At 49.9% G+C, this 105,414-nt stretch overlaps 1 protein-coding gene across 19 annotated transcripts; it reads left to right on the plus strand.

Annotated features, from left to right (window-relative positions):
- The first annotated feature begins 27,445 nt into the window (after positions 1-27,445).
- BCORL1 (BCL6 corepressor like 1) lies at positions 27,446-105,046 on the plus strand. 19 transcript variants are annotated; one of them, XM_065538484.2, is made up of 16 exons: positions 28,156-28,510; positions 28,850-28,929; positions 52,136-52,265; positions 57,464-57,619; positions 59,556-59,646; positions 60,110-63,373; positions 68,468-68,633; positions 70,406-70,486; positions 72,493-72,882; positions 76,135-76,361; positions 81,921-82,142; positions 84,866-85,032; positions 86,634-86,779; positions 97,958-98,035; positions 99,104-99,260; positions 103,208-104,396. In XM_065538484.2, the coding sequence occupies exons 6-16, from the start codon at positions 60,227-60,229 to the stop codon at positions 103,488-103,490; spliced, it is 5,064 nt and encodes a 1,687-aa protein (XP_065394556.1). In that variant the 5' UTR covers positions 28,156-28,510; positions 28,850-28,929; positions 52,136-52,265; positions 57,464-57,619; positions 59,556-59,646; positions 60,110-60,226; the 3' UTR covers positions 103,491-104,396. The 19 variants fall into 19 exon arrangements, with proteins under 19 accessions (XP_065394548.1, XP_065394552.1, XP_073885276.1 ...); XM_074029173.1 differs by having other exon boundaries at positions 28,156-28,295; positions 28,850-28,960; XM_065538476.2 differs by lacking the exons at positions 28,156-28,510; positions 57,464-57,619 and adding an exon at positions 27,446-27,564 and having other exon boundaries at positions 28,850-28,960.
- The last annotated feature ends 368 nt before the right edge of the window (positions 105,047-105,414 follow it).

The following is a 105,414-nucleotide window of genomic DNA, read 5'->3' on the forward strand; positions in this document are numbered from 1 at the left end:
CACCTGACCTGCTCATAGGGACCTGGAATCTGGATTTGGAATCCCTGGCTGGGCTGTCCAACCCCAGTGATTCCAATTGTGAGCCCACATGTGCGACAAGAGAGAAAGGCAATGCCAAGGCAAACCTCTTAGTGCCCCTGGACCATACTTACTGAGTGGGTGGCTACCTCCTATCCTTGTGGGGCAGGGGGACAGGGGACAGGATACTGACTTCATTTCCTTCTGGCCCGTGTTTCCTCAATGGAAAAAGCAGGCTGAGGAAAGTTTTCATGGGACTTGTAGCACTTTGGAAAATCATAGCCAATTCCCAGTAATCAGCACTAACGATGGGCCAGCAGTAGGGCCTGCAATTAAAGAAAAATAGTAATGTTTACAATCCAATTTGTTTTATTTTAATTAATTAATGTATTTTTTTTTTTTTTAGACAGAATCTCTCTATGTCGCCCAGGCTGGGGTGCGGTGGCGCAATCTCAGCTCACTGCAACCTCCAACTCCCAGGTTCAAGCAATTCTCCTGCCTCAGCCTCCTGAGTAGCTGGGATTACAGGCACCTGCCACCACACCCAGCTGATTTTTATATTTTTAGTAGAGACGGAATTTCACCGTTGGACAAGCTGGTCTTAAACTCCTGACTGTGCCCAGCCCCAATTTTTGTTATTGTTGTTGGTGATTTTTTGTTTGTTTGTTTGGACGGAGTCTTGCTCTGTCACCCAGGCTGGAGTGCTGGGGCAATCTCAGCTCCCTACAGCCTCTGCCTCCTGGGTTCAAGAAATTCTCCTGCCTCAACCTCCTGACTAACTGGGAGTGCAAGCGTGTGCCACCACGCCCGGCTAATTTTTGTATTTTTAGTAGAAATGGGGTTTTGCCAGGCTGGTCTTGAATTCCTGACTTCAGGTGATCCACTCACCTTGGCCTCCCAAAGTGTTGGGATTACAGGCGTGAGCCACTGCACCCGGCCCCCAGTTTGTTTTAAAACAACAGATTTACCTTTATAATTAAGAACCAGTCCAGGTTCCTGTTAGGAGCCGGCCTTGGTTCCAGTCTTTCTCCCCGGGAATAATCCCTCCACCTGCCCCTGCAGCCCTTGGGTTCCAGAGCTCTCAGCCTTCAAGGCCTGCCCAAATCCTACTTCCTCCAAGGAGTCTTCTAGTTCCTGTCATTTCTCCTTTCTCCATACTCCCTCTGGCACTTTGCTAGCACAGGGCACAGACCCTTCCACTGTCAGCCTTTTCTGTCTGTCCGTGACCTCCTCTCCCTCTAGAGTAAAAGCTTCCAGAAGGCAGCTCAGCCATTTGGCCCATCTCAGCAGCCTCTTGGACCTAGTACCGTGCTTGGCACAGTGGACTCCTCCCCCAGCCTCATTTGCTGTTGCCCAGTGAAATGGACAGAATGGAATGGGGCCTACCCAGGGCCCCAATTCCCAGAAGGCTTGGGGTGGGGTACTGTAGGGTCCTGGAGATTCCAGATTCCAGAGGCCCTGGGGAAGCCGCCTGTGGATAACAGGGAATTGCTTGTATTTTGCAAGCTAAACAGGGGTATTAACCAGGCCCAATTACAGCCCCATTGGTAGTTCCAGGAGTGGGGAAGCCTCAAAACTAGCTGCCTGGGCAGAGTGAGATAGCGAGAATAAAGGGCTCCTTCTGCCGAAGGACGGGCTCTCTGGCCCCCATTCGGTCACTGGGCCCCCCAAGTGTGAGGCCAGAGAGTTGAGGCTGGGGAAAATAAGGAAAGGGAAGAGGAGAGCCGGGGCCGCCCTCCCCTCCTCCCTCGCGCTCCTCCCTTCTCTCGCGGTCCACGCTGGCCTCCCTCTTGGGCTCTTTGTCTGTCGGTCTGTCCGTCGGCTTTCTCTCGTGCTGGCTCTCTGCGCGTTCGCTCACTCGCTCTCCTCTCTCTCTTCTCTCTCTCTCTCTCTCTCTCTGCTCTGCCTCTTCGGCTCACGTGACCGCCTGCTCTCAACGGCTCCGATCACCTCTTCCTGAGGCAGCACCTTTCGGTTGGTAACAGGAGACACTCGGGTGTTGGGGGCAGGATGGGTTTCCTTCCTCCGCTTTTTCCTCCTGGCCTTCTCGGGCAGTTCCAGCCGCTTCTCTCTGGCGCGGCCTCTGGCCCTCCACCCCTCCAGCCTCTCCCAGCCCCCACAGTGCTCGTTCCCTCTCCCCTTCCCCTCCGCACCGCCCCCCCCCCCAACCAACGCCGGGGCCTCCCTTCTCCCCAGCAGCCAGCCCACTCTAGGGAGGGGGCTTCGGCGCGGGGGACAGACAAAAGGGCCTGGACGGACCCGGGAGCACCCCTCTGCAGCTCCCCACCACCACCACGTGGCCCCTCCCTCCTCGGGCAGCCGGCAGCTTCCCTCTCCCCTGTCCAGCCAGAGGTCTGGGGAGTTCGGGCCCCGAAGCATCCTTCCGGGCCTTGTTCGAGCCAATCGCTCCGCCGCGGGTGCTGAGCCTCCGGGTGCTTCGAATACCAAGGAATACACCGGTCACGGGTGGGGGACACGCTCCGGGGGCGGAGGCAGCTTTCTCGGTTCCCAGGCTGGAGAACGGCCAGCCTAAGGGAAGAGACTGGGCCCCTGCCGTCGGAAGGTTCCCTGTACAGTGGGGTTGACAAGATCTCCGACCTCAGGGAGCTCCAGGTCTGATAGGAGAGACCCAGTCTCTCTCCCTTTAGCAGTTCAAACTCAACAGTAAGGATGAATCCAAAAGTGGGATGAAGGTGCCCTACAAAAGCAGAGCTGGCCTATGTGTTCGTGAACTTCTGGCTGAACCAGATTGTTTCTGGGCCATGTTGCCCAGCACTTAGCGAGGGGCCCTTCCCATCCTACCAACTCCTGCCACCAAAAGTTGGAATGAAAAGTGAGCTCCTTCCCATTCCATACCAAGGCCATTGAAGATCAAGGTTATCCAGTAAATCAGACAAAACATTCTCAAAGCAGCCTCAGTGCAAATGCACTCTTAGCTAGGGTCTAGAGCCGTGGCACTAGTCTGGCCCTAAAAACCATGTGCATGCATTTGAGAGTCTTCGGAGGTACTGTTTCCCTTAGTCCTCCTCCGCCCCCCGCAGCCCCCCACTGACCACTTAATACCATTTTAGTCAATAAGGCTAAGTGCCCTCAGGGGATATGCCTGTGGCCAGAGCCACACTTGCTGCACCTTAGGCATAGCCCTGGCCAATCCCAGAACAAAAGACCCAAATGCTGGGAGGGGAGGGGTGACAGAAAGAATTCCATCTCCAGTATCTCAGGGAGGAACTTGAGCAGAGAAGGGCCTCAGGCTTGACAAGCACCAGGCAGAATAGCACATGCTTGCAACCAAACCTAGTAAGAATGGCCACCACAACTACTATTTATTGAACCCTCACAAACTGCCAAGTACATAGCACACTAATCCCAATAACAGTCTTATATGGTAGGTACTATTATTATCCCCGTTCAACAGATAAGGCAACTATGGTTCAGAGAAGGTAACTTGAAGAGGTCACACAGCTGGTTAGTGGCAGAGCTGGGTTTGGAATCCATGTCTGGCCAACGCCCAAGTCCAGGCCTCTAATCACTATACTATCCAACCTCTTTCCCACAAGGAGTAATTCTAAAACTCTCCCAGAAATAACAGAGACAATTGGGTCAGGGCATGGTCTTGCTGGAAATTGGCTATTTGCCAAAATGTGGAGAGGTCAACAGGGGCCCAAAGTCACCCGGCTGGCTTTGTAAATGCCACAGAGACTCCCACATAAAAGTCCAGACTCCTAGATTCCTAACCTAGAATGCAAAGGAGACATCCTATCTGCCCAACCCCACAGACATCATCCCACTTCCGGTTTCTGTCTTCTGGGTAGCAGTAAGGTTTGCAGGATGCCAGGCCAAGGGTGAGCTTCTTGAACGCAGTGTTGTGGGGGTGAGCTTGATAATGGACCCCCGCTGCCCTACCCCCAGTCCTCCCTGGAGGGAGGACAAATAGGCCCATTGATTCGAAACTCTCCCAGAGGGCATTAGAGTAATGACTCTGGACTGTGTGATGCCTACACCCGCTTTGACCTGCTGACTGACCCCTGCCCTGGGAGGTTCCAAAGGCCACAAATCTCAGTTGCTTGTGGGCCATGTGGTTTGTGGCTGTTTGTAGTTTTGGAGGGGAGGGGGAAACGAGGGGGGTAGGAGACACTGCTTCTCACTGTGCTGCGCTTCCCAAGAGAACTAGCAAGGGGTGGGCAGGGCCCCTTCTAAACCCTGCCAAGACACACTGCAACTACTGATACGGGCTCCATCATTTATTTTTGAAAGCAGCAGGGCTCCTGGCTCATTTGCATACATGTTTGCACTGCCTGCTATATTTTGGTTTGGAAGAAGGGCACCAGGGCACAGAACATACATAACAGATTTGTAACTGGGCAGCTTGATCCTGCCCCTGGCCAGGCAAGCCAAAGGTGACCCCTCACTCTTTGTGTCTATTTTTGAAAGCCCCTCTTAAGTGCGAAGCCCAGCACCAGGGATGTGTGGTAATAGAAAGACCTTGCCCCAAATGGGGTGCTTCTAAGCCAGGTGTGTAGGTGGATGGGTAGATAAGGCAGCACTTGACTTGAAAAAGGGATGAACGGGCATGGTGGCTCACACCTGTAATCCCAGCATTTTGGGGAGACCTGAGGCGTGAGGATCACTTGAGCCTAGGAGCTTGAGACCAGCCTGGACAACACAGAGAGAACTTGTCTCTACAAAAACATGTTTTTGAGAATTAGCTGGACATGGTGGCGTGCACCTGTGGTCCCAGGTACTTAGGAGGTTGAGGTGGAGGAATCGCTTGAGCCCAGGAGGTCAAGGTTGCAGTAAGCCATGATCGCTCCAGTGCACTGTAGCATGAGCAATAGAGCAAGAGACCCTGTCAGACAGACAGACAGACAGACAGAAAGAAAGGAAGAGAGAGAGAGAGAAAGAGAAAGAAAGAAAGAAAAGAAAGAGAAAGAGAAAAGAAAAGAAAGAAAGGAGAAAGGAAGGAAGGACAGAATGAAGAAAGGAAGGGAGGGGAAGGAAGGAAGGAAGGAAGGAGAAAAGAAAATGGCTGGAAGTCTGGATTCCTAATTTCTATCATTCAACAAAGAAACATTTATTGTCTTTTATGTGCCAGGCACTTTAGTAGACACTGAGGTGAGATGATAAATATTGAGACCCTATCTCCATTATTGAGGTACTCCTAATCTAGCACAGGTGACGAAAACACAGTCAAATAGCCCTACGGCAGTGTGCCATCAGAGAGAATAATCGAGGCTTGCTAAAGTAGCACTCAGCTAGTGGGGTGGGTGTCTGAAGAGACTTGGTGAGGGATACGGTTGCTTAATTGAGTCTTAAGCATCAACCCTGCTCCCATTCCCAAGCTGCGTTTTGTTACAATTTTTTTTATATAGGGTCTTGCTATGTTGGCCAAGGCAGTCTCGACCTCCTGGCCTCAAGCAATCCTCTCGCCTCCGCCTGCCAAAGTGTTGTGATTACAGGCGTGAGCCACCGCGCCCGGCCTCAAGCTGTGTTTTAAACCTCTATTCCTAATTCCCTGTGTGAGCTCAGCAAAAGATTGGGCTCTCTGGGCAGCCTCGGTTTCTTTCATCTTCAGAATGGGGGCAGTAATCTCTGAAGTGGGCCCGAGTGTGCTGTGTGCTCTTATCTCCCATCTCGCCTTATCTCCCATCTCGTCCTATGTCCAACATCAACCCCCGTGCGAGGGCATAAGACCAATTCCCTTAAGATACAACGCAAACATGTGGCAGAGCTGGAGAGTACGGAATAATGAGAGATGGAAAGAGTGGAAGCGAGATGGGGTTTCGCGCAAGGGGTGTGGCCCCAAAGGAAGGTGCGGGAAAAGGTAGGGGTTAAACCTCTATTCGGAATTAACCACCTTCATGGATTTAACCATCTTTCCAAAGCTCCTCCTCTCTCTAACGTTGAAGCGGGAGCTAAGTAGCAGCAATAGGTTCCCTCCCCACCCCCCTCCCACCCCATCCCCGCAACCTTAAGCAGCCGATCTTAAGGACCAAGTACTGAGGAATGGGCTGTCGTTTCCGACCTCCACCCCTCAACAATTGGGATCGCCTTAGTTTCTCCCCGGAGTCGAGCATTTGCCTGCACTTTAAAAAAAAAAAAAAAAATCCCAAACCTGGACCCCCTTTGGGGAGGGGGTTAACAGTTTCCTTAAGTTTTCTCTAGTCTGAGTAAAGGACTTCCTTCTACTCGTCCTCAACTACCCCCTGGGGCTTCAGCGGGGGCCCGAGAGCTCGGGTCTGGGTCGGGGGCCGAGCAGGCTGCGCTGCCCCTCCAGGATTTCCTGCACTCGACGCGGCGAGGCCGGCTCGAACTTCGGCCTCCGACGAAGGCAACTCCGCTTCCCTTTAAAATGCAGCAACTCCCGGCCCCCGCCCCCGCCCCTCGGGCCGCCTCCTCCCCCTCCCCCTCCGCCCCCGCCCAGGCCCCGGCTCCTCCCCGAGCCCTAGGCGTGGGGGCCTCCTTGCCACCTGCCCGCTGCCCATCCCACATGCAAAGCGTGACCGCCGGGGAAGGAAGCCGAGCGCGCGCGCCCACACCGGCCCTGCGCCGCGGCGACAGCGAGCAGCTCGCCTACTCCGTCCGTCTGCGCTTACCCAGCATGCACTTCCAGGCCCTGAGCTATCTCGGAGCCGCAGCCCCGGGGTCAGAGCGGCCGGAAGAAACAGGAAGTTTGGGACGGTCCTAGTCGTGGGGCCGGGAGTCCTAAAAGGCAGGCCCTGAACTCCGTGCTGCCTCTCCCTTCCCCCGCTCCCTCCCTCTGGCGGACTTCCCTGGGGTCCGTTTCGGGGGCTGGCCTGAACTCCGAAAATCCAGATGTGTTTGGGGGTCATTCAAGGCACACTCCCAGGGTTCCCTTCGCGGTAGCATCTCCTGGCTTTATGGATCGAGGGGTGGGAGGAGGAGGGAGTGCTCCCGCCCTGGTGGGGTGGTAGTCTCCGAGGGGGCGTTGTCTTCTGCCCGCCGAGAGGGGGAAGGACGCTAGACTGGGGTGGAGGTTGGGGGGCTGGAGATTTGTCTCCCACGGTCAATTCCTGAGCGGATAGGGCAGTGGTTAGAACCTGGGGCAGTGGTTAGAACCTGAGGCAGAGTGCGGACTTACTGGCCCTCCTTCCCACGGCCAGTTAGCTTTGCTCTAATCTGCCCTCCACTTTGACTTAGGCTGCCCCATTATCCTCAGCACCATCTCACAGACCTGCGCTGCTGCTCACCAGGGGCACCGGGCAAGGGAGCCCCATTCCTAGTGCAGAGAACACAAAGGGCATGCCTGTTGAAAGTGATCTCCATTCGCACACCCCTTTGGCCAGGCAGGAAGGACTGGACTCTCACTTCCCTTGGCTTCCCTCTCAATCCCCACCCTACCTCAGCGTTAGCTAAACCACTGACCCAGGCAACCTCAACTGTCCCCACATGAACCTCTCGCTGGCCTGTAGCTGAAAGGAGTGTGGGTCACAGTTGATCCCAGTGGGCCATTTTGATATCAGTATGCCATCTGGCCAATCCTTTTCGGCTTGTGCAGACTAGTCGTTTGTGTGGACATACTCATTCTATAGCTTCACACTGCCAGCCAGGGACTTCTCCCTTCCCGCTCACTAGAGGTTTCCAAGTTCTCCTTGATGCCATCGACTCATTGCATCTTCCTAGATTTGCTGAGAGGAGGTGGTGGGGAGTGAAGAACTAGGAAGAATATTTTGGAGGTGGAAAACTGAAGATGAAAACTCATTGACTGTAGAATGATTGTAAAGTGAGACTGTCACGGCCGAGTTTCCATTACAGACATTCCCAGGCAGAATTAATTGGGCTTTCCCCTGTGCTCCCATAGATTAGAATTTATACCTCTATTATCACATTGTATTGTAATTATTTGTTGACATGTTTCTCTCCCCCATAGATGGGGAGCTCCTGGAGGGCAGAGACTATGCCTTATTTATCTCCAGAGCTCCCTGCACAGATCCTTGCTTACAAAAGAGATATTGAATAAACGTACTAGAAATGGAAGGGGATCCAACGGGATGAACTTCAGGATCTTGTTCAGCACTAATATCCTGTGATGCAACTTAAACATGCACCCACAGATATTCTCACGTTCATGTAAACACACAAACAAAGCAAATACACAAAATACCATCATGCCACAGTCGGGGTGTCACTCCTTGGAAAGTGAACAGATGTTACATGATGCCAAGTAAATGGCCTTTTGAAAGTTGAATCTCCAAACCTAAACATCTGAAGTGTCGACAGGCAACGTCATAACTGGTTGGGCTGATTTTGTTTCACTGCCCTGACTTTTTAAGCAGCCACAGCCCTACATAGTAGAAACAGTGAACATCTGAGCTTGAAAGGGCCCTGAGATGCTCTGGTACAAGTCTTTTCATTTTACAGATGAGAAGGTCCCTGGTCCAAAGTCAGACAGGAGCAGAAATGTCAGTCCTGTAATTCTTGACACTTAGAGCTTGCACATGTGTGACACGTTTGTATGCAGACACCTGCCTGAACCTGCACACATGGCTGCTGACATGCATAAACATGGTTGCATCCCCAACCACGTGTGCCACCACGACACAGGGGTACACCCTTCCCCCAAAACTTACCAAGCAAGTGAAGATGGCCCTATCCCAGCGTAGGGGGAGGCAGGGCTGGCTGTTGCTGATCAGAGAAGGGAAGGCAGGGGTCACCTGGGCTGGGCAGCCCTTGCCAGAGAGTGAAGGGGACCGAGAAGCCCATAGGTTTGCAGCTGTCATTGAATGTGCTCGGCTCACCCAGCTCCCCTCGGTTCTTCTCCGTCTCTCGGTCTGCAGAGGGCGAGGAGAGGAGACATTCCCGGCTCATTCCAGCGAGCCGTGTGCACGCTGCAGGCGTGGTATGTGAGTAAGCGGCGCTCTTCCAGCTGCTGCCTTATACTTTGAGGGCTGACAGGCCACCCCCTCCCCCTAAACAAAACTGTGTAGTGGGGCCGCCGTCACCCACCACTGGCCTCTCTTCACACGGGCATGATTAAGGCAACCAGGACCGTAGCAAGCCCTTCTCAAAAGGAGAGAAATTATGGCTTTTTCTCCACCTCGCCTGACCGCCTTTTCCTAGGGGATCTCCTCTCTCAGACCCACCTCCAACTGGAAATCTGCGCAGAGTTAACCCCCCGCCTGCCTCAGATAGCCTCACTACAGCACACTCTTGTAACACTCCAGTGGAGAGTATGAACCCTAATCATGGGTGCCTGCTCATATTTCCCATTAGGGTCCTGTCTCCCACCTCCACCCCATTTAATACTATCATCCCTGTCTTTGTATAGTGCTTCACAGCTTTCAAAGCACTCTCCCATGCATGTCTTACTTCACCCTTACCACACCTCATAAGGCAAGTATTAGTAGCTTCACTTTAGACACCAGGAGGCTGAAGCTCAGAGAAGATAAGCAAGCTGCCCAAGGTCACACAGTTGATGCACTGGGGTAGAGCAGGTCTACAATCTCCATCTTTGACTACAAAGCACAGTCTGTCCACTCTGCCACCCTAATGTCCAGTTGATATCCAGCTCTTCAAAAGGAGGGGGCTGTCATTCTGCTGCTTTTTTTCTTTTAAAAATTATTATTTTCTGACCAGGCACAGTGGCTCATACCTGTAATCCCAGCACTTTGGGAGGCTGAGGCAGGCGGATCACTTGAGTTCAGGAGTTCGAGATCAGCCTGGCCAACATGGTGAAACTCTGTCTCTACAAAAATACAAAAATTAGCCAGGCGTGGTGGTGCAGGCCTGTAGTCCCAGCTACTCGGGAGGCTGAGTCAGGAGAATAGCTTGAGGAGGCGGAGGTTGCAGTTAGCCGAGATTGTGCCACCACACTCCAGCCTGGACGACAGAGAGAGACTCCGTCTCAAAAAAAAAAAAAAAAAGTAAAATTATTTTTATTTTAGAGACAGGGTCTTGCTATGCTGCCCAGGCTGGAGGGCAGTGACTATTCACAGGTGCAGTCATAGCACAGTGCAGCCTCAAACTCATTTTTCTGCTTCTTTTATACCTCCAGAGCACCTGATATAGGACTGGCTTTGTACATGTTGGGCATTCCCAGGCCAGGGTAGCCAGACAGACCTGCCAGGGAATCCGGGGAACTCCAGGACAGGAGACACTTGCAGGCTAATGGTGGTGTGCACCACCAGAGTCTTCCGCAGCTCCCGGCCCTTCTATCTGACTCAAGTTGCTGGGGCAGAGAGCAGTGCCAAGGCAGAGAGGAGAGCATCCCTCCATGTAGACCCCAGCTCTTCCCTCCCCCTCTCCTCTGGGGCTTCAGCGTGTCCGGAGCTCATGAATAAAGCTAATATTGGAACTAGTCGTATACTAGTATACTAGTCGGAGAGGGGCTGTTGTCTAGATCCTCCCTTGCAGGGACGGGTTGTGCCAATAGAATGCCCCGAGGCCCCAGCCCTCTCGTGATGGTTGGCTGGAACTAAGGCGTCCCCCTCCCTCGCCCTTTTATGAGTCTCAGCTGATTTCCCTGGAGGGCGGCCCCACTAGCCAGCGCCCCCCATCCGCTACTGGACTCCCTCACTATACCTGGGCCCCGCCCCAACTGTCCTCAGGGGCGGGGCCAGCCCGAGGGCAAGCTGGGGCAGGAAGTGGTTGCAATTACACACTCCCGCCCCACACTGGCTGCCACTGCAAGAGTGACAATGCTAATTCGGCTGGCCCCAAACGTCAGGGCAAGGGCTAGAAGAGGGCTCAACCAGGGAAGCTCCTGGGCTGGAACGAAGCTCTTTTCCTGAGAGAAGGGAGTTTCCGACGTTAGGCTAGGTTGGAAGCCTCAACGGATTGCTGGTCACGTCCAGGGATGAAGGGAGGGGGTCGTGGGTCTCTTTCCCCACCCCGACATGGCAGTCACTCACACCGTCATCTCTTTTTAACCTGGCCACTAGCTGACAGCAGCTTTCCCAGCTGCTTGGGCCCCCTGCTCGCAACTGCCAAGACAGACAGCTCTGATCCCTCCCACCAGGAGAAGATGGGCTTTGATCCTCTACTACTGCAAACCACCACAGCACCGTGGTTTTTATATCCCCTACTCCTCCCTCATTTCTTAGGCATTCCCATCTGGGGCGGCTCTGGGCCAGGTGGAGGGCATGACTGGTATGGCCACAGCTATGGGCTGAGAACCATGTAGAGAGAGGGATGGATGGGGGAATTTGAGAATGTTTGGGTGGGATGACTTCAGAACTCTCTGGGTTGGGCTTTCACTGAAAGCATCGCTAGCTCAAAAAATTGGGGCTACATTAGAGGAATGGAGGTAGAAGGGGGCTCAGCGAATAGACTGGACAAATGAAAGAACATACGTTAGTCCGGGTGCGGTGGCTCACGCCTGTAATCCCAGCACTTTGGGGGGCCGAGCCAGATCTATCACCTGAGGTCAGGAGTTCAAGACCAGCCTGGCCAACATGATGAAACCGTGTCTCTACTAAAAATACAAAAATTAGCTGGGCGTGGTGGTACCTGTAGTCCCAGCTACTTGAGAGGTTGAGGCAGGAGAATCACTTGAACCCGGGAAGCAGAGGTTAACAGCGAGCCGAGACGGTGCCATTGCACTCCAGCCTGGGCAACAAGAGCGAAACTCCATCTCAAAAAACAAGCAAACATAAAACAAACAAAAAAAACTTGAGTATGTGAGGGAATGGGGATGGATGAGTGAAGTAGGTTTCTTAAAAGGCCCAGAAACCCAGTAGATACAGTGGGGGACTCTTTTTTTTCTTTTTTTTTTTGAGATGGAGTCTCACTCTGTTGCCAGGCTGGAGTGTCGTGGGGTCATCTCAGCTCACTGCAAATTTTTGGTTTTTTGGGTTTTTTTGAGACAGAGTTTTGCTCTTGTCACCCAGGCTGGAGTGCAATGGCACCATCTCAGCTCGCTGTAACCTCTGCTTCCCGGGTTCCAGTGATTCTCCTGCCTCAGCCTCTCAAGTAGCTGGGACTACAGGTACCACCACGCCCAGCTAATTTTTGTATTTTTAGTAGAGACAGGGTTTCATCATGTTGGCCAGGCTGGTCTGGAACTCCTGACCCCAAGTGATCTGCCCACCTCAGCCTCCCAAAGTGCTGGGATTAGAGGTGTGAGCCACTGCGCCCGGCCCAAATTTTAGTATTTTTATTAGAGACAAGATTTCATCATGTTGGCCAGGCTGGTCTTGAACTCCTGACCTCAAGTGGTCTGCCCGCCTTGGCCTCTCAAAATGCTGGGATTACAGGCGTGAGCCACCATAGTGGGGACTCCTCTTTTCCCTTCCCCAGCATCTTCTCCTGCAAGCCTAGGTTCCTATGTCTGCACTTTGTGAAGCATGAATTTAGGGCTTGCCTCCCCAGCTTCAGAGCCCCATTTCACATCCTCCTAATAGCTTCAGGGAACCCTCCTTTCCTTGTTCTATTGAAATTGCTCCCTTTCTCCCATGGCAGGCCTGCCCAATTTGCTGAGGTGGGCTGGGGCTCACTTTAGGGCTGCCTAAAGAGGAGGATCTCCCTTCCTCACTCTGCATGAGTTAAAGACTTGGCATCCCAGCTTGGGGGGCTAGCTGGCCAACAGCCCTTTTCCCCAGGGTGCCAGGCTCCCTGGAGACTGGGAAGCTGAGTCATAGGCAACTTCAGGCTCCACAGACAGCACAGCAAGAGAAAGAAGGAGGAAGAAAAAGAAAAGGGTGAAAAAAAATAGCCGGTCAGGCACAGTTGTTCACGCCTGTAATCCCAGCACTTTGGGAGGTGGAGGGGAGGCGTGGATTAGTTGAGGCCAGGAGTTCGAGACCAACCTGGCCAACACGGCAAAAACCTGTCTCTAATAAAAATACAAAAATTAGCTCGGTGTGGTGATGTGTGCCTGTAATCCCAGCTACTCTGGAGGCTGAGGCAGGAGAATCAGCTGAACCCAGGAGTCGAGGTTGCAGTGAGCTGAGATCGTGCCACTGTACTCCAACCTGGGCAACAGAATGAGAGAGACTCCAGAAAGAGAGAAAAAGAGAAAGCGAGAAAGAGAGGGGAGGGGAGGGGAGGAGAGGGAGAAAGAGAGAGAGAAAAAAGCCCACCATGTTTGTCTGTTAATAGAGTGCAGGAGGGCCTCCTGGTCCTGCCTTAGCCTTGCTTCACTCGCACTGGAGATAGAGATCACAATCAGAAGATTGTCTTTGAATATGAAGGACGACGACAGGACCCAGGATCAAATAAAGGAATAGGGATGGAAGTGTTTTGTAAACTATTAAGTTGTGTACAGATGTGAGGGATTACTATTATTTTTAATATGCATTATAAAATTTCATTTTTCTCCCATGGATCTGGTTTATCCAATATTATTCTTTTTTTTTTTTTTTTTTTTTTTTTTTTTTTTTTTGAGACGGAGTCTCGCTCTGTCGCCCAGGCTGGAGTGCAGTGGTGCAATCTTGGCTCACTGCAAGCTCCGCCTCCCGGGTTCACGCCATTCTCCTGCCTCAGCCTCCCGAGTAGCTGGGACTACAGGTACCTGCCACTACACCCGGCTAATTTTTTGTATTTTCAGTAGAGACAGGGTTTCACCATGTTAGCCAGGATGGTCTTGATCTCCTGACCTCGTGATCCACCCGCCTCGGCCTCCCAAAATGCTGGGATTACAGGCGTTACCACCACACGGGCCTCCAATATTCTTCTTCTTCTATTTTTTCTTTTTCTTTTTCTTTTTCTTTTTTTTTTTTTTTGAGCTTGAGTCTCGTTCTGTCGCCCAGGCTGGAGTGCAGTGGCACAATCTTGGCTCACTGCAAGCTCCGCCTCCCGGTTCACGCCATTCTCCTGCCTCAGCCTCCTGAGTAGCTGGGACTACAGGCAATCACCACCACGGCTGGCTAATTTTTTGTATTTTTAGTAGAGACAGGGTTTCACCGTGTTAGCCAGGATGGTCTCAATCTCCTGACCTCGTGATCTGCCTGCCTCAGCCTCCCAAAGTGCTGGGATTACAGGCGTGAGCTACCATGCCTGGCCCCCAATATTCTTCTTAATACAGGAGCATGGCAGAGGCAGGTTAGCCCTGGGGGTTTGGAGCTCCAGATGAAGCCTTGTGTGTGTGTCTGTGTGTGAGAGAGAGAGAGAGAAAGAGAGAAACATGTCTTGCTATATCTGTACCCTCAATACCCAGAACGAGCCAGAGAAAGGAGCTCAAGTGTTCACTGTCTGTCCATTGAATGGCTGATGGAATGAAATCAGGGAGGGGTGCGCCAACCCTTTGGCCTCCTCTGTTGCTGGTATAGTACTGATTTTGTACAGATGGGTCTCAGCTCCTTTCAGCTGCAGGAATCATGTCCTACAAACCCAGTCTCCCAAGTGCTGCTGAGTCCCTGCAAGTCTGTGGCAGCAGGTTGCTGTACCCCTGGATGTCTCTGTCACAACAAGAGGCTTGGTGTTCAGAGGCTCAGCACACAGCCAAGGCCATTCACAACACAGGTTATTGCTATTTGAGTCTTTTCAAGGGCCTTCAGGATCCTGCAAAGCCTTGGAACCGTTCTGAACATCAATCAGCAAACAAATGGGGTCATGGATGGGGAAGCACTTTGTGACCCGCAAAGCCCCATACAAATGTAAGGGATTATTGCATTGTATTGCAAAAAAAGCATTCCGATTCTTTGAGGATTGTAGTTATTTGGGTTTTGGCACACAGGAGTCTACTGCATTATAAAATGTGTATGTGTGGGAGTGCCTGTCGTGCGTGTGCATGTGCAGGGTTAGGATCTGTACATAGAAACCTACCTGGCCAAATAGCACATACAAAGGGTCACTTAGACCACACAAAGTCGATATTGGTGAGTTATCAAGAATTCCCTGCCCCTCTATCTTTTTCAATATGCTTTTTTTTTTTTTTTTTTTCTGAGACGGACACTCGCTCTGTCTCCCAGGCTGGAGTGCAGTGGCACAATCTCAGCTCACTGCAACCTCTGCCTCTGGGTTCAAGCGATTCTTCTGCCTCAGTCTCCTGAGTAGCTGGGACTACAGGCACACACCACCACGCCCGGCTAATTTTTGAATTTTTTTTTTTTTTTTTTTTTTTTTTTTTTTTTTTTTTTGAGACGGAGTCTCACTCTGTCCCCCTTGCTGGAGTGCAGTGGCCGGATCTCAGCTCACTGCAAGCTCCGCCTCCCGGGTTCAGGCCATTCTCCTGCCTCAGCCTCCCGAGTAGCTGGGACTACAGGCGCCCGCCACCTCGCCCGGCTAGTTTTTTTATATTTTTTAGTAGAGACGGGGTTTCACTGTGTTAGCCAGGATGGTCTCGATCTCCTGACCTCGTGATCCACCCGTCTCGGCCTCCCAAAGTGCTGGGATTACAGGCTTGAGCCACCGCGCCCGGCCTGAATTTTTTTCAGTGGAGACGGGGTTTCACCATATTGGCCAGGCTGGTCTCGAACTCCTGACCTCTTGATCTGCCCACCTTGGCCTCCCAAAGTGTTGGGATTACAGGCGTGAGCCACCGCGCCAGGCCTCAATATGCTTTTATATAGGTGCTCTCATTGGATTCTCCTCACAACACTATGCCACTGTTAAGTTTCCCTGAGTTGAGTTTAGTCCAATAAAGTACACCGTGAGCTTGGAGGAATCTACTTTTGAGACTTGCAGGCCTGGGAGAAATTTTCAGGCAGAGAAAAACATGGTCTGTGTAGGTCCTGGCAGGACACTCCAGACCCGTGCCAACTTCCTTCCATTCTCTGTCCCCACAGAGCAGCTCTACAATGCCTCCATGATGACCTCCAGACCAAGAAGAAGGCTCTCTTTCAGTCAGACATTCAGTCAACAAACACACATTGAACGCTTTCGTATTGGTGCCAGGCTTTCTGCTAGGTCCTGGCACTACAGAGATGAAGAAGCCTTCACTGCTCCTCATTCACCCCTCACCTCTCCAGCACAGGTTTCGTGGCATCTTCCCCCTTCAAGGCTTGCCTTGATGTTCATTTTATTCTGCTAAGCAAAGGCGGGGCTAATGGTTTTGAATCCAGCCTGGTTATTCGGTCTCGGAGCAACAAGGGACCCTTTTGGAGAGGGCAACACTTAGAACATCAAATGGGGCTCTCAGCCGTGGGCAGTGGGTATCACAAAACTCCAGAGGAGATGCAAGCCTGTTTGAGTTGCTTTTTGTCCACACCCTTGAAAATTCAGGAGACAAAATCATGTGATCGGCCTTGTGTTGAGACAGCATTCTCACCTCAGCTTCAGGTCTGGAAGGCCTCTCTGGTAAGTCCAGCACAGGCTGTCACATTTTTGGGGGGCAGTTAAGGGGCTTTATATTTGGCCCCCAAGACATAGCCATGTGCATCCTTAGTGGTGAAATTATTATTATTGGGTTTTTTTTGAGACAGTTTTGCTCTGTTGCCTGGGCTGGAGTGCAGTGGCGCCATCTCGGCTCACTGCAACCTCTGCCTCCTGGGTTCAAGCAATTCTTGTGCCTCAGCATCTCGAGTAGCTGGGATTACAGGTGCCCGCCACAATGCCCAGCTAATTTTTTGTATTTTTAGTAGAGACGGGGTTTCGCCATGTTGCCCAGGCTGGTCTCAAACTCCTGAACTCAGGCAATCCACCTGCCTCAGCCTCCCAAAGTCCTGGGATTACAGGCTTGAGCCACCGTGCCCAGGTTCAGTGGTGAAATTCTAGTTAGTTAGAATACTCAGGCAGAATGACATACCAGATTTTGGAATTTTCTTTTCTTTCTTTCTTTTTTGAGACAGAGTCTCAAAAGTGATTCTCCTGCCTTAGCCTCCCTAGTAGCTAGGACTACAGGCACACGCCATCACACCCAGCTAATTTTTGTATTTTTAGTAGAGACAGGGTTTCACCATGTTGCCCAGGCTGGTCTCGAACTCTTGATCTCAAGTGATCTGCCCACCTCGGCCTCCCAAGGTGCTGGGATTACAGGCATAAGCCACTACACCGGCCAATGTGTAGGCTTTTATCCCTCACCTCCCTCCCACCCTTTCCCCTGAGACCCAAAAGTCCTTTGTATCATTCTTATGCCTTTGCATCCTCATAGCTTAGCTCCCACTTATGAGTGAGAACATATGATGTTTGGGTTTCCATCCCTGAGTTACTTCACTTAGAATAATGGTCTCCAGTTCCATCCAGGTTGCTGCAAATGCCATTATTTTGTTCCTTTTTATGACTGAGTAGTATTCCATTGTGTGTGTGTGTGTATATATATATACACACATTCACAATTTTTTCTTTTTTTTAGACTGTCTTGCTCTGTCACCCAGGCTGGAGTGCAGTGGTGCGATCTTGACTCACTGCAAGCTCTGCTTCCATGGATCAAGCGATTCTTATGACCTAGCCTCCTGAGTAGCTGGGATTACAGGCATGTGCCACCACGTCCGGCTAATTTTTGTATTTTTAGTAGAGACAGGGTTTTGCCATGTTGGCCATGGCTGGTCTCGAACTCCTGGCCTCAAGTGATCCGCCTGTCTTGGCCTCCCAAAGTGCTGGGATTACAGGCATGAGCCACCCCCCATACCCGGCATATCTATCTATCTGTCTGTCTGTCTGTCTATCTATCTATCTATCTATCTATCTATCTATCTATCTATCTATCTCACAATTTCCTTATCCACTCGTTGATTGATGGGCATTTGGGCTGGTTCTATATTTTTGCAATTTTGAATTGTGTTGCTATAAACATGCCTGTGCAAGTATCTTTTACGTATGACTTTTTTTTTTACTTTTTTTTTTTTTTTTTTAGGTAGAGTCTCGCTCTGTCACCCAGGCTGGAGTGCAGTGGCCAGATCTCAGCTCACTGCAAACTCCGCCTCCCGGGTTCACGCCTTTCTCCTGCCTCAGCCTCCCGAGTAGCTGGGACTACAGGCACCCGCTGCCATGCCTGGCTAATTTTTTGTATTTTTAGTAGAGACGGGGTTTCACCATGTTCGTCAGGATGGTCTCGATCTCCTGACCTCGTGATCCGCCCGCCTCGGCCTTCCAAAGTGCTGGGATTACAGGCGTGAGCCACCGCGCCCGGCTTTTTTTTTTTTTTTTTTTTTTTTTGAGACGGAGTCTTGCTCTGTCTCCCAGGCTGGAGTGCAGTGGCACAGTCTCGGCTCACTGCAAGCTCCACTTCCCGGGTTCACGCCATTCTCCTGCCTCAGCCTCCTGCGTAGCTGGGACTACAGGTGCCTGCCACCATGCCCAGTTAATTTTTTTTTTTTTTTGTATTTTTAGTAGAGACGGGGTTTCACCATGTTAGCCAGGATAGTCTCGATCTCCTGACCTCGTGATCCTCCCGCCTTGGCCTCCCAAAGTGGTGGGATTACAGGTGTGAGCCACTGCACCCTGGTTGTTGTTGTTGTTATTGTTGTTGTCGTTGTTGTTTTGAGATGGAGTCTCTGTCACCCAGGCTGGAGTGTACTGGCATGATCTCGGCTCACTGCAAGCTCCGCCACCCGGGTTCAAGCGATTCTCCTGCCTCAGCCTCCTGAATATCTGAGATTACAGGCATGTGTCACCATGCTCAGCTAACTTTTGTATTTTTAATAGAGATGGGGGTTTCACTATGTTGCCAGGCTGGTCTTGAACTCCTTACCTCATGATCCACCCGCCTCAGCCTCAGAGAGTGCTGGGATTACAGGCATGAGCCACTGGGCCTGGCTAGTATGACTTATTTTCCTCTGGATAGATATTCAGTAGTGGGATTGCTGGTTCAAAAGGTAGTTCTACTTTTAGTTCTTTAAGGAAAGAGGTGGAGTTTTGCTATATGGCCCAAGCTGGTGTTGGACTCCTGGCCTGAAGTGATCCTCCTGTCTTGGCTTCCCAAAATGCTGGCTTTACAGGCTTGAGCCACTGTGCCTGGTCTATGATTCCATGTAAATGAAATATCCAGAATAGGCAAATCCACAGAAACAGAAAAAAGATAGGTAATTGCCAGAGGTTGAGGGGAGGGGGAAACAAGGAGCAACTGCTTGACAGGTAGGGAGTTTCATTTTAGGGTGATGAAAACAATTTGGAACTAGAGAGGTAGTGGTTGTACAGTACTGGGAATGTACTAAATACCAGTGAATTTTACATCTTAAAGTGTTTTTGTTTGTTTGTTTGTTTGTTTGAGACGGAGTCTCAATCTCTCACCCAAGCTGGAGTGCAGTGGCACGATCTTGGCTCACTGCAATCTCCGCCTCCTGGGTTCAAGTGATTCTCCTACCTCAGCCTCCCGAGGAGTAGCTGGGACTACAGGCACCCACTGCCACACCCAGCTAATTTTTGTATTTTTAGTAGGGACAGGGTTTCACCATATTGGCCAGGCTGGTCTCAAACTGCTAACCTTGTGATCTGCCCGCCTCGGCCTCCCAAAGTGCTGGGAGTACAGGTGTGAACCACTGTGCCTGGCAGTTAATTTCATATGAATTTGACTTCAACTGACTAAAAATGTACTAGTTGGACAAGCTTGGGCAAGTCATCACTGAATCTCTCTGTACCTGAATTTCTTCATTTATAAAAGGGGAAAGATATAGTATCTACATTATGGGGTTGTTATGAGTATTAAATAAGCTAATATTTGTAAAGTCCTTCGATCGGTGTCTGGCACATACTAAGTGACATATAACTGTGTGTCAAATGGGGTCCATGAAGGGAAAGAAATAATAAAAAACCCTTGGTAGTGAAACGTTTGGGGATCTATGGTAAAGATGAAAAGGAAAAAAGTGCTTAATGTCCTTCAAGATGTAGTCCCAGAACCCACTGGTTCTATAATTTACTGTAGAGATTGTTTGAAATGCAAAGTAAGAGGCACCACCCCAACCTATTCAATAAAACCCTAAGTGGGATGGTGCCTTGGAATCTAAATTTTAGGGAGCTGTCCCAGGTGATTCTGATGTACATTAAAGTTTGAGAAAATTTGGTAAGAGTATAAACTGAATGTGTACTAAAGGCAGAACATTCATTCCCTAGATTGTAAAGAAAAAAAAATCCAAATCCCAGGTTTTAACTTGTTTTTAAATCATCTTCTAACTTTCATCACAAAATGGACAATTCCCGTGGAGCTCTTGCAGTTTAATGAGCAAGAACAGGCACACAAGAATACATATAAACACACATCATACACACACACACACACACACACACACACACACACACACAGAGAGAGAGAGAGAGAGAGAGAGAGAGAGAGAGAGAGAGAGCCGAACTAAGAATGGTATCTTTACTGAGTTATCTATAGCTCGTGACACTATGTGCTTACTCTCTGCTGTTAATGCTAGAAGCTCTATGCTGTGCTGCGTGGAGGACACAGGAAAACGTGGCCCTTGCTGTCCAGATATTTACAAATTCTAAGAGACAAGATGGCTATACTGGGGTGTCTGTAGGTGGTTGGTTTGAGAAGTGTGGTGTGTGTGGGGACAGAGGATTGATAGAAGGCATGGTGGGCAGGACTTGAGGGGACCCATGCCCCTACTGCTCCTCATGAATGCCTACTTGTCAGTCAATCCCAAAGTATTCATGGAGTGTGGTCTGCACAAATGCTGCCAGGCATTATGGGGAATGCTGACTTCTGTGACAAGATGCCTGCTCTCAGATGGGGCTGTCTAACTAAGGAACAGGCACAGAAGAGTGCTAAACTGTGCAGTACTTACCTACAGGGCCAAGAGTTCAGGGACGAGAGGACTTCTCAGAGGCAAAGGCATTACCCGAAAGCTTCATGTAGGTGGGGCTCAAAGGATTTGGCCAGGTGGAGGGGAGCTCAGGTGTAGGTACATTAAATGGATCAAGAATGATGTAAGTGGGTTCTGCAAGGCACCTCAGTCCCTGCTAACATCCCTAAGCCTGTACAGAATCACCACCACGGCAAGAGAAAAGCAGTACCCCGAATTCAGTGGAATTTGTTGAGTACCCACTAATGTGGGCCACTGAAATGGGTGCTGTTCTTCAATATTCTTTAGTCTCTTTGGGGCAAGAGGTAATAATTTTGCTGAAAGTTCTTGCTAAATTTTATTCTATTCTCCTTCCGAAAAATACCTCTTTTTCTTTATGTTCAGGTTGTGAGTTTTATTCCTAGGCTTAAATGAAGCAGGTGCTCTCAAGTTCTGAACTCTAAAAATTCCTTATTATTTTTTAAACTACTATGGAGCATCTACTGGGTGCCAGGCACTGTTCTAAGTGCTTAACATACAAGAACTCATGTGATCCTTATAACGTTTGCTTCTTCTTCTTCTTTTCTATATACAGAGATGGGGTTTCACCATATTGCCCAGGTTGATCTCGAACTCCTGACCTCAACTGATCCACCCGCCTTGGCTACCCAAAGTGTTGGGATTACAGGCATGAGCCACTGCGCCTGGCCCTTATAATGTTTTCAGGAGGTACTTATTAGCCCCCATTTCACAAATGAGGAAATTGAGGCTCAGAGAAAAGTATGCAAGGCAATAGTGCTAGGAAGTGGTGGAGCCAGTATTCAAACCATGTCTGTCTAACTTCGGAGATTGTGTGCTTAACCACTGAGTGGGAAGAGAAAGACCACAAGAGACCCAGACTTTAAAATGAGTCTTCGGCAAGAAGGGAAGTCAAGTCTGGGCCTCAGCTTCTTAAAACAAGTCCTACTCTGTGCCAAGGTGGGAGGTCTTGGGGGGAGATGAAGGAGGCTGTGATACACAGATGAGAAGTACTGAGTCCTTTTATCCAAGGAACTTAAAATCTAGTCGGAGAGATAGACAGGCAGAGTGTAGAAGTGCTAACTAAAGGGACAAGCTAAAAACTGTGGGGGTACCCCAGAGGAGCAGTCAACTTCCATAGGGAGGGTGTGGGTGTCAGGGAAAGGGGCATGAGAGAATGGTCTTTTGTTGGTTTGTTTGTTTGTTGTTTGAGACAGAATCTCGCTCTGTCACCCAGGCTAGAGTGCAGCGGCAGGATCTCGGCTCACTGCAACCTCTGCCTCCCAGGTTCAAGCGATTCTCCTGCCTCAGCCTCTCAAGTAGCTGGGATTACAGGCACGTGCCATTACACCCGGCTAAGTTTTGTATTTTAAGTAGAGACGGGGTTTTGCCATGTTGCCCAGGCTGGTATTGAACTCCTGACCTCAAGTGATCCACCCACCTTGACTTCTCAAAGTGCTGGGATTACAGGCGTGAGCCACCGCACCCGGTTGAGAGAGCTGTCTTGAGTAACAGTTGAGTGAGATTTCAATAAGCTGAGAAGGACATGTAAAAAGCTGTGGGAGGGGCCTGGTGCGATGGCTCATGCCTGTAATCCCAGCACTTTGAGAAGTCAAGGTGGGTGGATCACATGAAATCAGGAGTTCAAGACCAGCCTGGCCAACATGGTGAAACCTTGTCTCTACTAAAAATACATTAGCTGGGTGTGGAGGCACGTGCCTGTAATCCCAGCTACTCAGGAGGCTGAGGCAGGAGAATTGCTTGAACCCGGGAGAGGGAGGTTGCAGTGAGCCAAGATCACGCCATCGCACTCCAGGCTGGGCGACAAGAGCAAAACTCCATCTCAAAAACAAAAAACAAAAAACAAAAAACCCAACAACAAAAAGTGTGTGAGGCCACTATTGTGGTTCACACCTGTAATCCCAGCACTTTGGGAGGCGAAGAGGGAAGGATCGCTTGAGGCTAGGAGTTCAAGACCAGCCTGGGCAACAAACGAGAACTCAAGAACTCATCTGTACAATTTTTTTTTTGAATGAAGTTTCGCTCTTGTTGCCCAAGCTGGAGCCCAATGGCGCGATCTCGGCTCACTGCAACCTCTGCCTCCCAGGTTCAAGCGATTCTCCTGCCTCAGCCTCCTGAGTAGCTGCGATTACAGGCATCTGCCACCACGCCTGGCTAATTTTTGCATATTTGGTAGAGACGGGATTTCACCATGTTGACCAGGCTGGTCTTGAACTTCTGACCTCAGGTGATCCACCCACGTTGGCCTCCCAAAGTGCTGGGATTACAGGTGTGAGCCACCACACCCAGCCTCATCTGTACAATTTTTTTAAGTGTTAAAAAAAAAAAAAAAAAAAAAAAAAAGGCTGAGGAAGCAGAGCTGACAAAATGGATGCGTTATCCAAGGAATGCTGAGGGGGCCAGTCAGGTCAGAAAAGAGGGCTTGTGAGGGATATGGAAGGAAAGGAGGCTAGAAGTAGATCAGGGAGGGCCCTAAAGGCTAGATGAAGGCTCATGGACTTGATTTTGTTGGCAGTGGCCAACCATAACCAGTTTTTCAGGAGGGCAGATTTCTTAGAGTCCCTTCCACTTCTAGCACTGCATGTTTGATTAAGAACTTTGTTGGCTGGGCATGGTGGCTCACACACCTATAATCCCAGCATTTTGGAAGGCCAAGGCTGGAGGATCACTTGAGCCCAGGAGTTCCAGACCAGCCTGGGCAACATTGCAAGACCCTCTGCCCCCCATCTCTAATGTTAAAAAAAAATTAATTTTTAAGAAAGAACTTTGTTTAGAGCCTAGGAGTCTCAGGGAAGAGGCGAGTGGTCAGCAAGCTGAAGAGCTTGACCTGGTGAGGCCTCCGGGGTGATTTCAGCCCCTTTCCTCATTTTCACTCCCTTGGCTATAAAATCCAAAAAGGTTATTGATTGTTTACAGAGTTCAGTTTATCCGGACATGCTGTCTCCCCATCCACACCTGGGGCTCTCAGAGGGCAGAGACCAGGCCATTTGTTCTCTGGGAGCCAGTACTTAGTATCCAGTACTCTGTAGGCAGCTGGAATATATCTACCTTAGCAACCCTTCTTGCAAAAAAGGCTCATGCCTTTGAAATTTACCAATAACAAATAGGGGCAAGGACTCCTCCCCTACCCCACTTGTCCCCTGAAACATAAGTGAAACACTAGAGAGCTCACAGTGTAACACATGGTCACTCTTTCCTGCAGTTTGCACAGCTCTTTCTGTTTCCCCGCCCCGCCCCCCTAACCCGTTCCCTTTCAAGACAGGTAACTTAGAATGAGCCCTTTGGCAGTCCTGAGATCCTAAGTTCCAAAACTAACTTCACCTTCAATTGATTGAGGTGCAGGGAACAAAGGGACAACTAGAAGCTTCAAATTTGCTTCATTCTGATAACTCTAAAGATCTAACCACTGGAATTTTTCTGGGGGGGTGGGGGGCGGGGTGGGGGCATAGGGCTGGGCTGTTTTACCAGCGAGACAAGGGCTCTGATCACAGAACAAAGCAGAGGATTAAACTAATTACCTATGGATTTAGTTAGAGGTTGGTTTGGGGCCTAAGTTACCCTGGGACCCCCGAAATGTCCTGCTTTATCTAGTAAGTTTCAGGAGGGCAGAGCCCAGGCCCGTATCACCCTTAGGCCTCTGTGCTACACCTAAGGAGTTTGGTGATGCTGACACTGATAACTCCTGCATGCTCGGGTGCAGTGGCTCACACCTGTAACCCCAGCACTTTGAGACCCTGAGACTGGAGGATCACTTCAGTCCAGCAGTTCAAGACCAGCTGGGTAACATAGCAAGACCTTGTCTCTACTAAAAGTGAAAAAAAAAAAAAATTAGCTGGGTGTGGTGGTGGTGGTGCATGCTGTAGCCCCAGCTACTTGGGAGGCTGAGGCAGGAGGATCGCTTGAGTCCAGGAGTTTGAAGTTGCTGTGAGCCATGATTGCACCACTGCACTCCAGCCTGGGCAACAGAGTGAGACCCTGTCTCAAAAAAAAAAAAAAAAAAAAAAATCCCCAAAAACCAAAAACAAAAAAACTCCAGCATGAATCCAGTAGTTTACGGTATACAAAACTCTTTCCCATCCGTACCTCATTGCTCACGGGATGTTCCTGTGAGGGAGGTAGGGCAGGTACGTTGATATCCATATTTAAGAGGTAAAGAGAAGACCAAAATACAGTCCGTGGTATCAGGCTGGCACTACTCAGTCAAATGTCAGGGATTGCTTGAGGTCCCATTGCTAGCGATGGGTAAGGAAGGACTAGGACCTGGTTCTTAGCACTTTCCCAAACACCCCTCTTTCCATTACACCAAGCTGCCTCTCTGAGAGTCCAGGCCTTGGTCAGTAGATGTTACTGATGGGAGAAACAATTAAGAAAAGCAATCTGCCTGAAAAAGACTATTTTGGCATTACATGGAGGCGCTATACCATACTGAAAAGAACCCTGGATGTAGAGTTAGGACTACTGGGGTTGAGTCCTGGCTCAGGAACTCACCAGCCATGTGATCTTGAGCAAGCCACTCACAGATGCTCATAGACTCAGTTTCCTCAATTACAACATGGAGAGTTATAGTGAGAAACAAATGAAATAACACAAGTGAAAGAGTTTTGTAAACACTCCAATGCTATACAAAGGTAGGTATTATTATTATTATGGTTATGTTGTGGTTCTAGCCTCAAATAAAATAATCATTAATATCTACATTCTTCACAAGGTTTCCCACAGCTCTCCCCACCCTGCTCCTTGGTTTCCCATCATCTCCTGTAGGGCAGGAAGCCTGGCCCCCAACAGGAAAGGGCTCAGAGGAGCTAGAGCTTCAGCCAGGAAATAATCATCTTGCCCCAACCTTCGTTTCGCCAGATAAATGAGGCAGCCAAATGGTGAGACACGGACTAGTGCGAATCGAGGTGTTCAGGATCTGTTTCGGCCTCAAACCAAGGAGCAAAGTAGCCCTAACGCCCTAAGGGCTTTCAAGAAATGGAGATTTAGTAATTTCTGGGTTAATTAAAATCAGCGATGACAGTAAACTCAACTTAAATCAAAGCAGAATTGGTGGGGTCTGCATCATTAGGCCCCACGGAGGCGATTTCCTCCCTAATAATGCATTTTGAGTTCACATATTGATTGGCTTAAACAGATCATTTCCAAATCTTCACGTTCCCCTTGATGCAACTTAGGCCAAATATTTTTAAGGGGTGTGTGTGTATGTGTGTGTATATGCGGTGTGCAGGAGTAGGGGTGGGGTGCATGAAAGGTTAGGAGTAGCCAAGTAGAATGTCTTGAGGAGAGGTTCCCAAAGCAAAATAAAATGGCCAGCGCCATGTCCACGTTGCTGGCAATAGCTTTTGACGGTGGTGAGCACAAGCAAGAGGGGTCCTAGAACACCAGGCCTCAGGCAACAGCAAAGCCACTGCAGCCTTAGATAGCTTGCTCCAATGCTCACCCACATCCCTCACACCAGGTGAGGGAGACATACCAGGCAAGGCTCAACTGCCATCTCTAAAGTACTTCCAAAGGAGAGAAGACACATCCAAGCTAAGAGATGGAACCTCTGGGCCTAGCAGGATCGAGGTGGGGTGGGGAGGAGGAGGAGGAAGACATTAATCTGGCAGGGCTTCCTTCTAGTCCAAATGACCCTCTGACTTCCTCAGCATGGATAAATATATAACAAATAATATCAATATATCTGCACATAAAGACTTTTTTCGAATTCCTGCTATTCATTTCAAATTCCGTTTACAAAGCACTGAATCCTCCAGGAACTGCTGGGCACCTCCCCTAATACCCTCTAGGCTGAGGCGATGCCTTTGAAGTCCCTATCACGGGCTCAGGGCTGGAGCTGCTAAGAAACACCCTAAGACTGAAAGCAAATCGGCCGGCAGCTTCAGCTTCTTCGCAAGCTGCTAGCTGCTCTCCTCGGAGTCAATGTAAAGTCATCAGAGTTCGAATGTGGACCGCAAGCTTCTCAGCCCTTCAGTCCCAGGGATGATCTGGGATGTAAACACACACGAGGGTTTATTCCTTTGGCCAGGCAGAGAGTCGTTAGGGTAAAGGGTAAGGGTCAAGGGGGCTCGGATTGGTGACTGAGGAGCCCAAGGAAAGCCGGCAGAAGCGAGTCCTCTTAGAGCTGGGCTTTTGGCTCCGAATCGTGCAGGCTTCCCACTTTACACAGACCTTTCATCCCCTTCCTCCTTCTTCCTCCCTCGGGTCTCTCGCCACCCGCCCCCCACCTCGCCTCCATCCCCAGATGCCTCCACGCCCAGGTGGTGTTGCCCACTGAGGGTGGCCCAGGGGGTTTGCAGCCGGGGAGGTTGCCACCACGGGTGGGCCGCCCCGGAGACGAGAGGCGAGGCGGCGAGCCCCGGCATTTTCCTTTCCCCAGCACCTGTCCCACTTCGGCGCCGGGGCTGGGGCTGCGCCCGCGGGCGGCCTCGGAGCCTGAGCGCCAGAACCACTCACTGAGGTCGCCCAGGGTGGGGAAGTAGGGGGCCGGGGGAGGGGCGGGGCATCCGGCGGGGACGTCTTCCCCACCGCATGCAAGACCCTTTGCGCCCCCCCAACATACACTGAGGCTAAAACAGGGGGAAGAGAGTCACACAGAGCACGAGCGAAATCGCTCGCTCTCCGACCCGAACAGCGCGTTGCTCGACCCCCCCCTTCCTGGAGCCGGGGGCTGGCCGAGGAAGGTGGCTCCGTTCTTCCCCCGTGGCCAGTGCGGGGTCTGCGGCTGCCCGGCGAGGTTCCGGCTTCCCCGGGCTGGCAGGGGGAGCCCCGAGAACTGCAGGCCCGCCCCCCCTTCCTCCTCCTCCTTCCCCTCCTCCCCCACGTGTCCTCCCGGAGCCCAGCGGCCTGATCCCAGCACCCCCCGCCACCTCCCTCCTCCCGCTTCGCCCGCTTCCCCGGCGGCGTGGAGAAGAGCAAAGTTGCGACAGCGGCTGGGGGCTCTGCCCAGGTAAAGGGGGCGCCGTGAGGCGGGGGTGGTGGGCGAACGGTGCGGCCCTGCGGCGGGGGCGGGGGGAGGATAAAGAAACTTGCTTCCCGCGGCCCCCACCCCGCGTGGGTTCCGATCTTGCGTGGAACGAGCCCTCGTGGCGAGTCGCGGCAACACCGCCGGGACCGAGGCCGGCACCTGGACCCGGACCCGGACCGCGCGCTTGGGTCGGCTCGGCGGGCGCAGGCAGCGGGCCAGGCCAGCACCCAGGCAAGGGCGGGGTGGGTGGCCGTACACCGGACCGAATCGGGGACTCCGGTGGCGTGGGCGCAGGCCGAACCCGGACCGGGCCGAGTTGGGTGGCGAAGTAGGACGTGGATTCGGGGGCGGGGCGCGGCGGGAGGGGGAAACCAGGCCTGGCCGGACTGGCCTGGGCGTGGGGGCGGGGGGCGAGTTCGGGGCACTTGCTGGGCTCTGGACCGAGCGGTAGGGCGGGGCGGCGCTAGGGGCTGGGCCGGACCCGCAGGGAGAGGGCGAGGGGAGGGAGAGCCGGGGGTGGAGTAGGGGCGTGGAGTTATGGAGCGGGGTCTGGCCTCGGCCGGGGGCGAAGGTAGATCGGCGGGGCCGCGAGCGGAGGGAGGGAGGCCCGCGGCAGCGCGGCGGCAGCGAAGGCCAGCTTCCGCGGAGTTTGTGCCCGGGCTTCCCGGGCTCCGGCCGCCTCACGCGCACAAATGGGGCTAGGGGACTGAGTGGTAAGCAACTCCGAGTGTTAGACGGTGATCGAGCGGCGATTCCGGGAAAAGCGAGGAAAGACACCGTCTGCGATTATGCCGCACCCCCCACCCACCTCTTAGCATCTGGATTCTGCTCTCATAGTGGGGGCCGCGGACCCTCCCCGCCACAGTCTTTTCACTCTCCAGCACTCCCACCTCCTTTCCCCTTCTTCAGCCATCTGACTCTCCTAGGGGTATGTGTTTTTGGGGGTGGACGGCGACGGGGGTGGGGGATACTTTCCTTCCCGCGGCGGCAACCTAGTTCGTATCTTATTCCTACAAGGTAGCGTCGCTTCGAGTCGCGTGGACATTGGGGTTTAGATAATTTACCCCCCACCCAAGCGATTTAATGGCTGTTAAGCAAAAGGCGAATACCTGGATTTCCATGGCAGGGATGAGGTTTGAAGATTGGGATTCAACCCCAGCTCACTTCCACTACCAACCCCTCTTTCTTGTGAGCCACTTCCACGGGTATCCAAACCTGGGGGGGAGGGGGGACGGGAGTATTAATATGCTTCTCTATTTCTACACAGGGTCGGCGTGAGGAAGGACGGCTAGCCTTGGAGGGAAAGTAGCCACCAGTCCAACTCGGGTCACCCCCACCATTATTTCGGTGAGGGGGCAACGCTAAGAAGGGGATACTGGTGGGTAGGGGCCCAGTATAAAGGAGGGGGCTGGGTAGTTGTCCCCAGAGGGACTCCGTGTCTTGGCGGGGAGACAGAGAGGCGAGCCCCGGCTTCAGGGGAGGGGTTCCGGGGAGGGAGATGGGGGGGTGGCGACGACGGTAGAGGGGGGCGGGAAGAAGGGGGAGTCACGCCCTGCCTGCAAGGGGAGCCTCCCTCAGGCCCCTGGGAGAAGGGGACTGAATGCGTCTGTTCTCTGCTGCCCAGCAGAGGAGATCTGGGGTCTCGAGATTTGCACACTGGATGGGCACCAGTGGCCTGAGAAAGTCAGGTCGGGGCATAAGGTGGAGAGCGTTGGAAGAAAGAGAGGGAACCCCTCGGCCGCGGCCCACTGACCCTCTCCCTTCCTCAACCTCCCCCTTCGAGGGGCGTCGAGACGGGGGGGGGCGACGTGGGGCTCCTGCAGCCCCGCAGATTGAGCGCCTCCGCCTCTCTCGGGAGTCTAGCTTTTTGCCCGGCTTGCTGCAGCCACTGCTGCCTCCCTCTCCGGAATCCGCTCGGTCCTCTCAGCGATCCCCTCCTCCTCTCCTCCCCTCCCAGTGTCACCGGGGCTGCTTGGCTCTGCCCCCTTCGCCGCCGCTTGCTCCCTGCTTTCGTCCCTCCCTCTCTTGCTCGCTCCCTCCCTTCGCCTCCTCCTCCCCATTCCCCCCCACCCGCGTAGGCGGCATTCTGGGAGTTGTAGTCCGGTGGCGCGGGGGTTGGCGCCGCCCGCGGACCCAGCCGGACTCCACTTCCCGTCGAGCCCTGCGACCGGCACCCACTCCACCAGGCTTCGCTCGCACACAGACACACACACACACCGCTCTCCCCCTCACTCTTTCGCTCGCCGCGGCTGCTGCCAGTGTGTGGCTCTGTCTCTCCTCCGCTTTGCTGAGCCCTCCCTTCTTCCTCTCAGTTCCTAGAGTCCGACCGCCGCCGCCGCCGAGAGAGAGGAGAAGGAGGTCGGTGGCGATAAGGGGCGGAGGGCGGCATCAGATCGGGGCAGTATTAGGCGGGTGGCGGTTAAGAGGGAGTAAGAGGGAGCCCGGGTGGCGGCCTGAGCCTCCCCGCGGAGCCGACCCGGGAACAGGTGCGTCTTTTTTCTCTCTCCCCCAACCCCTCCACCCCTTTTGACTCCCCGGCTTTTTCGTATCCCCCCACCCGCTTCTTTCTATCTTAAGCCTTTCTCCAACCCTGTTCCTTCTTCTCCCTGCGGCCGCTCGGCTTGCCCCCCGGGGGCGCCGTCCTCTTCGTGTCCCCGGACGTAGCGCTCCCTGGAGCTGGCTCTGTCTTCGCCCCTCCCTTCGGGACAGCTCCCCTCTACTTCCCACCTTCGTACCCCATCCCCTGACTTGCCCTACCCCCTCCTCGACCCCCTTCTCTCTTAGCCAGGTGAGACTCGTTCGCCACGATCCGAGAGTCTTCTTCCCGGCTGGGCGGGGGTCTCCATGGAAACGGGGGTCGGTTGATCCTGGGGGGGAAACCATAGGAATTACCCCACTCCTCAGAAAAGGAGGTGGAGGCTATGGTCTTGTTAACTACCTGACCCCAACCCCCGATCCAGGGATCCGACGATCCGAAGGGAGGCTGGCTAGCAGGGCAGGGCGAGAAAAGGTTTTTTTTTTTTTTTTTTTTTTTTTTTTTTTTTTTTTTGGGGGGGGGGTGTCCGTGATGAAGTCTTGAAGAGACCAGGAGAAAATACCCTCCAACCTCAGAGGGGAGGTGCGACGGGTGCTCTTCAGGGCTGCTTTCTTCCCGGCGCTGGGGTGCGGGAACCGTAGGGTAAGGGGTACCCCTAGGTGGCGGCGGGGCCTGGGTTCGGGAGTGGGAGTGCTGTGATGGGGGCAGGGGCAATTATCCGAGTCCCTGGAAAAAAGGCGGGGGATGACTTCGGAGCGCCCTGGCTCCGCTGCCCTCGCTCTAGGGGCGGGGGCCGCCGGGCCGGGCGCGGCGGGGAGGGGGCTTAAATTGAAGGAAGATGAGATCGGGGGCAATTCACACTAGCACCGGCAAGCCAGAGGGGAGATCCGGCGTGCAAGCCCTCCACCCGCTTCGCGCCAGGCCTGGAGGCAAGGGGTCGGCGAGCGAAGCCGAGGGCTGGAAGGAGGGAGGCTCCGGTTACGGGGCCGGGTTTCGGGATCAGGGGCAATCCCCCGGCCCTTGGAGAAGGAGGGAGAGGGATGGCCGCGAACCCCAGGGCTCCCCCACCCCGGGTCCTAAGGGGCGTGAGGAACGGACAGCAGGCCCAGCGGAGCTGGATTCGAGCGGATCGCGGCCGGGGAGTGGGAGGGCTTAGTGGTGGGCTTCGGGGGGAGCAGTCCGGCGGCGGGGCGGGCGGGCGGGGCGTGGGGCTCCGGCGGGCGGCGGGGCGGGGCCGGGGCGGCGCTGCTGCCGCCGCCGCTGCCGCCGCCGCCGCCGCTGCTGCTCCTGCTGGGGCCGCCGCAGCCGTTGCCGCCGCCGCCGCCGCCGCTTCTGGGCGGGGAACGGAGGCCAAAGAGAGTCCCGTGCCGGAGCAGAGGGCGCAGGCGGCGCGCGGTGGGGAGGGGGCCGTCCTGGGGGCGGGGGCAGGCGGGGGGGTGGAGCCCCCGACGGGGGGCGGTACGAGCCGGGACGACGACGACGAGGAGCCCCGGGGGCCGGGTGCATGGAGGACGAGGTGCTGGGAGAAGGAAGGGGGGTGTGGGTCCCACGACGGGCCTCGTGGGCTTGGCTTCTCGAGGTTCGGCTTCGGGACAGAGCCCTGCAGGGGCGCCAAGAGGCCGGGGAAGGGATAGGGAGGTGAACGGGTCGGTGGAGGGGGCCCTCCTCGCTGGGGTCCCGCCGAGAGGAAGGCTGGGCCAGAGGGACGTCCGGGGCAAGGCTGGGAGGAGCCGGCCGCACCTCGGCTGGGGATTTCGCGTTATGGAGGTGCGGGAGATTGTTGTAGGGAAAGACGTGGTCGAGGGGAAAGGTGGGAGGGAAACACTGCAAACCCGGGAGGCCAACAGCACAGGCCCGTGGGGGTGCCCTTCTATTCCGCTCGCACCTCCTCCCTCCCTGAGTGGAAGCACTATGTTTCGTTTTATTGTTTTGAAATTTTCAATGTTGGCTGATCGAAACTGTCGATGGGGTGATATTCATTCTTGATGTCTCCTGAGTAGACAGTAAGCACAGGCATCATTTGGCGAGCAAGCATCTAGCCCAGGGTTTAGAGGCTCTTTACGTTAGTGTGGGAAGGGGGCCCGGTAACTTTGTGCCACAGCTTGACTACTGTTAAGGCAGTTTGGAGGTCGTCCCTTTGGTACAGAGGTGGAGTACAATTGCAAAAATCTTCAGTGAGACTTCTGGAGATGAGTTGTAGGTTAGCGTTACAGTGGTTAGCCCTGTGGTTCTTTCAACTTAGAAGGCTCTTTCTCAAAAGCATGCCGTTGAGTTACATGGGAAAATAAATGTGGATGTATTTGGGGTTGGGAGTGGATTAGGTTGATAATAAAATTTCAAGGTTGGAAGGGAGTTTTAAGGTTATTTACTTTTCTGTTGATATGTCCTGTCCTTGAATGTTGGAATTGAGGGAGCTTTATTATGGGGAAGATGGTAGATGGCACAGTGGAGGATGTCTGGTGCAGAGTTTGGGGTACTTTAATTGGATGGTGATGTCACCATGTGGTACTAAAGATGACAGTATGTAGGAGAGAAATTTGGGGGATTCCATTGGGGATTAAATGGGATAACCTAATTTTAAGAATCATCCCGGGGCTCCAAATAGAAGCAAAAGGCTGGGGAGGAGCCTGTACAATTTTGATGGAGGCGAAAAGTTAGTAGCAAAGACTGAGGGAGCTGGGAGGAGCAAGGGGCTTGGTGAGTCAAGTTAAGAGAATCTGAAGGTTGATAGTAGAGTTCAGGGATGTGGCCATCTTGACCAAGTCATGAGGATGTTGTTAGGCGGACATCTTTTGACAGGGCAACTTAGGCAACTGCCCTTGGGGCAGATGTGAGGGATGAAAGGTACAGGCCTTGGGGCACACAGCTTGAGTAAAATTGACCTTAAGAGGGCTGATCCTGATACCAGCTTTGCAAGAAGGGTGGGTAGATTTCTTTTCTTTTTTTTTTTTTTTTTTTTTTTGAGATGGAGTCTCACTCTGTTGCCCAGGCTGGAGTGCAGTGCCACAATCTCAGCTCACTATAACCTCCGCCTCCTGGGTTCAAGTGATTCTCCTGCCTTACCCTCCAGAGTAGCTGGGACTACAGGCGCCTGCTACCATGCCTGGCTAATTTTTTGTATTTTTAGTAGAGACAGGGTTTCACCATGTTGGCCAGGCTAGTCTTGAACTCCTGACCTCAGGTGATCTGCCTGCCCGGTTTATTTTTGTCCTGGCTGTAAGTCATTGATGAGGAAGGAGAGGGGACACTGATGTCTGAGTTCAGGAGGACTAGTTTTTGGTTTTAATTTTTTTTGGTTTTTTTTTTTTTTTTTTTTTAGAATAGGCCAATAAGGAAGGGACAGCAAATCAAATCATTGGCATAAGGCAGAGAAAAGCTAAGGCCCCGGCAAGCTCTGCTGCTGGAGTCTGCATTGGGCAGAGTGGAGGGAGTTCTACAAGACATGATGGCTGCACCAAGAACACTCATGTGGGTCTGGCTATTTTGATTTGTCAGGAAAGTGTAGATAAAGAGGGAGGATCCCTTTCTCAGTGACATAGACATTCTTGGGAAGAAAAGAGGGGTCCTCCAGAGGGCTCTGCTTCATTTGTGATGCAGTTCATGAAATAGAAAAAAATGGGCTGGGTGCCGTGGCTCAGGCCTGTAACCCCAGCAGTTTGGGAGGCTGAGGCAGGCAGATCACTTGAGGTCAGGAGTTCAAGACCAGCCTGGCCAACATGGTGAAACCCGTTTCTACTAAAATCACAAAAATTAGCCAGGTGTGGTGGGGCGTTCCTGTAATCCCAGCTACTTGGGAGGTGGAGGCACAAGAATTGCTTGAACCCGGGAGGTGGAGGTTGCAGTGCACCAAGATTGCACCACTGCACTCCAGCCTGGGCAACAGAGCGAGAGTCCATCTCAAAAAAAAAAAAAGAAAGAAAGAAAGAAAAAGAAATAAATGTTTAGTACGGGGATTGGAAGATCTCAGGACACTATTAGTTGGATTATGGGTTGTAGAGAAGGGCTTGTTTGAGAGAAACAGAATTATGGGAAAAAAGGACTTGGACACTAGAGAGAAGGAAGGCAAGAAGAAGTCAGGAAGAGGGCTGGTTGAGCAATGAAGGGAAAAGAAAGGTGATCATCACTGGTCCCACGTAAGGGCCAACTAAGGAAAAAGTCAAACCTTGAAATCGCCAGGACAATGTTTTCCAAAGTAAACTCTGAAGAACTCTTAAAGCTCTTTACAATTTCATGCTGGAATCACTAAGGTTGGGGCAAGAGAGAAGGAAGATATGGGGTAAAAGTAGGGTTGGGGAGAAACTGGCTTTTAGAGAGAAATACAAGCATATTTATCCATAAGGAAATAGGGAACTTAGAGATTATATACAGGTTAAAATGCAGAATGTGAGAGAAAAAGAGAGGAATTAAGAGCCAAAGGAGGAAGATATTCACTCAGATGTCTTTTGGAGCTGGTGTTAGGGAGCGGGAAAGCTTGCCTTTGACAGCCACTGCCCTGGGAGGGCCCAGGAAGCAGAGGTTAGCTGGGATCCAGGCCTTACACATCTAAACATTAATTAGAAAATTTAGATTAAAGTAAGGATACCGAATGGGGGGAGGGATTCACTGTCCTAAATAGAGTGGACTTGAAAGAAGGAAAAAGTAGGAATCCACCAGTGTTTCCAGTCTGCAGGTGGGAAGGATCCTAGGTATGAGGAGATGAGTGATGGAAATTCCAGGGTGAAACTGGATAAAGAACAGTGAGTGGCATGAGAGCCTGTGGGCCAGAATTGGAGGGTGGGGTTAGGGGCATGGAAGAGAGGCTCTAATCAGGGCTTGGACTGGAGGCCATATAGAGTAATTCATTGATTCTAGGCTGAGCTAAGCTTGGGATGAAATAGAACAGCCAAAGAGAGTAGAGAGCTGTTCTTCAGGGCCCATCAGCATCAGAATCAGAGTGAAGAAATTCGAGGTCAAGTTTGGGTGGGAAAGTGAACACCAGAGTGGAACGGAGAGGGCGCTGGAGAAAGTGACACAACAGTTGGGGTAGAATAGGAAAAGGGAGAAGCCACTGATGATTACATAACCCGGAGGAAAGACCCTAGGCCTTCGGGTTTTCAAAGAGAAGGGAAGTTTCTTAATGCTGGAGTTTAAATTAGGTGTGAGTCCATGCTTGCCAGAGTGTTTAGTGTCAGGATGGCCAAAGAGGGAGGTAATATCTCCTTTTTGGCCACTAGGATGCTAGTACAGTATTTGATAGAATTTTACATATGAGCTAGGCTTTATTAATGCCCATTTTTGAATGGTTATCCTTAAAATAATGTAGAAATGGTTCTTTTTCTAAATTAAATCATTCCCTTTCCCACTGTTCATAACTTAAAAGCAATCTTTTATGATGAGAACTTTCTTTGGCGAACTGAAGTTTCATTCTGGTCAAGAGTAAAATTTAACTCTGTGTTTCTATCCCCATAATTCAAATATGCTGTTCTAATTTTCTTCTTTTTTATTCTAAGCAGAAGCCACCCTTTCCCCATAAAACATAAAAAGGATCATTTTTTTTTTTTTTTTTTTTTAAAGGGTAACATGCAGGCTGCATGTCAAGGTCATATTTTCCCTGGTCAATGAATTGTGATGAATTTGAATACAGCTGATGTATTATTTGTAAAATGTGGTGATTTTCAGATTTACTCATCACAGTATGTGAGGCAGGATACCTCTTCATTTGTATTTTAAGAAAACCTTAAGCTAAAGGTCCATGAGGAATCCAGAGTACCAAGGAGCAGGGAAAGCTTTGTGTTTTGAGCTTCTTTACCGTCGGTCTGCTAAGAAACAAAATTTGGTTACCTCATTACTAAGGTATGCCTAGAAATCATAGTGTTAGTGCCATTTAAGGGTACTGTTGAGTTTTGTTATAATGCTGATGTCCAGGGACAAGGAGAACAAGCAGATTTTTGCTTTTCCAAGCTTTGTAGAGAAGTGCACCATGTATGACTATGATCACAGAGGTGAGTTGATGCGCTCTATACCTGAATTCATGAGATGATTGTCTTCTGATAATGAGGCTTTACTCAGTTTAACTTGGTTGTACCACACCCCAGTTAGTATAGTACAGTGGTTCTCAGACTTGAGCTCCTCAGAATTGCCTGGGGCGGGGTGGGGGGTGGGCTTTGGAGACAGACAACCTCAGGTTAGAGTGCTTGCTCTTCTACTTCCCAGCTGTGTGGCAGGAGGCAAGTCAGTTAACTAACCTTCTCTCTCTCTCTCTCTCTCTCTCTCTCTCTCTTCTCTTTCTTTCTTTCATTTTTGGCAGAGTCTCGCTCTGTCGCCCAGGCTGGAGTGCAGTGGCACGATGTCGGCTCACTGCAAGCTCCACCTCCCAGGTTCAAGCCATTCTCCTGCCTCAGCCTGGCAAGTAGCTGGGACTACAGGCGCTGGCCCACACCCGGCTAATTTTTTGTATTATTATTATTTTTTTTTTGGTAGAGACGGGGTTTCACTGTGTTAGCCAGGATGGCCTTGATCTCCTGAGCTCGTGATCCACCCGCCTCAACCTCCCAAAGTGCTGGGATTACAGGTGTGAGCCACTGCACCCAGCCTTTTTTTTTTTTTTTTTTGAGACAGTCTAGCTCTGTCATCCAGGCTGGAGTACAGTGGTGCGATCTCGGCTCACTGCAACCTCCGTCTCCTGGGTTCAAGCTATTCTCCCACCTCAGCCTCCTGAGTAGCTGGGATTAAACGTGCCCACCACCATGCTCAGCTAGTTTTTGTATTTTTAGTAGAGATGGGGTTTCACCATGTTGGCCAGGCTGGTCTCGAACTCCTGACCTGAAGTGATCTGCCCACCTCAACCTCCCAGAATATGTTGGGATTACAGGCATAAGCCACCGTACCAGGTCTTCACTTAACTTACTTTCTTTCTTTTTCTTCTTTTTTTTTTTTTGGAGATGGAGTCTTGCTCTGTCACCCAGGCTGAAGTGCAGTGGTGCTATCTTGGCTCACTGCAACCTCCGCCTCCCAGGTTCAAGTGATTCTCGTGCCTCAGCCTCTCGAGTAGCTGGGATTACAAGCACCCAGCACCACGCCCAGCTAATCTTTGTATTTTTAGTAGAGATGGGGTTTTGCCATATTGGCCAGGCTGGTCTCGAACTCCTGACCTTAGGTGATCCTCCTGCCTCAGCCTCCCAAAGTGCTGGGATTACAGGCGTGAGCCACTGTGCCCGGCCCACTTAACTTTGTTGAGCCTCAGTTTTCTCATCTATACAATGGAGATGATAATACTAATTTCACAGGGCTGTGAGGATTACACAGAATCATCCCAGGCCCATAGTAGGTGCTCAATAAATGGGACCTATTATTATGTTATTACCTAATTTTTCTTGTTCAATTGTATCCTATTATATTATAGTAAACATGGTGGCAGCGTGAAAACTATCAACAGCTTCTTGGTGGTCCCCTTATATCTTGATTCTCTGTCCTCTTTCTTCATATTCCTGTTGTATTAGTACACATTTAGCATTTACAACGTCCTAGGAAGAAAGAGCTTGACTCATCACTGCATCCACCTTTGAGATGGAAGTGGCGGCTTCTTTAACAGCTATGCTGTAACACTGCTCAGTAGTTCAGGACAGGAACTGAGGAGTGTATATCCAGTTGAAACTTGGGAACATTTCAGGCCATGGGTGACATTTTTAAAAACCTTTGCTTTCTGAAAAGGGTTGCTGTGTTTATTTTATTTTATTTATTTATTTGAAAGTGTGCAGTGGTGTGATCTCGGCTTACTGCAACCTCCACCTCCCAGGTTCAAGTGATTCTTCTGCCTCAGCCTCCTGTGTAGCTGGGACTACAGGTGTGAGCCACCACGCCTGGCTAATTTTTGTATTTATATTTTTTATTTATTTTTTGGGAGTGAGTTTCATTCTTGTTGCCTAGGCTGGAGTGCAATGGTGCAATCTTGGCTCACTGCAACCTCTGCCTCCTGGTTTCAAGCGATTCTCCTGCTTCAGCCTTCCGAGTAGCTGGGATTACAGGCACCCACCACCACACCCGGCTGATTTTTGTATTTTTTCTAGTAGAGATGGGGTTTTGCCATGTTGGCCTGGCTGGTCTCGAACTCCTGACCTCAAGTGATCTGTCCGCCTTGGCCTCCCAAAGTCTGAGCCACCACGCCCAGCCTATTTATTTATTTATTTATTTATTTATTTATTTTGAGACGGAGTCTCGCTCTGCCGCCCAGGCTGGAGTGCAGTGGCCGGATCTCAGCTCACTGCAAGCTCCGCCTCCCGGGTTCACGCCATTCTCCTGCCTCAGCCTCCTGAGTAGCTGGGACTACAGGCGCCCGCCACCGCGCCCGGCTAGTTTTTTTTTTTTTTTTGTATTTTTTAGTAGAGACGGGGTTTCACCGTGTTAGCCAGGATGGTCTCGATCTCCTGACCTCGTGATCCGCCCATCTCGGCCTCCCAAAGTGCTGGGATTACAGGCTTGAGCCACCGCGCCCGGCCTATTTATTTATTTTTGAGACAGGGTCTGGCTCTGTTGCCTCAGCCTCTCGAGTAGCTGGGACAGGCCACCACGCCCGGACAATTGTTTTTATTTTTATTTTTAGTAGAGACAGGGTCTCCCTGTGTTGCCCAGGCTGCTCTCAAACTCCTGAGCTCCAGCATTCCTCCTGTCTTAACTTCCCAAAGTGCTGAGATTACAGGCATGAGCCACTGTGCCTAGCAGAAAATATTCTTTTTATTTTATTTTTGTTTCTGAGATGGAGTCTTGCTCTATTGCCCAGGCTGAAGTAGAGTGGTGCAAACTCGGCTCACTGCAGCTTCGACCTCCCAGGCTCAAGTGATCTTCCCACTTCATCCTCCCGAGTAGCTAGGACTACAGGCCCATACCACCAGGCACAGTTGATTTTTTAAAAAAAGTTTTGGACCAGGCACAGTGGCTCACGCCTGTAATCCCACCACTTTGGGAGGTCGAGGCTGGCAGATCACTTGAACCCAGGAGTTCAAGACCAGCCTGGGCAATGTAGCAAGACCCTGTCTCTACAAAATAATACAAAAATTACCTGGGCTTGGTGGCGCCAGGCATGGTGGCGTGTGTCTATAGTCCCAGCTACTTGGGAAGCTGAGGTGGGAGGGCCACTTGAGCCCGGGAGCGCTGCTACAGTGAGCTGTGATCATGCCACTGCACTTCAGCCCGGGCGACAGAGTTGAGACCCAGTCTCAAAATAACAACAACAATAACAACAACAACAAAAACTCTTTGAGCTAATACTGTTTAATGAATGCTGTATAGATACACCTTTGAATGAGTAATATATATAAAGTTGGTTGAACCCATAGCTGAGTCTGTTCTGTTGTGAGAAAATAGAAAGAATAACCTGATAATGGTCTCTCCAAATATCTGTGTATGTAGTCCAGGAGACTTTTATAAAAGCAAAAGTTGGGTGAGGAAGAATTGTCTTTTTAAAACTATATATATATACACATATATATATATATATAGAGAGAGAGAGAGAGAGAGAGAGAGAAACCGGGTTATGAGACTGGCTAATTTTTGTATTTTTTGTAGAGACAGGGTTTCACCATGTTGCCAAAGCTGGTCTGGAACTCCTGGGCTCAAGCGATCCGTCTGCCTTGGCCTCTCAGTGTTGGGATTACAGGCGTGAGCCAGTGCGCCCGGCCAGGAATTGTCTTTAGGTGAAAAAATGCATATCATGAATATGGTATACTGAAATGGAGACACCAGAGGGCCACTGTCACAGTCTATGGCAGGGAGGACCCAGAAGCATCTCAAAAGGGATTCAGAATGTCTCATATTACAGTGATTCAACTTTAGAGTGTGAAAAAAGCACTAAATATTTATATAGTCCTGCTGAAGACCAAGATTGAGGAAAGCCAATTTGTGTTTTTGGTCTAGCAGAAATTAGAAGTACTCAAAAAATGACCCTAGCTATTTAGGGTGACATTTTGAGGTTGCTTTGCATTTTGAAAGGACTGATTAATTTCACAATGATCACTTAAGTTTTGTGTGACATCTGGAAGTTGTATAAAATCTTGTATCCAGAGCCTAGGTCTATTATAAAGCTATGATGAGGTGTTTTCGTTAAATGGAGTAAAGTAATTTTCTTACAGCAGGAAATGGAAGTGAGTACTGTTTGAATAATAGGAAAAAAGTATAGCAATGGGTAGAAAGCAAAAAGAATCTGGCGGTATGAAAATGTAAGTGAGGCCAGGCACACTGGCTCACGCCTATAATCTCAGCACTTTGGGAGGCAAAGGCAGGAGGACTGCTTGAGGCCAGGAGTTTGATTCTAGCCTAGGCAACACAGGGAGACCCTGACTGTACTGAAAAAATTTTTAAAATAGCCAGGTGTGGTGGCGCACACCTGTAGTCCCAGCTGCTTGAGAGGCTGAGGTGGGAGGATCGCTTGAGCCTGAGAGGTCAAGGTTGCAGTGAGCTATGATCATGCCATTGTACTCCAGCCTGCGTTACAGAGCAAGACCTGTCTCAAAGAAAGAAACAAAATGTAAGCAAAAGATTAAAACTTTTGCATTTGACTACTTCATTCTTGGAATAGATTACCTATGGTCCTTTTTTTATTTTTTAATTTTAATTTTATTTATTTATTTTTTTTTGAGACAGAGTCTTGCTTTTGTAGCTCAGGTTGGTGTGCAATGGCACAATCTCAGCTCTGACCCCCTGGGTTCAAGTGATTCTGCTGCCTCAGCCTCCCGAGTAGCTGGGATTACAGATGCCCACCACCATGCCCAGCTAATTTTTTGTATTTTTAGTGGAGACAGGGTTTCACCATATTGGCCAGTCTGGTCTTGAACTCCTGACCTCAGGTGATCCACCCGCCTTGGCCTCCCAAAGTGCTAGGATTACAGGCGTGAGCCACCACGCCCGGCCAGCCTGTGGTCCTTTTTTAAGTGCTTTCATGTTATTCCGAATTTTTAGTAGGGACTAGTAGTTCATTCCCATTTTGCAGGTGACACGGTAAATGGACATAGAGAGATAGTCTGAGATGGCTGAGAAGTGGGGACTGGGAGTGTTCTCCAAGTTTTCCCACCGCAGTGTAGGCTATGGGTCCTAGAGTGTATCACTTTTCAAGGCATTACTAGATTAGATGGTTCTGTTTAATATTGCTGCTGTTTGAGTAGATGGTTCTGAATGGATTTTGGATGTTCCTAAACATCAGATTGACCCTGAAAAGATGGGATCCAGCACTAGTGAGGAGCGTGAAAAGGGCGTAGCATGGGTCTGGATGCTAATGCTCACAGAGGAACTCCAGGGAGATTGCAAGCCCTGGCCGCTCAGCTGAGATGACTGTCCAGCCTCCTGAGGTGACTACTTTGGGGTAACTACATTCATTTGAATGAGTAAACACTCATGCATTTAACAGGCAGTTAACATTCCTTTGTATCCAGTCTCATAAATGTTTATAGGTAAGGTTTTAGACATGGAAGTACCCAAAGAGTCTATGAAGGTGTCCGTGCTAGACCTGTGTGCCGGCAACTAGTTAGCCTTCCCACTGAATACCAGAATTAATGTATCTGGGCAAAAGATACAATATGCCTTATAAGACTGATCCCTTGGGGTAGATACCCGTGGAAATATTTGGATAGGAAAAAAAAATCCAGGGGAAGTAGAAAGTGTTAGAATAGATTTTTAGTCAGGCAAAAGTTTGGGATGAACAGCACAAAGGCCCTTCTTCCTCCTTTAAATTGCCTGGCAGATTATTTCTAGTTGATTTTGTGTGTGCAGTAGTAGAGGGACCAAGTTGGCATGAAGGGAAGCAAAGTAAAGTGTTTGGGGGCATGTCTATGGGACTTTTCTTTTCTTTTTTTTTTTTTCGAGACAGAGTCTCACTCTGTTGCTCAGGCTAGACTGCAGTGGCATGAACTTGGCTCACTGCAACCTCTGCCTCCCAGGTTCAAGCGATTCTCCCGCCTCAGTCTCCTGAGTAGCTGGGATTACAGGTACCCACCACCAAGCCTGATTAATTTTTGTATTTTTAGTAGAGATGGGGTTTCACCATGTGGACCAGGATGGTCTCGAACTCCTGGTCTCAAGTGATCCACCCACCCCAGCCTCCTAAAGTCCTGGGATTACAGGCATGAGCCACCACGTCTGGCCTGTCTATGGGACTCTTGAGTTTCAGGGAATGATATTTGGTTAATGGTAGGGAAAGATGAGGGAATATAGATATTGGGGGGAAAGATTGAGGAGAATTTTAGAATACCCTTATATGTATTAGATCATTAAAGAACAGTTTATTTTTATTTTTATTTTTTGACATGGAGTCTAGCTCTGTCACCCAGGCTGGAGTGTAGTGGCCTGATCTTGGCTCACTGCAACCTTTGCCTCCCAGGTTCAAGCAATTCTCCTGCCTCAGCCTTCTGAGTAGCTGGGATTACAGGCATACACCACCACGCCCAGCTAATTTTGTATTTTCAGTAGAGATGGGGTTTCGGCATGTTGGCCAGGCTAGTCTAGAACTCCTGACCTCTAGTGATCCACCTGCTTCCACCTCTCAAAATGCTGGGATTACAGGCATGAGTCACTGCACCCGGCCAGAACGGTTTAAATTGGGGTAACTTCCTCATTGGGGGCACGGGTTGCGGTATGTAATCAAGTAGGGAAAACAGGAATGTTAGTCTTCTAACACATTCTGTTGAATACACATGGAAGAAGGCAGAGTAATCAGGAGGGCAAGCTCTGTAGTAGGAGTTCCACATCTAAAGCCAGGTAAAGTTGTCCTTGCTGGGTGTGTATACATTTTCCTGTGGAAAACAATGAGCAGATTTGCCTTCACTCTAAAAGACTTCTGGGCAGAAGTCATGGCCTTTTCCCTCTAGCCCTGAGATCTCAGTGTCAGTGGTCTTTTGGATCTCCTCAGGGGTGTCTTGGATGCTGTTTTTCCCAAGTGGAATGATGAGGTGGCCTCTCCTTTTGCTGCTGTAAAGTTCGCCTCTGTCTTATGGGAGCTTTACCAAGAGCTCTGGGTCTCTATTGGAGGAGTAGGTCCCAAAGTTGGTTTTCTTTACTTATTAGTCATCACTGACCCAGCCCTCCTCCTTAAACTGTCTACTGGCCACGCCTATCCTCTCGAGGACAGATCCAGGGCCAGGCTTCAAGATGAATATTTTCCGGCTCTTTCATTTTTTTAAAGTCATAATTGCTTCCAGGTCACCAGGCACTATGAACCAAAAGGAACCTGGGGGAGCAGGACCACATTTCGTTTTATTGAGAACTTCTTAAGCTTGGGTTTCTAGTTTACTGTCTTGATGGTAGAGTCCAAGCATGAATAAATGGGTAGGTTTCATGCTATGTGTAGAAGACCGAGTTGTGTTCCACACGTTGCCAGCTCTGAGTGTTCTGCACTTAAGGGGTCTTTGGCCACAAAGGGAACTACATGATCCTGAAGTATTTGTCAGCTGCATGAACACCCTGTCTGATCATTTTCTTTTATTTATTTATTTTTTTGAGACAGGATCTCTCTTTGTCACCCAGGCTGGAGTGCAGTGGCATGATCTTAGCTCACTGCGGGCTCGACATCCTGGGCTCAAGGGATCCCTTCCACCGCAGCCTCCTGAGTAGCTGGGACCACAGGTGTGCACCATCATACCCAGCTATTTTTTTTTTTTATTTTTTATAGAGATGAGGTCTCATTATGTTGCCCAGGCTGGTCTCAAACTCCTGGGTTCAAGGAATCCTCCTGCCTCAGCCTCCCAAAGTGCTGGGGTTATAGACATGAGCCCATGCCTGGCCTCGTCCTGTTTAAGGTTAAAAACCTCATAAACAGTGCCTACCTCAGTCAAAAACATTTGTCAGATAGATGCTCTCTCTGTTACCTCCTTTAATGTCCTTCTCTTCCTCATATGCATGATGACAACCATGCTTTCGCTTGTAATTATTGTGAAATCTGCATGTTTTGGCATCTTCATTTCAAAACAAAACAAAAAAATCCTATCCCATCTGTAAAATCTCCTTTGAGATTTTAGTGCTGCCTATCCCCTATTACTAACTCCCCCAGCCCTGACATAGGCTATAATTTGATGTTATTCTTCCCCTTTTGAGAACACATTCTCTCTAAACTTTTCTAAAATGTCTGTCTTCAGTGCTTCCCCACAGTGTTTCAGTTTGGCCCATGATGGTGAAATATTTCAGGTTCCCCTATTTCATTTTTTTTCCTTTTGGTTGTTACATGTGATGGGCTTTTCTTTTATGCTTATCATACCTGCCCTTGTCTTCCAGTGTGTTCTATTTTGATTTGTTTTAAAGATCTCTGCTTCATTATAGTTTCTCTTCCACTACCTGCTCGCCCTCAGCTTAGCTGCTATTTTTCACCATCTTAAAGTTATTGTGGCCAGGCGCGGTGGCTCACGCCTGCAATCCCAGTACTTTGGGAGGCCGAGATGGGTTGGTCACGAGGTCAGGAGTTCGAGACGAGCCTGGCCAACATGGTGAAACCCCGTCTCTACTAAAAATACAAAAATTAGCCAGGCATGGTGGCCCATGCCTGTAATCCCAGCTACTCAGGAGGCTGAGACAAGAGAATCACTTGAATCCAGGAGGTGGAGGTTGCAGTGAGCCAACATCGTGCCATTGCACTCCAGCCTGGGTGACAGAGTGAGACTCCGTCTCACAAAAAAAAAAAAAAAAAAAAAAAAGTTATTTCTCTCCCATTAGTTCTTTTTTTGTTTGTTTGTTTCCCCTGTTCTGTAGTGTGGTGGTTGTCTCTGGCTACCTGCTCTTGGCTGCCCACTTGTTGGATTCATTTCCTGGGATTTTGGGCAGGCCTTTTACTTCTCTGTGCGTATGCCTCCTAAATTGAAGTTTTACATATATAAATATATTTTTTTCCAGCCACACGTATGGCTTTGGGTTGGCAGAGCACGTGCTCTCCTTTGTCCTCACCGTGAGTTGGATATATCTTTTGAGTTTTTCCCCCCAAAGTAAGGATAGCTCACAGTGGTTCCTCTGCCTTCTAGGCAGTGACCAGCGTTGATTCTTGGGCCATGCAGCTGTTCATTTCTTTAACAATTACATGGTTGTGACATCTGGGAAAATCCTTTGAGGTATTTCATATCCTTGTGCCTGTGCTTCCTGGGTCATTTGGGATTACCAGGTTTCTTCCAAGTTCCTTTTTGGAACTTTGCTTTTGATGTGATGATTTCCATCAGAGAGAGGGAGAGTGGGCGGGGTGGTGGGGGGAGGTGGAAAGGGAGAACACATGAGTACCGGTGCTTCAAGCAAAAGCCAGCATACAAGTGTGTAAACCAGCGGCACCTACCAAGTGTGGCATGCCTACAAGGCTTTTCCTTTTTGCTCACCTCTCCTGGGATACTAATTTGATTGGCTATAATATAATAAAACAAGCCCCTAGGCCTACTGAATCAGAATCTCCAGGACTGAGACCTAGGAATCTGTATTTTGAACAAGCTCCTTGGTGATTCTGGCTGGGAAACATTGGTTGACACTGACCCTCCTGACTCCTCCCTTCTGTGAGCATTCGCACAGGCAGGAGCCTGTTCTCTAGGGCTGCTTTAGAGGTTCCCTTTACTTTCCCTCTGGCTGGGGAAGACCAATCTTGCCTTCTTGTATAGACCATGTAGCTCAGTGTCAGTGTTCTCCTGCCCGTGTTTTATCCCTCCCCTTCTCTCCTCTCATCTGCAAAGGCTACTGTTAATTAGCAACAGTGGGCTTCAGATAGGAAGCTATCTGGGACGAAATCATGATAAAAAATTGGGAGGCAAAGATTTAAGTGGATGCTCCATCTTGAGGATCTTGTGAAAATGGGGGTATCCAGAATCAGCGTTGTTCTCTACGTGGTCATAGCACGTGTATTATATAGTAATTATTTTGATATTTTAACTTGGTTTTATTTTGTGTGTGGTTTTTTTTTTTTTTGGCCTAAAAGCTCTTTATCTAGGTGATGTTGTATGATGTTCTGTTTCCAAGTGCCTGTGTTCCCCCTCTGATTTCTGTCTCAGACCCTACATACTACTAATCCTAATCCTCTCTGAATAGAACAATAGGAAACCTGAGAGTGAAAAATCCAGTGTCACTGATACCTGCTGCCTATAGATATTTAGTAGCAACTGAAACTTGTACTTTGTGTTGAAACACATCTTTTTTTTTTTTTTTTTTTTTTTGAGATAGGGTCTCCCTCTGTTGCCCAGGCTGGAGTGCAGTGGCCCAATCTCGGCTCACTGTGACCTCTGCCTCCCGGGCTCAAGCAGTTCTCCCACCTCAGCCTCCCAAGTAGCAGGGACCACAGGTGTGCACAGCCACACTCGGCTATTTTTTGTATTTTTAGTAGAGATGGGGCTTTGCCGTGTTGCCCAGACTGATCTTGAACTCGAGCTCAAGTGATCCACCTGCCTCAGCCTCCCAAGGTGCTGGGATTACAGGCATGATCACAGTGGGGTTACAGGCCACTACCCCAGCCTGAAATGCATTTTATGGCAAGAACAGCCCCTTCCATTGCTTGAGTCCTCTAATTCTTTTCTTCCCCCCCCCAGACGGAGTCTTACTCTGTCGCCTAGGCTGGAGTGCAGTGGCACAATCTTGGCTCACTGCAATCTCTGCCTCCCGGGTTCAAGCAATTTTCCTACCTCAGCCTCCCGAGTAGCTGAGATTACAGGTGCCTGCCACCATGCCCGGCTATTTTTTGTATTTTTAGTAGAGATGGGGTTTCACCATGTTGGCCAGGCTGGTCTCGAACTCCTGACGTCAGATGATCCACCCATCTTGGCCTCCCAAAGTGCTGGGATTATAGATGTGAGCCACCATGCCTGGCCGAGTCCTGTAATGCTTAGTAGAGAGAAAAGATGAAATGAGTACCTGGGGTATCAGCCAATAGGCTGAGCTGGTTTTGTTTTTATTTTTATTTTTGTTTTAGACAGGGTTTCGCTGTCACCCAGGTTGGAATGCAGTGGCACAATCTCAGCTCACTGCATGCTTGACTTCCTATGCTCAGGTGATCCTCCCACCTCAGCCTCCCAAGTAGCTGGGACTACAGGCACCCGCCACCATGCCCGGCTAATTTTTTGTAGAGATGGGGTTTTGCCATGTTGCCCAGGCTGGTCTTGAACTCTAGGACTCAAGCAGTCCTCCCACCTGAACCTCCCAAAGTTCTGGGATTACAGGTGTGAGCCACTGTGCCCAGCCAGTGTTGTTTGTTAAAATGGGGATATTCCAAGATATTCTAAGAAACAGTCAAAACTTGATTAACCAGGATGTTCAGGGAACGGGGTCCCTGTTAAAAATGTTTCTAAAATTATGCTAACCCACATAACTGTCTTTGTAATGTTAAAAGATAATTGTCAGAAAAAAGGTAAAAAATCATGACTCTCGTACAGATATAAAAATGAACACGTGTTAAAGATTTTATTTTACTCATTAATCAACAAGAGAACCAGAAAGATGTTATAGCTGGTTCAAACAAAAAGTCAAAAAGCACAAATTTATGTGGAGTAAAGGAACTAAATTGCAAACGGAGGCAAAAGTAGTTTTTCTACAGTGGGGAGGAAAGTCAATCCAAACTCTATGGGACAAGACAGACTTCGCATATACATCAGTTACCTGCAATTTACAGAGATGCAGAATAGCTTGAAGACAATAACCTGAGCTAAAATCAGATAGCCCAGAAGGTTATACTATAGATAGTGCATAGGTTTTTCATTGGAGTACAAAGGTTTTTCTGTAGTAAGCAAACATGGTGGATGCTTTGTGTGTGTGTCGGGGGGGTGGGTGTTGATTTTGCTTCTTGTGATTTCTCAGGGCCGTCACTTCAGTTCTTATCCAGAATTCAGTTCCGTATAACATGCATTTACTGAGTAGTTACTATATGTAAGGTGTTGTGGAGGAACCAAAGACAAAAAAGGATGCTATTTCTTTTTCTTTCTTTCTTTTTTTTTTTTTTTTTTTTTTGAGATGGAGTTCCACTCTTGTTGCCTAGGCTGGAGTGCAATGGCAATGGCGCAATCTCAGCTCACCTCAACCTCCACCTCCCAGGTTCAAGCGATTCTCCTGCCTCAGCCTCACAAGTAGCTGGGATTATAGGCATGTGCCACCATGCCCGGCTAATTTGGTATTTTAGTAGAGATGGGGTTTCCCCATGTTGGCTCTGCTGGTCTCAAACTCCTGACCTCAGGTGATGTGCCCGCCTTGGCCTCCCAAAGTGCTGGGATTACAGGCGTAAGCCACTGTGCCTGGCCAAGGATGCTATTTCTTACCTTAGGTAGCTGATTGTCTGGTGGGGGAGATAAACATGCCTTGTCCCCAACTAACCAAGCTAGAGAGGAGAATAAGAACCAGTGCTGTGGAAGAGGTAGGGATTAAATGCTTGAGGATAACCAGAGAGGGAGGGGTTAACTGAACTCTAGGGCCAGGGCTAGGGGGATGATGTGATGACATTTAAGCTGGGTCTTGAGAGAAGACAGGGAGAGGAAGAGGGGGAAGCAGGAGAGGCCATTTCAGGGTGAGGAGGGAGAAGAGTCCTGAAACTGGATGGTGTGTTTAGGAAGGGTTGGGAGCTGGGGGTGGTGAGAGTGGTGGGGAAATGGCAAGATGTGGTGGAAGAGGAGGCTGGAGAGGAGGTTTGAGGCCAGGTCATGAGGGCCCTGAAGGCTATGCTGAGAATGGCTGGCTAGATCCTAGAGGCCGGGGAAAGCTGTTGAAAGCTTTTGAGGAAGGAGGGGGTGACATGATCGACCTGGAGCTTTAGAAGATGAATTTATTGTAGAATCAAGAAATTGAAGGCAGAGGGAGCAGTTAAGAGGTGATTGTAATAGTCTGGGTGAGAGCTGATGAGGGCCTGCACCAGGGTAGTGGCAAGAAGGGTAGAAGGCAAGGCTGGAGATGGCATTATTAAGGCATGACTTCTGATTGAATATGGGCGGCAGGGGAGAAAAGGAGTTGAAGACGACAGGGCGGAAATTTCCAGGCTAGGGGACAGTAGTGCTGTTAAGTAAGCTAGGAAACACGCTGCTACTGGACATAGGGGGTGGGGAGCAGGTTTATGAGAACAGATAATGAGTATGGTTTGAGACACGTTGAGTTGGAGGGGCTTGGTGGTCATCCAATTAACAGCGAGTTGCTGGCAGCTGGAAATTCTGGTCTGGGCTTAAGGAGAGAGGTCAAGGCTAGAGATACAGATTTGGGAGTCATCAGCGCATCAAGGGGCGAGCTGAAACTGTGGAAGCTCATGAGCTGAGAGAGAAGGCGGGGCAGGGCTGACAACTGGCATAGAGGGAGAGAGATGGGTGGGGGAAGCCAGGGAGAGCCGGCAAAAGGCAGACTAGGAGGAAAAGAGACAGAGGGAGACCAGGGAGGGACCAGAAGAGGGAGACTGAAGGCCAAAGAGTAGAGGGGAGGGGGAGGCACAGGAGAGGGAGAAGGGAAAGGAGGGGGAGAGGGAGGAGAGAATGAATGGGAGACTGAGGGAAATGGGGAAGGTTAGATAAGCAAGAAAAAGAAAGGGAAGGAGAGAGGTGGGAACGGGGAGAAAGTTGGAGGAGAGGGGATTGTGTGTGTGTGAGAGAGAGAGAGAGAGGAGAAAGGCAAAAGGTGAACAGCTGGGAGAATAATAGGGAGAGAGAAAGGTGAGGAGGAGGAAGAGTAAAGAGAGAGAGCTGGGTAGGGGGATGAGGAGAAAGAGGGAAGGAGCCTTGAAAGATAGGAAGGGGAGGAAGTGGGAGAGGGTGGCAGAGGTGAAGAGAGACAGATCAAGGGAAAGGCCAGGCCCCAGTGAATGCCCAAGTCTTTGGGGTGGGCAGTGGAAGAGAAGGGCCCCGGAGAAGCCATCAGGCAGTGGATCAGGAAAGACAAGAGAAGGGAGAGAATAAAGAGAAGGGGCAAGGGCAACGGTATGCCGCTCTGCAGAGATGAGGAGGAGGATGAAGCCCAGGTAGGGTAGATGCCCCTCTCTCTTCTCCTACCACCTCCACACTGGCCTCCTGGCTCTCCCTTGATCTTTGTGGGCAACCTCCCGCCTTAGGACTTTCTTGTACACTCTTCCCTCAGCCTGGAATGCTTTTCTCCCAAATATCCGCGTGGCTCCTCCTTCACTTCATTCCGATGGTTTAAATGTCTCCTTTACAGCAAGGCCTACCCTGCTCACCCTATTTCAGATAGTGGCCCTTCCCACCTTAGACTGTGCCCTTGCCCCTTAGTCTGTGTTGTACTATCTCCTCCTCCTCCTCCTCCTTTTTTTTTTTTTTTTTTTTTTTTTTGAGACAGTTTCACTCTTGTTGCTCAGGCTGGAGTGCAGTGGCGCAATATCGGCTCACCGCAGCCTCTGCCTCCTGGGTTCAAGCAATTCTCCTGCCTCAGCCTCCTGAGTATCTAGGAGTACAGGCATGCACTACCACGCCTGGCTAATTTTGTATTTTTAGTAGAGACAGGGTTTCTCCATGTTGGTCAGGCTGATCTTGAACTCCAGACCTCAGGTGATCCACCTGCCTTGGCCTCCCAAAGTGCTGGGATTACGGACATGAGCCACTGCACCTAACCTGTTGTACTATCTTCTAACATGCCGTGACATACAATTATTTAACATGCTGTGACATAGAAGTATTTAACATGTTTATTGTCCATGTCATCCCCCTGGGATGTAAGCTCCACATGGGCAGGGATTTTGTTCTGTTTTGTTAATTGTTGAATCCTCAGTACATAGGATGGTGCTGGCTCATAGTAGGAATGCAATAAATTGTGATACTGTGTTGAATGTGGACAATCTCTGAAAATTGAAAAACGGATACATGAAACAAATCCCTCATACAACTATATCTTACTGTGATTCACTTCTTTGGAAAGTGGAGAACAACATACAATTCTGATAACTGTAGGGTTCTGTTCAGTTGAACTTCAATGAATAAGGATTTTAGTTAATAAGCTAACTTGAGAGCTTAAGGGTCTCAAGACAAGCTCATTGGATAAAGCTTTTTCTTGGTGGCTCATTTTTTCTAGAAGGTAAATTGACTGTGCCCTGCTTGTGAAAGCGAGAGAGGGACATTGGCTGGTGAAGAGAGTGTTGGAGCATGGAGACAACAGACTGATAGGAAGGGACAAGGACGGAAACACGTGTTTTGTTTTGTTTTGTTTTATTGAGATGAAGTCTTGCTCTGTGGCCCAGGCTGGAGTGTGCTGGCACGATCTCAGCTCACTGCAACCTCCGCGTCTTGGGTTCAAGCAATGCTTGTGCCTCAACCTTCCGAATAGCTGGGATTACAGGTGCACACTGCCATGCCAGGCTAATTTTTTAAATTTTTACTAGAAACGGGATTTTACCATGTTGTCCAGGCTGGCTTCGAACTCCTGACCTCAGGTGATCCACCCGCCTTGGCCTCCCAAAATGTTGGGATTACGGGCGTGAGCCACCGCGCCCTGCCGAAACATGTGGTTCTTGATGGAACATTGTTTTCTGTTTGTTTGCTTGTTGGTGGTCAGTGTGCAAGGAATACCACACCTGATTTGGAGGGAGCTTGAAACCAGGTTAGATACATGTGTTATGTCCAAGTCAAAGTCAATGGAGTATTTTTGAAGGACTTATAAAAAACAGCATGTGCTTCCTCTGAAGAGTGTAAATTGGCTACGTCACTCAAATACTTCAGTACCTATGGATTAGAGAGTAGAAGAGAAAAAGGTCACCAGTAGTGTTTCAGTGCACCACTCATATATGGGTATGACTCTCTAATTGTAGTTGGTTAGGCTAAATGTGTGTAGAAAAATATACTGTCATCTCATTTGTCTGAAATAGATTGAATTTCCTTGAACACTCAAGCATATCTGTCTTTTAAGATAATTTAAAACTCACTCTAGGTGATTAACAATGTCCTCATCTCCATCCTGAAACCTATGGATTCCTAGAAAGCTAGTGCTCCCTCTTCCCGGTTTAGACCTTAATTTTCCATAGCAGGCTGGCTGCTTTAACATTTTGATGCTGTAATTACCTTTATTGAAACATTGCTGTGTAAAAGGTGATTGAAGCAGCTGTCCCTGTTACGAGTTTTGATTTTCTGGAATTCTTTTCCCCAGGGGGAGTGGCCACAGCAGGTCCTATCTGGTGGTGAGTGGCTGTCATGATCTCTACAGCACCGCTCTACAGCGGCGTGCACAACTGGACCAGTTCTGACCGGATTCGCATGTGTGGCATCAACGAGGAGAGGTGAGGAGGCGGAAGGTGGCCGCTGCTGGCCTCCAGTGAGTGGTACCTCATCACCAGAGGGATAGCTGCACACAATAGGGCCTGGGGAGGGACCGTGGGGAGGAGACTCTTAGTTGTTTCTAATTTTCCTGTGGTGGGATGGGGATGGGGCTGTGTGAGTGGCCTGATCTGCCATGCTATCTCTTTTCAGACGAAGGTGAGGAGGCCAAAAAAATGACCTTTTGCCAGCTAGCACTTGTCTACTCATTAACAACTGTCAGACTGGGGAGTAAGGGGAAGCTCAGGCAATGGCAATTTTTTTTTTTTTTCTTTTGAGACAGGGCCTCACTCTGTCACACAGGCTGGAGGGCAGCAGCACAGTCTTGGCTCACTGCAACCTCTGCCTCCTGGGCTCAAGTGATTCTCCCACCTCAGCCCCACCAGTAGCTGGGACCACATGCGAGCAACACCACGCCCGGCTAATTTTTTTTTTTTTTTTTTTTTTTTTTTTGTAGTTTTTGTAGAGACGGAGGTTTCACCATGTGGCCCGGGCTGGTCTCAAACCCCTGAGCTCAAGTGATCTGCCTGCCTCAGCCTCCCCAAATGCTGGGATTACAGGCATGAGCCACTGCCCATGCCCGGCCAGCGATTGCAGTTTTTATTTGCTGCCTCAAAGTTTGGTGCTCAAGGATATATATAAGGTATTTTCAGTCCTTGATCTAGGTCTGGAAGAAAGATGGTTTTATTGTTCAGATTTCTGCTGGGAACTGGCATTAGGCATTCTGGTGGTCAGCGCTTTCCCACCTCATGAGGCTAATTCCAATTTGAAGTGAGATCCTTACGAAGTATCAAAGGATGTTGAGACCGCCTAGCATAGTCTTGAGAGTTGGTGACACCTGCCTGACATGTGTGTTTTCAGTTATCTGTTCCCCAGAATATTTGGTTGACCAAGATGTGCTATTTCCTGATCATGCCCATACCCAAAGCACTCAAAATGGCCTTCAGAATTTACATTTGGCTTTCATAACCCTTGATCAAAGAGCTGTGTGTGATGGCTGCAGTGCCTCTCTCATTTTTTAAATTTTTTTGAGACAGAGTCTCGCTCTGTCACTCCCAGGCTGGAGTGCAGTGGTGTGATCTCAGGCTCACTGCAAGCTCTACCTCCTGGGTTCATGCCATTCTCCCGCCTCAGCCTTCCACATAGCTGGGACTACAGGCACCCGCCACCACGCCCAGTTAATTTTTTGTATTTTTAGTAGAGACAGGGTTTCACCATGTTAACCAGGATGGTCTCGATCTCCTGACCTCATGATCTACCCACCTCGGCCTCCCAAAGTGCTGAGATTACAGGCATGAGCCAGCGTGCCCGGCCTTTTTTTTTTTTTTTTTTTTTTTTTTTTGAGACAGAGTCTGGGGCTACAGGCACATGCCACCACACCTGGCCAATTTCTGTATTTTTAGTAGAGATGGAGTTTTACTATGTTGGCCAGGCTGGTCTCGAACTCCAGACCTCATGATCCACTCACCTCGGCCTCCTAAAGTGCTGGGATTACAGGCATGAGCCACTGCACTCGGCCGCCTCTCCCGTTTTTGGAGAAGGCACTGCTCTTTCATGTTTGCTGGTGTTTTTCTGTTGTTTCAACCCACTGACTGTTTAAATTCAAATATACATCAGATAAATCACCAAGACACAGAACAATATGGCTTTCCCTGGGATTCAAGATTTGACTTTTCTTGGGTAAACTTTAGAAATGTGTGTGTGTGCATATGGGGGAGTATTGGTGATTTTGAGGGGAAAAGGAATGGAAGTCTTTGTGTTTATCTACTTTCTTCTTCTGTTCCTAACCGAAGAAGTATATACTTATCTGAGGTCAAGGTTAGCAGAATAGACCTTTCTATTTTCTTAAGCCATTAGTGCCTGATAGCTTAATGTTCTCTGTACTGAGAAACAAGTTAGAGATGGGCTTAAAAGGAATTTAATTTTAGGATACAAGAGTAAAGACCATGGAAAATGAGATGAAATTCTCAGGTGCTCAGGAAGAAAAGTGTTTTTCTTTACATATGAAGCATGTCTTCAGATGATCACTAGGAGATGATCTAGGGAAAGGCAGGGTGATAATAATGATTTGCATAAGTATTCATTGGCAGGTCATGTTGACCTAGTTATAAGTAGTTGAGACTTTGATGCAGAAATCTGGACTAGAGCCTTCAAAAGACCAGCAGGACCAGGCGCTGTGGCTCATGCTTGTAATCTCAGCACTTTGGGAGGCCAAGGCGAGTGGATCACCTGAGGTCAGGAGTTCAAGACCAGCCTGGCCAACATGGCGAAGCCCCGTCTCTACTAAAAATACAAAAAAATTAGCCAGGCATGGTGATGTATGCCTGTAATCCCAGCTACTGGGGAGACTGAGGCAAGAGAATCACTTGAACCCGGGAGGTGGAGGTTGCAGTGAGCCGAGATTGCACCACTGCACTCCAGCCAGGGTGACAGAGCAGGACTCTGTCTCAAAAACAATAAAATTAAATAGTAATAAAAAAAGACCAATAGACAAGTTACCTTAGTTCACCATCTACTGTAAATCCCTGCCAAGAAGGGAGCAGGAAGTAGACTCAAAATCTGATTTTCCCTCCATCTTGTTTTTTGTTTTTGAGATGTAGTCTTGCTCGGTTGCTCAGTCTGGAGTGCAGTGGCACGATCTTGGCTCACTGCAACCTCCACCACCTGGGTTCAAGTGATTCTCGTGCATCAGCCTCCTGAGTAACTAGGATTACAGGTGTGCACCACCATGCCTGGCTAATTTTTGTATTTTTAGTAGAGACAGGGTTTCACCATGTCACCCAGGCTGGTCTCAGACTCCTTATCTCAATCTGTCCACCTTGGCCTCCCAAAATGCTGGAATTACAGATGTGAGCCACCATGCCTGGCCAGATTTTCCCTCCTTCTAAACCTGTGCCTGGTGCTTAAGATGATCCTTTTTTTTTTTTTTTTTTTTTTTTGAGACGGAGTTTAGCTCTCGTTGCCCAGGCTGGAGTGCAGTGGTGTGATCTTGGCTCACCACAACCTGTGCCTCCTGGGTTCAAACGATTCTCCTGCCTCAGCCTCCTGAGTAGCTGGGATTAGAGGCATGTGCCACCACACCCGGCTAATTTTGTATTTTTAGTAGAGACGGGTTTTCTCCATGTTGGTCCTGCTGGTCTCGAACTCCCGACCTCAGGTGATCCGCCCGCCTCGGCCTCCCAAAGTGTTGGGAGTACAGATGTGAGCCACCACGCCCGGCCTAAGATGACTTTTTAAGTGTTGTCACTTTTCATCTCATCCACCCTTTATTATCACCTTCTTGCTATACAGTCTAGGCCATGTTATCACTAGTTTCCAAAATGTAATCTCACCTTATTTAAAAATCCTTTTCCTTGGCCTTTTACAACTTGTAGAATTTAGGAATTTGGGGTACAAAGCTGTGCCTGGGGTTCAACTCTTAAAGTGATGTTTTAGAGGCCTGCCAGCTTTGGTAGCTGCGATTGAGGATTGCAGAACAGGAGGCATAGGCTGGCCCCAGGTGGCTGTCTCTAGGCAAACCTACAGCTAAATGTGTCTGCCTGCCTGCTTGCATCCCTTCTAGGATTAATTCATGCCTTCATTCAACAAACATTTATTCAACATAATGAGAGCAAACCAATAGTCCTAGTACATTGGTGGTGAGTGCCCTAGAGTAGCATGTCTGGGTCCGGTGGGAGTCCAGATGCAAGAATTGACAAACCTCCCGGTGGGAGAATAGGGGAAGGCTTCCCAGAGGCAGTGGCATTTGAGCCCGGGCTTGAGGAATGAGTAGGAGTTTGAGGTGAGAGCTGGTATTTCCCTGGGACAATAAGAGCACAGTGTGGCGGCGCACAGTGGCTCACACCTGTAATCCCGGCACTTTGGGAGGCCGAGGCGGGTGGATCACCTGAGGTCGGGAGTTCGAGACCAGCCTGACCAACATGGAGAAACCCCGTCTCTACTAAAAATTCAAAAATCAGCTTGGTGTGGTAGCACATGCCTGTAATCCCAGCTACTTGGGAGGCTCAGGCAGGAGAATCGCTTGAACCCAGGAGACGGAGGTTGCAGTGAGCTGAGATCACACATTGTGCTCCTCCAGCCTGGGCAACAAGACAGAAACTCTATCTCAAAAAAATAAATAAATAAAAATAAAAAAGCTCAGTGTGTTTGGGGAAGGTCCGAGTCAGAATGAAGGCAGTCTTGGGGTACTGTGGGACTCGAACCAGGGAAAATCTCCCAGGACTGGAAGGTAAGGAGCCTGGTGTGTGCGGGGTGGTATATTTCTCTTATGGGTAGTCTGGGCCCAGCAGGAACTGAAGAGGGTCTGGTTTGACAGTGGTGCTAGCCCTTAATAATTAGGGAAACAGCCCTGAGGGGTCATGGCCGTTTCTGGTTTAAGTTCCACAAAACCTTGAACATAACAGCTCTGCCTCCTCTGTGGTGGGAAGAAACAGCAGGATTGATTTTCAGTCCTGACTGAAGCCTGCTATGATCTCTGTACCCTCCTGCTGCCCCTGCCCCCGCCAGCTGCATGTCATAACCTTGCCTGGTTGACCCAGCTCTTCCCGGGCCCCCTCCACTGCAAGTTACTCCTGTCCCAGGCTCTTCTCTCAATGGAGCAAGTTAATGTTTGCTTAGCTCTGCCCACCCCTCTTCTCAGAGGATTTGAAACACGGCTGCATGACATTTTGCAGCGCCTTTGGGGCTGGCACTCAGGCGTGGGTATGGCTGGAGTAGCCAGGACTGCTGTTGCTTGGCCTGGTTCTGTGGTTCTCTGGCAGCTGCCTTCGAGAGCAGGGATTCTGCTTTCAAGGTGTGATTTCAGGCAGCGTGGGAGCTTGCAAGGGGGGAGTGAGGATGCAGCCCACTGCCTTTTGTATGACCAGGAGGGGAAAGAATATAAATAAATAGCACCTTCCCATGTGGGGTTGCTTGGGGAAGGTGCTGCTTGTTTTCCCTGGAGTATTCCCCCCAAAATCATCCCTGGCAATTCTAGTGGGAACACGCTTCCCCCTGGCCCAAGGCTGGGCATAGGTCTCACTTTTGTGGTCTCTTAGGAGTTGATGTGAAAGTATGTTTTCCCTTTCCCTCAGGCCCTACCTCCCTCCCCTTCCCGAGACCACCCTGACTGCATCTAAAGCCCTTGCCTCTCCTTACGGTCATTTCTGTTTGTCACCAACAGTCACTTCCAGCAGTGGAGCCCTCCCACTTCTGCCAGCCTAACTGCCTTTTAAAGGGAACAAGCCTTTCCCCCTCGGTTAGCCCCTTCTGGATCCCTGAAAAGATGGGGAGAGGCCCGTGGTGATCCCCCTTGCCTTTTTTGCTTCTCTTGCCCCAGGTACAATTTTGGAGTCCCTGTTTCAGTGGGAGGGAGGGAGTTAGCAGCACCCTCCCCCTTCTTGTTGGGGTTGGCTTCAGCACCCTGACTGCCCTTTGGCTAGGGTGACTGGGGAGGCGGGAGCTGGCTTCTTCAGGGCTGTCTTCAGGAGCTTGGGGTGAGGCTCTAAAGAAGGGAGGCAAAAATTAGCTAGGCGTGGTGGCGCACGCCTATAATTCTGGCTACGCAGGAGGCTGAGGCAGGAGAATTGCCTGATCCCAGGAGGCGGAGGTTGCAGTGAGCCGAGATCGAGATTGCGCCACTGCACTCCAGCCTGGGTGACAGAGCGAGATTCAATCTCAAAAAAAAAAAAAAAAAAAAAAAAAAAAAAACCAAAACAGGGAAAAAAAGGAGAGAAAGAAGGGAGGTGATTTCAGGCACAGTGTATTTCCCCAGGGGCACACAGAGCAGTCCTATGCCTTGCCCACCCGGGAAACGCACTGCAGCATCTATGTTGGGGTTTTATTCTTTAACCTCAACCTCCTCTTTGGCCACTCCCACCCACAGCTCCCAAGGGCAGGGGGCAATAGTTTTTTTCTGTTGTTGTTGTTTTGAGACAGGGTCTCACTCTGTCGCCCAGGCTGAAGTGCAGTGGTGGGATCTCGGCTCACTGCAACCTCTGCCTCCCAGACTCAAGCGATTCTCCTGCCTCAGCCTCCCAAGTAGCTGGGATTACAGGTGCCTGCCACCACACCCAGCTAATTTTTGTATTTTTTAGTAGAGTTGAGGTTTTACCATGTTGGCCAGGCTGATATGGAACTCCTGACCTCAGGTGATGTACCCACCTGGGTTGGCCTCCCAAAGTGCTGGGATTACAGGTGTGAGCCACCGTGCCTGGCCTAATAGTTCTTGCTGTACTTAAAATACCAGACTTTCAGTGGGTAACTTCACCCTTCCAGTCTAATACCACCCCCTCCTTTTTTTTTTGGTTAGGATGTACCATTTTCTATGATGCTTACCTGAAATTTGGAGAAGACTTTTTGAGCAGGGGGAGATGCAGTTGAGTTTTCCTCCTTTGGGACCCAACTGTCTGGCCTTGAGTCTTTTTCTCTGGGGCATATGAACCTGAATTTGGGGTCTGAGGCCTTTCGGACGGGAGAGAACAAAGTGGTGCTGGGAGACTGATGGGGGGGTGGGGGGGCACTGGCCAGAGATAGGATGTAGGCAAGGATAGAAGGAGGGTAGAAGGGAGGGCGTTGCCTAGAACTCTAGAAAAGGGGGCAGTGTCTCCTGGAGGGAAAAAAGTAGTATTCTTAAAATAATGCCTCTCAGCACCCAGTGACCTGGTGGCCTCCAAGTGGTATCATTACCAGTGCTAATAAACGTGTCTCTGCTCTAGGCAAGCCAGGAGGTGAATAGGTGATGATTCAGATGTAGACCTGAAAACACAACAGGGGTTTATTTGTTTTAGAAGAAGATTACCCATATGACACTTTTAGCCAGCTGCCCTTAGATACTTAAAATAAGATTGTATTTAAAAGAAAAATGGGTTTTGCATACCTTTTGAGGCATTCAGTGGTTCTCATGTCTCTCCCCTTTGAGCAATGCCCTGTACATCCTGGGTGGCCATTTTGGCAGGTAAGCTCCAGGGAAAAGGTAAAAGTGCTAGGGTGTCCACACTCCTGGCAAGAGCCCTAGAAAACAGGGTAAACAGTCCAAAGAAGGGAGTCTAGTCAGACTGGGCTCTGGCAGGGACTTCCAATGCTAGGTGTGGAGCCTCCACTTTGTAACCAAGAACCCCCAGTTCCTTGTAATCCTCCTCACAATCTCACCTCACAGGAAGTGAGACAGGAAGGTTTTATGGGGACCCAGGAAGGCAAGAGGCATTCTGGGGAAGGTGGTGGTGGCTCTAATCCTGGGCCTCATGTCCCTTCTCTGGTTGTATCTTCCATGCTAGAAGAGCACCTCTTTCTGATGAGGAGTCAACGACAGGCGACTGCCAGCACTTTGGATCTCAGGATTTTTGTGTCAGCAGCAGTTTTTCCAAGGTAAGAGGCTTTATGGAGCCACGTGCTGTCCACCAAAGGATGGAGTTGAGCTGCCCAGAAGGTGTGCCCAGCCTGCCATCCCAAGAAGTGGGCAGAAAGGGACAGGGTCTCTCCCCAGGGACAGGCGACTGCCAGCACTTTGGATCTCAGGATTTTTGTGTCAGCAGCAGTTTTTCCAAGGTAAGAGGCTTTATGGAGCCACGTGCTGTCCACCAAAGGATGGAGTTGAGCTGCCCAGAAGGTGTGCCCAGCCTGCCATCCCAAGAAGTGGGCAGAAAGGGACAGGGTCTCTCCCAGGAGTTGGTGTTGGTGGGACACAAATTGGCTGGCTGCCCTCTGCGTCTTCCGAGACCTGGTTGGTCGAGTTGCAGAGAAGACCAGCAGTTGCCTCTCAGGGCTCTCAGAACACTTGCATCATCTTCAGCGAGCTGGCTGAAATGTGCATGCTATCCTGTCGTTTCAGGTGGAGCTCACGGCAGTTGGAAGTGGCAGCAATGCCCGGGGGGCAGACCCAGATGGCAGTGCTACAGAAAAACTTGGGCACAAGTCAGAAGACAAGCCTGACGATCCCCAGCCAAAAATGGACTATGCTGGGAACGTGGCAGAGGCCGAGGGCCTCTTGGTGCCCCTGAGCAGCCCGGGAGACGGGCTCAAGCTTCCCTCATCTGACAGCACCGAGGCCAGCAACAGCAGGGCCGACTGCTCCTGGACTCCACTCAACACCCAAATGAGCAAACAGGTTGACTGCTCGCCTGCTGGAGTAAAGGCTTTGGACTCTCGGCAAGGTGTTGGAGAGAAGAATACTTTCATTTTGGCAACTCTGGGAACCGGAGTCCCTGTGGAGGGGACCCTGCCTCTGGTTACCACTAACTTTAGTCCTCTGCCAGCCCCTATCTGTCCCCCTGCTCCCGGTTCAGCCTCTGTCCCCCCCTCTGTTCCAGATGCATTCCAGGTTCCCCTCTCCGTCCCTGCCCCAGTCCCCCATTCAGGGCTTGTTCCAGTCCAAGTTGCCACTTCAGTTCCAGCTCCTTCCCCTCCCTTAGCACCTGTCCCGGCTCTGGCTCCGGCGCCACCGTCGGTGCCCACGCTCATCTCTGACTCGAACCCCCTTTCCGTTTCAGCCTCGGTCTTGGTGCCTGTGCCAGCTTCTGCTCCCCCTTCGGGCCCGGTCCCCCTGTCGGCTTCAGCTCCTGCCCCGCTTTCAGTCCCAGTTTCAGCTCCTCCCTTGGCTCTCATCCAGGCTCCTGTGCCCCCTTCAGCTCCAACCTTGGTTCTCGCTCCTGTCCCCACTCCGGTTCTGGCTCCCATGCCGGCATCCACACCTCCAGCGGCCCCTGCCCCTCCGTCTGTGCCCATGCCCACTCCAACCCCGTCTTCCGGCCCACCTTCTACCCCCACCCTCATCCCCGCCTTTGCTCCCACGCCGGTGCCTGCACCCACCCCAGCCCCCATCTTTACTCCAGCCCCCACACCCATGCCTGCTGCCACGCCAGCTGCCATTCCCACCTCTGCACCCATCCCGGCCTCCTTCAGTTTGAGTCGAGTGTGCTTTCCTGCAGCTCAGGCACCAGCTATGCAAAAAGTACCCCTGTCCTTTCAGCCCGGGACAGTGCTGACCCCGAGCCAGCCGCTGGTATATATCCCACCTCCAAGCTGTGGGCAGCCGCTCAGTGTGGCCACACTGCCAACCACTCTAGGGGTCTCCTCCACTCTTACGCTCCCTGTCCTGCCGTCCTACCTGCAGGACAGGTGTCTCCCAGGCGTGCTAGCCTCCCCAGAGCTCCGTTCTTACCCGTACGCATTTTCTGTGGCCCGGCCTCTGACTTCGGATTCCAAGCTGGTGTCTCTGGAGGTGAACAGGCTCCCTTGCACTTCCCCATCCGGTAGCACCACCACCCAGCCTGCACCCGACGGAGTCCCTGGGCCTTTGGCAGATACGTCCCTCGTCACTGCTTCTGCCAAGGTGCTTCCAACTCCACAGCCTCTGCTGCCAGCCCCCAGTGGGAGCTCAGCCCCACCACACCCCTCCAAGATGCCCACTGGCACCGAGCAGCAAACAGAAGGGACTTCCGTTACCTTCTCTCCTCTTAAGTCACCGCCACAGCTGGAACGAGAGATGGCCTCTCCACCTGAGTGCAGCGAGATGCCCCTTGATCTGTCCTCCAAGTCCAACCGCCAGAAGCTTCCATTGCCGAACCAGCGCAAGACACCCCCCATGCCTGTGTTGACCCCCGTGCACACCAGCAGCAAGGCCCTCCTCTCCACAGTCCTGTCTAGGTCTCAGCGCACGACCCAGGCTGCCGGCAGCAACGTCACCTCCTGCCTGGGCTCCACTTCCTCACCCTTTGTCATATTTCCTGAGATCGTGAGGAATGGGGACCCGAGCACCTGGGTGAAGAACTCAACCGCGCTGATTAGCACCATTCCTGGCACCTACGTGGGAGTGGCCAACCCAGTGCCTGCATCCCTGCTGCTGAACAAAGACCCCAACCTGGGCCTCAACCGTGACCCCCGCCATCTCCCCAAGCAGGAGCCCATCTCCATCATTGATCAAGGAGAGCCGAAGGGCGCTGGTGCCACATGTGGCAAAAAGGGCAGCCAGGCTGGTGCTGAGGGACAGCCAAGCACAGTGAAACGATACACCCCAGCCCGCATTGCCCCTGGGCTGCCAGGGTGCCAAACCAAGGAACTCTCTTTGTGGAAACCCACGGGGCCGGCAAATATTTATCCCCGGTGTTCAGTCAATGGGAAACCTACCAGCACCCAGGTCCTGCCTGTTGGCTGGTCCCCATACCACCAGGCGTCTCTGCTTTCCATTGGCATTTCCAGTGCTGGGCAGCTGACCCCCAGTCAGGGGGCGCCCATCAGGCCCACCAGCGTTGTTTCGGAGTTTTCTGGTGTGCCATCTCTCAGCTCCAGCGAAGCCGTGCACGGACTTCCCGAGGGGCAGCCACGGCCTGGGGGCTCCTTTGTTCCAGAGCAGGACACTGTTACAAAGAACAAAACTTGCCGGATTGCTGCCAAGCCTTACGAAGAACAAGTCAATCCTGTCCTCTTGACCCTCAGCCCTCAGACTGGGACCCTGGCACTGTCTGTTCAGCCTAGCAGTGGGGACATTCGAATGAATCAGGGGCCTGAGGAATCAGAGAGCCACCTCTGCTCTGACAGCACTCCTAAGATGGAAGGCCCCCAGGGGGCTTGTGGCCTGAAGCTGGCAGGAGACACGAAGCCTAAGAACCAAGTGCTGGCCACCTACATGTCCCATGAGCTGGTCCTGGCCACCCCCCAGAACCTGCCTAAGATGCCTGAGCTGCCTTTGCTACCTCACGACAGCCACCCCAAGGAACTTACCTTGGACGTGGTTCCGAGCAGCAGGAGGGGCTCCAGCACCGAGCGCCCACAGCTTGGAAGCCAGGTGGATCTGGGGCGAGTGAAAATGGAGAAGGTGGATGGTGATGTGGTCTTCAATTTAGCCACCTGCTTCCGGGCTGATGGCCTCCCAGCGGCTCCCCAAAGGGGCCAAGCTGAAGTTCGGGGTAAGACCGGGCAGGCGCGAGTGAAACAGGAAAGTGTAGGGGTCTTTGCTTGCAAGAACAAGTGGCAGCCAGATGATGTGACGGAATCTCTGCCGCCCAAGAAGATGAAGTGTGGCAAAGAGAAGGACGGCGAAGAGCAGCAGCTGCAGCCCCAAGCCAAGGCCATGGTCCGGAGTTCCCACAGACCCAAGGTAAGTGCCGAGCTACGGTCCAGGGTGGGGCCGAGACACTGCTGGTCTACTTCGTGCTGTGGATGGCAACCTCCTGTGACCCCTACCCTGTGACACAGTGCTGCTGCGCAGCTATGTGAACTGAACGGATTGGAAGGCTTTTGTAAAAGGAATAATAACCTGCTGTCCCCTCCCTAGGTCACATTTTCCATATACGGTGTCTCAGCCTGGGGAGAGGCTGGCTTGTAGTTTGTAGGATGTGGGAAATGATTCCGTCCCTGGGGTAGGGAAACCATTGTCCCAGATGAGGTCAGAAAGCGGAAGAAGGTATTGGTGAGGGAAATCAATGAATAACAGGCTCTTCCTTGAATAACCATTCTTCCTTTTCCTATACTGAGAGAACACTGGCCTTGAGAACTTAGGGATGGGGAGAGCAGGGGCCTCTGACGGGGTTGTTCCTTGCACCGCTGGTGGGGGGCCTGCTTGGGATTTGCTGGGAGCCTTGTGGGGTCAGAGCCAATTTGGCTTCTGTGCTAATCCATCAGTTTCCTACCCGCTCAAATGCTCGAAGCAGCAGATTTGGGTTTTGGCCCATTGGGGATTGGATGGGCAAGGCAGGTTGGGTGTCTGGGTGTTGGTCTTAACAGGCTATGGATGGTGGCAGAGTTCTAGGCAAAAAGGTGGGCCAGGAACACTTGATGAGAATCCCCTGGTCCCCTAGAAGGGACCAGAGGCCACTGGTGATCCAAGGAGAATCTTGAAACATTTGAGGATAGGGTTTATTGAAAATCTAGAACAGCTTGAAGTTCTGTTAGCAAGCTTTCAAGTTGGATGTTGACGTACACTAAGGGACAAATTTCTGGCTAGAGCACTGTGAATTTGTCTGTGGCAAAAGTTTATGGTCTTTTCTGGACCATAGACCATTTCGAAAAGCTAATGAGAGCTATAGAACTTGTCCCCAGAAACGTGACCTCAAAATTTTGCCAGTAATTTCAGGGGGTTCATGGACCTGACCTCTGCCCCATCGCCCAAAGCCCACCCAGGGACTCCAGGTTAAGAACCCCTGAGATAGGTGTTTGGGTGGCTTTTAACTCACAAACCTCACAACCACCCTGGTATGTCAGAGACACATGAAGTAGGAACGTGGGTCATGACGCAGTAGAGCATATAACATTTGGCAGGTAACTGCCATCTGCACTCGGTGGTAATAAGAATAATACTTCATGTCGTTAGAGTTGTGTTTCTACATATGTTATCTAATCCTTACAGTAACCCTATGAGGTGAATGCTACACCAATCTACAGGTGAGAAAATAAATGAAACAGAGGCTCAGAGAGGATACACTACCCAGTTACACAGCTACTAAATGGCAGAAATAGAACTCAGACTCTGGTCTCTGGTTCCAAAGTCCATGTTCTTCTTCAGCCAGCTATACCACCATATTATCTTCTACTCTCTTTCTTTTCTTTTTTTTTTTTTTTTTTTTGAGACGGAGTCTCGCTCTGTGGCCCAGGCTGGAGTGCAGTGGCCAGATCTCAGCTCACTGCAAGCTCCGCCTCCCGGGTTCACGCCATTCTCCTGCCTCAGCCTCCCGAGTAGCTGGGACTACAGGTGCCTGCCACCTCGCCCAGCTAGTTTTTTGTATTTTTTAGTAGAGACGAGGTTTCACCGTGTCAGCCAGGATGGTCTCGATCTCCTGACCTCGTGATCCGCCTGTCTCGGCCTCCCAAAGTGCTGGGATTACAGGCTTGAGCCACCGCGCCCGGCCATTTTTTTTTTTTTTTTTTTTTTTTTGAGTCAGGGTCTTGCTCTGTCACCCAGGCTGGAGTGCAGTGGCTCGAAGACAGCTCATCGCAGCCTTCACCTTCTGGGCTTAAGCAGTCTCCCACTTCAGACTCCCAAGTAGCTGGGACCACAGGTGTGTACCACTATACCTGGCTAATTATTTTTTGTAGAGACAAGGTCTCACTATGTTAGCCAAGCTAGTCTCGAACTCCTGGGCTGAAGTGATCCTCCTGCTTCAGCCTCCCAAAGTGCTGGGATTACAGGTGTGAGCCACTGCACCTGACTGTCTTCTACTCTCCGCCCATGGAACTGTTTCACTGAATGTTTTGCAAGTTTTTGTTGCATGGCTACTGTATGCCAGTCCTTCCCAGGCAATGGGAATACATCTTCAGGAGGGTGGTATCGTAGATTGATGAGGAGTATGCTCCCTGGAGCCAGACACAGAGCCTGGGTTTGAATTTTGGCCCCACCTCTTCCTAGCTATGTGCTATTAGTCAAGCTACTTAATCTCTATGGCCTTCAGTGTCTTAATCTATACACAAGACAATAATAGTACCTACTCATAGAGTTGTTGTGAAGATTAAATGAGATGATGATATAAAATGTCCATAATAGGCAAATCCATGGAGACAGAAAGTAGACTAGTGGTTGCCTAGGGCTGGGGAGGATGGAAGATTTGGGAAGTGACTGTTTAATGGGTACTGGGTTTCCATTCAGGGTGATGAAAAAGTTCTGGAGCTAGATAAGTAGGGATGGTTACATAGCTCTATGACTATACTAAAAACAACTGAATTTTACACTTAAGTGAATTGCATGGTATGTCTCAATAAATTATATCTCAGTAAAGCTGTCATTTTAAAAACGATTAAAGAATGCGATATACATAAGTGTGTAGAGTAGTACCTGGCACATAGTAGGTGTTCAGTTAGCGTTAGTGGTTGCTGTTATTGTTAGCATTACAAACAAAATACATGTGGTCCCGCCTCTCATGAAGCTTATGTCTTACAGATGACTCAGTGACAGGTGGGCACTGCTCCATCCTATATTAGATGAACAGTTCAGTGGGCCCACTGTCAAATGCAGAGGGCAGAGAATAAAATTACAAGATCAGGGGCCTGGAAGCAGCTCTTCACAACTGCCTGTAAGGATTTAGTAAATGTCTATTTTTTGGAAGTGCAAATCACTTCATTCTTTTTTACATGCCACCTTCCTGAGAAGGAAACTGTTGATCAGCAAACTAAGATCAGGGGTTTGTTTGAAACAGCCCCTTTCAGGGCTTGGCCAAGAATGAAAATAGTCTCCTGTTGCCAATACCACCTGCCCAAGTCCTCTCGGGATCTTAAAGGGCCTTCTGCATCACCAGCAGAGAAAAAGTTCTGCTTCATTTGGTGTTGGATGTATTTTATTGTCTTCTCATTCCTTGGAAAATTCTTTGGAAAATATTTCAAAACTCTGTTAACCAGAACATTCGTCTCACACAGTCTCCCCATCCTCCCAACTTCATGCATAAGTTGGAGTGTGCGAAATATTTTTATTCCTGACCTCAGGTGATCTGCTCGCCTCAGCTTCCCGAGGTGCTGGGATTACAGGCTTGAGCCACCGCACCCTGCTAGATGTTCTGTTTTACTTGTTTTTGTCTTAGGAAGTAAAAGTTAATGACCTGTATTTGAAAGAGCCAGCTAAGAATGATATTCAGAAATAAACAGGACATGTTCAAATGTATGTGCATTTGACTTTATTCCCCCTGACTTAAAATAGTTTTTCTCCAGCCATACTTGAAGGTCAGTTTTTAAGCAGCAGTTCCCCATCTTCCTCTTTGCAACCAATGCTTTCCTCCTCCTAACACTTTGGTTTGTAGGAACTGGCAGCGAGCCAAGGGGGAAACTGAACTTGAATTTTTAGTTCAGGCCTCTGCTGAAAATAAGAAGCAGGAGGAGTTCATGGGATAGGAGGAGTCCTGGAATTTGATGGGTAGCAGTGATTCCCTGTCCCTAGAGAATTAGGAGGCCCCAGCCCCCGAAGATGTTCCATCAGTAAGGTATGTGCCATCCCCTTAGCTGGAGGTACACCACGATAACCTTCTAGCAGGCGAGGCATGGGTCAGCTTAGGGAAAAAACAACTCAAGCAAGTTTAACCCTTCCTTTCCTCCTCGGACCTGCTTTTATTGTTCCAACGTTTTGCTTTTTCTGCACTCCCTGCATACTAGAATACTGGAAATCCCTACATTGCCCTATTTCTTGTTTAGTGGCACAGAGAGACCTCAAAGCTCATGAGAATACGTGACTGTTAGGCTGAGAGTGTCCTTGCAGTGTATGAGCACAGCCATTGTGCCTCTTAGATGTGCCAGGCAGTGGGCGTGGGAGAAGCTGAGCTGAAGCAGCCAAGGAAGTGATTCGGGGAAGATAGGTAGTGAGAGCTGATGCCCAGAGGCCTGGGCTGGGGGCCAGGAGCCCCAGGTCCCAGTCCCAGTCCTGGGTCTTTCTCACTGCAAGCACAAATGTGCTAACTTGCAGGTTGGCCTGGTAAGTGGCAGTCCCTGAGCCAGTGGACACATGGGGTTGTGTGTTACCCTGGACAAGTCATTCAACCCTTTGTCTTAGAGCCTCCGTTTTCTTATCTGTTCAGTGGGGATAATATTAGCTTCTCCTCCCAGGGTTGTGGGGAGGATAAAATCCAATAATAGAGATGAGAGCATTTGGACAAGCTGAAAGTGCTGCAGAGTATAAAGTGGCATTATGAATAATGCCTGGGCCTTTTCACTGGGTTTTATAAATATGAGGATATTTGAATTGCTCCGGTGTCATGTTTTTCTTCTTGCCTTAGTTGAATCTATTTTCTGGTATTAATTTACACGTGAAAAGAGACAATTTTTCTTGAGTTGGCCTGTACTGAGAATTATTTTCAGTTGTTGGTGCAATACCATTCACAGTGAAGTTATTTGAACAATGTAGTCTCCCAACTTGCAGAAGAGGCATTTTGTTTAATGCCAGTCTCTCCATTGGTGTTTGGGTACAGAGAGTATGGGGCCTGACTTTGCACCTTTTAAAATGACTTTGGGTGTTTATTCACTGGCTTGTGAACGCAGACTCTGTAGACCTCTTTAAAGTGATGGGGTGTGGACGCCTACGGGGATTAGCTGGGGCCCTGGACTCAGTCCAAAAGAACCCCTGTCGCCCACTGTGGAAGGCAGCGCACGGCCCCTTGCCCCTGGTCCCCCACTCTGGGCAGCTCATGCCTCCAGGTCAGAAACAGGACACCCAGCTCAACCCTGGGAGAGCTTTCTTAAGAAGCGAAACTGATCTCAGACCTGACCCTCTACCTCTCCACAGTGCCGGAAGCTGCCCAGTGACCCCCAGGAATCCACCAAGAAAAGCCCCAGGGGGGCTTCAGATTCAGGAAAAGAGCACAATGGAGTCAGGGGAAAGCACAAGCACCGGAAGCCGACAAAGCCGGAGTCCCAGTCTCCAGGAAAACGAGCCGTCGGCCACGAGGAAGGTAGGCCCCGAGGCCCTGGCCCTCTGGGCTGGCCTGCAGAGGGATCCCCGGGGCACGGTGGTGAGGGCAGAGGGGCTCAGGCGCTGACTCCTTCACTCTGGAAAAGTGAGACTTCTTCAGTGTGGAAAGAAGATATGATTGACCCCTCTGAAGTCTAAGGTGAGCGAGCAAGGATCAGGGGCCCCTTCTGCTCCCCCTGGGCGCTAGAATAAGGCTGAAGGAAGTGGTTTTCAGACACAAACACCAGGCCCACAACACAGTAGCCGACCCATTTCCCCGTGATGGGTCTAGGCTCAAAGAAACAAGTTTAAGGAGAATTTAGACAAAAACCACAGAATGGGGGTTCATTATGCTGTCTTTGGGTATACTGGAAAACTGCCATTCTGAAAAGATAAAAATCAATAGTTAGCTAGTTAGCTAGGAGAGTTTAGAGAAATCTTAAACGTTTATTGTCACTTAGGGACACACAGAATGTTTGGGAGGAAGGGGCTGGTATGTGTCCCTAACCTGTCCGTTTTGCCACTAATAGTTTCTGGGCACCCTTATCAGGGAGAGAATCCCCAGCATTCCTGAGCATAGGAGTCCAGGTGCATGGTCTTGCCCATCTGACATGACTATGACCTGCCTCTTCTGGTCTATTTTTTTGGTTTTGTTTTGATTTTTTGTTTTGAGACAGAGTCTCGCTTTGTTTCCCAGGCTAGAGGGAGTTCAGTGGCACAATCTCGGCTCACTGCAGCCTCAACCTCCTGAGCTCAAGTGATCCTCCGACCTCAGCCTCCTGAGTAGCTGGGACCACAGGCATGTACTAGCTACTCTCAAACATCTGGCTGATGTTTGTAGTTTTTGAAGAGATGGGGTTTCACCATGTTTCCCAGGCTGGTCTTGAACTCCTGGGCTCAAGCTATTTCCCTGCCTCAGCCTTCCAAAGTGTTGGGATCACAGGCGTCAGCAACCGCGTCCGGCCTGATCTGTTCTTAGCCGTTTTTCTCTGTTCACTGGCTCCTTGTTCCCATCTTCCCGCCTCACTCAATCCTCCAAGATTCACTGAGGTTGCCCTCCTCTGTGACCTGCTCCAGCTCAGGTAGAACTTTTTTTTGTTTTGTTTTGTTTTGTTTTGTTTTGTTTTGTTTTGTTTGAGATGGAGTCTCACTCTGTCACCCAGGCTGGAGTGCAGTGGCGAAATCTCAGCTCACTGCAAACTCTGCATCCCGGGTTCAAGTGATTCTCCTTCCTCAGCCTCCCGAGTATCTGGGACTACATGTAGGTGAGCACCACCATGCCCGGCGAATTTTTGTATTTTTAGTAGAGGCAGGGTTTCACCATGTTGGTCATGCTGGTCTCAATCTCCTGACCTCAGGTGATCCACCCATCTCGGCCTCCCAAAGTGCTGGGATTACAGGCATGAGCCACCATGCCCAGCAGAACTTTGTTGAGGTGCAGCAACCTCAGAGTCCTAAGGGCAGTGGGGCCTCCTACTTTCCTACTTTCTGGCACACCATCCAGTTGATACTGTGCACTGCCTTTTCTGATATCAGCAAAAGTGACCAAACTCCCAGTTTTTAAAAACCACCTGGAACCATGCATTGTCTACGAGAGATACATATGTGATGGTCATGTAAGGGGACCAAATAAATGTAACCCAGAGTAACCACAGGGTAAACACAAACTCTTTCTCAGTCTCCCCGCCCTGAGCCTTATAGGTGGGCTTTCTGGTCTTTAGGCTTTGATTGTAACATTGCTGCCTTCTGTCCCCAAACCACACATCACTCCAGGTTCCTTGGAAAAGAAAGCAAAGAGCAGTTTCCGTGACTTTATTCCTGTGGTTCTGAGCACCCGCACGCGCAGTCAGTCTGGTGAGTGAGACTAAGGTGATGGCCCCTCTAGGCATCCTCTATGAAAAGAGAGATCTAAATCTGGTTGAGCAGTTTTACCATGGGCCCAGGTGTCGAGTTGGGAATTTGATTCGCTGTGCCACAATGCCCAGCTCCTTGCAGAGATAAGAGAGCCCTGGGTGGGGGCAGGGGACAAAGAGTCCTCAAATATTGCCCACTTTGAGGACTATTTGTTCAACTTTTCAGAGCAGGGATTTGGCATCTCTTGTTGGGAGCTGATGGTGGAAAGAGGTAAGGCCTGTGCCACTCAGGAAAGCCTGTTCAACTCCAAGCTTTGGCACCTTGTCATTACTGGGGCCAATCTCAGGCACAGACTTTTAACTTTTGACCTTGGTCTTATTGCCCTGTGTGACAGGCATCCTCAAAACTGGAAAAGTCATTGAATCGTCAGGGCTGGCAGAATCACATTTGGCTCCCTGAATTTGTATTGGTCAACCTCCAGGGACTAAAAGAAGCTAGCCCTTTCTAGCCACCACTACCTTCTGCTAGCCTCCACACTGGTATCCAGAGCTGGAGATGGTTGCCCCATTCACCCAATTTCCATGCAAATTGGATAGAATGGGGAAGCAAGGTATAGTGTAAACTAAGTTATCTGACATTCTATTAACTAGCACCTTAGCACATGGCAAGTGAGGTGGTAATTGGGGCTCATAATGATGGCCTGGAGGCCTTGCAAAATCCTGAAGTGTCCTCTGAATTATCAAAGAGCGACTACATTACAGCCAGTTCTATTTTAGTGTTAAACACATTGTACCGTATTTGATTCTTTGGAAATTGGTGATTCCTTTGTGATCTCTATGATGATTCTGTATTAACCAGAATATTAGATTAACCAGAGCACTTTGTTTTGCCTGGCCTATATAACGGAAAGTATGCTGTTATTTGCTGTCTTTTAGCAGTCTGACTAACTTGAAGCTTTGGTCAAGGGCTACTTACTCTATTTGCCTCGAACCATTTCTTTCTTCTGCTGACCTTGCTTGGGTCTGGGGACTGTTGAGTTAATAGCTGGGCCTTGGGAGAAAGATGGTGGTATCTCACAGCTGCTTCCGAGGAGGAAGGTGTCAAATCTCCTGTAGTGTGAAACCAGGCCAATTTAGGATGTACTTTTGTTGTTAGCAGAGTTGAAGGAAAGAGTGGACAGAGAAAATGTCCTCTTGGCAAGGTGGCTGAGGAAGGCAGGAAAGGTATCATCCATCCTGGGGTGGTGGGGGAGGAGGGGGAAGCGCTTGTCCAGCAGTGAGGAACAGCTACAACCCGGTGGAGGGAGGCGCCTGGGAGGAAGCTCCACCCCTGAACTCTTGGCAAGTCAGGAGGAGGTGGGGTCAATTTAAGGGAAGTGGGCGTGCCTGGGTGCATTTGGGCGTGACCCAACCAGACTCTCACAGATCACAGGAAAGGGACTCCTTCTTGCTTTGCTTTTCTTGAGACTTTTCTCTTGTGATGATTCTGCTTGGCCTGGGTGGCTCTGTCCCCAAGATTGGCGGTGCCACAAAAGGAGTATGTCCTCCCTTGCCCTGTCTGAGACCCCAATTGCCCTCTCCTAGCCCCTGATTTCCCAGGGACCTGTGGCCCTCTCCTGCCCTTCACAAAATACTTGGCACCTTATAAGAGCTAAGCAAGCGTTTTGGGTGTGAATTCAGGTAACACTGTAACGTGGATGAGTAAGGGTGTATGTTTTTAATACTTGATGTTGTCTGGTATATTGGACTCTGTAAAGCACATATGCGTGAAAGATCTTATTTGAGCCTCAAAACAGCCCTGTGAGGTCAGTAAGGGGAGAACAGTATCCCCATTTTATAGATGAGGAGACTGCACTGAAGGAACTTTCCCGAAGGGTACAGCTTATTACTGGCAGAGCCTGAACTTGAACCCAGACCTTCAAACTCCTAGTCCAGGGCATTCACTTCGACACCATGCTTTGTCCTTTGAAGAAGTACCTGACCATCCTCTGTACATCCCGTCCACAGGAAGCATCTGTAGCTCCTTTGCTGGCATGGCAGACAGTGACATGGGAAGCCAGGAAGTCTTCCCCACAGAAGAAGAAGAAGAGGTAACCCCCACCCCAGCTAAGCGTCGAAAGGTGAGAAAGACCCAACGGGACACCCAGTATCGCAGCCACCATGCCCAGGACAAGTCTCTGCTGAGCCAGGGTCGAAGGCACCTGTGGCGAGCCCGAGAAATGCCCTGGAGGACAGAGGCTGCCCGGCAAATGTGGGACACCAATGAGGAGGAGGAGGAAGAGGAGGAGGAGGGCCTGCTGAAGAGGAAGAAACGAAGACGGCAGAAGAGCCGAAAATATCAGACTGGGGAGTACCTGACCGAGCAAGAAGATGAGCAGCGGCGGAAAGGGAGAGCAGGTAAGGCTGGCCAGGGCTCTGCTGTCGCCGCAGCCTGTTTGGCTTCTGGGAACCCTCGGGCATCTCTACGCCAGCCAAAGGCTTCGGGACCCAGAGAAACCCGGTGCTATGATCTCCAGCTGCCAGAGGGGGTCACTCAACTCCAGCTCCCAGCCTTTGGCTTTGGGTTGACACTGAATGAGTTCGGATTGGCCTGCAGGTGAGCAGAGGACATGAAGGCCCAAGCCCTCCAGTTTCTTATAGAAGTCTGAACCTGTGGGCAAGGCCACGGTGACATCCTTGGCATGGGACAACTGGATACCAGGGAGTTCTCTGGTTGGCTTGAGGGAGTCGAGTCTTTTGGGAGGACGGGTTCTCTCTCCTAGAATCTTGGGTTCAAGAAGACAGAGGGCATCGGCTGCCTTTCCTGGGATACTTGCAGCCTCTAAGCTAAAAAGAAGTACAGTGGGTTCTTCAAACCAACAGAAGAACTTCAAGTAGAAACGGGCACAGCATTGCTTTATCCGTTAAAGCCACAGTGATTATTCAGAGACGGAGTGAAGCTTTGAGGTGACCCAAAGTGGCATCATTTTTGTTGGACCTGAGTTAAGAAGGCAGGCAGCCCAAAGAGAAAACCAGGCTTTCTCTGATCACATCAAATGCTGTGATATACCATCCTGGAGGCACAGACTGTCACAAGACGCTAGTATCAGTATGTTCCACTGAGTACTGTTCAGGCCCATTCCTATAGTGGATTTCTAAATAAGCAAAAAGCACATCTCTGGGTTTTATAAGAACACCTCTGTCTCTCACTCTCGTTCTCTGACCTCTACCCTGGAAGCAGCAATTGATTGCCTCCTATAATGTATTCATCCTGAGCTGCCAGTAAACATCCGCTGTCTCCTTTTTAGCTAAAACTGAATAACCTCATATTGAGTGGGTAGTAGATTCCAGGTTTGCTATAATGCAAAGACGGCTTAACCTCATTTCCGGCTCTGTTTAAGTGGAGATATATATGATACCCATCTCTACGTTCAAGAGAGTAATTGAGCTAATTTTCATCAACTATGTGACAGAGTGGGAACAATTTTCTCTTTCTTCTGCTAGAGCAATAATAGATTGATCAGGAATAAGTTGTCAAGCTGTTGGCCTCAGCCACTTGTGTTAGGATGAAGAGGAGCTTTTGTGTATCACCTAATCTTCTCTAATGGCACCTGGTTTCCTAGCATGGAAGCTTCCTGTGGAACGTATTGGCACTTGGAACCAGAAGGACCTTCAAGGTTGCCTGGTCCAGTTTGCCACCCAATGCAGAGATAGAGATCTCCACAGCATTCTTGACAGGTAGCCAGCCAGCCTTTTCATGAACACACCTCCAGTAATGCAGAGAACACCACCAATCAAGGCATCCTACTTGATTTGGGGGGAGCTTCAGTTGTTGGAACGTAGGTCATTCTTCCTCCATGGATGTGTCTAAGGGTTTTGCATTGAGGCAGCTGGATTTGGCACGTGGTCTGGTCACTTTCCTCCAGATCTGATGATGGCATCTTCGTGCAGGAATTTGGCAAAGGCCAAAATGAGGCAGGTTACACTTCTGTCTGAGCCTCCTGACTTTCTTTTCATCCTGGTTTTGGTTATGTCCCTTCTTGACCCGCAGAGCAGGTAGGCAGAGCCACTTCCACTCACACACCTGCCACCTCCGCTGTCTGGTCCTTTGTAGGCTACTTATAAAGCCTTCACTTCTCTGTAATTGAATAAACACCCGAGCCTGCCCTGCCCTGGATAAACAAGGTGGGCTGTTTCTTTGCCTGTAGCATTGAACACTGTAATACGACTTCTTCATGTTTCCTGGAGTCCTCACAAGGCATGGTTCTGTTCCTTCCTCTTTTGTCTCAGCCCAAATGTGTTGCATCAAAAGCCCGAGTTTAGAACATTCTGATTGGAAGTGCTATTAGAGACCATGTAGTACTGCATGCAATTCCTGGACAGGCTATGGGGCCCCACTAGTGGGCTGAGGCTAGTTGGGAGAAAGGGGTGGCATGACAGCTGGCCTTCCAGGAACTGTACATAAGCTGCAGCCAACTCCTCATGCTGGAATGATGGCTCTCACATCTGGATCTGCCTTTGGCAATGTCACATGTGAGAGCCCATGTCAGGGTTGGGGGAGGCGAGTTGAGAACTCTTCAATCTCAGTCCCTTCATTTCACTAATTGCTAGGCATGGTGTTCATTTCGTGGAGAGGAAAACACACGGGCATGGGTCCACCTCAAGAGCTTGTGCTTAAATAACAGAATAATGATGCCTTACTTGTTATAACACTTTTTGAAAGGGATTTTGCATGTATTACCTTATTTCATTCTCATACCACTCTTGTGATGTAGATTATATTCTCCCCATTTTACAGATATGGCAACTGAGGCTCAGAGCAATTAGGACTTGAGCCCAGCCAATCACACAATTGACGGCCAAGCCAAGCAGCACTAATCTTGAGAGATGAGGCTAAACACACAATCAGTCGCCCCTACACACAGGGTTAGGACAGACCCTGTGGGATGAAGCTCTTGATAATGGAGTTCCCAGCAGGCCTTTTTGAAATTAGAATGTGCTTTGTTCAGCAAGCTGTGGCTAAATTAGAGATGTTGCTGGTGTGTTCTAGTGACACCAGTGACTTGATTTTCACCCAGAAAGGGCAGCAGGTTTCTGCCTTTGACTGCCAGCTAAGTAGGCTCATGGTACCTTCTAGTTTCAGGGAGTTCCTGTAGCTTTGATTTTTGTGTCCTCGGAGAGTGACAAATGGGACAGTCAGGTGAGTAGAGCTGAGGCCATGAAGGCAGCCTTCTACCTTTTCCTCCGTGTTCCCCATGTACTTGATACTTAATGTCAGCAGGACCGCCAGATTTGCTTTCATATGGGACTGGAGAAAGAGACAAAGGGAATGGGGAAAAAAGTGAAAAGAAATTCTGATTTGCTCTGGGTAAAATCCTATTAAAATTACCCTCATCTTAGGGCTAGCCAGATGGGCCGCCCCCTGCTGGCAGGGCTGGGAGCTGTCTCCTGCTTGTAGAGGAGGGACTTCGATGTTGAGGTATGGTATGTTCATTCAAGAGGCATTTAGTGGAATAGTCAGGACTGCACTGGATATCGATAGCTGATAGTTATACAACTTTGCACTGCAGTTCTAATCCCCAAAGTCCTCTGATTCATCTTAGAGGAAGGCATTGCTTTTCTGTGTTCCATTTCTTTGACGTCCGTTCTTTTCCTGTTTCTTGCCTTCAGATTTAAAGGCCCGTAAGCAGAAGACTTCCTCCTCCCAAAGTTTGGAGCACCGCCTCAGGAACAGGAACCTTCTCTTGCCCAACAAAGCCCAGGGGATCTCGGATTCACCAAATGGTTTCCTCCCAAATAACCTGGAGGAGCCAGCCTGCCTTGAAAATTCAGAAAAGCCATCAGGAAAACGAAAGTGCAAGACCAAGCACATGGCAACCGTCTCAGAAGAGGTAAAGGTGCGTAGCCATCAAGGGGTATTGTATAAGGTGTGTGTGTGGGAGGTGGGCAGAGGAGGCAGGAGGGAGGGAGGGATGGGGGGATATGGGGAGGATCAAATTAACCCATATTTAGTAAGGCATTCTCAAACTAGTTCTCGAAGGGTTGGGGGTGGATTTGAAGAATGGGAACTAAAGTTATAGTTAACTATAAGTTCTGGCCCATGATGACTTTTCCTCTACAATCTTTAGATCTTCTTTGAGTTAAGGAAGAATTAAAGAATATGGCAGGATGTTAGCCTGAGTAGCTTGTTAACATCCAATCAAGAAGCTTTTGTCTGGGTTTAACTTACTGGAAACCAATCATGAGACATTCTGAGTCAATCAAGGTAGAAAACAACTTGTAGGAGGAAGGATTGTAAGGTCCAGACAAAGGTTGATTGAGGGTGAGGCTGAAGGAATTCCACTGGGGCCCAGATTCTAGCTACTTCTCCCTTCCCCTGCTCCCCAGTTCGTTAGCTTCTCATGGAAGCATAGGAGGCAGTGAGTGGGCAGTTACCAATCAACGGCCAGGCAAGCATTCCTAAAACCCTCATCCCAAATCAACATCTCTTTTGGGTCTGATGTTCATGCCATTGGTGTTAGGTTGCATGTTGTAACCTTAGAAAAAATCAGTCCTCAACCTGGGTGAACTTTACATTTGAGAGAAGTGAGGGTCCAGGTTCAAATGTATACTCATAATATGTATTTGTCATTGACAGCCAAAAACAAAAGCCCATCTTCAGCTTGTTTTGGTGGTCATGATTCTTCTTTTTTTTTCTCTCTCTCACTCTTTTTTGAGAGAGAGTCATGCGCTGTCGCCCAAGTTGGAGTGCAGTGGCACGATCTCGGCTCACTGCAACCTCCGCCTCCCGGGTTCAAGCGATTCTCGTGCCTCAGCCTTGTGAGTAGCTGGGATTACAGGCGCCCGCCACCACGCCCAGCTATTTTTTGTATTTTTAGTACAAAAATGCAAAAAATCACCATGTTGGCCAGGCTGATCTCGAACTCCTGAGCTCGAGTGATCCACCTGACTTGGCCTCCCAAAGTGCTGGAATTACAGGCGTGAGCCATCACGCCTAGTGCTTTGGTGGTCATGATTCTTACTGGGATCCCCGAATGGCACTGGCAAGAGGTGGGAGCCCCAGGTGCTCGTCTCCCCTCCTTTCCCCTTCCCCCTCCCAGAACCTCTTTCCAGCTCAGACAAGACTCAAGCTTATTTCCTCATCTTGAAGAATGGAGCTGCTGCTTCTTGCCCTTTCTGTCTCATAAGGGTGCTTGGGGGAACAAAGGAAGCAATGTCTGTGACAGGCTTTGATAACCATAAAGTACTCTCCGAGGGTTGCTGTGCATCATTGTGCTTCGGACGGAAGCAAGAATGAGGGAATAGAAGCATGGCATGGCAGGGTAGCAACATTCATTCCCTTGACCCCCCAGAGTGGGAGGACAGGGGCCCAGGGAAAGAGCAGGGAACTCTGGTCTGTGCCAAGCAGTTCATTCACATTATCGCTCTTAATTCCCACAGTGGCACTTGGGAGGTAGGCACCTTTATTATACTCATTTTGTAGTGAGGAAACTGAGGCTCAAGGAGGTTAAGGGACTGGTGTGAGGTTACTGGGTTTCCTGAGTGATGCAGTTGGGATGTGAAATAGGCCTGTCTGCCTCTGGATCCCTGGCTCGTTCCATATGTCTCTCAGGCTCTGAATTGGGTGGCTTCTGTTTGTATCTGGGAGACACTGGGGGAGGGGGGCAGTTGGACAGAAAATGCCGCCACCACAAGCAGCACTGGGAAAAGGTGGGCGTCACAGGCTCCTGCTTCCCCTCCCCTTCCCCCGTTCCTCCCCAGACACTCAGATGGATGGCCTCAGCCCACACAAAGGTAACCAGCGCCCAAGATTCAGCAGCACACTCACATGCTTCTGTCTGGTTATTCTGCCTGGCAGTGTGTCTGCTGCAGTGTTCTCCTGGAGAGGTTTTTGCCCCTCCCCATGACCTTCCTTTCTCCCTCCCACCTTCCTTTCTCTCCCAGCCACCACCACCTGCTCCGGTTGCCCCCATGGCATGGGGCTTTGTAGCAGGAAGCAAGGGTGGGGGAGGGCGGGGAACGCTCCTGCAACACTAAAAGCGGGGCATTGGCCAAGGGCTTCTTCCCACAGGGGCTCAGAGCCAGGGGGAAGGAGGGGGGAGGGGTCCCCCACTTGTTCTTGCTCCTCCCCCTCCCAGGCAACTTGCCTCGCTGCTGCTTTCTGGCAGCTTTGGCCCCCAGAAAGGAGAGTCACCCTTTGGTTCCTGGCTTGGCTTAGCGAAACCCTGGTACTTTACCCAGCATCCTCCAGTCCTGCCATTGTACACTCTATCCTCCTGGAGATAAAGCAGCATTGTACCCTCATAGCTAGTGCCTTCCTGCTAAGGCTTATACCTCTCTGCCCTTTCAGGATGGGGACTGATCATGGCTTCTCGCTGTCTTGGGATTAACCAGAGGAAACAAATGCCTTGAGCCCTCATCTTCTCTTCTCTACTGCTCCTTCCCTGACTCAATATCTTTTTAGGCAACTGTTCTGGCCATCCAGGGCTCTGTATACAGCTGGCTTGAAACAGGTCAACAAATATTTGTTGTAATAATGTGGCCAGGTATGGTGGCTCACGCCTGTAATCCCAGCACTTTGGGAGGCTGAAGCAGGTGGATCACTTGAGATCGGGAGTTTGAGAGCAGCTTGGGCAACATGGTGAAACCTTGTCTCTACTAAAAGTACAAAAATTAACCGGGCGTGGTGGTGGGTGCCTTTAGTCCCAGCTACTTGGGAGGCTGAGGCAGGAGAATTGCTTGAAGGCAGTGAGCCGAGATCGTGCCATTACACTCCAGCCTGGGTGACAGAGCGAGACTCTGTCTCAAAAAATAATAAATAATAATAATAATGTGTCCAGCCCTGAGTTAAGTGCTGTAAGGAACAGAAAAATGATGACAATATGAACCCTGTCCCCAAGGAGCTTAAAATCTAGCAGGAGAGGTGAGACTTATGCATGAAACTGGATGGAAAGAAGAAAGTGAGGCATCAGATTACGTGGTTCAGACTTGGTATTCTGGCTACACAGAGGAAGAGGGCCTAGAGTGTTGTGGAATATGGTAGAAGACAGAGGATTGAAGTGAGACCTTGATGTTCTGAGGGGTTTGGATAAGTCGGAAATACTAGTTATCTATTGGGGTATAACAAATGACTACACAACTTAGCAGCTTTACACAACAATAAGCATATGTTATCTCACACAGTTTCTTGGGGTCAGGAATTCAGGGGCTTAGCTGGACCTGGCTTGGGGTCTCTCGTGAGGTTGCAGTCAGGTGTCAGCCAGGGCAGTATTCCTCTGAGGGCATGACTGGAGGATCTGCTGCTGGGGTAGCTTGCTCGAATGGCTGGCATATTGATGCTGGTTGTTGGCAGGAGGCCTCCTCTCCCTGCCCCATGGATCTCTCCAACGGGCTGCTCAAGGGTCCCCAGGACACGGCAGCTGGCTTTCCCCACAGTGAGTGATCCAAAAGACAGCAAGGCAGAAACCACAGTGTCTTTTAGACCCTAGCCTCAGAAGGCACCTACTGTCATTTCTGCAGTCTCCTGTTGGTTACACGGGTCAGCCCTACTTACTGTAGGAGGAGGGTACATAAGAGCATGAAGATCAGGGGATCATTGGGGCCATCTTAGAGGCTGACTCCCACAGTCTACCCTCTGGCCTTCCCCAGTGATTCCTGTCTCTCCCACATGCAAAGTATGCCACCTCTCCCAGTGCCCCCCAAAGCTTCATCCAATTATAGCATCAACTCCAGGTTGAGAATCTCTTTTATTTATTTATTAATTATTATTTTTTGAGGTGGAGTTTCGCTCTTGTTGCCCAGGCTGGAATGCAATGGCTCTATCTGGGCTCACTGCAACCTCCGCCTCCCAGGTTTAAGTAATTCTCCTGCCTTAGTCTCTGGAATAGCTGGGATTACAGGTACCTGCCACCACTCCCGACTAATTTTTTGTACTTTTAGTAGAGATGGGGTTTCACCATGTTGGCCAGGCTAGACTCGAACTCCTGACATCAGGTTATCCAACCGCTTCAACCTCCCAAATTGCTGGGATTACAGGTGTGAGCCACCATGCCTGGCATTTTTTTCTTTCTTTCTTTTCTTTTCTTTTCTTTTTTTTTTTTTTTTTTTTTTTTTTTTTTTTTTTTTTGAAACAGAGTCTTACTCCGTCACCCAGGCTGGAGTGCAGTGCTGCAGTCTTGGCTTACTGCAACCTCTCCCTCCCGGGCTGAAGCGATTCTCATGCTTCAGCCTCCCGAGTAGCTGGGACTACAGGCGTGCACCACCACACCCAGCTCATTTTTTGTATTTTTAGTAGAGACTGAGTTTCACTGTGTTGACCAGGCTGGTCTTGAACTCCTGCCCTCAACTGATCTGCCTGCCTTAGCCTCCCAAACTGCTGGGATTACAGGCATGAGCCACCACTCCCAGCCTCTCCTAGTATTTTGTGAGCACCTACCCTGTTCCCTGTTCATTATCTCAGAGACCCTGCAAGGAAGAAAATGGGGCTCGGAGAGGGAGGGCCTTGCCCCAGATCTTGTAGCTAGGGGATGGCAGAGACAAGGTTCAAACCCAGGTCTGCGTTAGATCTTTCTGCCACCCCAGGGGGGTCTGAGTATGATATGGGGACACAGTGTGATGGAAGATGGGAACATTCTGTGAGGGCTGGATGTGGAAGGAAGGTTTTTTGCTACAAGTGTGAAGCTTTAGCAGCTGTGACTAGTCAAAGATAGCTGGCCTGGCATGGTGGCTCATGCCTGTAATCCCAGCACTTTGGGAGGCCAAGGCAGGCGGATCACTTGCAGTCAGGAGTTCGAGACCAGCCTGGCCAATATGGCGAAACCCCGTCTCTACTAAAAATGCAAAAATTAGCTGGGCGTGGTGGCACATGCCTGTAATCCCAGCTACTCAGGAGGCTCAGGGAGGAGAATCCCTTGAACCTGGGAGGCAGAGGTTGCAGTGAACAGAGATCACACCACTGCACTCCAGCCTCAGTGACAAAGTGAGACTCGGTCTCAAAAAAAAGATAGCTGTCTCATTTCTCTTCACTCTCAGAGTTTGCTTCTGCCTATTTACAGACAGGACTTGTAAAAGCCTCAATAAATGGTGATTGAGGCAGGTAAAGAAGGCATGCAGAGTCTTGAGAGAAGCTGGGATATCCCCTCAATCTCTGATTTACAATTCCCGTGGCATTCCTTGGTTTATGGGGTTGAGCATTTGAGCCTCTTCATATCTCCCCACCGGCTAGAAACTCATGGGAACCTGTATTGATCCTGGAGAGACTTCACATGGTTAGCGCCTGGCCCAGCCTCTGGCCTCAAACCTGACAGTAGTCTCGGCCATTTGGGGTAGTGTAAGCAAAGTACAGCATGGACACAGATAAGGTGAGATGGCCTTGGCCGCTGAAGGCAGTGATGACCCTGGTGGATGGATAAGCTGCCTGGCCTGACCTGACCTAGGACTGCATCTCTGCTTTCCAGGGCAAAGGTCGCTGGAGCCAGCAGAAGACACGATCTCCCAAATCTCCCACCCCAGTGAAACCCACAGAACCATGTACACCCTCTAAGTCCCGAAGTGCCAGCTCAGAGGAGGCCTCGGAGTCACCTACAGCTCGGCAGATCCCCCCAGAGGCACGTCGGCTCATAGTGAACAAAAATGCTGGTGAGACCCTCCTGCAGAGGGCGGCACGTCTTGGCTATAAGGTAAGGGAATTCTCCACCGACCACAGGGCGCCGTTGGTCTGAGCATCTATGAAGAAGCTTTTCTCCATGGGCTCTTCTGGTGCTTGAACCCACGCTGGCCTCCCGCTACACCCCAGATTGCCCTGGGACTGCCTTGCCCCTCATCACTCGGATCTCAGTGTGTGAGAATGCAAACTTGTTTGAATGTCAATTTGGGATAAATGCAATTGAAACGGTATCATGCAGTATATTCCTAGACCAGGAACGCAATTTTTGGATATCCACGTTGTCTTGAATTTCTCTGTATGGTGGTTTCCCAACTCAGAAAGGAACAAGGGGTGATTTATTGCTCACTCTTCATCTCCTCCTCCAGCTTCCCCTCATTTCTGCCTCTCAGAGGGGCCAGGATCATGTTTGAGGGGCGAGGCTGAGCTAACCCCACCTTATACTACTTCCCTATAGATTAGAAAAAAGGCAAGAAAGGAAGCTGGCATTTATTGAGCACTTCTTTTGTCATGTTAAGAGCCTGATTACTTTATATTATTTAATCTTCACAGTAAGCCGAGGGAGTAGATTTATTATCCCCATTTTATAGGTGAGAAAATCAAGGCTTTGCAGTGTTCAATGATATGTCCAAGATCACTCAACTACTACGTATATGAGTCTGAATTCAAACCAAGGTCTTTTGATTCCCAAGTGCCGGGGTAGGTGGAAGACTGACTCATTCACCATAATTCAGTTACACCTTGGACGTTTCCATTGTTCCCCACTTTTTGTTGAGTGTGTATCTTTACCTACCATATGGATTATTTCCTCAGGGTTTGCTCCTAGCAGTGGAGTTGCTGGGTTAGTTACAGAGTGTACCTTTTGTTTTAAGGCTTTCCATCCCTATACCTGACTTGTTTCACACCAGCCCCGCGCCCAGCCAGACTGGTCAGCCCTGGGGAGCTGACGTGACAGTGTCTCACTGGCAAGCAGCCCATCTTTCATAAGCACCTAGTGTGGGTGCCTGGATAGCTGCCAAGGGAGACCTAAAACAAAAATGAAGACCAATCCCTGCCGTCAAGGTTAATTTAATTGTCTTGTACCCTGGGCAAAACCAGCAAACAGGAAACCATCGGAGGGGCCAATGGGACAGGGCTGGAGCACTAAGGCAGCCTGTCAGGGAGGGTGGAAGGAGCCCTCTTAGGCCTTGGGGAAAAGGCAAACATCTGCACTGGTGAGGAGGGTGGGAAGCCTTATGCTTTCTCCCAGGTAAAGGAGCTTGACAGTTTCTATATACAGGCAGCAGCACCCCCGACACAGGCTGCACACACAGTCACTCTAGCCAGCTAGCCTGTGAGCTGTCAGGCAGAAAGGTGGAGTGGCCCATCTCCCCAGTGCCCCAGAGAGGACTGGCAGTGGTGTAGCTGTGGGGCCATTGTTTGGAAAGCCAGGCAGCCATTAATGCTGCCGGCCTCTCCCCTCCTCACCTCGTTCACCCAGCTTCAGCCCATGCTAGCTAGGGTGCTGCAAGTCCCTGGGGTCCCACCTGTAGTCCTTTCATCATCTCAACCCAAGGAAGGCAGTCATTAAAGTGTGGATGAATGGCAGTATTGGATTATCCTTTTTTTTTTTTTTTTTTTTTTTTTTTTCTGAGATGGAGTCTTGCTCTGTCGCCTAGGCTGGTGTGCAATGGCGCGATCTCGGCTCACTGCAACCTCCACCTCCTGGGTTCAAGGGATTCTCCTGCCTCAGCCTCCTGAGTAGTTGGGATTACAGGCACCTGCCATCACACCAGGCTAATTTTTGTATTTTTAGTAGAGAGGGGGTTTCGCCATGTTAGCTAGGCTGGTCTCAAACTCCTGACCTCAGGTGATCTGCCCGCCTCGGCCTCCCAAAGTGCTGGGATTACAGGCATGAGCCACTGCACCTGGCCTGTTGGATTACCCTGATTTGAGGGGAGGGCTAGAACTGACTGTCCTGGCTTGAACACTGGTCCTGCCGAGACCCGCATCCAGGGATAGTCCTTAAAACAATTGTCTTCCTTATTCTTGAATTGCCACCAGAAACTGTGCTGTCCACCACATCTCATTTCCCTGGTCTGGGGCTGGCTTGCCAGGCTCAGGGAGTCAAGATCTGAGTGCTTGAGCTCTGGGTGGGCAGGTCAGCCTCTCTGAGGACCTCACCTCAAATACCACCACCCAGATGAGTGTCCTTGGCCATAAAAAAATGTCTTTCCAGGCCAGGCACGGTGGCTCACGCCTGTAATCCTAGCACTTTGGGAGGCCAAGGTGGGCGGATCACCTGAGGTCAGGAGCTCAAGACCAGCCTGGCCAACATAGTAAAACCCCGTCTCTATTAAAAATACAAAAATTAGCCAGGCATGGTGGTGTGCGCCTGTAGTCCCAGCTACTTGGGAGGCTGAGGCAGGAGAATCACTCGAACCCAGGAGGCAGAGTCTGCAGTGAGCAGAGATCGCACCACTGCACTCCAACCTGGGCAACAGAGTGAGACTCTGTCTCGGGAAAAAAAAAAAAAAAAAAAAAAAAGTCTCTCTGCTGCCAAGGAAACAGCCCAGAGCTGGGGCGCTGGCAGTAGTGGCTCAGGACTGATGTTGTTAATGAAAGATTTTGAGGTGTGTCCCTGCTATAAAGAGCAGGCTCTGAGACTCCTCAGATATTTGGGGAGCTTTGAGTCTCAGGGTTCTATAAGTTCAAGAATTAGCCCTCTCTTTGCTCATGGAGTTGTCCCTGTCCCCACAGGATGTTGTTCTCTACTGCCTCCAGAAAGACAGTGAGGACGTGAATCACCGTGACAATGCTGGCTACACAGCCCTGCATGAGGCTTGTTCCCGGGGTTGGACCGACATCTTGAACATCCTGCTGGAGCACGGGGCCAACGTGAACTGCAGCGCGCAGGACGGCACGAGGCAAGAGGGCTACATCTCCCCCGAGTCCTGCCCTCACTCCCAGCTCAGCCTCTCTCTCAAAAGACCTTGCCTGCTGCTGGCAGGGCATGGTGGCTCACGCCTGTAATCCCAGCACTTTGGGAGGCCAAGGCGGGCGGATCATGAGGTCTGCAGTTCAAGACCAGCCTGGCCAACATAGTGAAATCCCATCTTTACTAAAAATACAAAAATTAGTTGGGTGTGGTGGCACGCGCCTGTAGTCCCAGCTACTCAGGAGGCTGAGGCAGGAGAATTGCTTGAACCCAGGAGGCGGAGGTTACAGTGAGCTGAGACCACACCATTGCACTCCAGCCTAGGTGACAGAGTGAGACTCCGTCTCAAAAAAAATAAAAAATAAAAAGTAAAAAAATAAAGACCTTGCCTCAACCTGAACCTTCATAGCACACCAGACTGTGAGTTGCAGAGAGGCCTTGACAGGAGGAGTTTTGGAAAGACTTCTATAGGCTCGAGAGGGAACCAGTTTAGGGCAGGAGCCAATGAGTTAGTTCCCAGATGGTCAGACCACATCAGTTACTAAGGGGAGGCTGCGGTTGTCTAGGGATCATCGCATCATGTGCAGCTGTCACCAGGAAGACCACTCGGCCTTCCCTCAACTCATCCTGGTGGGGGACCTGTCTCAGACAGAGTAGGAACTGGGAGGTTGACCTGAGGGTAATATCCAGATTTGATTTTTAAAATTTGATCTCTAGACACTGTAAGAAAAATATACCTGCTGTGTCTTGGAGAAATTGTACCCATTCTCCTCTGTTCTACCAGAGAGCCTACTTCCTGGGCAACTTAGAGACAGGAGCTGCAGATGCAGGAGGGGGCTCCACTTGGGTTCTGCCTGGCGTGTGGAACCATTCTGCTCATCTCTGCTCTCAGGGAGTCACCCAGGGCCTGCAGTTCGTATCCCTCTACAGCTGCCCCCCACCCCCTTTTTTTTTTTTGAGATAGAGTCTCGCTCTGTTGCCCCGGCTGGTATGCAGTGGCACAATCTTGGCTCACTGCAACCTCTGCCTCCCGGGTTCAAGGGATTCTCCTGCCTCAGCCTTCCAAGTAGCTGGGACTATGGGTGCCCGCTGTGATGCCTGGCTAATTTTTGTATTTTTAATAGAAATGGGGTTTCACCATTTTGGCCAGGCTGGTCTCAAACTCTTGACCTCAAGTGATCCACCCGCTTTGGCCTCCCGAAGTGCTGGGATGACAGGCGTGAGCCACCGCGCCCGGCTCCCTGCAGCTGCCTGAACTCTATTGTAGGTCAAGGACCCATTCTCTAGTGAACTCCACAACTACCAATAGAGCTCCACTGTGCCATGGGAACTGTCCCAAGATGTCGGGGGAACGTCAGAGAGAGAGTAATGGCAGGGAGGAAAAGGGGGTGCAGACAGAGGAGGAGTTGGGGAGATGGTAGTGGAGAGTGGCAAGGCTACAGGTGGTTCCCCTGTCCTAAGTCTTAAACCATATTACACCAAGGTTACCTGGGGTCAGCTCAGTGTTTTCCCCTGGTGCGGTAGCCTTAAGTCTAGACACCCCAGTTCCCACTTGGGCCCTGTTATCCTCATCCTGTATCACCTCCATAGGCCAGTTCATGACGCGGTGGTCAACGACAACCTGGAGACCATCTGGCTCCTACTGTCCTATGGGGCCGATCCCACACTGGCTACCTACTCGGGTCAGACAGCCATGAAGCTGGCCAGCAGCGACACCATGAAGCGCTTTCTCAGTGGTAAGTGTGGTCCAGACTTGACACTGTTGTCCTTGGGGCCAGCCTCTGATTCCTGAACTTGTGAGGACATCCTCTTCATCTCCTTCCACCTTGAACAGCTCCCATGAGGGCCATCTGCACTCTTCACCTGCTTTCCTTCAAAGATCTCAAGAATCTCAGTTTGCTTGAAAAAGTCCAAAGGCCACTTCCTCTTATCCCCTTACTGCAAATGTGTGCATCCTCTTCAGGGCCCTGGGAGCCCACAGGGAACTATTTCGTAGATAGGGATCTAGGGTGGGCCTCTGTGTGAGGGCAGCAGCCCCACTAGCAGACCTAGCTGGGGGACAGAATGTGTTGACCTGTGCTTTGAATGGGATGTCAGTTGCAACGAAGTGATACTTAGCATTTTGCTTATGTGTTTGCAATTTCTTGCTTGTAATCAAAGTAGAACCCCTGGGATGCTTCCCGAAGCTTCATTCTTTACAGCCCTTGCCTGTGGGAACTGTGGTGTTCCCTCTGCATCCCAGGGTCCCCCTTTCTTCCATTCCTTTCTTTTCCTCCCTCACCTGCCCCTTCTGGAAAGTGTCTGGTGTTGAGGCCCATGGCAAGGACCACAAGCCAACATGCATTTATTTTCTCATTAGTGGATAGCAGCTGTTTGTCTGCAGTTAGATAGCTCTACTGAGTTGGGCAGGGGGAGGAGGGAAGGAGGGGAGACTAGCTTGGGCATGCTCAGTAGGAATCTCCTCAGACTTGACCTCTGAATAAAGGAACCCCGCCTCTTATTGACATCACAGTTTGGCCCTTGCTCTAACAGTGACTTCTTCAGACTGCCTGAGCTGCAGAGCAGCTGGGAGTTTATCTCTGAACCTCCTTGGAGGCTGCAGTGTTTGTATTATGGTTAGAACCCCTCTCTGGCCAGGAGCCAACAGGACTAAGGATTGGCCCAAGGCTGCTCCCTCTTCTCACCCAGGCTTTGGCCCTAGTTAGTCCCGAACCACTACACCCCCAGATATATGGTTCCAGGCTCCCAACCAGGGGCTCATTTGTTTATCCGACAAAGGTTAAGTAGTTGATAATGGAGGAAGAAACAAAGAGGACCTAACTAAAGGCTCTTATGGAAGGCGAGGACTAGATAGGGGGTGAGGGGGACTAATGGGAGGCTGTTGTGGGAGATCTTGACTCCTGCTCAGCCAGCCTCCACCCACGTCTCAGTTGAGCTGACTAAACCTTGGAGCACAGGTCTCAGGCCTGTACAGCCTGACTAGCCTCTCCCAGGCCGGGGACAGGATGGCTGCCTTTTCTGTTTTCCCTCCCTCCAGCTCTGGGTTCCCAAGCCCCTGTCCTTGAGAGGCAGAGCAGCCTTGGAATGTTCATTCAGTCATTTGTCCTGGGCCAGTGGTGACTGTTGCTCCCCTTAGCTGAACCATCCCTAGGGGTGCAGGGCTCGGGGCAAGCCACCATTGGTGGCTCCCTCCCACATGCTGTGCACACATGCACTCTCTCTTAGACACATACACGTGCTATCTGCACTCCACTGGATTCCCAGGAAAATCTGAGACCAGCAAGCATCCAGACATCTTGATATGACAAAGGCACCACACACAGCTCTGTCTTTGAGAAACTGGTCTAGTCCCGAGGCCTCCTTAGGCTAGAAACTGCTGTCCTGAGGCTCTCGGGGCTCCTAGATCCAAATACCACTCTGACCACCTTAGTAAGCAGATGAACTCTTTGCTTCCCCAATCCCTTCTCCAAAACCCCAAAGGAGTTGGAATGTGGAGACCATTTTAAGTAGTTAAAAAATGAGAAATAGGCTGGGTGCAGTGGCTTATGCCTGTGGTCCCAGCACTTTGGGAGACTGAGGTGGGAGAATTGCTTGAGGCCAGGAGTTTGAGACCAGCCTGGGCAACATACGGAGACCTTGTCTCTGCAAAAAAAAAAATTAAAAAGTTAGCCAGGTATGGTGACTGCACTCCAGCCTGGGCAACAGAGTGAGACAGTGTCTCAAAAAAAAAAAAAAAAGAGAGAGAGAGAGAGAGAAATAAACATGTTTCTCTTATCTTTCTGTCTCCTCATCCCAACTACTAGCTATCTTTTGGTTTTGTTTTGTTTTTGGAGATGGAGTCTTGCTCTGTCTCCCAGGCTGGAATGCAGTGGCGTGATCTTGGCTCACTGCAACCTCCACCTCCTGGGTTAAGCGATTCTCGTTCCTCAGCCTCCTGAGTAGCTGGGATTACAGGCATTTGCCACCATGACTGGCTAATTTTTGAATTTTTAGTAGAGACAGGGTTTTGCCGTGTTGGCCAGGCTGGTCTTGAACTTCTGCTAGCCAGCTTTTTGACACCTCCTGAAACTAACTTGAATGCCAGTCTATGTTGCAGAATTCAAAGAAGACTTTTTTTTTTTTTTTTTTTTTTTTTTGAGATGGAGTCTCCCTGTGTCGCCCAGGCTGGAGTGCAGTGACGCAATCTCAGCTCACTGCAACCTCCGCCTCCTGGGTTCACGCCATTCTCCTACCTCAGCCTCCCAAGTACCTGGGACTACAGGCACCCGCCACCACGCCCGGCTAATTTTTTTGTATTTTTAATAGAGACGGGGTTTCACCGTGTTAGCCAGGATGGTCTCGATCTCCTGACCTCGTGATCTGCCCTCCTCGGCCTCCCAAAGTGCTGGGATTATAGGCGTGAGCCACCGCGCCCAACCCCAGAGGAGACTTTCCTTAACTCTAGTATTTCAGATATGTGGGGTGTGTGTGTGTGTGTGTATGTATATGTGTCTATATATATTTGAGACAGAGTCTTGCTGTGTTGCCAAGGCTAGAGACTCCAGCACTTCCTAACTTGTCCTGGCTGAGCACCTTTATTTAGATTTGTTAAAAATTACTAGAGACAGGGTCTCGCTGTATCACCCAGGCTGGAGTGCAGTGGTACAATCATAGCTCAGTGCAGTTTCAAACTCTTGGGCTCAAGCAATCCTCCTGCCTCAGCCTCCCAAGTGGCTAGGACCACAGGTGTGTGCCACCGGTCCCAACTAATTTTGTATTTTATCTTTTTGTCGAGATACGGGGTGTTGCTATGTTGCCCAGGCTGGTCTGGAACTCCTGGGCTCAAGCCATCCTCCCTCCCGCCTTGGCCTCCCAAAGTGCTGGGATTACAAGTGTGAGCCACCACGCCCAGTCTTCATTTAGACCTTTTGCTCAATTTATGGGCATGGAACTGGCTTAATAATGGGAATCAGGAGCCAATGGGTTGCTATAAAGTACACCAGCTCTTTTCCATGCAAAGGCAGCCTGGGAACTTGGCCTACCACCCCAGGGAGGCAGGCACTGGTGGGAGTCAGCAGGCTCTCAAGAAGCAGGGGCACTTAGGCCCAAAGGCTGTTTGTAGGTTGTGTGAGAGGACAACACTCAGGGACTTTTTTAAAAATTGAGGTAAAATTTACCTAGCATAATCATTTTAAAGTGAACAATTCAGGCCGGGTGTGGTGGCTCACGCCTGTAATCCCAGCACTTTGGGAGGCCAAGGCGGGTGGATCACTTGAGGTCAGGAATTGGAGACCAGCCTGACCAACATGGTGAAACCCCGTCTCTACTAAAAATACAAAAGTTAGCTGGACCGTGGTGGTGCACGCCTGTAATCCCAGCTACTCGGGAGGCTGAGGCAGGAGAATTGCTTGAACGCAAGAGGTAGAGTTTGCAATGAGCCGAGATCACACCACTGCACTCCAGCCTGGGTGACAGAGCGAGACTCCGTTTCAAAAAATAATTAATTAAAAAAAAAAAATAAAGTGAAAAATTCAGTGGGATTTAGTACTTTTTTTTTTTTTTTTTCTGAGACAAATCTTACTGTTACCCAGGCTGGAGTGCAGTGGTATGATCTCAGATCACTGCAACCTCTGTCTCCCAGGGTCAAGTGATTATCCTGCCTCAGCCTCCTGAGTAGCTACGACTATAGGTGTGCGCCACCATGCCTGGCTAATTTTATATTTTTAGTAGAGGTAGGTTTCACTGTATTGGCCAGGCTGGTCTCCAACTCCTGACCTCAAGTGATCCATCCGCCTTGACCTCCCAAGGTGCTGGGATTATAGGCGTGAGCTACAGCTCCCGGCCCATTTAGTACATTCCTAATGTTGTGCAGCCAACCTCGGGCTGTTTGGATGCCTTGGACTGAGTGTTTGGCTCTCATTTTTCATGCCTGTGTGCCTCCCTGCCAAATCTCCAGGAACCACTGGGTAGGCTGGTAGGGTGGCTGCAGGGAGCACCCGAGCATGGAGACTGGAGGCTGGGAAAACTTTTTCCTCCACTGTTCTACCTCCTCAGCCCCTACACCTAGATATATTTACATGGACTTCTGATGTATGTATGTATGTATGTATGTATTTATTTCTGAGATGGAGTCTTGCTCTGTCACCAGGCTGGAGTGCAATGGCACAATCTTGGCTCACTGCAACCTCCGCCTCCTAGGTTCAACTGATTGTCCTGCCTCAGCCTCCCAACTAGCTGGGATTACAGGTGCCCACCATCATGCCCAACTAATTTGTTGTATTTTTAGTAGAGATGGGGTTTCACCATGTTGGCCAGGATGGTCTTGATCTCTTGACCCTCGTGATATACCCGCCTCAGCCTCCCAAAGTGCTGGGATTACAGGCGTGAGCCACCATGCCCGCCCTGATTTTAATTTTTTTACTTTGCTGTCTGGCCGAGGTATTTAAAATGCTTTTGGCTTTTTGTCCCCAAGCATTTGCTTGACTAGACCCTCTGTCGATTAATTGTCTTCATCCTCCCCTAGTGGAGTCCAACTGGGCAGAAAATGAAGAAGAATCCCTTTAGGGTGCACAGGGCTCTATTTTTGGTGGGAGGAAAAGGTGAGCATTAGCGTCAGGATTATGCCTCATATAGCACTTCCCTGGCTGTGTGCAAAGGCCCCTGTTCTGGAAAAGTTGTTGGGGGAATCAAATCCTTTCATTTTTTCTTTTTTCTTTTCTTTTCTTTTCTTTTTTTTTTTTTTTTTTTGAGATGGAGTCTCGATCTTGTTGCCCCGGCTGGAGTGCAATGGCGTGATCTTGGCTCACTGCAACCTCCACCTCCTGGGTTCAAGCGATTCTCCTGCCTCAGTCTCCCAAGTAGCTGGGATTACAGACGCCCACCACCATGCACGGCTAACTTTGTCTTTTCAGTAGAGATGGGGTTTCACAGTGTTGGTCAGGCTGGTCTTGAACTCCTGACCTCAGGTGATCCGCCCGCCTTGGCCTCCCAAAGTGCTGGGATTACAGGCATGAGCCACTGCGCCTGGCAGTAAATCCTTTTCTAAGTACAAAGAAATGTCACTATGTTCCCGTATCCTGAAGTGAGTCCTTTTGTAAAGCAGAAGATAGATAATTCATCTGGGTTGTAAATGTAGATTTTCTTATATTGGATTGGCTTAAAGTGAGGCGCCTTTCTCCTGAGATCATGAAGGATGGAGTGGCACTCCTTTATTCATTCGTTCATCCATCCATTTAGTGAGCACCTATTAGATTTCAGGTGCTGTCCTGAGTACAGGAGGCCAGACAGTGAACTCTTTCTATCTTATGCTTGGGCTTGGAGCGCCACACCATCCAAACTCCCTGAGAGGCCTCTGGAAGGCCTCCCCCTCTGGCCAAATTACAGGCAGGTATGTGACTGATTTACCTTTGTCCCTTTGAAGAAAAGAGCAATATCCAAGCTGGCTGAAGGAAAATAGACTTGTTTTTCCTCATCTGTCGGAAAGAATGTAGGGCTTACCCGGAGTTGATTCGATTTGGTTTGGGACATCAGAGGAAGTATCAGGACACTCTGCCTTCCACCTATGAAAGGGTTAGCAGTTTACCGCTTGAGGTCACTGAATCACAGGTTCTTGTTTTTCTCTGCCATATGACCCCATGTTGAAGACTACTTGTTTTTTGTTTTTCTAGCCTTTCATGTCCCTCAGCTGGTGAGTTAGTTAGAGGAGATGGGGAGGGGTATGATCAGACCCTGAGAAATAGACAAAGTGCTGGGGTAGCCTCTTGAATTGAGGTGAGAGGCTCTATTCTTACCATGAGGCCTTAGGATGATTTTTATTTTTTAAAATTTATTTGTTTACTTATTTATTTATAGACAGGGTCTCATTTTGTTACCCAGGCTGGAGTGCAGTGGCACAATCTGGGCTCACTGAAGCCTCGACCTCCCACGTTCAAGCAGTCCTCCTGCCTCAGCCTCCCGAATAGCTGGGATTACAGGCACACATTACCACACCAAAATAATGTTTGCATTTTTTGTAGAGGCGGGTTTCACCATGTTACCCAGGCTGGTTTTGAACTCCTGGGCTCAGGGGATCTGCCTGCCCTGGCCTCCCAAAGCGCTAGGATTACAAGTGTGAGCCATTGCACCCAGCTCCTGCGGGTGCTTTTTTAAAAAAGAATTTATCGAGATGAAATTCATGCAACATGAAATCAACAATTTAAAAGGAAATAATTAGTCTGGTCACACTGGCTCACACCTATAATCCCAGCACTTTGGGAGGCCAAGGCAGGTAGATCACTTGAGCCCAGGAGTTCGAGACCATCATGGGCAACAAAGTGATTCCTCATCTTTACAACAACAACAACAAAAATTAGCTGGGCATATTGGCACATACCTGTGGTCCCCACTACTTGGAAGGCTGAGGCAAGAGGATCGCTTGAGCCCACGAGGTCAAGGTTCAGTGAGTCGTATTCATGCCACTGCACTCCGGCCTAGGTGACAGAGCAAGACCCTGTCTCAAAAAAATAAAGCAAACAATTCAGTGACATTTAGTATATTCACTACCTTGTGCAACCACCTCTATCTAGTTCCAAAACATTTTCTTTTTTTTCTTTCTTTTTGAGACAGAGTCTCACTCTGTCACCCAGGCTGGAGTGGTGCAGTGGCACGATCTTGGCTCACTGACACCTCCGCCTCCTAGATTTAAGCAATTCTCGTGCCTCAGCCTCCTGAGTAGCTGGGATTATAGACATGTACCACCACGCCCAGCTAATTTTTTTTTTTTTTTGAGATGGAGCCTCGCTCTGTTGCCCAGGCTGGAGTGCAGTGGCGCGATCTTGGCTCACTGCAGCTTCCACCTCCCGGGTTCACGCCATGCCATTCTCCTGCCTCAGCCTCCCGAGTAGCTGGGACTACAGGTGCCCACCACCACGCCCGGCTAATTTTTTGTATTTTTAGTAGAGATGGGGTTTCACCGTGTTAGCCAGGATGGTCTCAATCTCCTGACCTCGTGATCTGCATGCTTCAGCCTCCCAAAGTGCTGGGATTACAGGCGTGAGTCACCACACCCAGCCTCCCAAACATTTTCATCACCCCAAAATAAAACCCGACACCCATTAAGCAGCTGCTCCCCATTCCCCCTTCCTCCCTGCCCCCCGCCCAACCACTAATCTTTCTGTCTCTATGGATTTCCCTATTCTAGACATTTCATATCAATGGAATCATACAGTATGGGGCCTTTGTGTCTGGCTTCTTTCAGGTAGAATACTGTTTTCAAGGTCTAGCCGTGTGTTAGAAGGTTTCAATTCTTCATTCCTTTTTATGGCTGACTAATATTCTCTTATGTGGATATATACACCATTGATGGACATTTGGGCTGTGTTCCCCTTTTGGCTGCTTTGAATGGTGCTGCTGTGAGCATGCATGTACAAATACTTGTTTGAGTATCCATTTTCAGTTCTTTTGGACATATACCTAGGAGTGGAATTACTGGACTTAGGGTACTTTTTCAAGGAAGGGATAAGAGAAAAGGGCTGGAAGCGTGGCTGGGGTGGGGGGAATCAAGGGAAAGGAAGGTCCCTCTTCATCTGGACTGTTTGTGAACGTCCGTGAGGAAATGGGAATGGAAGCCGTACCACTGACCAAATCTTGGAGCTCCTCCTGTGTGCCACTCATGAGCCTGTTTGAGGTTTAGCATCTTTGCTCATGCCAGTTAACTTTTGGCTGTCTCAAAAAGGCAAATTCACCTGCAAATGACAAAGATTGGTAGTCAGTGAAGAGAATTAGAGGAATGTGCCGGAGGCTTTGAAGGAAGTTCCCAGAGAGGAGCCCCAGGAATGTGGTGAGCTAGGGCTGCTCTGATGGAATCCTTGTGTGACCTCTTGTGGGGGGAGGGGGACATCAGTCATTTGAATGCATATGTTTTGGCATGTTGGTTAAGCAAGCACTTTCTAGTCTCGCCTTGTAGGAATTCCTCCCTCCTTTCCTCTCCGTATGTTTATTAAGCTCTTACTATGTGCCAGGCACTGGGCTTAGGTATGGCAGAGACAATGGTAAACAGGACAGGCATGGCCGCTGTCTTTTTAGAACTTATGCTCTCACTCCATAATCTCCCATGACACCTTACACAGGGCTAGCACAGAAGAGACACCCACTTAACTGACACATGTTTCTGGAAGAAACTACTTCCAACCCTCAAGTGACATGGGGCACAGAGGAGCACCTGAGCCGACAGAGGGACTGCAGTTGTTTTACAGGGAGTGCACAGAAGATCTAATGTGCATGACTAGAGGTGTCCCACTCTGGTTGCTCAGCCATGACTCTGAAAGCTTCTCTCTGGCTGTCTTTTCCTACTGGGGGAAATCCTGCATCACCTAGAAGGTTGCTAAAGAAATGAATCATTTCAGTAGCTCACAATGCTAATAGGTGTTCTTGTTGATAGGATGATCCCAAAGGGATATTGGGTCATGGTGGTGCTTCCCATTGGGAGAAACTCGCTCTGCTTCTTTAAGTTGGCTGCCAACTTCCTCCTGGGATTTGCTTTTCAGGGGGCACTCTCACCTCACCTGTGCCCTTTGGACTGTCTCCTGTCTGGTTGCCCAGGTATCACCTGAGGGCTGGTGGCAATCATACACAACTTAGTCAGCTTGCCAGTTGTACAGGGTGTGGCATATTGGCTGAGCCATGTACCCAGAGATGATACAGTTGGATTTGTCGCAAAAGCCAATGGACCTGCTTTTTGTCCAGGTAGGACTAAGAGGTGAAACAATTCCACTAGATAGTGCCTAGCTAGGAAATGAGGAGGCTAAGGGGTGGCCTTAGCCTCCTCATTTGTCTTGCCTTGTCTGTAGAGCAAGTAAACAAAAGATTGTTAAAACTTTTATTGTGGTCAAATACATAGAACCCAAAGTTTACTATTTTAACCATTTTAAAGTGTGCAATTAAGTGATAGTAAGTACATTCACAATGTTGTGCAACTACCACCAGTATCTAGTTTTGAAACTTTGCCATAATTTTAAAGGAAAATCCCGTCCCCATTAAGCGTCCCCTCCCTCTCCCCCCCGCCTCCCAGGCCCTGGCAACCACCAATCTGCTTTCTTCTGTCTCTATGGGTTTGCCTCTTCTGGACATTTCATCTCAATGGAATCATACAATATGGGACCTTTGGTGTCTGGCTTCTGTCACATAGCATCCATGTGGGTAGCATGTGTCAGAATCTCCTCTTAAAGGCTGAATAATATTCTACTGTATGGATATACCACATTTTTGTGTGTTTATCCATTCATCCATTGATGGATGTTTGGGTTGTGTCCACCTTTTGGCTGCCATGAATAGAATTGCTATGAATGTGCGCACAGACAGGTACTTGTCTGATAACCTGTTTTTAGTTCTTTTGGGAGTGGAATTGCTAGGTCATATGGTAAGGCTGTGTTTTACGTTTTGAGGAATGACCAAACTTTTCCATAGCAGCTGAACCACTGTATATTTCCATCACAAATTTCATCAGTTGATGGGCATTTGGATTGTTTCCACCTTTTGGTTTTTGTGAGTGGAGTTGCTGTGAACATTCCTGTATAAGGGTTTGTGTTTGCTTGTTTGTTTTGAGACAGAGTCTTGCTCTGTCGCCCAGGCTGGAGTACAATGGCACGATCTTGGCTCACTGCACCCTCCTCCTCCCAGGTTCAAGAGATTCTTGTGCCTCAGCCTCCTGAGTAGCTTGGACTACAGGTGTGTGCCACCACGCCTGGCTAATTTTTATATTTTTAGCAGAGACTGGGTTTCGCCATGTTGGCCATGGCTGGTCTCAACCTCCTGACCTCAGATGATCCACCCACCTCAGCCTCCCAGGGTGTTGGGATTACAGGCATGTGCCACTGTGCCCTGCCTCATGTGTAAGTTTTTGTTTGAACACCTGATTTCAGTTCTTCAGGATATATACCTAGGAGTGGAAGCAAAAGGATTTTATGAGGATAAACCTGGCCATTTCCCCATGTTCTTCAAAGATGAACCAGAAGGACTTATGCTTATTTATATTACTATAAATTGGAGAGATTGTGATTCGATAAATGAACATTGTGACCAGCAGGGAATTAAAATCCTGGGATAGGTCTAAGATTCTGCTTGCAGGGTTAAAGCTCTACACCATGTAAAGTGGAGGTCCCAAACCTGAATACCTTCAGGCTTAAAAGGGAGAAGCAGGCTGGGTGGGGAGGGGCGAATTGGAGCCAGCATGTGTTGCTATTCCCTCCAGCCGGCTGTTGACATGCAGGAATTTGGACACAATGTTGACAGATCAGATTTTTTTTTTTCCACAGAAATATTGGGAAATCTGGATTTTTAAGTGAAAATTTAAATTTAAAATTTAAAAATGTTGGAAGTGGGGCCAGGCGGGGTGGCTTATGCCTGTAATCCCAGCACTTTGGGAGGCCGAGGTGGGAGGATCGCTTGAGCTCAGGGGTTTGTGATCAACCTGGGCAACATGGGGAAACCCCATCCTCTACAAAAAATGTAAAAAAAGTATTAGCCAGGTGTGGTGGTGCACACCTGCAGTCTCAGTTACTCGGGAGGCTGAGGTGGGAGGATCACTTGAGCCTAGGAGTTCAAGGTGCCATGAGCTATGATCATGCCACTGCACTCCAGTCTGGGTGCCAGAGCAAGACCCTGACTCCTAAAAAAAAAAAAATTAAAATGTTGGAAGCACATGGGGATTTTTTTTTTCTTTTCTTTTAAAGTACTGGGTCAAACACCAGGCAGTCAGTGGGTTAGATTGGTCTCCTGTCCCCTTGTTTGCAGTCTCTGACTGAGAACAGGAAGTGTGTGTCTCTCTCATCACTCCTGGCCTCTCTTGTGGTCCTTCCTTCCCTTTTCCCATTCCGTTAGCCCTATATGCATGGACTTCACTTGGGCATTCCTTCCCCAGCCTAACCTCCTTGTCTCACTGCCTGCTCTTCTTTCATCAGATCACCTCTCGGATCTTCAGGGCCGGGCAGAGGGTGATCCCGGTGTATCCTGGGATTTTTACAGCAGTTCTGTGTTGGGTAAGTTTTAAGTGGGATTCTTCCCACCCTCTTCTCAAGGACAGGAGTAGCCCTGTGGTGGTATCCCTTCTTCACCTTTTAGTGGCTTACAGACCCTTTCAGACTGAACCCAAACCCGAACCCATCCTCCCCTGCAGACTCAGAAGAAGTCATTTGCCGAAACCAGGAAATGCAGCACTGATTTGGACACAGCCATCCCTCACTAGCCCTCTACCACTCCCCACCCTGGGCATTTAAAAAATTATCTTTCTTCTGAGGTCCCTTTCTTCTCCCTGGCTTTGTCTTAACCCTGCCAGAAGCCCCTATGAGCATTGTCACCTATTCCAGTATTGCTGACACTCAAGAGGGACCCCACCCGTCACCTGACAGCTACCATTCCCTCCCTACCCTGCCCCCATGATGCACACGCAGTTTTCGAAATAGCTACTGTCTTCCGAAGCCCTTAGCCTTCTGGCCGCAGCTTTCCTCTCTTGGAAGACTAGCACGTCTTTATCCATGGTGGTCATCTAGCATTCGTCCTTTGGGCTAGGGGCTGAAGATGAAAGGAAACACCCACTCCTACCCTTGGGGGAAGCTGGAGGGGAGAAAGTCAGGATGGAATGCAACCAGCCACACCCAGAATGTGGGCTGGGGAAAGGAACCCGCCGAGCCCCCTCTGGGCTTTGTGGGAGCCCTGCAGGCAGTGAGATGGCTTGGGAAAGCTGCAGCTAGAGAAGGACAGGTGTTTTTACCTTGCCCTTGTCTGCTGATAGTATCTTCAGGCTTCCATCTCCCAACAGCTGGGCAGCTCATCCTTGATGTCACCTTGCTTTTGCCGGTTGGAGGGGGGAGGAATATAATAAATCTCTGGCCACACAATGATTTCTTTCAGGACTAGAACTTTCATGTGCCCTCTGAAGGATGTGAGCCATGGGACCGGCAAACCTCGTCCCTGACTAGGGGCCTGTGGCCTTGTCATTTACCTCCCAACTACCACCCCCCCATGCCCCTTTATCTGCTTGGCTCATTTCTTTTCTTCGGTTTTGTACATGTATCTGAGTCCTAATCCCCTATATGCTCCTCTTACAGAGGAAAAAGACGGGTTTGCCTGTGACCTCCTACATAATCCTCCTGGGAGCTCTGATCAAGAAGGAGACGATCCAATGGAGGAGGATGATTTCATGTTCGAACTCTCAGACAAGCCTCTTCTCCCTTGCTACAACCTCCAAGTGTCAGTGTCCCGTGGGTAAGTGTCTGAGAGATCCAATGGCGACTAAGTGCCAGGATCCTGGCAACAGTGGACCACCTCACTGGGAAAGTGGAGTTCTCCAGGAGGAAGTGAAGACCTGGCCAACAAGTGCCATTACACATGACAAAGGCTAACCTGCCCTTTTAGCCCAGAGTAGTCATGTTCAAACTAGAGGCTACAGGCTCCATGGACATTGACTATCTGCATTTCCTGAACCTTAAATCTAGATTCTCTCTCAGAAGGCTTTTTTGCACTGTTACTGGGTATAAAAGATAATCTGAGAGATACTTGGGCCGATGAACTGCTAGAATCTTTGGAACATTTTTGTAGTTTCTGAGGGTAAACAGATAGAATATTTGAAATTGAGATTGTTGGAAAAGCCAGGACATATGGTTGCCATAGCCGTGGGGCCACTGGGGTCCTTCAGTAATCTACAGCCTAGTTTCTCAGTGCCATAATGTTAGTAGCGCGGTGGTGCCAACATTGTCAGCCTAGATGACTGTGCATATTATGTTGGGGATCACCCATTCATTTAAGGAGACTAGAATATAGAATATGCCTGACACGTAACATTAGATTGAACCCAATTTAATATTTATTTGATGGTTCTGGAGGGAGTTCGACAGCCGGCAGGGCCATGGTTCTTGTTGGGTTTCCCCACATGTCAGTGTGTGGAAGTGCTGGTTGAGAGAAGAAGAATGCAGGCTCAACTGCCCTTTTGTTCTTAGCCTCCATGATTTTTTTCTCTCTGATTGGTGTCTTCATGTATTTCAAATACTTTTCCAAACAATTGTAAGGATAATTTTTCTTTGATATCTATTTTTTGAATGTCAACTCTATGTTAAAAACCTGTGAACCAGTGGCCGGGCATGGCCGGTGTAATTCCAGCACTTTGGGAGGCCAAGGCGGCTGGATCACTTGAGGCCAGGAGTTCGAGACCAGCCTGGCCAACATGGTGAAACCTTGTTTCTACTAAACATATAAAAATTAGCTGGATGTGGTGGTGGGCACCTGTCATCCCAGTTACATGGGAAGCTGAGGCAGGAGAATTGCCTGAACCTGTGAGGCGGGGCTTGCAGTGAGCTGAGATTGCCCACTGCACTCCAGCCTGGGCGACAGAGTAAGACTCTGTCTCAAAACAAAATAAAATAAAATAATAAAATAAGCCAGTGAACCACCATGATGTACACAGGATAGGGAGCTGGGTAGACGATGGATGGGGAGGTCTTTAAGTGAGAGCCTCTGTTTAGGGCTCTAATCATTAGACCACAGTTTCTTTGCATTCCCTGCCCTCCCTCCGCTCCCCCCCCCCCCCAACTGCCCCACACACATGGCCTGATCAGAATAAAAATAGCATATATGATGGCACTAGTAGGGATCAAGTTTCAGGGGCTTTTGGTCCTTATTCTTCTGGACATAAGCTGATCCCTGAGGGCAGGGCGGGGCCTCTGGGATATAGTATTGCAGGGTTAATTAATTCCTCCGATGTATTCAGCACCTCCCTCTCTGAAACAGGATCTTGGGCTTCAGGCAGTAAAAGGACCAGGGTAGTCTGCATTAGGTACGGACAGAACACGGGCCACAGAGGGCTGCGTGCCCCTCAGCAAGCCGGGTGGCAGGCATGTGGTTAGCCCAGAGCCTGGTAGCAGCAAAGCTGGTTTTCCTGACGTGACATCCTCTAACGCTCGCTCTAGAGCTGCCTTTCCCCAAAGCTGCAGCACACTGTGAAAATGTCTGTTCTTCAAGAAGTTGGGGGTGGGGTTGCTAGCGTAGAATGATGCCTCTGAGGCCCTATGGGGTGCAGAAGGGCCTTTTGAATCACGAAAGCAAGACTGAATTCTCATCACTAGTGTGAATGTTCTCAGGGCTTTTTTCCCATTCTTTGGAAGTGATGGTCCAAGTGTATGATATCTGTAGTCTCCTTTTCTTAACCCAGAGCACTCCATTTCCTAATCATGTGAGATAAGAGCCTGCTGTCATTTGGGAGAAATGTTCCATTTTAGGGATGAGGACTGTGGGTCTGGTTAGATGTTTAAGGCACTGGAACAGAACATTTGATTCTATAAACATGTCTTAAACAGCTGCACCAGGTCAAACCCTGGGGACCAGAACTCAGCTCTGGCCTTCAAAGAATCCACCGTCTAGTGCAGTAGACAGACAAGTATATAATTAACTCTAATAAAAGACAAAATATCCTAAGCAGATTTATTGTAAACAAACAAACAAACAAACAAACAAAAACTTCCAATAGTTTCAGAAGGGTGCCAAATACAAAAAGTTCCAGTCCACCCTGAGCCCCCATTGCTATGCTGCAGAGTGAACCACAGTTTAAGGTTCTTTTGCAATCCTTTCAGAAATGGGCTTTGTTAGTAATATTACAATAGGGATGTGAATCAAATGCCAGGAGACCATGGGAGATGGAGGAACAATGAGTTACACCAGGGGAAGGTTTCACAGGTGATACAGTATCTACCTGAGCTGGGCTGGGAAGGAGAGAAGGATGGAGAGCAAGGCACTGAAACATACAAGTTCAGAAAGTAGGGGGAGTCCTTTATCATGTGGCTGGTGCTTGGAGGGGTGGGGGATACAATGTGGCGTGTGTGTGTGTGTGTGTGTGTGTGTGTGTGTGTGTGTGAGAGAGAGAGAGAGAGAGAGAGAGAGAGAGAGAGAGAGAGAGAGATTGGGTAGACATTGGGCTGAAGAGGTTAGAAGGTCTTACATCATGCTAGTGGCTGGGCATGGTGGCTCATGCCTGTAATCCCAGCACTTTGGGAGGCTGAGGCGGGTGGATCACTGGACGTCAGGAGTTTGAGACCAACCTGGCCAATATGGTGAAACCCCGTCTGTACTGAAAATACAAAAATTAGCCAGGCGTGGTGGTGTGCGCCTGTAATCCCAGCTACTCAGGAGGCTGAGGCAGGAGAATCGCTCGAACCGGGGAGATGGAGGTTGCAGTGAGCCGAGATTGCGCCACTGCACTCCAGCCTAGAGACTGTGTCTTGGGGAAAAAAAAAAGAAGAAAACCATAATGGTAACAGAAGATCCAATGAGGGTGGGTGGGGGTGCAGAAGAGTGACTCTTGGCAAAGGGAAACTGGTTGGGGGGCTGACAAGACGGAGCCCAGGCCAGAAGTGGCAAAGGCTGGAACTGGGATAGTGGAATAGCGAGGAGGGAAAACCCTGTGAACCGGGCCCACTCATGTGGGGAGGCAGCGCTTCTTCCCGCATTAGTCAATGTAAGCGTTTGGCCCGGGATCAGCCTCTCCAGCACCCCTCCCAGCTGTCCCTAGGCTGCCACCCAGTCGGGTGTGCTCAGCAAAGTCAGACTCCGACTCTCTGTAATGTGAGCTCTGGCCCTGCAGAAACGATGGTGCTGCCGGAGAAAACACTCGTCTAATGCATTCCAGAGCCAAAGAGAAATGCCTTTTGGATTACCCGCAGTTTAGGCCTTTCTCCACGGCTCCCCCTCTGCTGGGGAAGATCTTGGAGCACAAGGAGGCCAGGGAAGCTAGAGTGAGAACAGGAGAGGGAAGCCAGCCAGGGTTGGCAGGGGCGGGAGTCGGGGGAAAGACTGGTCCCAATAGATGGCAAATGCCAGGTCACAGGGGTACAGGGTAAGTCCCCAAGAAGCCTGCTAAGAGTTTTAGGTTCTAGAAGGCCCCTTTCCCTCCTGCTTGTGTTATTTTGGAAGAGGTGGTCACCGACTGCGTGCTCGCCATTTAGCTGAAAGCTGGGCCAGGCATTGCAGGGGACAGAAGACATTTGCCTCAGCTATACCCAAGGAGCCTGTGGTTTAGCAGGGGACAGGGGAGCCAGACTGGCAGTGAGTTATAATGGGGAACACTGGTGGTCACACAGCCTTTGTGGACTTTGCAGAGTGTTCTGGGTCAGTGCCCCCACCGCTTCCTCTAGCTCCTTCCATAACTCCCATCCTTGCCTTTGCAGGCCCTGCAACTGGTTCCTCTTTTCTGATGTCTTGAAGAGGCTGAAGCTTTCCTCGAGGATCTTTCAGGCCCGGTTCCCGCACTTTGAAATCACCACCATGCCCAAGGCTGAGTTCTACAGGCAGGTGGCCTCCAGTCAGCTGCTGACCCCTGCTGAGAGGCCTGGAGGCTTGGACGACAGATCCCCCCCAGGCTCCTCTGAGACTGTGGAGCTGGTGCGGTACGAGCCAGACCTACTTCGGCTCCTAGGGTCTGAGGTGGAATTCCAGTCTTGCAACAGTTGACCGGGAAAACAGCCCCTCCTCTTCTTCTTTCTCCTTCCGAGTTCGCCCTTCCCCCACCTCCTTGTCTTTCCCCCACCGAGCACCAGACTGCAGAATGAGGCAATAATATGGACCAACAAGAAGCCGCCTTATCAATGCCAGCATTAGCGACTGGACTGTTTTTGTTTTTTCGGTTACAATTAGTTCTCATCTCCCTGTCGTCGTCATTGTTATCGTGGTTGGTGATGGGGGTGGAAAGTTGAACTCCACGTCTGAGGACAAGAGGTCCCGGGGGTGGTGGGAGGTGGCGCTGGGGTCCCTTGGACTGGCCTCCTTGTTTATGACCAAGACCAAACCTGGGCCCTGGGTGGCCTTGGCCTGTCCCGAGGAGAAATGAGAAAATCCCAGATCTCTGAGCGCCCCCCAACTCCATTCCCCTGTGTTCTTCTGTCTTCTGTAGTATTTATTTTATTAGTATTTAATTTGTATTGTTTCATTGGTTTCTGATAAGTCTGTATCACTGTGACGATTTGAGACAACTTGTTGTATTGAGGGACTTTCTGTACCTCCTTTTCTTTTTCTTTGTTGATGAGCTCTGACAAAGCTATTCCCAGGTGTTTTTTCCCCCACTGGGGAGGGGGTGGGGAGGAATGGGGTGGGGGGACATGGACTTGTGACTAACGAAGCTGGCTGCTGCTGGCCCAGGGCTGGGGGCTTGGGGGTAAATCCTGAGGCTTTGGTGCTCCCCCACCCGCCCCCTCCCGCCTTTTGCAGCAGCCCTGCTATCTTGAGATTAGTGTTGACGGGGAGGGGAGGATTGTGAGGTGCGGGGTTAATAAATTACTCTAATAAAGGAGCGTGGAGAAGGGATCTGAGGGGTGAGGGTGCCCCCTCCTCATGCCTTCTTCACTGCCCCCCCTCAGAGTGCACAATACGAGTTTGTTCCTGCCTCCACTCCCCCACCCCGTTCTGGCCTCCCTGTCTCAAGATACTGAGCCTCTCACCTTCCAGCCCTTATCACCCCCATCCCTGCCCCTTTTCAGACTCATAGCACCCGTTTCCTTCCTCTCCTCCTTCCTCCTCCCTCAGCCCCCCATTCTCCTTGGGAATCTGCAGAGGGCTCTGGGACTGACTGCCAGATGTGAAATCCAGGTGTCAGCTGTTTCCTAGGCAAGGGCAGGAAAGTGGTCTCCAGCCCTTGCTCCACTCCTGCCTGGGGGCCTGGGGCTGAGTGGTGGCCCCGCCTGGCCTCCCCCGGCCTCCTGGCCTCCTCCTGGCCTCCGGGCCTCCAGCGCTGGGTTTGTCGAGTGAGAGAGAGAGAGAGAGGAGCTTGGGTTGCTTCCCTGTCCCCACCCCCTCTGTGGCATTGTCCCTCTCACTCTTCTTATTTTTCTACCAATTGCTATTTTTCCGAACAATCCTTGTAGAGTATGTACCATCCAAAGGCAGGAGGGCCTCGCCGTGGCCGGCTCTGGTTGGAGATGGTACAGTTTTATTGTACAGGTGCTAAAACAACAACAACAAAAAAAGAAAATGGAAAAAAAAAAAAAAGATTAAAAAAAAAAAGGAAAAAAAAAGCCAGTTTGAGGATGGGACAATCTGTTCTCTAGAGGCTCCTGAGCCATGCGGGAGCATTGGTGGTTATTTTCTTTGTATTGTGTTTGTTCTTTGTTCCTGGGGGAGAAGTTCTCAGCCCCTTCTATAGGACTGCTCCCCACCCCCACCGTACTGCCCAGTTGGTTTTGAACAGTTGTTTTCCCTTTTTAAGAAAAAAAATACATATATATATACATACATATATATATATATATATATAAAGTTGAGGGGTTTTGGACTTTAATTTGTTGGTTTTGTTGGGGTTCCTGGTATTGTGTAGTTTATTTCATGTTCTGTTTGCCTTTCCTTTTTTCGCATTTGGGTGTATATTCTGGCTGCCCTTTATGTT

Source organism: Macaca fascicularis, chromosome X (genome assembly GCF_037993035.2).
Source record: "Macaca fascicularis isolate 582-1 chromosome X, T2T-MFA8v1.1".
Taxonomy (NCBI): domain Eukaryota; kingdom Metazoa; phylum Chordata; class Mammalia; order Primates; family Cercopithecidae; genus Macaca; species Macaca fascicularis.

Coding starts and splice junctions, on each gene's coding strand:
- BCORL1 (XM_065538476.2), top strand. CDS start 52,180: ATGATCTCTACAGCACCGCTCTACAGCGGCGTGCACAACTGGACCAGT. Junction 59,647..60,109: donor TCAGCAGCAGTTTTTCCAAG/GTAAGAGGCTTT, acceptor CTGTCGTTTCAG/GTGGAGCTCACGGCAGTTGG. Junction 85,033..86,633: donor AGCGCGCAGGACGGCACGAG/GCAAGAGGGCTA, acceptor TCACCTCCATAG/GCCAGTTCATGACGCGGTGG.